General features: G+C 45.5%; 4 protein-coding genes and 1 long non-coding RNA gene across 61 annotated transcripts; 1 reads left to right on the forward strand and 4 right to left on the reverse strand.

Moving 5' to 3' along the window:
• Nucleotides 1-2,843: 2,843 nt before the first annotated feature.
• Nucleotides 2,844-26,625, reverse strand: NOC4L (nucleolar complex associated 4 homolog). Its single transcript, XM_083418327.1, has 15 exons — nt 26,432-26,625; nt 24,613-24,733; nt 23,028-23,134; nt 21,514-21,615; nt 19,102-19,251; nt 15,992-16,091; nt 14,554-14,588; nt 12,525-12,575; nt 11,892-12,003; nt 9,904-9,964; nt 8,941-9,051; nt 7,671-7,834; nt 6,244-6,326; nt 4,146-4,259; nt 2,844-3,025 (listed from the first exon to the last, which is right to left on the reverse strand). Exons 1-15 carry the CDS (start codon nt 26,558-26,560, stop codon nt 2,909-2,911), a joined length of 1,557 nt encoding a protein of 518 aa, XP_083274453.1. The 5' UTR covers nt 26,561-26,625; the 3' UTR covers nt 2,844-2,908.
• Nucleotides 26,626-29,498: 2,873 nt separating this feature from the next.
• EP400 (E1A binding protein p400) lies at nt 29,499-106,086 on the reverse strand. 50 transcript variants are annotated; one of them, XM_083418029.1, is made up of 56 exons: nt 105,808-105,942; nt 101,935-103,274; nt 97,862-97,972; nt 94,887-94,974; nt 94,425-94,532; nt 93,197-93,591; nt 90,695-90,997; nt 88,561-88,746; nt 85,443-85,583; nt 84,836-84,917; nt 84,202-84,254; nt 83,399-83,456; nt 80,783-80,872; nt 79,366-79,467; nt 78,011-78,204; nt 77,166-77,343; nt 76,894-77,030; nt 74,017-74,186; nt 73,073-73,247; nt 72,808-72,944; nt 71,690-71,876; nt 70,623-70,789; nt 69,701-69,858; nt 67,852-68,109; nt 66,158-66,322; nt 65,573-65,737; nt 64,655-64,740; nt 63,242-63,540; nt 62,819-63,021; nt 62,518-62,687; nt 61,605-61,801; nt 60,922-61,033; nt 59,960-60,103; nt 58,187-58,348; nt 57,125-57,208; nt 52,632-52,766; nt 51,799-51,843; nt 51,049-51,202; nt 49,396-49,637; nt 47,460-47,633; nt 46,924-46,971; nt 46,489-46,524; nt 44,406-44,542; nt 43,735-43,791; nt 43,022-43,100; nt 41,347-41,538; nt 40,149-40,194; nt 39,938-40,047; nt 39,458-39,662; nt 38,502-38,656; nt 36,268-36,477; nt 35,105-35,300; nt 33,331-33,464; nt 32,701-32,859; nt 32,391-32,468; nt 29,499-32,209 (listed from the first exon to the last, which is right to left on the reverse strand). In XM_083418029.1, exons 2-56 carry the CDS (start codon nt 103,246-103,248, stop codon nt 31,940-31,942), a joined length of 9,441 nt encoding a protein of 3,146 aa, XP_083274155.1. In that variant the 5' UTR covers nt 103,249-103,274; nt 105,808-105,942; the 3' UTR covers nt 29,499-31,939. The 50 variants fall into 50 exon arrangements, with proteins under 50 accessions (XP_083274155.1, XP_083274192.1, XP_083274150.1 ...); XM_083418066.1 differs by having other exon boundaries at nt 38,502-38,659; nt 42,983-43,100; XM_083418024.1 differs by having other exon boundaries at nt 38,502-38,659; nt 64,655-64,752.
• Nucleotides 106,087-108,477: 2,391 nt separating this feature from the next.
• On the reverse strand, nt 108,478-112,122 carry LOC310666896. Of its 5 annotated transcripts, none has more exons than XR_014506065.1 (3): nt 111,731-112,122; nt 111,343-111,608; nt 108,478-109,327 (listed from the first exon to the last, which is right to left on the reverse strand). It is a non-coding gene; the product is annotated as an uncharacterized lncRNA (long non-coding RNA). The 5 variants fall into 5 exon arrangements; XR_014506066.1 differs by having other exon boundaries at nt 111,343-111,588; nt 111,701-112,122; XR_014506067.1 differs by having other exon boundaries at nt 111,343-111,604; nt 111,723-112,121.
• A 1,760-nt stretch (nt 112,123-113,882) lies between these two features.
• Nucleotides 113,883-119,903, reverse strand: PUS1 (pseudouridine synthase 1). Of its 2 annotated transcripts, none has more exons than XM_083418333.1 (6): nt 119,591-119,903; nt 118,600-118,839; nt 117,731-117,868; nt 117,260-117,362; nt 114,891-115,588; nt 113,883-114,652 (listed from the first exon to the last, which is right to left on the reverse strand). In XM_083418333.1, exons 2-6 carry the CDS (start codon nt 118,828-118,830, stop codon nt 114,605-114,607), a joined length of 1,218 nt encoding a protein of 405 aa, XP_083274459.1. In that variant the 5' UTR covers nt 118,831-118,839; nt 119,591-119,903; the 3' UTR covers nt 113,883-114,604. The 2 variants fall into 2 exon arrangements, with proteins under 2 accessions (XP_083274459.1, XP_083274458.1); XM_083418332.1 differs by having other exon boundaries at nt 119,595-119,893.
• A 3,761-nt stretch (nt 119,904-123,664) lies between these two features.
• Nucleotides 123,665-129,321, forward strand: LOC310667268 (uncharacterized protein). Of its 3 annotated transcripts, XM_083419105.1 has the most exons (10): nt 123,665-123,718; nt 127,144-127,223; nt 127,338-127,369; nt 127,519-127,635; nt 127,805-127,884; nt 128,008-128,116; nt 128,218-128,301; nt 128,535-128,639; nt 128,949-129,000; nt 129,103-129,321. In XM_083419105.1, the coding sequence occupies exons 1-10, from the start codon at nt 123,708-123,710 to the stop codon at nt 129,126-129,128; spliced, it is 696 nt and encodes a 231-aa protein (XP_083275231.1). In that variant the 5' UTR covers nt 123,665-123,707; the 3' UTR covers nt 129,129-129,321. The 3 variants fall into 3 exon arrangements, with proteins under 3 accessions (XP_083275231.1, XP_083275230.1, XP_083275232.1); XM_083419104.1 differs by having other exon boundaries at nt 127,144-127,369; XM_083419106.1 differs by lacking the exon at nt 127,519-127,635 and having other exon boundaries at nt 127,144-127,369.
• The last annotated feature ends 9,482 nt before the right edge of the window (nt 129,322-138,803 follow it).

Genomic DNA, 138,803 nt, shown 5'->3' on the forward strand with positions numbered 1-138,803 from the left:
GCACAGAAAGCCCCAAGGGACGCAGGTGGCACTGTGGTCTAAACCACAGAGCCTAGGGCTTGCCAATTGGAAGGTCAGCAGTTCGAATCCCCCCGACGGGGTGAGCTCCCGTTGCTTGGTCCCTGCTCCTGCCAACCTATCAGTTCGAAAGCACGTCAAAGTGCAAGTAGATAAATAGGTACCACTCTGGCGGGAAGGTAAACGGCGTTTCCGTGTGCTGCTCTGGTTTGCCAGAAGAGGCTTAGTCATGCTGGCCACATGACCCGGAAGCTGTCTGCAGACAAACACCAGCTCCCTCAGCCTGTAGAGCGAGATGAGTGCACAACCCCAGAGTCGTCCGCAACTGGACCTAACCGTCGGGGTACCTTTACCTTTTTAGAAAGCCCCAAGTACCTAAAAGTGTGCCTTCTTCCGTGTCAACAATCTTGGAGACATCTGCGATCGGCAGGTGAAACCTAGTTGTTGTTGGTGCTCCTGCTGGGGGCCGTCTGGTTGACATTGACCCACTGACAGGACCTTTCCAGTGGTGGCTCCCATTTGTGGAATGCCCTCCCTGGTGAGGTGCACCCATCTCCCTCATTATTAGCTTTCAGGAGGAATTTGATGGCTGAAAGATAACTGTCACTAGCAACACTGGTCGATGGCCGGGATAAAGTTTTAAACTGTCTTTGTGTTATTATTATTGATGCGCTTGCTGCCCTGAACTTCAGAAGGAAGCACAGGACGAGAAAAAGGAGATGAACTGAAGACTGAAAAAAATGAGAAAATGAATCGGAAAGGTTTGGCTATTCCTAAGTGCCCTACTTGGACTACGACCTAAGAATGTAAGAAGCCACTGCAAAATCAGGCCAACGGCCCAACAAGTCCAGCATTCGATTCTCACACCAGCCAGCCAATTGCCTTAGCCCCATGACAGGGCCTTTTCAGTGGTGGCTCCTCATTTGTGGAATGTCCAGGAGGAATTTGAATAAATTCCTGTTTACTCAGACATTTTATCACTGAAAGAGATTCCTGGCAACCTCAAAACCAGTTTTTTAGAATGCTTTTAAAAATGTTTTTATTTTTGGCGTGTTTACTGCCCTGAGCTCCTTTGGGAGGAAGTGGGGGATATAAATTGAATAAACAAACAAGTAATTTATTATTATTATTATTATTATTATTGTTGTTGTTGTTGTTGTTGTTGTTGTTGTTGTTGTTGTTGTTGTTGTTATATACATAACCATCAGTGTACCTGAAGCTTTACATCAGGGGTCGTCAAACGTTGTGGACAAGCTGGGCCAGATTAAGACAGGATGAGAGTTTTCCTTTTATTAGATGGACCACCTTCTCTAGAGCAGTACTGGCCAAACTTGGCCCGCCAGCTGTTTTGGGACTACAACTCCCATCATCCCTAGCTAACAGGACCAGTGGCCAGGGATGATGGGAATTGTCCCAAAACAGCTAGAGGGCCAATTTGGCCACCACTGCTCTAGAGCATGTGCACAAAGCGCCTTCTGGACAGCTGAACGCACTATTGATCCTGTCTGCTCTATGCGCTGGAGCCTGTCTTTACATGGAGGGGAAGTCCCTAACTCTCCAAAGGTTTGAGACCCATCGGCCACCATCACCTGGTTGAGCCCCACCCTCCCCTAACACCCCATACACCCTACTCAGGTTGTAAAGGTAAAGGGACCCCTGACCATTAGGTCTAGTCGTGGACGACTCTGGGGTTGCGGCGCTCATCTTGCTCTATTGGCCAAGGGAGCCGGCGTACAGCTTCCGGGTCATGTGGCCAGCATGACTAAGCCGCTTCTGGCGAACCAGGGCAGCACACGGAAATGCCGTTTACCTTCCCACCAGAGCGGTACCTATTTATCTATTTGCACTTTTACGTGCTTGCGAACTGCTAGGTTGGCAGGAGCAGGGACCAAGCAACAGGAGCTCACCCCGTCGCAGGGATTCGAACCGCTGACCTTCTGATCAGCAAGTCCTAGGCTCTGTGGTTTAACCCACAGCGCCACCCACATCCCTACTCAGGTTGTAAAGGTAAAGGTACCCCTGCCCGTACGGGCCAGTCTTGACAGACTCTAGGGTTGTGCGCCCATCTCACTCAAGAGGCCAGGGGCCAGCACTGTCCGGAGACACTTCCGGGTCACATGCCAGCGTGACATCGCTGCTCTGGCGAGCCAGAGCCACACACAGAAATGCCGTTTACCTTCCCGCTAGTAAGTGGTCCCTATTTATCTACTTGCACCCGGGAGTGCTTTCAAACTGCTAGGTTGGCAGGCGCTGGGACTGAACAACGGGAGCGCACCCCGCCGCGGGGATTCGAACCGCCAACCTTTCGATCGGCAAGCCCTAGGCGCTGAGGCTTTCACCCACAGAGCCACCCGCATCCCTCCCAACTCAGGTTGTATATATGCATAAATGAAACCGTGCATCTTGAAGGCTCCAGTCTCTGCTGACCTTCCTTCCAAAGGAACTGAGGACCAGGGTAAGCAAAACCATAACCCCAGGGTCTCTCACCACTCGGAGATTGGGGTTGCATGCATAAACCAAGTGGCTGGTACTTTTACTGCACAAGAGATTGTGCCCTCTGCTGCTCAGGGAGTTTCCACTAGCACAATTGCAGGGTGCACAACATTAAAACTTAGCCCTTGTACCAGTGGGCAGAGAATTATGTTGGATACAGTTTTGAATAAATCATCATTCTCTCACACCCACCAAACAGTCTGAAGTGGTATGATCTGTTTCCCATCCCCACTGGTCACCCCAGGGATTCAACCACATATTTAGACATGGTCTGTTCTGGGTGCAAAGGTGTGCCGAGTATTTTTTTAAAAAAGCAAGCAATGTGCAACCTCTTAAATAACAGAAGCAAAGCTTTATTTGTACAGTATTTCCAACACTACAAGTTGTTGTTTTTTAATCATCCCAATGTAAAATATTCAGCAAAAATATCATCCTTCTTGCCAAACAGACCTCGGGCTTGTTGAAATTCCAGCGGGATATCTGTGGCTTCTTTCTTTATGTCCCTATCAAAGATCTGGTAGCGGTGGGGAGAGATAGAGATAAGAGAGAGAGAAAGGCAGACAAAATATCAGTCTTTTGCAATTTGGTTTGCCAATACAGTGGTGCCCCGCAAGACGAATGCCTCGCAAGACGGAAAACCCGCTAGACGAAAGAGTTTTCCGTTTTGGAGGTGCTTCGCAAAACGAATTTCCTATGGGCTTGCTTCGCAAGACGAAAATGTCTTGCGAGTTGCTGTGATTTTTTTTCGCTCCCCACCCCCTTTTTCTAAGGCACTAAGCTGCTAATAGCCTTTTAGCAGCTAAGCCGCTAATCCCTTTAGCCGCTAATAGCCGCTAAACCGCTAACAGCGCTAATCCGCTAATGGGGTTGCTTCGCAAGACGAAAAAACCGCTAGACGAAGAGACTCACGGAACGGATTCTTTTCGTCTTGCGAGGCACCACTGTACTGCGGACCCCCATTTTCTCCCACTGTCCACCCTGGTGGGGCAAATTTGACTGGGAAAACAACACCAGCGGGGCAGATTGAACACACTGACTCTTTGCCTGCCTAGATATAAGACAGAGAGAGGTGTATCTGTGCTTGTGAAGAAACTAGCTTACTGTGCAATGGTAACATTTGCATCCCATTGCCCCACCCACTTTTGCCTCTGGCCCCGCCCACTACTGGAATATGGCCAGAGGCATGTTGGGCAGGGGGGGCCCTCAGTCTGGGAAAACTCCTGAAGTTAGCAAATAAAAAGGCTGTTCCCCTGTTTCTAGAGATTCTGCAAACGAAAGCGCTGGAGATGCACAGCTTCTTTGTTTTTAAAAACACACTGGAGCCAGTGTGGTGTAGTGGTTGAGAGCGATCGACTCGTAATCTGGGGAACCAGGTTCGCGTCTCCGCTCCTCCACATGCAGCTGCTGGCTGACCTTGGGCCAGTCACACTTCCTTGAAGTCTCTCAGCCCCACTCACCTCACAGAGTGTTTGTTGTGAGTGAGGAAGGGAAAGGAGATTGTTAGCCGCTTTGAGACTCCTTAAAGGGAGTGAAAGGCGGGATATCAAATCCAAACTCTTCTTCTTCTAAAAAGTGGGTCTGGGATTTCAGTCTCTCACACACACTGCTGCATTCACACAAAGAGCATCACTTACCTCATAGGCAGTCAACTCCAGGAGTTCTGATAAGTCATCCTCCATCTCCGACAGCGACGTGTTGATTGTGGTAGCAGCCTTGGACACTTCTGGGTGGTAATGGCTCTGCAGGGTCTGAGGCGCCGGGAAGAACAGAACTCACCATCAGCTTAAGTCAAGGCCTTGCTAGAGTGGCCCCGGCAAATCCCTGGCAAAATACGGCAGCTAAGTGTGCAAGTGTCATTGACTGGTTGGACACAGAGGAGTGGTGGAAGGCACCAGCTGAGGAACCCCAAGGGAAGAATGATGATAAGTGGTCAGAGGGAGAAGAGGGAGCAGACTGGAAGGAGGACGTGCCGGAAGCTGGAGAGGCGACAGGCTTTAGTGAGCAGGATGAGGGTGTGGCAGGGAGCAATCCAGAAGCAAAGGCAGAAGTGGAGGCTGGAGAGGAGGGGGACCAAGAAGGACCAAGAACCAGAGATGAGTCTGGCTGGTGAGGAAACTAGGCTGTCTTCCCCTCCTCCCAGTTCCCAAAGAGGTATGAAGGAGGCGCAGGAAAGAAAGACCAGGTAGAGAAGTCTCAGGTTGCTTGGGAAGGACCTGGAGGAGGAGACTCAAGAGAGTGGAGGGAAGGCAGTCCTCACAACTGCAGGAAGGGGAAGGGTTGCTGTGCCCACTAGGCCTGGCCTCCTGGGCCGTTTTGTTTCTTTCAAAAAAGACTTAACTTCACTAATACCATGTGAGTTATTGCCAACTTGCTTCTGACAGACACTCCTGTCAGCAAGTGGGGATAGGCTCCCCTGTCCAAACCTCAATTTTGCCACAAATTCCCAGTGGCTTTGTCTAGAAAGGGACTATCTATGACAACAGGTTGTACACGTAATAATGCTTCTTTGACACATATGTTTATTCAATGTCCTATGCCTATGAAGTTTTAGGAGAGAGTACTAGATTGTACAAATATTACTTTGGGGGGAAAGTTAACGTTGCCAGAGGGTACTATTATTTTAAATTATCTACCTACTACACGGAATATGACAACTGGCTAACATAAAAGGATTCTATATGCCCTCACTACAGCTAAAAGACTGATATTGATCTACTAGAAACATAAATCTATGGCTCCCTTTAATGAATGGATAGAAGACATGACAGCTCTTGCTACATACAATTGGAGAGCTTATAGACATAGACTGTGTATGGAAAAATACTATATTTGGAAAACATTTATAAAAATTATAGTAGGTTATAAATAAATGGATATGTATTAGAATAAAAGTTTCATTTGTATACCTTTGTACTAGATGAGAAGGTATAGAATTATAATGTTGTTTTGCTTTGGGGTTTTTTAGTTTTTTAAAAAATTACGTACTACTTGTTACCGTATTTTTCGCCCTATAGGACGCACTTTTCCCCTCAATAGATGAAGGGGAAATCTGTGTGCGTCCTATGGGGCGAATGCAGGCTTTCGCTGAAGCTTGGAGAGCGAGAAGGGTAGGTGCGCACTGACCCCTCTCGCTCTCTAGGCTTCAGGAAGCTATCAGCAAGCCTGGGGAGCCTGTGGATAGCAGCCTGTTGCCCGGAGCGCAGGGCGTGCTGAAGCAGAGCGCCCCACGCTTCAGGCAGACATCTGCAGCCTCGGGTGGGTTAAAAATGTTCCTCGGCCCTTTTGTTAGAGAGAAGGGCTACCTGCTCCTGTTTGCAGTTGCCTGTGTCTCCCTCGGCAAGCGTTAGACATTTTCTACATTTTAGGCAAAACGAAGTGGCGAAATTCTGGACCGTTCCACTTCTGAAAGTAGGGAATGTAGGAATGCTTTCGAATGCTGCCCGATGCGAAGAGCTCCCTGCATGCAGAGAGCAAGCACATCAGGGAGAGGTCTCTGCAAAGCCTTTCTCCCCGGTGACCTGGCTTTCTAGATTCAGGCCAAGCTGAAGAGGTACACAGTGCTGAATCCCACCAGCGCTTTCTGCATCACTTTTGGAGCAGCCCGTCAATGGAGTAGCAAGGAGAGAAGCTGGGGAGGGTTGGGGCCATTTTTTGGAGTGGGTGTGACCAGGCTCCCTCACTGGAACCTGGCACCAGCACACAAGGGAGCCGCTGAGATACCCAGAAACGTACCTGTATCTCCCAAAGAGAGCTCTCCATCGCTCTGCTTTCCGAAGGCTCTTCTTCACTCATCAAGTAGGGATCTTCTGACATCTCTACAAGGAAACACAGAACGCCATTACCAGCAAAAATGTGAGGCCCGTGTCCCAAGAGGATATACCTCAGAACCGGCTCTAGCGCCACCTACTGTTGGCCTCCCTGCTTTACGCCTTTAAGGTAAAGGTACCCCTGCCCGTACGGGCCAGTTGTGTCCGACTCTAGGGTTGTGCGCCCATCTCACTTAAGAGGCCGGGGGCCGGCGCTGTCCGCAGACACTTCCTGGTCACGTGGCCAGCGTGACAAGCTGCATCTGGCGAGCCAGCGCAGCACACGGAAGCACCGTTTACCTTCCCGCTAGTAGGCGGTCCCTATTTATCTACTTGCACCCAGGGGTGCTTTCGAACTGCTAGGTTGGCAGGCGCTGGGACCGAGGAACGGGAGCGCACCCCGCCGCGGGGATTCAAACCGCCGACCTGACGATCGGCAAGTCCTAAGCGCTGAGGTTTTACCCACAGCACCACCCGCATCCCTTTATGCCTTTAGGTGTCATCAACTCTGGCTCTCGCTGCTGTTGTTGGGCTGCTTGCCTTCCACCCTACCAGTCCCAATGGTCACCAGCTGGCATGACGAGGTTTCCCAGACAATTTGGCATATATTTCATCTAGGCCAGAGGGCCTGGTGCCCCCTCAGGCACAACAGAGCTCTCTTGAGGTATTTCCCGATGCCAAAAACCTCTGAGGGCCCCACCCAAACAGCCTCCCTTATTTATGATGTTGTGATAGGGGTTGTCTTCTTCTCCCTTGAAAGGTACCTAGAAAACAGGAGTGCCAACACACTCTGGCAGCTAATAAAACATTTGGAAGTGGCCGAAATGGATAAGTTCACTCCTTCAAAAAAATAAAAAGGAATGCTGATTTTGAGGAAAGGTGGGACAGTTTTTTGTTGAGTATCTGAATGCATGGTATGGAAGCATTAAGATTGTAAATACTTTTTCGTTGCCGGTAATATCAAATAAACAGTACTAAAAAAAACTCCAGGCTTTCCTACTTCCATAGCAGGGGTCGGCAACCTAAGGCCCATGGGCTGGAAGCAGCCCACGGAGGCCATTTAACCGGCCCACGAGCCACCCCCAAACCGAGTCTGCAGCGCTGAAAATCACTTCTGTGCAGAAGCAATTTCTGGCACTGCGGACATGCGTAGATGCGATTTCAGGTGCGCGGTAAGCCTTGCCGACCCCTGTTCCATAGGGTTCAAAAGGTTGGCGACCCTTTGATGCAAGCTATGTGCATGTGCACGTCCCACAATTTTGGACAGAGGCAAAAAGAACGCTCACAGAAAAGCTCAGCACTGCCTTTGCCTTTGTCCAGAAATGGTTCAAGGTTGTGCCACCTTCCTCTTACCTGCAGGGCCTTCGGGCCTGTGGATGAGGACCTTGCACGCCGGATGCCTCCGCAAGAGGTTGCAGATGAAGGGGATGACGATCAGTAAGCCATCAGGCGGTGCTGTGAGTGCCAGGCGAGAAAGTCGTTTTGTGAAGGCAGCCACCAGATATGCGGGCAAGTGCCTAATGGAAGGGAAGAGGAGAGGGTGGTGAAAACTCTCTTCCTCTCTTCCCCACCATCACACAAGCCCAGTTCAAGGTCACTCAAAGAAAAGGCCTCTGAATATCAGTACAGTCACACCTTGGTTGCTGAACGCCTTGCAACTCGAACGTTTTGGCTCCTGAACACCGCAAACCCAGGAGTGTTCCGGTTTGCAAACGTTCTTTGGAACCTGAACGTCCGACGGCGCTTCCAAGGCTTTGTTTTCAAATGTTTTCAGAAGTCGAACGGACTTCCGGAACGGATTCTATTCGAGAACCAAGGTACGACTGTACTTGGGTACGCAACTCTTCAAATTGTAAACCACTTTGAAGGGATTTGGGGTTTTTTTGTTACAATTAAGTGGGGTATAAATTTCACGCAATAAAACAAATATGCAAATCTGCTTATTTGCATAATTTAAACATGATGCGGAACACAGCTTCCCCCATATATTTTTCTCCCCTGCTTCTGAATCTCAGCGCCTGTCTTGCCAATTGCTTATTGCAAATTATGTTTAAGGCATGCTGCAGAGAAAAGCAGGGCTTTCAAAAGTACTCCAGCACTTAAAATCAAAGTAATTGAAGTGGGGAGGTTGTTTAGTTTTTTGGAGGAGGTGGGTGGATTTTCAGAGGTTCTTTGTGGATTTAAAACCTACTGAAAAGAGATCCTCAAACCTGTCTCATTTACAGTGGTACCTCAGGTTAAGTACTTAATTCGTTCTGGAGCTCTGTTCTTAACCTGAAACTGTTCTTAACCTGAAGCACCACTTTAGCTAATGGGGCCTCCAGCTGCTGCCGCACCGCCAGAGCACGATTTCTGTTCTCATCCTGAAGCAAAGTTCTTAACCTGAGGTACTATTTCTGGGTTAGCGGAGTCTGTAACCTGAAGCGTATGTAACCTGAAGCATATGTAACCTGAGGTACCACTGTATTCTCTGTTGCCAAAGAAAATGAAGAAGGTTTTAGGAGGGCTAGGCTAGCCTTTGGAAACAGCCAAAGGGGATATGAGCCTTCATGTTACTTGATCAAAGTCTAAGCAAGCAGGAGACAAAAGGGCCTTGTGGCATTTTGGTCATGTGCGTACTTACGAGGAAGACAGGAATAAATCCAATAAACGGAAAAACCTGGCGCGGTATTTCACGTGGAAGATAGATGGGTCCAGAAGGCTGTAGAGCTTCTTGTAAAAATCCGGATATTCCCTATGGAGACCAAAACAGATACGCAAGCTGCCTCGCTGAACCCTCTTACACATCTGAGTGACTACTGTCTCCAAAGATAGTGAAAACACATTTAACACAGCGGCTGCGTTTGCACTTCACACCAAACCACGGTTTAGCGCAACAAGCAGGAGCTCCAGCAAGAACAACCAGAAGTAGCTCTTTGGTTCAAAGCCAATCTCAAATTCATCTCTTAAAAAATAAATAAACTACGCCTACCCAGCCAGGTTCAAGGCTCTAGAGTTAATACACAAAGCTCTTAAGGATCGCCTGAGCTCTTATAAAGCCTAGCTCGATCACCAAAAATATTTTGGATAAGGGTTGCTAGTTGTCCCCTGTGCTACAGAAATTGGAGATTTAGCCTCACTGTTCCCAAGTGCTGTGGAATTTGGTAGGAATTCTCACTTTTGCTTTCCAGGAGTCTCTTAAAGACTTTTTTCACGCAGACACCCCTGTCCAGCTGCCCCAAACTCTCTTGTCCAGCCAGTCACTTAAAGATTATTTTGCGCTGCGTCGTGTGGTGTTCTGTGTTTTACTTATGGTGCTTCTATAATACGGTTGACGATAGATGTTTGGGCGCAACTCGGCTTGCAAAAGGCAAGTTTCACGTGGGGTTGACGCAGATACAGAGCGAGGGGCCTGCACATTCCCTGTACAACGTCCCTGTACATTTAGCATCTTGAGCTGGCCTCCCTATCTCTGTGAGAGATGGCAAGAACCAAGATCTTTAACCAAGGTTCACTCGCCAGACACCGCCCATTCAGCATATGAAAGGGCTTCAATGCATGATTATCCCAAGAGTGGCTCACATCCCAGGGAGCCAGGGAAACTTACAGGTTATGCTGCAGAATCAGGACAAACAACCCGTTCAAGGCAAGGAGGCTGATTGCTCCACCTGTGAGAGAAGCATTCATTCGTTTACTTAAAATAAAAGCAATTCTAAACTGCTTACTTTTTTTCTAAGCAATACACAGAAATACACCATTTTTTTTAAAAAAAACATAACCACACCACAGAATTGTAGACCTTGAAGAGGACCCGAGGGTCATCTAGTCCAACCCCCTGCTGTGCTAAAGAATACTTGACAGATGGCCATGCAACCTGTTTAAAAAACCTCCAGTCCACCACCTTCCACCAGAAAAACAACTGAAAACAGTATATATTATAAAAGCAGGAATTCTGTAATAATAGGGTTCAGTCTTATGCATGAGGGAAAGCCGGGGGGGGAGGGAACGTTATTGGGGAAGCAACAAATGGGTAGGAACCAGGCTCTTAACTCGTAAGCAGAACTACACATGCGTGTGGACTGAATGCTATTATTTAAACCTGAAGGAGCGTCTCCAACTCCATCGTTCAGCCCAGACATTGAGGTCCAGCTCCAAGGGCCTTTTGGCGGTTCCCTCATTGTGAGAAGCGAGGTTACAGGGAACCAGGCAGAGGGCCTTCTCGGTAGTGGCGCCCATTCTGTGGAATGCCCTCCCATCAGATGTCAAGGAAATAAACAACTATCTGACTTTTAGAAGACATCTGAAGGCAGCCCTGTTTAGGGAAGTTTTTAATGTTTGATCGTGTTTTTAATATTCTGTTGGGAGCCGCCAGATGGCGGGGTATAAACAATAAATTATTACAATAGATTATTATATTAGAAACAAATTTCTAAAATGCTGAAAACCTGCATACATAAGTCAACAGCATATACTGGATCACAAATCCTAGTTCAGCCACTCACAAGACATGCAGTCAGAATGTTTTACCAAGTTGTCACAGTACGAAGGCACATGATGCAGCTGCCTTGCTGAAGCTAATTATTATCATTATATATTTTGTATTACTAATTCCGTTTTTATTCTTGCCCTACCCCCTCAACTTAGCAGCCGAATCCTGTGTTCACCACAGCTTTCAGACAGTCTCCAGGGGCAGCCCTACATCAAGCGCATTGCAGCAGCCCAGCATGGAAGGGTGACTACCAAGAGGCCCACACAGGCCATCATCAAGTTCCATGCTGGCAGAGAGGCAAAAAACACTGTAGGCCAGACTGATTACCGTATTTTTTGCTCCATAAGACACACTTTTTTCCTCCTAAATAGTAAGGGGAGATGTTTCTGCGTCTTACGGAGCGAATACGTGGTCCCTGGAGCCAAATTGCCCAGGGGCGAAAAGCAGATCGTGCTTTTTTTTTTGAAAGAGGAAAGGGGGTGTTGAAAAAAAGCTGCTGAGCAGCTGATCTGCAAGCGAGCAGAAGAGAGATAAAGGACGCTAGCGATAAAGGAGGCTGCCTGGAAGGGGGGAGGAAAAAGCACATGGATCCTCAGGAGTTTTGCACTGGGTTACCCCAAATTCACCATCAGATCACATAGCATGTCCATGGCTACAGCCTGCACCAAAAAACCCCCGCATCCACTGTTTTGTGGGGCCGCAATGGCGCAAAAATGTGGTTAAAAAGCATGGATTCTCAGGATTTTTGCATTGGGCTACCCCAAACTCACCGTCAAATCACGTCTGTGGCCACAGCATGAACCCCAAAAATCACATATCCACTGTTTCCTTCAGAATTTTTTTTTCTTGTTTTCCTCTTCTAAAAACTAGGTGCATCTTATGGTCAGGTGTGTCTTATGGAGCAAAAAATACGGCATATGCCAGAGCCAAGCCAGAGACCCTCCTTAGCCAGGTGTGCAAAAGACCCAGATTCCTCAGGCCTCTCGCAGCCCGTAACCCCAGGTTGGCCACTCAGGTTCACCCCAAAGCTCATATGGCCCACAGCTGACTTGCCAGTCCAGCATCACCACTCTCCAACACCTGGAGAACGTGACCTCTCGACCTACCTATGTCATAGGCGACTGTCAGGAAGTCTATCATGAGGGTTGGCTCGTTCATATGAGGGAGGATCGAGTCGTGAAGAATTACCAGCACTTTTTTGTAGAGGCTGCCAGGTAGCTGGGGAGAGAGGAAGGATAGTCAGACGGTCACAGTCAAGCAGGTTTTCCTTCCGGCATCATCCACTATGGATGACAATCCATCAGGCTATAGAAGAAGAAAGGAAAGAAAGCAGAGCAGGGCCACACCATTGGCTCTGCTGGAAGAACAACAACTTCCGGCTCCTCCTCTCCCAGAACCGTTCTTATTCCAGATGATCTTTATGAAGAACTTTAGAACTGGCGCCCAGCTTTTGAATTCCCTTCCTTCCTCCCAAATCTCCCTTTTTCCCCTTTTGCGCTGTCCCTTTTTAGCCTGAGGGGCCGGTGCGATATTTGGTCACTGCAAACCACTCTGGGAGCCTTCTTTGGGGTAAAACCGCTTGAAAGAAATCATTAAAAAACCTACTGTAATGAAAGAGTGCAGTTGTTGACATTAAAGCAAAAACCACGGATGCCTTGCAGGGGGTTGGGCTAGATGACCCATGGGGTCCCTTCTAATTCTACAATTCTATTAAAACCTTCAACAGCACAGACACTCACCTTGTACTTGAGAAATACAAGCCACATCCTCTCAAACGCTCGTCTGTGCTCCTGGAAACAGAAAGGGCAGAAAGAACATGGAGGAAGTAGGTCTCCGCAGGAACCATCTTGCGTTCATTGGGCTTTAGTGGGCTCATGTTGGAAAGCATTATCACACCAAAAGGACCACTACGGTCTTCACACTCTCATCCCAGGAAAAACCAGGGAATTCTTTGAAAGCTTCTCGGCGGGTTCAGATTTCCTCAGAGGATTTATAAGAGCAAGCACATTTTCTTCCCCAGCAACCTCCAACCACGGGAGGAGCGTTCCAGAATGGATTCCAGAACATTCCAGAAGACCCTAGAACATTCTGCAGATTGCTTTGCAACAGGGGGTTCTACAGCTGATGCTCTGGGGTTGGCTGGGATAGGAATATATGCAGAGCACTCCCTCTGAAGGAAGAGAGTTTGAGAATAGCTAGCCTGGACCTCAGTCGGTGGCTACTGATGAAAGACCACAAAAAGGAGCCTATGATGGCCACCATCCCTGCTGCCTCGTCACTTCCAGGAAGAAACTATCAGTTTGCATTTCTTGGAACAGAAAGTATCGATCTGATGTGTGGAGATCTTTCCTATTCTAATTAATTCAAGAGGGTTCTGGAAGCTTCTCTGTGTGATACAAACTGGAACCAAGCAAAAGGTTCATGATGTTTGGGTTATTCTTTCAGAGAAGCTGAGTACGGCTTGCTTAACCCGGGCTTGTTATCTTTTTCTGTCTGACTAGAATGATAAGGTCAGAAGGAACCTGGGCTTCACTTTCTATCTCTCTTTCCTTCTGGTGTGGTGTTCTGTATATAGTATGCTGAGCGTTAAGGTTTTAGTCTTATTACAGTGGCACCTCTGGTTACAAACTTAATTCGTTCTGGGGGTCCGTTCTTAACCTAAAGCCATTATTAACCTGAGGTACCACTTCAGCTAATGGGGCCTCCCACTGCCGCCGCCGCACGATTTCAGTTCTCATCCTGAGGTAAAGGTCTTAACCCAAGGTACTACTTCCAGGTTAGCTGAATCTGTAACCTGAAGTGTTTGTAACCTAAGGTGTTTGTAACCTGAGGTACCACTGTATAAGTTATTGTAAGTTTAAGTTAGGTCTGCCGCAACTGGATTTCTTATGGGCAGTGCCAATCCTGAATGAATTGGATTTGTGACCATTATGCTCATTTGCCTTCAATAGCAGTAAAGCTCTGCTGGATGAAATATTAATTGCCTCTGGTCCATTTTTTGGGAATCCTGCAACGTGTTTAGGTTTTTACTCTGCTAACTACATGTTGGAATCCACTCTGGGTCAGTATCAGTAGAATTCATGACAGAAACACTCAGACAGCCACCTGCACAGGTGCAAAACAGTTGCATCAGAGAGCAACCCTAAACCCAGTTAGCCAACCTGGTGCCCTCAACCCCATGCCCAATCGTGGGACATGCTAGTTGGGGCTGATGTGAGTCGAGATGCTCCCCAGAGGTCGGCCGCCCACCCAGGCCGACCCTCCCCTTCGTGTTGTAAACAAAACAGGACGTGCAAGTCAAGAGCAGAAACGGAATTCCATTCAGCCGCCCAAAATACCTACCTTCAGCTTTGTTTTTTTTATATATAAATATTTTATTAAGTTTTACATAAAAAATGAAACAACAAAAAATGAACACCAACACCAAAAGAAAAAAAAGAAATACAATATAACACAAACACAAAACAGCAAAAAGTATCAGAAAAAACAAAAACAAAAATAAAAACATTTTTATCTTCATTGTATTCCTTGCATTAACTTATTTCTCCGACCTCCCCAAACCTCCCTTCTCTGTATTCCAAATCATATATTCAAACAACAAATCCCTTCCCTCTGTCTTACTTAATTTTTATCTTAATTTTAGTATCTTAATATTACTTGATTTCCTTGTATCTTTAAATATTGGGTCTTTTTTAATTTTTAAACTTTGTACTAATAACCTTTTACAATCAATCAGATGTCATCTAACATTCATTAATCAATACCTACCTTCAGCTTTGAGACTTTCCATTCTTCCTGGTTAGCTGTTGCAGGGGGAGAGGAAAAGAAGGAGACCGTCAGGTAAACAAAAATGCAAAGTGCGACCAAGTCTGAGAGGCAGGAGCCACACCTCTGCAGTGGAGCCTATTCAGCCTGCAGAAAGTCCAGACCCCAAAACAACAACAAACCACTGTTTATGTGAAACATATTCAATAAACACACAAGACGTAACCGGCTGTACGTTTGAAAAAATAATATATCCTATTCATTGTATTGCAATGTAGATTTCAACAGAAGTAGCTCATGAAGTTCAACAAAAAATGTAGAAGACCCAGTGGATCAGTTCATTCTCTAATCAGTTTATGCATAAGGTCCATATATGTGAAAGTGTCTATTCCACCTGTCTGTTCATAGAGTCCAACAATCCACACGAAAGGTTGTTGCAGTTCCACAGAATCCTTTCACAGAGTCTAAGACAAGGATTTCCAGAATATTAGCCTTGTTTCACCGTCTTGGGCTTCACCAGTAGTACAAACTCATATATGATATCACAGGATAGTGATTTGCATTACCCACAGTTTGTACTACTGATTTACTGCTTTATTGTTTTGTTTCATTCTTGTTTTTATCGTGCATTTTGATCTAGTACCTTTATGCTGGGATTTATGGATGAAGGGCATTATACAAATCTAAATAATAAGCAATAAGAAGTCTGGGAATTTTAGCTCTGTGAGGCTGCCCCCTAACAACTCTTAACACCATTAGCAAACAACAGCCCCGTCCCCAGTATGCTCAGGATGTGAGCCAGTGTGGTGTAGTGGTTAAGAGCGGTGGACTCGTAATCTGGGGAACCAGGTTCGCGTTTCCGCTCCTCCACATGCAGCTGCTGGGTGACCTTGGGCCAGTCACACTTCTCTGAAGTCTCTCAGCCTCGCTCACCTCACAGAGTGTTTGTTGGGGGGGAGGAAGGGAAAGGAGAATGTTAGCTGCTTTGAGACTCCTGAAGGGGAGTGATAAAGCGGGATATCAAATCCAAACTCCTCTTCTTCTTCTTCTTCTTCTTCTTCTTCTTCTTCTTCTTCTTCTTCTCAGGGGGAAGCCATGCCCGTTGAAAGTGGCGTGATGCTGTTTCAAATGTCTGGTGCTTCCTAGGCCAGGGAGCTTGGAGAGGCATCAGTACAGGTAGAAAACTCTCGACATTCGTGAGGATGGGATGCAGCCTGCTGCATGAAGGGCTCTGACCACTTTTGCCTCTGACCCTGCCCATCCCTAGCCTGAGGCCCCTAGAAAGCTGCTCTCAAGTGAATGTGGCCCTTGGGTTGCCTCACTGAAATCTCCAACGCTGGCAAGGTAGAGTCGCTAGGCACTTTAGGGGGGCTGCGTTGGTCAAAGCGCCCCAGTCCTAACACAAATATGTCCGAACGATCAGCTGCCAGATTTCACTCACTGTTTCTCACTAGGAAGTTCTGTATCTCGCCCTCCTCGCTCGGCATGGAAATAGATGAAATGAGGGCAAAGGCGTTTTTCTGGTACACTGGAAGTGGCACCTGCAGAAGAAGAAAAACCCCACATTGTTGTATCGTGGAAGACACACAAAGAACCAAACTTGAATGCAATATCGTTTAATAAATGATGCGTTTAAAAAGGATAATAGGAAGAATGGCCTTGAAAGTTTTAGATCTAAGCTAGAAACTGAATTGTGGGGAGGAAAAATAAAAATCTTATCAAAAATGCATGACTTAGAACGGCATACAAAAGATGAACAGGTTAAAGAGGTGATGATTAGGTGGGCAAAAGACTTTGGACATAATATTCAATTCAAAGCCTGGTCAAAGTTATGGAATTACAGAATTAAATTCACTGCATGCATGGCATTGACAGAAACTATAATGAAAATTTTTAAAACATTATTTAGTATAATATTGTATAATTAAGGAATGTTGGGAGATGGTGGAATGAATTTATATGACTTTAGTTGAAATATGATAAGGATTTAAGATTTAAGGGTTCAAGATTTAAGGGTCTTTTTTTTCTCTCTCTCTCTTTATTAGATTGAAGTACCGATAATCTTTAAGATGTTGATGGGAAGATAAGGTTAAAATGAAGCAACGAAAGATGGAAATAATTTGCTGACTTAATTATTAACTGGAATACAAAAAAGGGAGGTGGGAGGAAGTCGAGGAAATAAGTCATTGAAGGAAAGAATTGTGAAAAAACCCACTTTTTCTAGTGGGGTGGAGGTGTTGTTTTATGTATTTTTTTTTAAAAAAATTCTTTCTATCTCTATTTTTCTCTTTTTTATTGTACCTTTTCTCCTCTTTCTTTTGTAATTATTAAACTTCGAATAAATATTATTTAAAAAAAGAAAGAAAGAAACTATAATGAAAATGATGCATAGATGGTATTCAACACCAACTAAATTAGCTAAAATGCATAAAATGAGTAATAAGAATTGTTGGAAATGTAATGTTAAAGAGGGTGATTTTTATCGTATGTGGTGTAATTATGATAAAGTTAAAGTATTTTGGGGAAATATTTACAATGAGTTAAAAAAAAAAGTTTAGATATACTTTCCAAAAAAAACCGGAAACATTCTTCTTGGGGATGACAGGAGTGGGAATATTAAAAGTTGACCAGAAATTGTTTATGTATGCTACTACAGCAGCTAGAATTTTATTAGCCCAAAAGTGGAAGCAGCAAGAATTACCAACGATAGACAAATGGCAGATGAAGATGATGGACTACAGTGGTACCTCGGGTTACATACGCTTCAGGTTACATACGCTTCAGGTTACAGACTCCGCTAACCCAGAAATAGTGCTTCGGGTTAAGAACTTTGCTTCAGGATGAGAACAGAAATCATGTTCCGGCAGTGCGGCAGCAGCAGGAGGCTCCATTCGCTAAAGTGGTGCTTCAGGTTAAGAACAGTTTCAGGTTAAGTACGGACCTCTGGAATGAATTAAGTACTTAACCCGAGGTACCACTGTATGTGGAATTGGCAAAGCTGACAGGGAGAATCTGAAACCAGAGGGACCAAGCGTTTCAGGGAGAGTTGAGTAAATTTGTTCAATACACAGACCCATCATTGTAACCATATAAAGACACTAGCGGGACAGTGATAAAGCTCGCAACGTTTAAAAGAAGAAACCTTCTACTTGTGCTTTAGGTTTAAAATAATTTAAGATAAATGTAGAATTTTGACGGTTATAAATGTGCGGATTTAAGTCGTGTTCTATAAAAACCAAATGATGGAACGGAGGGAAGTCAAAATATCAGCAGAGCTAAAATTTGTAAAAGGTAATATGATGTTATAATATTGTTAAAAATGGAAAATCAATAAAAATAAAAATATCCGATTTCAAGGTGAGGGTGTTGCGCGAGTCCTCCGCTTTGGGCAGTGATCACAAGCACCAAAAAGCAGCATGGGGAATCTTTTCCCGGCAACAAGCAAAATGTCCCTCCTTATTTCTAACAGAGCTGGCAAAAACATTTCTCCCAATTTATTTTAATGAGCGGTTAAATTTCTCCCCAGCTCAGAGAGGGCTACATTTTCCTCTCTTGATGCAAAAAGCCTGCCTCCATGTTACCATGTGCTGAGAATCATCCGGTGTTTTGGTGAAGGGGTGTTGCCAATCTGCAATTGCTTTCTTTTTGATTTGTGAACTGTTTAGAAGCCATTAACCCTAAATAGTAGCAGTAATAATAATAAGAGTAAAAGTAATCCAACTACTAATAACATGATTTCATATGACTGCTGCTTTAGAACCATGCTTTTCTAGCGCATTTCTCCAAGCTGAATTTTTTCATCATTATAATAAGTAGTATGTGCATGTAAAAAAGAAAGCAGTATATTAAAAAAATCCATAGGGAGACATCTGACGGCAGCACTGTATGTAGAAGTTTTTAATGTTTAATGCTTTATGTTTTTATATATATTGGAAGCTGCTCAGAGAGACTGGAGCAACCCAGTCAGATGGGCAGGGTACTACTACTACTATTAATAATAATAATAATTCAATTCAACAATTCAAAGTCTTGGTGCTGACCTTTAAAGCCCTAAACGGCCTCGGTCCAGTATACCTAAAGGAGCGTCTCCATCCCCATCATTCTGCCTGGACATTGAGGTCCAGCGCCAAAGGCCTTCTGGTGGTTCCCTCATTGCGAGAAGTGAGGTTACAGGGAACCAGACAGAGGACCTTCTCGGTAGTGGCATCCACCCTGTGGAACGCCCTCCCATCAGATGTCAAAGAGAAGAACAACTACCAGACCTTTAGAAGACATCTGAAGGGAAGCTTTTAATGTTTGATGTATTACGGTATTTTAATATTTTGTTGGAAGCCGCCCAGGATGGCTGGGGAGACCCAGCCAGATGGGTGGGGTATAAATAATAAATTATTATTATTATATTCTTCTCTGCTCCTGGATATAGCAGACTTTGGAGACTGACCCTTATCCGATAAGCGCCACCTGTTCATCTATATAGACATGCCTCGTCATTTACAAGGCTCCACCCTGGGCTCAGCCTCTTCGTTGCAGCCGGCTGACATTTTCCAGTACCTTCTTGGTCTTCTGCATGACGCCACCCACATTTTCAGCCACTGACTTCATCACAAAGAACCGGACATCGTCATGGTCCAAGTATTCTTGGAAGCGAGAAATCAAGAGCGAAGAATTATCTTCCACCGGGATTAAGCCGTCCACAACCACCTAGCAAAAAATTATTTTTAAAAAATGTTTTTTAAAGAAGAAAAACGCAAGGAAAGGAAGGCAGGAGCTCAGCAGGCAAGATCAGCTGAACCATCATACTGCCCATCCCTTTTCACTCAACGCTCCCCCCTTTCACTGAGATGCAGTTTCTTGCTCAAATAGAACCTCCATTTTCAGAGACAGTGTATCTCTGAATGCTATGTACTATGAAAACAAGCAACCACACAAAGCAAGGCCTTCCTACATGCTTGCATACCTCCCAGGCCATCTGGTTAGCTGGAACAAAAATGCTGACCCAAATGGACCTTTAGCTATGCCACAAAACGTGTGGCTGTCCAACAATGTTGATGGAGTCCAGCTCCCATCATTCCCAGGCAGCATGGATAATGGTCAGAACTTATGGGTGTTAGGATTTCTGCAACATCTGGAGAGCCACATGTGAGCTGGCTTGCGATACACAAACAACAAACTCGCCTTCTTAGTGCCAAGGTAAAGGGGCCCCTGACCATTAGGTCCAGTCATGGCCGACTCTGGGGTTGCGGCGCTCATCTCGCTTTATTGGCCAGCGTACAGCTTCCGGGTCATGTGGCCAGCAGGACTAAGCTGCTTCTGGCGAACCAGAGCAGCGCACGGAAACGCCATTTACCTTACCGCCGGAGCGGTACCTATTTATCTACTTGCACTTTGATGTGCTTTCGAACTGCTAGGTTGGCAGGAGCAGGGACTGAGCAACGGGAGCTCACCCCGTCACTGGGATTCAAACCACCGACCTTCTGATCGGCAAGTCCTAGGCTCTGTGGTTTAACCCACAGCGCCACCCGCGTCCCTAGTGCCAATCCTTAAGCACCCTCAAAAAAGAGGGTGATATAAGGATGTTTAAGGGAACAAAATACCCCAAGAGGGAAGAACCCTAAAACAGGCCAATAGAGGACAAAGTATGATCTGTGAGAAGGGAATATCCAGAAGGACTTTCTTTTACATATAAAGCAAAGATGTGTAGAGCCAATAAAAGCAGAAGCATTTTGGAGGAAATACAAAAAGGACCTATGAGATAAGCAGGTGGAATAGCGGGAGGAAGAAGATAGTAAATAAGGTCATTACAATTTTTTAAAATGACTTTAAGCTCTATAAAAAGAATCAATGATGGATTTAAAATCGCTCTCTTTGAATGTTAATGGTTTGAACAATAAAAACTGACGAATTAGGATAACACATATTTTGGCGAGACAAAAACTAGCGGTTATTTGCTACCAAGCAACCTGTATAAAGAGACAACACAGAAGATGATTGTTAAATAAAGGATTAGGACAGGAATTCATATGCTTGAAGAAGAAGAAAAAAGGGGGGAGTACTTTATGTTAATCCCAAATTGGACCATAAACAAATCTTCAGAGACGAAGAGGGAATAAGTGATGGCAAAAAGGGGGCTGTGAGTCCAAAATGACTCCCAGGCTGCGCACCTGGTCCTTCAGGGGCACAGTTACCCCAGTCATGACCAGCGAGTCCCCCACACCCGCCCACCCCATCCCCCAAAAAAACAATCTTGTCTGGATTCAACCTCAATCTGTTAACCACCATCCATAGAATCATAGAATCATAGAGTTGGAAGAGACCACAAGGGCCATCGAGTCCAACCCCCTGCCAAGCAGGAAACACCATCAGAGCACTCCTGACATATGGTTGTCAAGCCTCTGCTTAAAGACCTCCAAAGAAGGAGACTCCACCACACTCCTTGGCAGCAAATTCCACTGTCGAACAGCTCTTACTGTCAGGAAGTTCTTCCTAATGTTTAGGTGGAATCTTCTTTCTTGTAGTTTGGATCCATTGCTCCGTGTCCGCTTCTCTGGAGCAGCATAAAACAACCTTTCTCCCTCCTCTATGTGACATCCTTTTATATATTTGAACCACCATCCATCCTCCAAACACCTCCAACCACCCTCACAGGACATTCACCACCTTCAGCAGTTCTGATTTAAAAGAGAGGCAGAGCTGGGTAACATCCGCATACTGGTGAACACCCAGCCCAAACCCCCTGATGATCTCTCCCAGCGGCTTCATGTAGATGTTAAAAAGCATGGGGGAGAGGATGGAGCCCTGAGGCACCCCACAAATGAGAGCCCAAGGGTCTGAACACTCATCCCCCCCCCCACTTTCTGAACACAGCCCAGGAGGAAGGAGTGGAACCGCTGCTAACAGAGCCCCCAGCTCCCCTGGACGGTCCAGAAGGATGTCATGGTCGATGGTATCAAAAGTGTGACTTACTTTCAAAAGTTCTCGCGGGAAGTTAAACCGCCACTCGTTCTTGACCAGAGGGTGCTTGGCTTCCAATTCAACAAATTTCATCAGGGTGCAGAGGGCAGATTCCTTTAAATAAACAGGGGGAGAGGGAAAGAGAACATCAGGACAGAAGAGCTAGCCTTATAATCAGTTCAACTAATGCAATGCATGTGTGAATGCAGCCACAGTCTTAAGTCGTGATGGTCATTCTGCCCGGCCAGCCTCCTTCCCAAGCATTCTTGACGCTGTATTGTTTTTAATATTTGGTTGGAAGCCGCCCAGAGTGGCTAGGGAAACCCAGCCAGATGGGTGGGGTATAAATAATAAATTATTAGTATTTTATTTTTATTACAAGCAGCCCCCCGTTTAAGGTAAAGGTAAAGGTACCCCTGCCCGTACTGGCCAGTCTTGACAGACTCTAGGGTTGTGCGCTCATCTCACTCTAGAGGCCGGGAGCCAGCGCTGTCCACAGACACTTCCGGGTCACGTGGCCAGCGTGACATCGCTGCTCTGGTGAGCCAGAGCCGCACACGGAAACGCCGTTTACCTTCCCACTAGTAAGCGGTCCCTATTTATCTACTTGCACCCGAGAGTGCTTTCGAACTGCTAGGTTGGCAGGCGCTGGGACCGAACAATGGGAATCATAGAATCATAGAATCATAGAGTTGGAAGAGACCACAAGGGTCATCGAGTCCAACCCCCTGCCAAGCAGGAAACACCATCAGAGCACTCCTATAGAATCATAGAATCATAGAGTTGGAAGAGACCACAAGGGAGCGCACCCTGCCGCGGGGATTCGAACCGCCGACCTCTTGATCGGCAGCCCTAGGCGCTGAGGCTTTAACCCACAGCACCACCCGCGTCCCAGCCCCCCGTTTACGCAGGGGCTATATTCCAAGGCACCGCATGCACCAGTGAAATTGTGTATAATTGAAACCCATTGAAAAAGCCTGCAAACACCCCACTCCACCCTTTCCAGTGACGCCTTTATGACATTTCTGAGTCTCTTCCAGGTTCGGAACAATGAGCGTATACACGGTTGTGCACATATTAAACTTGCTTCTTCTTCTTCTTTGGCAATCACTCCTAGCCAAGTAAGATTGTCTTCCATAAACACGGTTTTAACAATGAGTCCGTAAGTGACTGTGGAGGCCAATTCTGGATCCACACATCCTTCCGCAGTGAGGACATTGGTTTCCAGACAGGAGTCGATCACCGTGTGGATTTGCCAAGTGTACCTTCCTCTTAGCAGTTATCTTTCCACAAGGGCCAACATTGATGCCGAAATCCAGCATTGCCTGAGCTCTGCGAGTGCGGCTTTCTCCCGATTGAAGTGCAGAGTGTATGAGGACTGGGACATTTGCAGGGAAACCAAAATGCTTGTTTACAAAGCTATAAACTTGCGTAAACAGGGGGCTGCCTATATATTTACTTATACCCCGCCTTTCTCCCTGACAGCAGAGTCATGTAGCCAAACTCATCACCCCAGCAAAACTCACCTGGACTTGGAAAGACTTGTGGCCCATCAGTTCCCCCAAACAATGTACGCAACTGTTGTATCGATGCCTCATCCAAATTTTGTACTTATCTTCTGCACTGTAACTCTCTGGAGGGGGCGAGATGAAAAAATGGGGTGTGTGGGCCCAGCGGGAAAGGAGAAAAGGGAGAAGGCAGATGGGAATGACAAACGGGTTTTTTGTCAATCAAATGTTTATCGGTCAATCAAGTTCAAGTTATAGTCAAGAAAGAAAAAAACAAATGAGCAAACAGATTTTTGTCAGGATTTTCAAGTTCAACAACCTTATTCTATGTATGACCTCTCTTGCTAGGAATCTGTTTGGGTTTTTTCTTTTGCTGAACAATTCCTGAGTGTTTCTGCCATGGAAAGAGTGCTCCGCCTGTTTTACTGTACATTGGATAAGTCTGAGAGTCCTTTAATTATACATGGTTTTTTTTAAAACTCATGGATACTGTTATTCAATATCCATTTCAGATAGAGCTGTGTTGACTGCATAAATACAGTGGTACCTTGGTTCTCAAACGCCTTGGTACTCAAACAACTTGGAACCCAAACACTGCAAACCCAGAAGTAAGTGTTCCAGTTTGCGAACTTTTTTCAGAAGCCGAATGTGCTCCGTTTTGAGTGTTACACTTCCAATTTGAGTGCCACACATCCGTTTTGAGTGTTATGCCGAGCTCTGTCTGTTTTTGCTATTTATTTTGTGTTTTTATTTTTTTGGTGACTGTGTGTGGAACCCAGTTCAGCTACTGACTGACTGTGTGACTTCAGTACATTTTTTATTGCTTTCATTTTATGGTCTCGTTAGATAGTAAAATTCATGTTAAATTGTTGTTTTAGGGGTTGTTTTTAAAAGTCTGGAACGAATTAATCCGTTTTGCATTGATTTCTATTGGAAAGCACACCTTGCTTTTGGAACGCTTTGGTTTTGGAACAGACTTCTGGAATGGATTAATTTTGAGAACCACTGTATTAGCACCCACACCTGTATATCAGAAATAGAAGGAGTCTTCAGCTGGTTGTGGATCAACCACAGAGTTGTTTTAAAATGGTTTAAATGTTACCGTATTTTTCGCCCTATAGGACACACTTTTTCCCCTCCAAAAATGAAGGGGAAATGTGTGTGCGTCCTATGGGGCGAATGCAGGCTTTCACTGAAGCCTGGAGAGCAAGAGGCGTCGGTGCGCACCGACCCCTCTTGCTCTCCAGGCCTCAGGAAGCAAGCAGGGGTCCGCAAGCCTTGCGAGTCTGGTGGGAGTTGCCGCCAGGCTCACAAGGCTTGCGGATAGCAGCCTGTTCTGGGGGCTGGGGTCGGGGGAAGCTCGGGCTTCCCCCGCCCCAGCCCCGCGGCTGGTGGGGGAAATATTCATTCCCCCCCAAAAAATGAGGTGTGTCCTATGGACCAGTGCGCCCTATAGGGCGAAAAATACAGTATGTTTTAATGATGTGACCTAGCCCTAGGGCCTTAGGGTGAATGGCAGGCAAGCAATAGATAAATAAATACCAGTGGTGCCCATCACAATTTCCCCCCTAGTCCAGTTTCCTGCCCAGATATTCATCCTCACCTTGCAAAGATGGCTCTTCCAGAGGCAGGTTCCCAACAAAGAGCTCTCCCCGTTCAAGCAAAGACCCAAAGAGGCGGCTGCAGGTCCGGATGGCACACAAGACAATCTCCTTCTGCTCATCCTGTATGGGAATGGGAAGGAGGGAAAATGGAAAACGAGCAAGGTCCCAACCAAAGAAGAATATGCTCAGCTTGCAGACTTAACATATAGAAGAACAACACAAGAAGAGCATACGTTTAGAGAAGATTGGAAAACGTTTATTGAATATATGGCAAATAATTGTGTACAGCTGAAAACACTGGCAGCGTTAAGATAAATTCAACAGTGTAAATAAGTTTTGATGGATGCAATAATGGAATAATGAATGGTTTGTCAGTATTTTCATTCTCTCCCGTTGCTAGATGTGTGATTGTTATATCACATGTCTGTGTTTACATTCCATGCTTGGAAAGTGTGGGAAACGGAAGCCAAGAAAGTGGGGCCCTAAGCTATAGCTTGTTTAGAGGTAAAGGTAAAGGGACCCCTGACCATTAGGTCCAGTCGCAGATGACTCTGGGGTTGCGGCGCTCATCTCGCTTTATTGGCCGAGGGAGCCGGCGTACAGCTTCCGGGTCATGTGGCCAGCATGACTAAGCCGCTTCTGGCGAACCAGAGCAGTGCACGGAAACACCGTTTACCTTCCCACTGGAGCGGTACCTATTTATCTACTTGCACTTTGACGTGCTTTCAAACTGCTAGGTTGGCAGGAGCAGGGACCAAGGAAGGAGAGCTCACCCCGTCGCGGGGATGTGAACCGCCGACCCTCTGATCGGCAAGTCCTAGGCTCTGTGGTTTAACCCACAGTGCCACCCGCATCCCTTGTTTAATTTATACATAAATCTGGCACTGGTGAACTATAGGAGGCGCTGGCTTGGACTGTATGTGTGCCTGCCTGCCTGTGTGCCTGCAGTGAGAGATTTTACTTTCTTGGGCTCCATGATCACTGCAGATGGTGACAGTAGCCACGAAATTAAGAGACGCCTGCTTCTTGGGAGGAAAGCAATGACAAACCTAGACAGCATTTTAAAAAGTAGAGACATCACCTTGCCAACAAAGGTCCGTATAGTAAAAGCTATGGTTTTCCCAGTAGTGATGTATGGAAGTGAGAGCTGGACCATAAAGAAGGCTGATCGCCGAAGAATTGACGCTTTTGAATTATGGTGCTGGAGGAGACTCTGGAGAGTCCCATGGACTGCAAGAAGATCAAACCTCTCCATTCTTAAGGAAATCAGCCCTGAGTGCTCATTGGAAGAACAGATTGTGAAGCTGAGGCTCCAATACTTTGGCCACCTCATGAGAAGAGAAGACTCCTTGGAAAAGTCCCTGATGTTGGGAAAGATGGAGGGCACAAGGAGAAGGGGACGACAGAGGACGAGATGGTGGGACAGTGTTCTTGAAGCTACAAACATGAGTTTGACCAAACTGCGGGAGGCAGTGGAAGACAGAAGTGCCTGGTGTGCTCTGGTCCAGGGGGTCACGAAGAGTCGGACACGACTGAACGACTAAACAACAACAACATCAAGCACCTGCGAACTCGGTGGGGCTTCTCCTTTGAGTTAAACCCAGCATCCATCTATCCATCCATCTACCCAAGCATGGGAAGCATTGAGACTGGCGTCCACTCGTGGCCAGAGGCAACTGCCCTTCCTGAACATGGCTCCTCCTCCCCATCCTCTTTGGTTCGGGTCGTGCGGCTCCTGGGATTCCCCACCACCCCCAAAAAAAGAAAGAGGTGCCGGAGCGCCCGGTTCCCCCGGCGGCGCCCGTGCGCCTCGCTCACCTGCAGCAGCTCCAGGATCTCGAAGACGCGGTTGGCGCTGCTCCGGCTGCCCAGCACCGCTTCCAGGCAGGTCCCCAGCGCGGCTTCGGCGTCGGCGGCGCCTTTCCCTCCGGTCCCACGGCCCGCCATGGCTCTCTGCTCTCCTCCGGGGCCCGGGCGCCCACGTGCGCGGAAGGAAACCCGGCCAGGCGCCGCCTTCCAGAGCCGATCCTCCTCCTCCGCCCGCGGGGCGGGAAGAGACTCCGCTCGGCTCCGCCTCCGCTCCGGATCAGCGGCAGCAGCGACCGCCAGTCCTGGCAGTCTGTATCCTTATGTTGCTTTTTTTTCCTTCCTCGCGAGGAAGCCGCACGAGGCTCCGTTAGATGTAAGCGCAATGCGCAGCGAAGCGCCCAAGCCAAGGCGCGCGTAAAGAGCCGAGGATCCGCCCGAAGCCGAAGAGAGAAAGCGGTCATGGGGGAGATTTGCCAATACTGTAGAGGTCAGGTGGATGCTAAAGCGATTCTTCAACACGTGCATTTTTACACACTGTTTTTTTATCAGATTTTTTGGGGGCCTAGACAGTAATGTTGCAAACTTGTTTTCCTAAGCTGGAATGGTATGCCCTTTTTAAAATGTGTGTGTGTTATTGGGTTGTTGTTTTTATTTTGATTATGTACTTTGGGGTATTATAATTCTGATTTTATACTGGAAACAGCCCTGAGACCTGCGGATATAGGGCGGTACAGTGGTACCTCGGGTTACATATGCTTCAGGTTACAGACTCCGCTAACCCAGAAATAGTACCTCGGGTTAAGAACTTGTTTCAGGATGAGAACAGAAATTGTGCTCCGGCAGCACGGCGGCAGTGGGAGGCCCCATTAGCTAAAGTGGTGCTTCAGGTTAAGAACAGTTTCAGGTCAAGAACGGACCTCCGGAACGAATTAAGTACTTTACCTGAGGTACCACTGTATATAAATTCAATAAAAAATATCCTCCAACCCACTCCTTTTATCTTATAACCCCAACAATAAAGATTGCATTGCGGGGGGGGGGGGGGTCGATTAGATGACTCTCAGGGTCCCTTCAGTTCTGTAGTATATACTGTATAACAATTTTCACGTACTAAAAATAAGAGTGTGTCAGGATGCATCCCTGTCGCATTTGGGGAGATTTATCAAGCTACACTTAAAGAAGTGAGTGAGGCTAGTCGGGCCTTTGTGACCAGGATGAGCTCTGTGACCAGGCTGGGATGTAAGTACTCAGCTGGTCTTTCAGGTATCCTGATCTCAGGTTGTTCAGGGCTTCCACAGTAAGTGTTGACAGAAGTTGAGAGACATTACATAGGTTAGCCTGGAGGTTTGGCATCATTAGGCACCAAAAGCATAGGAGAAACATGGCCACACATGATTAGAATTACTTTCCTCTGGGTTCAGGGATCTGGCCTGGCTGGTAGGAGGCTATCGTTTCGACATCTGTCTCGCAGACAATGGAGTAAGCCTCTGGAGGTGAAGTCAAACTGCTGGGTTAGCAACTCAAAAGTGACCTCCCCGTGAGATGCCCAGATGACAAGAACTCCCTCTCGGCCTCACTGATAATAAGGTCCAAAGGACAGCAGAGCAATACTTTTGTAGTATTTCGTATATTGGGGATACCTTCCCCTTTGACAGCAATGTCTCACAAAGTGTAACTGACATGTAGAAAGGACTCTATGAACTGAAAACAGAGGTGTTATGTGTATCTTTGTTATCCATGAATATCTTTTAATAAAAGCAAATAATAAAAACCCTGAAAACTGGGGGGAAATACATTTGGCAGCAGGAGGTGTACAAGGTACCATCCAACCATCTTAGGGACTCCACTCCAGATGTGTAAGGTTTACGCCTTAGCCTTTTCTCCCCCCAAATATATCCCGCAAGGAAGCAGAGGTTTAGGGTCAGAGTTTTCTTCCTCCTAAGTGGGCTCCCTTCCCAGGTTGACAAGCCCCATATGCCCTGCACTCTGGTGCCTTGGCTAGAATATTGACTCTGACCTGGGTGAATCATGTTCAAAGCCCTGCTCAGTCATTAATTTTAATTTAATTAGGTAACTAAACATACTCCCCCCCCCCCTATTTTATATCTCAGCTCAGCTCTTTTGGCAACTGCCCCTCCAGAAGCATCTCCCTCCCTCGACAAGGCAAGGTCTGTCCTCCTCTCTCTCAAGTGATGTTTTGTTGTTGTTGTTGTCGTTTAGTCGTGTCCGACTCTTCGTGACCCCATGGACCAGAGCACGCCAGGCACTTCTGTCTTCCACTGCCTCCCGCAGTTTGGTCAAACTCAAGTGATGTTTACTCCCTGGTAAAGTACCCAATAGACGGACGCAGGTGGCGCTGTGGATTAAACCACAGAGCCTAGGAATTGCCGATCAGAAGGTCGGCAGTTCGAATCCCTGCGACGGGGTGAGCTCCCGTTGCTCGGTCCCTGCTCCTGCCAACCTAGCAGTTTGAAAGCACGTCAAAGTGCAAGTAGATAAATAGGTGCCGCTCCGACGGGAAGGTATACGGCGTTTCCATGCACTGCTCTGGTTCACCAGAAGCGGCTTAGTCATGCTGGCCACATGACCCGGAAGCTGTATGCCGGCTCCCTCAGGCAATAAAGCGAGATGAGCGCCGCAACCCCAGAGTTGGTTATGACTGGACCTAATGGTCAGGGGTCCCTTTACCTTTATGTAAAGTGCCCAGTGCAACTTTTCCTTCTTCTCTAGATAAGTGTCAGAGTCTTGCTCTTAGCCTATACTGCAACTGTTCCTTTTGTTTCAAGACTCGCTCTCCCTATTTATTTTGGAGTCGGGGGAAATGTCTCTGTTTTGACATTAGTGCACATGGAGTTCTAATTTCAGCTTCTTCCTGTTTATCACCTCTAGGATGATGCATATTGATAAAAGGTTGAACCTGCAAAGCTGTTTTAAAGTTTCTGGTGTTTTATTAGCCTCCCCTTCCCTCATGGTTTCTGGGGGAGCGGGGAAGGAACTAAAATTTCGCAGCAAGGAAGCAGATCCTAAGGGGTCAATGCAAAATACAAAAGTCCCAAGAAATAATGGCAGCTGTGTGTTATAAAAATGTACACTTTATTACACCTTCAGGTAGGATACATCACAAGTCCTTACAATCCTACTGGTCAAGTACAAATGTTTTATGTTCATAAAGATATTTACAAATTAGACCGGCTTCCTAACACACTTTTTTTGTGAGAGGGAGGGAAGAGGAGGGAGAGACAGAGGGGAAGAGTCTAATTTTCATCTTCACTGTCTGTAGAAATAGACATTGCTTCTGCTGACACAATCAAAACCAAACACAGAGGCTGTCAAAAGAAATGCAGGGGGAGGAGAGAAACCTTTACTTTTTCTTTTCTGTTTACATTTACACCCCACTGCATTTATACACATAATAAAGATATAAACATTTTTTTCCAGAAGTAAAACCAGAACTAACTACACTTTTTGGAGGGGGGTGGGGTGGACATCAGTATACAGTATGAAATAGGCGCAATGATCTACCAGGAACCAGCTTCTATGCATGACCCACTCATCTCCAAAGAGGCTAACGCAAGAAATATTTTGGGTGGTTCCCAGCCAACTCTGCTGGTGAGGGCTCATGGGAGTTGTAGTCCATAACATCTGGAGGGTACCGGCTTGGCAAAGCCCTCTGCTAACACAAGAGACATTCCAACTGGTTCCCAACCATCTTTTTGTGTGTGTTGCTGTTGCCTTCAGCTTGCATTTTAATTCTTCCACTGCCTGTGTAATAGCAGCTCTCACAAACACAAACCAACGAACGTAATAGTACAAAGCTATCGAGGGAGGGTTGATCTGTCTCTACTTCTTTTATGTACAAACACTTATTTTTTATTAAAAAAAACCCAAAACAAACAAACACACACAACTGACAATTGTAAAAACTGAGGTTCCAAGAAAAGCAGGTATGTTGCAAGAGGGAACTGAATTTAAATGAAAGGGCTAGGGGCTCTGCAGGTTCAAAACGTTGCCTGTGCTCTCCAACAGTTGCAGTCCAATAATTCATGTATGCAGAACAGGAATCTACGTTGGCCACAATCCACAAGAGCTTAGCACAGAGCCCACTGTGACCCACAAGCTTTGGGCAGGCTCTGTAGTCTGAGAAGTACGGCAGAACCCCCACCTCGCCAAAAATGGGGTCCCAGTTGTGCAGCATGCAGATATATCACTTCCCTGCAAACCATGGTCCTCTTTCTAGCATTTAATAATATCTCATTTTGTTCTCATGGCACATTGTGCAGCATAGTAGCTAAAACAGCAGACAATCTGAGGTTCCAGAAGCAGTGTCAGTTTTTAACACATGGCAAAGATATTTTGCCATGAATTGGGGGGGGGGGGTGAGGGAGTCAGAAGCTGCTGTCCCTGATTGTTTCACAGTTGCTCAGGAACTCAAAAATTAGTAAGGCAGGCAAAATTAGCAACCCACAAATGCCCCGCATGAAGATTTTGTTTCTTATCGTTTGGTAAAAGAAGAGCATAAAAGCATTCAGATCCAATTCTTTACACAACTAAAGAATTTAGACTGAATTTTTAAAGTTCCTCTTCCTATAAAGCAGAGACATTTAAAACAGATCCCAACAGTGGAAAAAATACCAGAGCATTCTCCTAGTCTGGCTGCTCCAGGCAAGAAATAAGGGCAATGAACCGTTTTTGCTTATCAATTGTTAACGAAACCTTTCTTTTTAGAAATTAAGCGGGATAGGAAAAGAAACAATGGGTAATAATTAAACACACATCACATAGTATTTATTTCCCCAAGACACATGCCTGGATTATTATTTACCTTAAAAGTGGGAAAATGAGAGTGAAAGCCTATGGGTGAGTGCTTTAAAAAAAACTGTACAGTTGGGGAAGGGAACAGGACACACAACTTGACACACAGCTAGCAAATGTTTTTTTTTTAAAAAAAGGACTTACAAAAATGGAGACTGAAATATGGTTCATAATTACAGATACTTACAAATCTTCACATTTATTGGCTGAATGTTCTGGAGAGAGCTTCTAACAAATCCCCACTCCCAGCCAACTTATGAAGGGCTTGTCACAACTCAACTTCAAAACAAGTGGAGAGGACTCTTGCTCTGCCAGCCATTGACTGAGCATTGCCTTTTAGTCATTTGAAACCCACTCAAAGAGGATTTCCCTATGGCAGTGATGGTGATATGCGAGACTATGCAGATTTCTACGTGTACTTGAGAGCAACCTCTTCGCTTATCTCTCTCATGAAAACAAGCAGAGATCCAGGTCTTTAAATATTTACACGGCGTATGGTTTGAACATGCGGCCTTCCTGGGAACTTCACACAGGATCAGAGTCACAAAGTGCGCCTGCAGCTTTTGGGGAGAGGCTCTCTGGTGAAGGGACTGCCGGCAAAGTTTTTCCTGTGCAAACAGGTCTGCAGGCTCCAGCTTTTGCCAGGTTGCAGGAAGCACAAACAGTGTGTCCTCCTTTGCTCACTGCTGTGAGGTCACCATGGACTCAGCTGGGTTTGTTGGGCGCCTTTATCCTGACCGGAGTCCTCATTTGCACTTTCGCTTGCTGAGTCTGGCCGTCGGACGATGCCGGAACCTGGGATGGGTTCTGTACGCCGGCTGCCTGAATCTGGGGAGATGCTGCCGTGACAACCTGCTGCTGGACCAGTTTCTGTGGGACCACTTGAGCGGTGGCGGTGGTGGCAGGGATGACTTGGACCTGATGCTGTCCTGCTGTCGTCTGGGACAAAGTCACCGTCTGCGGCTGAGCTTGAACCTTGGGGGGTGCGGGGAGGGAGAAAAAGGGGAAGAGGTAAACAGAAATGCTTGCTAGTGAACATCACACTTTGTTAAGTGTTCGATCCTTTCTAAAGGCAATTTCAGAAGTTACACTTCCCTGCTCAATAATTTTTAAAAAATGTATGCAAGTTTGAAATATGGAATCCCACAAACCTTACCTGTTGGGAAACAGACACCACCTGCTGAATATTGGCTACTGCTGCCTGCTGCGAGACCACTTGTGGGAGCTTTGCAACCTTTAAGAACAACACATTGGGGGAGAAGGGGTTTGTCATTTAAAAAGTATCCAGCATTCTGCAAATGTTTGACATAAACCAGTGTCTCTGGCTTCCACACCAACTGATGTAGGGATGAACTCGGTAGAAACAGACACTGAACAACCGGCAGGGAAACGGAAGAGGCTCTTATTGTATGAGTACCAATATCACATCCTCGTCAAAGAGAGGGGAAGAGGCACAGTAGCCTTACCTGTATTTGGGTCTGGACTTGTTGGGCTCCACCAGGTTTCTGGGCCTGAGAAATCGGCGTTGGTAGGAACTGTGCCTTAATGGCCGGCTGCGTAGCGTAGACTTTCTGCTGCTGTGATGTCTGCTGTTGGGCCTGGACGGTGACTTGCTGGGCATTTATCTGAAATGGCAAAATAGGGCATTCAACCTCTTCGAGTCAGCGCACTGGTTAAAAATGTCAGATGACGACTGGAAGAATCAGGTTCCGATTCCCCATTTTCCCCAGGAAAATCGCTGGGTGACCTTTGCCAGTCATGACCTCTCTTCCCAACCTACCTCACAGGCTTGCTTAGAGGATACAGGGGTGTGTGGAAGCATGCACATTGCCCTGACCTCCTTCAGGGAAAGGTAGGATATGGAACATAACAAACAGAGTGGAGTTCTCTGAATCCAGGACACGGTTAAGTACGTGCAAATCTTTGCCCTATGCAGCTGTGCTCTACTGCAACAATTTACTTACAGGTAAGAGTTGGTGATAACAGCAGACCATTCCTCCATCTTTAGAACGCTTCTAATAGCCAACGTATCCAGTCTCCCACCTTAATGGTAATGCAGCGTTTGCAAAGGCAGTAACAGGAAGAGAGAGGGATACCTTTTGCTGAACGGCAGCTTGTCCTTGGGCAACCTGAGGCTGGATGGCTTTCTGCTGCTGGGCTGCCTGGTGATGCTGCTTGAGTTTCAAGAGCTGCTGGACGTTCAGTGGCTGAGCCACCACAGTCTGTCCTCCTGTGCAGGATATGAAGGACAGAACTAAAAGACTGGACACTGCAAGTTCTGAGACATTGTTTACAATGATGCTCCGAAATACCTTTTGGGAATTCCTTCCTGTTAAATATTAGACTGTTGTGTTTTCAGTGCCTGCTGAAGACCTTCCTCCTTCAACATATCTTTCCCCACTACTGCTCTTTTATCAGTAGTCAGAGGCCCACCTGTCCTGACTACTAAACGAACCTGACATTTGTGGTAGCCACACAAGCCTGCTTCCAGAAGGATGAGGCCTTCACCTGGGGTCCTGTTGAATTTTGGAAGTAAGAGCCTCTGATGCCCATTGATGATCCTACTCATCTCCTTCCAAGTTTCTGGAGCACTTATGCTTTGGAGGGGCTTTTCCAAAGCACTGCGAACCTGAGCACCCTCCTCCTTCTCAGCACTGCTGTTCCTGCCCTGCCAGTGTGGTGTAGTGGTTAAGAGCAGTAGTCTCGTAATCTGGGGAACCGGGTTCGCATCTCTGCTCCTCCACATGCAGCTGCTGGGTGACCTTGGGCCAGTCACACTTCTTTGAAGTCTCTCAGCCCCACTCACCTCACAGAGTGTTTGTTGTGGGGGAGGAAGGGAAAGGAGAATGTTAGCCGCTTTGAGACTCCTTAAAGGGAGTGAAAGGCGTGATATCAAATCCAAACTCTTCTTCTTCTTCTTCACTAGCACGTCCCCACAACTTTGCCAGTGTGGTGTAGTGGTTAAGAGCGGTAGTCTCGTAATGTGGTGAACTGGGTTCATTTCCCTGCTCCTCCACATGCAGCTGCTGGGTGACCTTGGGCCAGTCACACTTCTCTGAAGTCTCTCAGCCCCACTCACCTCACAGAGTGAGTGTTGTGGGGGAGGAAGGGAAAGGAGAATGTTAGCCGCTTTGAGACTCCTTCGGGTAGTGATAAAGTGGGATATCAAATCCAAACTCTTCTTCTTCTTGCCGACCTGACTGGAGCAGGATGACTGCAGGCAATGTGCTGGGCAGCAATTTGTGTGCACGCAGCACAACCCAAAGTGGGGTGGTTTTAGAGAGAGGGGGAGGAGGAGGCCTATTTTGGGAAGCTATGGTCCCTCAGGTACCAAGATGACATATAGTTCCACAGGAAAGTCTTTGAAATGGACAGGTGCTTTGTGCAACTTGCATTCATTCTGCTCTTTTGTTTTTGCTGGGATGTATTTATTCTGCTGCTGTGTTTTTTGTTTTGATCTCTTACTGTTTTCATATATTGACCTAAATCACCTTGGGATGAAGCAGGGGGCACGTTTTTGATATAGAAATAAAACCTCTTGCCAGTTCTCCACCAGCTCCTGTGCTACAGCTAAACCGACAGCTTTCCTTCTGCTTCACAGAAGCAAGTCTGCAATCTGTTTGATTCCCTGACCCACTGAATATCCCAAGTCCTTGGGACAACTGAAGAATTCACTGTCACAAGCATGGTACAGTATAGGCATTAGTAAGTCTCTGGTTTTAAAAAGAGAAAGAAAAAGAAAGTGACATATTGAACATCACTCTGAGAGAAGGGAGAAAAGAGACTTAAAATGAAAGCTCGGGTTTTTTCTTCTGGAAGTTTGATATGCTCTCTCTCTCACACACAGGTTAAGAATAATGATTGACACACCTGCTGCTTTCTGTGGCTGTCCAATAGCGACGCTAATCCCAGCGACTGTGACAGGGAGCGTGGTGACCCCTGCAGATGACACTACAGCAGCTGGAACAGACACCACCGGAGGCTTCGCCAAGGCCACCTGGGCTGCTTGCGGTGCCTGGGCCTGGATTTGGCCTTGCGCTTGAAGCTGGGAAGCAGGAACACGAGTCTGAGCAGTAAGGAATTGGGATTATTGCACAAGCATGAGAGGAGACCTGACTATTTCTGGTGGAATGCAATCCGCTCCACAGAACAGCAATGCAATGAGGCAGGAACGAGAAACCTATCTGGCCCTTGGAACTCTACTCAGGCCCTCATTGGCCCTGCTTCACACCCTCCTCGAGTCACTTTGCCTGTCTGTAACGTTTCCCTGAACTCTGATAATGCCTCTCGCTTGCCCTGCTTGCAGAACAGAGAAAGGTTCGTGAGTGTTCGTACGAAGTGCTCCGGCCAATTTTGCCTCTGGCCCTGCCTGTCACCAGCATGTGGCCCCTTGAAGGTTCTCTGCCACAGAATGTGGCCCTCAACTTTAAAAATGTTCCCCACCCCTGGATTAAAACAGGATGGGGAACCTGTGACTCTCCGGATTCTGCTACACTCCAACTCTCAGCCAGCAGCCTCCAGAAGTTTTATACTATGACGCCCATCAGCCCAACTGGCCAATGGACAGGAACAAATGGTGGTTGTCCCAAACACCTGGTGGACCACAGGTTGGAGAAGGCTGGCCCAGATGGCTTCAAATGGGGCTTAAGACAAATCCATGGAGGAGGGGCAGGCACCATTGACCCCCAGGAGCCATGAGGGCTAAATGGAGCCCTGGTGTTCAGAAGAAGTCCTCTAAATGTCAGTTGATTAGGGGTCAACAGTGGGGAACGGTCTGCTTAAATGCATTTTAAGAACTTGCCCAGCCAGCGCAGAAGACCATGCAGGAGAGTGAATGAGCCAGCAGAGGAAGGGCAGAGCTCTCCACCCCTTCACACCCCTCCCACAGCAGGCAGCATTTAGCCAAGGCAAAAAAGAGAGAGGGGAAGGCTTGTGCCCAGTCTTTCCTCTTTGCCAACCGTCCCACCAGTGCCAGGCTAATTGAAATTTCTGCTGGCTTGTTAACCTCTGCGGGATCCCCAAGGCTGACTTACAAGGCGAGCAACCTGGAGGTTCGTGACGGTGGTGCCTGTGAGGACCGCCCCTGGCCTCGGTGCTGCAACAGCCGTGAGTTGCTGGGTCTGCTGCTGCTGCTGCACTTGAACCTGAGAGGCCTGTTGCTGGGCTCCAGGCTGGGCCTGCTGCTGGGCAGCCTGCTGTTGGGGAATCTGCATCTTCTGCTTCTGTAACTTGATGAGCTGCTCCTGAAGAGAGGGAGAGAAACACAACATCGTACCACCACCACGACTTTTGGCTCTGCTAAATGGCTTCTGATACCAGGAGAGAATTGGAACCAAAGTTTTTCTTTTCTGATACAGCAACAAGATTTGCTGAGCACAGGCTGGATTTTATTTAAATCAAATCAATTTAAATCACAAGTCAGTAAGATCTAATTTAAATCAGTAGTCAGTAAGACTTGATTTAAATCATTTATTTTTTTTACAGAAAGACTCATTCTTGCTGGTATAATCTTAATATTTACAACCAGATGAAGGTTTCGTTTTTGGAATAATAAATTTTCATAGTTTTTACAGTTACATCAAAAATTACTGATTTGGTTATGCTATTAGAAATACACAGACAGATAATTCTGAAATTATTGTGTGGTTTAATAAGTTAACTGTTTATATTTGGACAGTTTTTCTGCTTTACTTTATTGGAAGGAGAAAAATAATCACCTCCTTAATAAACAATTTATTTAACTAAAAGAACAACATTATAGCATATGTCTCCATGTCTGTTAACTGATGTAATTAAATGGTTTGGGTGTTGCTGTTTTTTAAAAAAGGCACCTTAGACTGAGTTTTAGAACACATGAAAAACATAAAACAAATCCTTCTTTCCTGATGAATAGCCTTTGGACTATAATGTAACTTAAATAGAAAACTATCTTTAGAAAGATTTCTCCTCCAAAAGCATTTTACAGTGGTGCCCCGCAAGACGAATGCCTCGCAAGACGGAAAACCCGCAAGACGAAAGCGTTTTCCGTCTGCAGAGGCGCTTCGCAAGACGAATTTCCCTATGGGATTGCTTCGCAAGACGAAAAATGACGTAAAAATTTGAATTTTTTTTCCCGCTCCAAAACCCCTTATTTTGAATCGCTAAGCTGCTAAAAGCATTTTAGCAGCAAAACCGCTAATCTCCCAAGCCTTAAAAAGCCGTTTTTAGCCCTTAAAATGTCAATAGCGCTAATAGCGCTACTCCGTCAATGGGCTTGCTTCGCAAGACGAAAAAACCGCAAGACGAAAAGACCCGCGGAACGGATTCTTTTCGTCTTGCGAGGCACCACTGTATTTTAAAAATCTGATTTAAATTTTTTAAAATCTCATTTAAAAAAAAAATCATTGATTTTTATCCACCCTGGCTGAGCATATAGATCTCAAAACACAGTGCATGTTACATAATGCACTGCATCTTTCCCCATCTGGGTTGCTCTTGGCGGTAGAGTCTTTGCCTTGCATGCAGAAGGTCCCTAGTTCAATCCCCGGCTTCTCCAGGTAGGGCTGAGAAATTCTGTGCCTGAAACCATGAAGAGGTGCTGCCAATCGACACAGGGAGTAACTGAGTTAGACAGGGCAAGGGTCCGACTCAGTATAAGGCAGGTTCTTATGTTGCCCTCCAAATGCTTTGGACTGCAAACTCCCATCAGGCCCAGGTTGGAGATGGCCGCTATATATATATTAGGTGCACGTGTAAAATCAAATGCTGCGTTATCAAAAATACATGAATGCTTTGTGTATGCTAGGATTCCACGGAAGTGACGGAGCAAAAAATACAGAATCTGGTGTTGAGAGCGGGAGCCTCCTTTCCCAGAGCCCCTGCTTTTATCTTTTGTTTCAAAGAGCAGGTTTCCAGTTCTGATGACTGTAAAGGTATGCTTGACAGCTGTGCATGGGCAAAGCATCTCAGAAGTGAGAGGGGATCAGGTTAAATCTCTAGGGGTTGGAGACAGGGCTTCAGCACTCAGGCAAACTCCTTGCCCTTCTCCGCAACTCCATGATGCAAATATGCCCAATTTACACCACTCTTCTACCAAGCTACAGAGTTCCCCAAACTCTCACACCCACCTCCTGAACAGCTGAAAATTGCTGTGGGTCTTGGAGGGCCACCAGGATTTTTCTGGCTCTTAAAGCAGCATGGTGCTGCTTTCAATGCATGGTGCAGATGGGGTGCAATGCAGCGCTCTGACCGACGCTAGTGCTCACAAATCGAGGAGCCTCTCCCTTACCTGGGATAACTTCCCCACAGCTTTAATCTGGGCTGGTGACTGGGCCTGTGGGACTTGGACCTGGCCTGCTGCCGCCTGCTGCTGTTGCTGCTGCCGCAGGAGCTGGAAGTGAGCCGGGCTGATAGCCTTCCCCGACAACTGCACACCTGCTGGAGCTGCTGGGGGCAGGGGGAAGAGAAGAAGAAAAGGAGATTGATTACACTTCCTAGCCATTCATTACACACACACAAAAACTCACCTCCAAGTGACTTGCAACGTTTTTAAGGAACTGCAGCACACAATTCATAAAGATTTCACAAAACAATCCCCAGTAACAATTAATCCAGAATGCAGCAGCTAGACTGGTGACGGGGAGTGGCCGCCGGGACCACATAACACCGGTCCTGAGAGATCTGCATTGGCTCCCAGTACGTTTCCGAGCACAATTCAAAGTGTTGGTGCTGACCTTTAAAGCCCTAAACGGCCTCGGTCCAGTATATCTAAAGGAGCGTCTCCACCCCCATCCTTCAGCCCGGACACTAAGGTCCAGCTTCCCAAGGGCCTTCTGGTGGTTCCCTCACTGCGAGAATTGAGGTTACAGGGAACCAGGCAGAGGGCCTTCTCAGTAGTGGCACCCACCCTGTGGAACGCCCTTCCATCAGATGTCAAGGAAATAAGCATCTGACTTTTAGAAGACATCTGAAGGCAACCCTGTTAAAGGAAGTTTTTAATGTTTGATGTTTTATCATGATTTTAATATTCTGTTAGGAGCTGCCCACAGTGGCTGGGGAAACCCAGCCAGATGAACAGGGTATAAATTGTTGTTGTTATTGTTAAAACCCACATAAGGCCAAGTCAGCAGAGGACTGGAAACAAGAAGCAGATGTTGTTACTACCAGTTTGGGAAAGTATCCCATAGGTAAGATTTAAAGGTTTTTTTAAAAAAAATCAGACTATGCAAAATGTACACTCTTTACCTGGCGTAACCTGAGTGACTAAGGATCTTGCTTGGGTCTGGACCGGGGTCAGGTTAGTAGTGACAACTGCTGGCGCTGTCACCGATGTCACTGCTCGGACCCCTGGGGTAGATGCTATGGTCACCAGTTCTGCAGATGCAGCAGGTGCGGCAGCTGCTCTCTGTTGAGTATGTACCACCTGGGCTGTAGCCGTTCCTCCTGCGGTCTAAAGGAAAGGAAGAAAGATGTAAATTGTCACAGCTCTCAAGTTAAGATTATCCTTGACCAAATGGCTCAAACTCAGACATCCTGGCAAATCAAGCTTTGTCCTCGCCGTAGTAAAGAATCCCACATCCGGGGTAGGATTTTTTCCATGTGCCCCTATCTATAATCAAACTGCATCCGCACACACACTTTGCTTAGAACCACTGGACTCTGGTTGAAATCACTGCCCTCATTGGGAGCTTGAAAGTGACACACTGAGCATCTGAAAATACTCACCGCCAGTGATCCCGGTATCACGGGCGAAGCCAGCCGCTTGTTGATTGGCTGAAAGGTCGTTCCAGGAACCCCAGCCACTGTATTTACAATAACGTTCCCGCTTACTGTAGCTGAGAAACAAAACCAAAAGGTCAGTCTGGGCCTGCAATGGAGGCAGGCATAGTCATTTCTCCACCACCCACAATGCTTTACTATGGAAGGTATAACTTACCTGTCTGCATGCTTGTCCCAGTCACCGAGGTCTTCATTGTGCCAGCCTGGCCAAGAGATAATTTTGGTTAAAGAGAGAAACATACCGGGACGTGGAAGGGTTGGCATGCAATGTGGCCAGGATGTGGCAGGAGCAGTGTGCAGCTGCACACAACTTCTTCGCAAACCTTTGAAGCCGGCAGTTAGTTAAAAAGCTGGCATTTTAATGAAAGTTCCCCAGTGCACATGAACCCCAACCCTGTGGCTGATGCCTTCCAAACAAGCCAGGATATGATGCAAAGTTTAAATGATGGCTTCCTATCCTGGTTTGTTTGGAAGACATTAGCCCTATTTTCAGAAGCAGCTGGAAAATACAGTCAAGTGCTAAACCTTGACTTGTTCAGGCGAAGTGAAACGACTGGAAAAGGGCCGTGGAAACTTGTGCGTGCTCTGGCTGAAGCAGCCAGAAATTTCAGCATTATGCGTGAATGTGGGCACCATGTAAGAGTCGTGAAGCTACCTGCTCATATGTGACACAGCTTTCTGAGAATTAGCCAGAGTCCCAAATGATCTCCATGGATCATTTGTTTCTAATTGGTTTAAGCTATGTTTCTAATTGGTTTAAGGATTTAGCGCAGAATACACACCAATAAATGTAAGCACAAGTGAAAAAGTAAAAAAATAAATAAAAATGAAGTGGGTTTGTGCTGCTGATAAATCCAAAACTTATTTTAAAAATAACAGGTCCTCTTTGGGGGGGGGGGGGGAGAGGTACAAAACATGAATTTAGTCTATAACCACCTGATTCCCTCCCTACAGAAAATCAGGGTTATGGTTTCCAGCCTATAGCAGGTAACATCCTTGCTGCCACGGGTCAAACAAACAGTCAGCATATAAATGGACGTGCCTGATGTTAAGGCTGGTCACTGCCTGTGCCAGTAGCGCTACAGGATGCTGGTCTTAAAACAAGAATGCAGCCACACAGTTTTGCCCGTGAAAGTTACAAGCCCACAAGAACCCCTGCAAATGTGGCATGTCATGCCTAAGTGACACTTCTTAGCCTGCCTCTCCCGCACTTTATGATGCTATGCGTCCTTTGAGTTTTAGAAATAAGAGGAGACTCTCGCACAGCTTAACTGCTGCGTCAATCCGGACACGCTCTCCACTCCCCACAGGCATCCGGGCCAGTGGCTATTTGCAACCCCTCGAGAGTGTCTTACCAGCACTGCAGTGTTTGCCACAGTGGTAACAGCCGTCTGCACCACAGCCTGGGGCTGCTGGACTACCTGGGCTTGAGCCTGGGGCTGAGGCTGGGCTTGCTGTACCGCCGCTTGCTGTGTTTGTTGCTGGCCGGCCTGCTGTTGCTGCTGAGGTCCAGCTTGCTGCTGGGCCCGTTGCTGCTCAGCCAGAGCCTGGGGAATAAGGAAGGAGAAAAAGTGGTTGGTTCCTATTCAAAGGGCAGATAAAAGCATCCCGAACAAGGCGAGCCATTCTCACGCTCCTCTCTTCAATTGGCTGTGAACAGGTGGATATGTTGAATTTGCCTAGACTTGACATCTTTATATACAAGGCCTAGTCCCTTCATTTTGTGTCAGTTCTTTAGGGCAGATCTTCACATTACCTTTCCCAACGTAGATGGGGGGCGGGGGGAGAGAAATATATAAAGACTTGGGAATAGCTGTTCGGATGCCTCTTCCACCCCATTATATACAGCAGCGCTACTGACCCCAAACGAGCAACAGGTTCGTCACAGGATAGTCTCTCCTGTCCTCGGAAGCAACAGAGAAACAAACCCCCAATCCAGCTTGTGGTACAGAAAAATTCCATGTGCCATTTCCCAATAAAATTTTCCTCTGGCCTGCCCCAAAATACGAATTTACTTGAGGGGTAAATAGCTGAGATTTGGGGGTTTTACAGCAAGGAATTCCTTCTGCTCCACCTTGGTCACTGAGGCCTGGGACACTTTGGTTGGTCTCACATGCCCCTGAGGTTCAGTTTGTCCTAATCAGGGACCGAGTCTTTGGTGTGGCACGTTTTGCCCCGTGGAACTCCTTGCCAATAGAAGTTTGGCAGGAGACATCACTGTTCATTTTGTTGATGTCTTCTAAAAACTGTATTATTCAGACGGGCCTTTCAAACATGGGCGTAGTCAGGGGGTGCAGCTGCCCCCTCCCATCAAGGAAATAATAAAAAATACTTAATTGACCAATCATGTCACAGATAACTCGGTTCTGCCCCCCCCCCCAACATAAAGCCTGCTTTTAAATCTCAGATTCTCTGCCATCCTGCTCTTACTGATCTGTTTGGCATTTTTATTGCAATGCTGTGTCTTTAGCCTGTATGGCACCTTTGATTATTATGTGTGGAAGTGCGGTTTCCAAATATTTAAATAAATAATGGTGCAGGGAGACAGGATCAACCCCACACACTGCTGTCCCAGTCTGAATCATACCCTCCCACCATAACCCGACTTCAGCTTCTGTTTCTAAACAAAATAAGAAGCATGGGAGACACTTATCACATGATGAATGAAAGATACACCCATGACGCTATTCCCAAGTTTCAATATTATTTCCCCTACCCCAGCCGCATTGGCAAAATGAACGTAAGAACCTGCCCTAAAAAACATGAACTGGTAACACAATGAGAGACCAGCCATGCTGGTAAAACAATAAATTTCATAAATGAACTAAGTCCAGATTAGACTGTGAATAAAGCCGCTACAGTGTCAATACAAAGCCTTTATGTCACATATATTTGAAATAGCTGCAGCATACCATATGCATTAGCTCATCCCCACTATGGAGGGGGGGGGGTGAGACTGGACCTATCACCAAACAACATCCCCCGACTCACTGTTTCGGCGCAGGAACTGGAATCTCCTTCGCAACGTACCTTCTTCTCCTTTGCGATACGCTCTGCTCGGAGAGATGCAACTTGAATGGGAGGAAGTGGCTTGTCGTAGTTGATGCCGCTGGGAATGAAGAGGAACGAACTAAATTAAAAATTACGAAGGGGGAAGAACTGGGGGACCACTTGGTTGAAAGTCCAGAGCTTTTATGAAGACATACTGATTTTGATGGAAGAGTTGAGCTTAAAATCTCTTCCAGCAATTATCAATGAGGACTCTGTGTTTGTGTGTGTCTCTGCTAAAAAGAAGATCAACTCCATGGTTAGGCAAACTAAGGTCTGGGGGCCGGATCCAGCCCAATCGCCTTCCAATTTTGGCCCGCGGACAGTCCGGGAATCAGCGTGTTTTTACATGAGTAGAATGTGTCCTTTTATTTAAAATGAATCACTTGGTGATTTGTGGGGCCTGCCTGGTGTTTTTGCATGAGTAGAATGTGTGCTTTTATTTAAAATGCATCTCTGGGTTATTTGTGGGGCAAAGGAATTTGTTCTTTCTTTCTTTATTTTCTTCAAAATATAGTCCGGCCCCCATCAAGGTCTGAGGGACAGTGGACCGGCCCCCTGCTGAAAAAGTTTGCTGACCATTGATCAACTCCATCCTTTCCCTGTTCTTTGCTTAAAGTGCTTGGAGAAAGAAGAGGGGGGCGGGTGCTAATCTTGCCCTGTCACACCCCTCCCTCCCACCTGAAGCTTCTTACCTTTCTGCAAGTACTGAAGTGTGTTTTGGATTCTTCTGGAAAGGGTTCATACCAAGTCTGAAATACAACCCAAGAGGACATTTGTTGTCAAATAAAGAGGGAGCCGTGCTGTATATTCTAAAGTCACGGCACCAACACATGCACTGACAGATCCACCATAACACTTTTCAACCTTAAGAAAACACAACATAATTGCATTTGGCAAAGAACCCCAAGGAAGAATTATATAGTGGACTTCAGATTTCTATTCTGTTTACAATCAATACACTGTATATTAAGAACTGCCATTGGAGACTATATGAAAACACATGGGATTTTTGTTAATTACATGTGTTAATTGACTACCCAATGCCACAACGTTTGTGTTATCAACAGCTGTCTCCTGAACTAACCAAATTAAATATGGAATAATCACTGGGTGAAGTTTTTCTAATGTCATTGCTATTAATTCACATCCACCCGATTCAACACCTGTTAACTCAAGGATAGCACTTCATGCATCTGATGAACTGGACTTGGGTCCACAAAAAGGCTATGCCATAAAAAGCCACTTGCAATGTGTCACAAGCCTCTGTTGTTTTTGTTGCAATGGACTTGCATAGCAAATGGCTTTTGTATAGAATAGTTTTACTGCAGTGGCTGCAAGAGGAGCGTCTTCCCTATGAACTTACAAGGGTTTGATCGGTGGGCTTCTCTTCCCAGCAATGATTTTCATAATCTCAAAATGATTAGTGTAAAGCTGGGTGTGCGTGGAGCCCTCATCTTGGGCATAGAGCTGATTTGTTCGAAGTGGTCGGCTATTCTTTGTCTAAATATGAACAAACAACAACAAAGTTTTACAAGGCGCAATACAAGACTCTGTAATGTTTCTGCCTACGCAAGAGATCTGGTACAGTAAGCTTGCAACTTATGTAGGGGTTCTGTTCCAGGGACTGCGCCTAAAGCCAAAATCGCATTTGATTCAATGACGGGTGGGACTGCCAAAGTCTCTCCCCCCCTCCCGACATTCGCTCCCTTTCTGCCCCCCTTTTAATTTGCTATTTTTGCCAAGCACATGAAGTTGAATGCGCACAAGTTAAATGCATAAGTTGCAGGCTTACTGTATACTAAGAAACAAGTAAAGCACAAACTACGATTATAAACTACTAGAGCTTAATTCCAATAGCAGGGTGATCCATGGATCTGAATGTTCCATTTCTCACGTTTGTCCCTCTTCCTTTGCTTTTCAGAGCTAAACACGGTGTGGGTAGATGGTTCCTGGATTTATTGGGAATCTTCTGAATTAAAGGCACTGTACAGATGTATTTAATGAATGAACAAATGAATATCTGTATTATTGCTCAACATGACTGGCTTCAAGCTAGCTTTGTATACAGAGATTGAAGGAGGCTTGCAAACTCTGGTTAAAGCCAACCATGGTTAGCGCTGTCATCAGTGCAGAGATAAACCTGCTCCATAAACAGCCGTGAAACAGAAAAGGAAGAGAGAGCATGTGTAAGAGATGGGCAGGAGGCAAAGGGGGATATGTGGCTTGCTTTCCCTCTTATAACCATGGCTAATAGGTTATGCCAAATATTGCATCGGTACCAAGTTTGTAAGCTGCCGATTCAAGTGTCAGAAATGTAGGGAAAGAAAAATAATACCAGATTAATTTCCCATTTTATATAATCATGAAAAATGGAGACTGGAGAACTAGGAACACTTGGGAGGTCCTTGTGGGTAGTATTTCTGAAGTGTACACAAACCTGAAACAACTGACTTCTTATCCCCACACTCCAAAACGATTCTGTGTCATCTCCACCCCCTTTCTTATTACTCTCCTCCTTCCCTCTCCTCCAGCCCACCCTCACTCTTCCCCAATCCCACCACAAGCCTCTCCCGCTTGCCAGAAGATTAAGGCTGAGCAGCTGAATAATTCTCATTATTGACCCCCCTATTCCATGGGGCAAGTAGGAACTCTGGGCTGACTGGGACCAGAAACAGGGAACCTGGCCTGACCAGTCAAACTGCACCACTGAGAAGCAGCTTGGCTGGGTGCCCCACAACTCCCTTTCTTTGATTAAGTGCCAAAGGTTCTGTTTTGGTGCCGGGTTTTGTTTTGTTTTTACAAAATGGCTCGTTCCCCCTGTTTTGGTCCATCCGCCCCAGAGCTCACCTACCCAGGGCTCCTAAGACGTCAGAGCAGTCAAGTCAGTGGGCCAGAGAGCTTAGGGCAGTTACTCTGCCTAACCAGCCATACCGTCACATCAGACCATATCGGCCACACACTGCCAGATGGACTTGCTAGCACTAATTTGCTTCCTGTACTTACTTAACCCTGCTCTTCTGTGGAAAGCACAGAGCAGCATGCATGGGGACTTCAGAGGTCTGAAATAGCTGAGCCACTGATCTGGTGCACACCTGCTTGACTTCAGTGATGCTACTTCCTCAGGTACTCCTTCACCAGGTGCACATAAAAACATGCACATGTGCATCCTCTCACACACTCACTGGAATACTCATCTCCCGACAAATGCCATGTGAATCGGCAACATCCCAAATAATTCCCTAAATTTGATTATCTTGGTCAGAAGAAGCAGTTTAGCAGGAACTGTAACTTGAGGCCAAAAGCTCTTTCTCCATGGCACCCAACTTTGCCCCTTTGCGGTCTGGTTTCCAGAAAGCTGTTTATATTTGCTGCTATCGCCTCTAACCCTACTACAACTAATTTACAACTACGCTTCTGCAGCTGTTAAGTTGGGGGTGATACATTACCTGATGGGGCGTTGCAGGGATTAATTCATTAAATGTCTGCAAAGCAATCAGATTTCAAAATGAAAAGTAAAAAAAAGCTAGTAACAAAACATTTTTTTTTTCAAAACAAAAAACCAAAAAAAAAAGGTACTAATTATAATAATCATGCGGAATGAGGTGGCATTTCTGGGAGGTGGACAAAACACTTTTTTATTTTTTAATTCAAGCTGGCTAAAGTGCGAGAAATCACTCTTCGAATCACATCTTTGAGACAAAGGTCGCCTGGCGCCACAATCTATTGCGTCAACGCGAAATAGATGGGAAGGCTTTAAATGGCTGATTGAGCGTTCAAATCAGGACTCAAATATGGATCTCCTACTTCATCTTGTGTCCACCTCTGCTGATGCTTAAGATACCAGACTGTCTGAATTGGAACAACAATTTGTAAGTGCACACCTTATAAATGCTTTTTGTCTTCTTCTTAGGGTTCGCTTCATACATAAGCTGTAAAATAAGAAGCAAAGTTTGACTTTCTGCGATGGGTTTGGATTTAGATTAGTGACATAAATAGAAAGTCTCTATAAGAGCCAGTGTGGTACAAGTGGACAGAGGGTGAGGCTTAAGGCCCAGGAGATCAGAGGTCATTACCCTGATCAACCCAAAAAAAAAAAGAGGGGGAGGGGGAACGCATGCCGGGAGGCCTTGGACAAGCCACTATGTCTCAGTCTCAACTCCCCATTGGTAAAATGGGCAAAATGCTGGCCTATCTCACAGGGCTGTTGCAAGAACTCTATAGCACATTGCCGAATTTTATTTTATTTTCTAATACAAAAAAAAAAAAAGGGAGGAAAAAGAGTGCCACGTAAAACGATCCAACAGAGAAAAGTATCACAAGTACGGGTCCTCTCTTTACAAATTTCATAAGGATTTGCTTATGCTTCTGACTCCCTAAAGAGTGTGCAAGAAAGTTGCCTACTTCAGCTTACACCCACCTTCCCTTCTTCTCTTGGAATGACGACGTTTTCGTAGCGGTTGCGACACTGTTTCGGGGAGCGGTAAACTCGGCTGCAGGAGTTCACTACGTCGCTGACGAGATCCCAGTTGGGCGTGTGAGCCGGGGACACGACTGCAAGGTTGAGAGGCAGCTCCAGCAACTGTTTGACCGCCTGCAAAGAAGGGGGAGGACAGACAGGAAGTGAGACTCTATTGCTATCCTCTTCACTAGTGATATCTGGGGAGTGAGTGCTGATTCTGATGTGTGGGTGGTCCAGTTCTGGTTCCCTAAGAGGAGGCACTTGGGAGGAACACAAGGTTTGCAGCAGTACAACAGGGGGGGAAATGCAAACCTGAGGTGTGTGTGTGACAAAACAGGACTACACGTGGTCAGTGGCCACAGAATGTGGAGTATCTGTTGGAGTGGAGGACCCAGAAAACAGGACAGGAGAAGGGGAATGGAATGAAGTAACCAGAGAGACAGAGCTGCTTTCTGGGGTACTTGAACAAGAGCACCCCACACTGCAAGACTTTGCTGCGGGTCCCACTTGCTTATTAAAATACGTTACAGGTTAGTATGTTGCACATTAAGCTGAACTCACTATTTTATCACATTTTATCAGCACAAAACTGATCGTAAGAGCCCTGTGTAGCCCGATTAGGCTGAAGGCTCATCTAGTCCAGCATCCTAGTCTGCGCCCATGGGAAGCCCGCGAGCAGAGCATGAGCACAACAGAACTCTCATTTGACCCCCCAAAGCAAATGATAATCATAGGTGCACTGCCTCTGACAGTGGAAGCAGAAGATAGCCACTGTGGCGAGTGAGGACTATATTAATGAAGGAATGGGGTATGCAGAGTGGGGCTGCAGTTTTGCAAAACAAAATCAACACAACTGTGAAAACTTGACTCCTCATTAACTGGGGGCATTGGGGTAGGTTTAGCCAACACCCCACTGGTGTCTCCTTAACTTTCTCTAAAATTAGCAAGTGTATTCCGTTTACTTTACAGGTAATAGTTTAGGTCATCATTGTGGTTGAAACAAAACTGGCTCAATACTGGTTGGCCATTATGTTCACCAAGCGGGATCCCAACACATGCCAGATGAATCAACCTATACAATATAAGGTCATCTTTGGACACACACCCCTCTTAGTGTCTCTGGTAGGCGGGCTAAGATGGGGAGCTCTGCCTATGGAATACCCCCATCTGGGAGGGTTACCTGGCATCCCACTCAACCAATTATTGCTTTTAAACTGATTTTTAATTTCAAGGAAGAAACATACCCATACAAGGAATAGAGCTTAGCATCTGCACAGAAAATAAAGAAAAATAGTGGCTAACGGTTGTAGTTTTAGACATTCCAAGAAAGGCAATCAAATGAAAGTGTTGCACTTTTTAAAATTATTATTTTCAAAGGCTTTTAAAACTTCTGAGGATGCTGGTTTATGCTGCAACCAAATCCACCTGTTCTTGCAGTGGTTTATTCTGTTGTCTTTGCCTTTTAAATGACTTCATGTAGCAATGTCTACCACCCTGGGAGTACTCTTATTGGGAGGGGGCACAGGGGACTCAATAAATAAACATAAGCAGATCACACACACCCCGCCAGACTTTATGTCTGTACGCTGCAGAGGCAGGTGAAGGACTTGGAAGTGAGCCCAGTTCTGGCCAAGCCTTTCTTGGAACGTACCTGGCACGTAGTGGATGGAGTGGGAAAGCATCAAGCATCCAGGAGAAACACACATTTAGCTATTCAGCAATGGAGTTCTAGCCAACTAAATTCTACTCCGAGCAGACTCACTGAAAATCAACGGGCCTACGTTGGTTATGCCCACCAGTTTCAATGGGTCTATTCGGAGTACAGCCAGAGGTGAGTGTAACCCAAAGACTTCTTGCATCTGCGGTGAACCCAGTGTTGCAGACGCCATCTCACCTGGAGGAGCGCCCAGTCCTCGCTGATGAGCCACTCGGGATTGTCCTGGCCCGCCTCTGCAGCCGGCTTCACAAGAGTAGGGAGCGGCTTTGCAAACTGGGTCTGCTGCTTCAGAAGGATGTTCTTCTTCTGCTCTTTGCCTTCCCGCTTCATTTTCAGCATCCCCAGAGTGGCTCGGTCAAAGAGTGACCGGGGAGGGATCACCGTCTCCCCGTGGCGCTGCTTCTTCTTCCTTCCTGCAGCTGGGAAGAGGGATGCTGGGCTCAGTGAAGCAGTGGGTGGCAGGGAGTGGGAAGGGGCAATGAACATACAAACTACGCAAGGATGTTAAAAGTTATGAAAGAGTTTCCAAAGCCCCCAAAGGCCACAGGCGTAATAAGCTTTGATCCACCACAACGCCTATGGTACTCTGGCAGATCAGGGAGGTTTTGAACTGTTTGCTGGGGAATAATAATAAAAAACCCCAAATCCCTAACACCGTCATAAATTCAGTGATCTGGGCAGGTACTAGTTGTACCAATATGCAGGGCAGGGGGAGACCCACAGCCATAAGACAAATGAGGGACAAAGAGCACTTGTGCCACTGCAACCAGCCAGTAGGCTCTAATGCTTTAGCACCTCTGCCACCCATGTGCTGTATCATCCACAAACCTGGCAGACTGAGCTCTGTGCTTCGTAGGTGCCCCCTAGGCTGCAGTACCAGAAGTGTCATCACCTGCCTGAGCACTTTGTCAGCTGACCATAACAGTCAATCCTTGAACATTCCCCACAAAAGCTTGAGCCCAGAGAACCTGGGGCTCTTCAGGTTGAACTTCATTTCCCATCATCTCTGACCACTGGGCTATGCTGTCTGGGGCTGACAGGAGCTGAAGGTCACAAACATGTGGAGTGTCACAGACTCCTCAACCTGAGCCACCTGTTCATTTCAGAAAACCTAACCTCTCCTTCTCCATCCCCTTATACTGCTGGTTTTGTAACACCACCTCCTGTTCTGCCTTGGTTTACACTCCCTGCCTCTGGCCCTGAGACTTCTGGGTAAGAAACTTGTGTGAGGTCGGACTGTTTGTCCACCCAGCCCAAGGTTGTCTACTGCAGGGGTAGCCAATGTGGTGCGCTCCAGATGTTGTTCCCATCAGACTCAGCCAGCACAGCCTATGGTCAGGGATGATGGGAGATGTAGTCCAACAAATATCCAGAGAGTACCACACTGGCTATCCCTGGTCTGCTGACTGGCAGCAGCTCTTCAGCGTCTTACGCAGAGAGAGGTCTTCTGCATCATCAGCTACTTCATACCTTAAAGAAAACAAACAAACTGGAGATGCCACAGGTTGAACCGGGAATTTCTGAAAAGCACATGCTCTGATTTTATCTCTTGCCTATCCTGGAATGTTCAGAATTTGATCCATGCCTGCCTCTTGCCTCGGACTGACCACCAGCACCCTCCCACAACCTAATTGCCTGAGGAGCCCCCTCCTGCTGGGCCTCACAACAGCACAACCCCACTTCCCAGCCGGTTTCTCAATGTTTAAAATAATCTTTGGAAAGCCTACTTTCTCAGCTTGGGCTTCCTGCAACAAAGGAGTTCCACACCCACAGAAGCAACGCCGGGAGGTGTCTGACAATGTATATCCTACATAAAAACCCGATGTTTACCGGATGGATCCGTTTTGTGGCGCTTACGCTCCTTCCTGACATACACGGGGGGCAGTTTGGACTCTGGGATCGGGGTGCTCTCATACATCAGGCACATGACGGAGTCGATATAGATGTCGTTGTCATCCTGAGGTGGCGTTGGGGGAGTCCAGAGCTGTACAAAGTATTAGAAGAGAGTTACCTCGCTTTGTGTTCTTGGATAAGCAGAGGGTGTGCGTGCGTGTGGAAGAGGAAGTGTGTGTACGGGGTACCTCCAGTTGCAAACGGGATCCGTTCCAGAGGTCCGACCGCATCCCGAGGTTTTTGCAACCCGGAGGACACATGCGCATGGCACAGTTTATCGCTTCTGGGCATGCACGCGTGGCACGGTTTAGAGCTTCTGCACATGCACGCACGGGGAAACCTGGAAAAATACTTCCAGGTTTGCCGTGTTCGCATCCCGGAGTTTACGTAACCAGAAGGATACGTAAGCAGAGGTGTGAATGCACTAACATAAGAAGGCCCTGCTGGATCAGGCCAATGGCCCATCTAGTCCAGCATCCTGTTCTCATAGTGGCCAACAAGCTACCTGTGGGAAGCCTGCAAGCAGGACCATGAGTGCAACAGCAATCTCTCCTCCTGCAGCTTCCAGGAACTGGTACTCAAGAGCTTACTGCCCCTCTGCATACAGCGTGTGTGTATGCGTTTTCCTCGCCTCCGCCCCACATCCACCCCCACGCTGAAGAGGTAATAAAATCAATACAGACTTACCGGCATTATTTCAGTTTGTCCATCTGGGCCTTCATAAATATATTCCTGGAGCAGGGAGAAGAGAGACACACTTAGTTCTGATGAAACCAGAGGACAAAATAGCTGTCTTCAAATATCTAAAGGGCTGTAACATGGAGGGTGGAGCAAGCTTGTTTATTCCTGCTCCAGAGGCTAGGACCCGAACCAATGGATTCAAATTACAAGGAAGGAGATTCTGACTAAACATCAGGAAGGACTTTCTGATAGTAAGAGCTGTTCAACAGTGAAAGAGACTTCCACAAAGGGTGGTGTGCTCTCCTTCCTGGAGGTTTTTAAGCAGAGTTTGGGTGGCCACCTGTCATGTATGATTTAGTAGAGATTCCTGCATTGCAGGGAGTTGGACTAGACGAGCCTCGGAATGCCTTCCAACTTCTTCCAAGAATCTATGAGAAGCACAATTCATTGTGGGTTTTATCCCCGTGGTGGTCCTACTTAAGAGTATACTAAATGAAATTATGTCTCTACCTTTGGTCCATTAATTTCAACGCATCTAGGATTAACAGTGGATACAACCTTTTAAAAAAAAGAAAAAGCTAAGGGGAGGTAATACACCCCCCTTAAATTAAAAAAGCCCAATGAAAACTAAGGACCAGTACCCAATGAAATATTAGAAAAATGGAAAAACTCTGGAGTGGAAGAGATGGCCTGCCCTGCTTGATGTTCTTATAGCTTCTCGTATCCTAGAGGAGAGCTAGGCTGGCACTCTGTTGGAGATCAAGGGACATAAGTGTTGTTTTCCTGCAGGTTTCCCTCAAATGTTTTAAGAACTGCATAAAAGCTGGCAGGTAAGTTACTTTGTTATATGCATCTTCCCGAGTGTAGGTGAGCAGCTCCTCCTCTTCCCCATCCAAAAGCATTTTCTCCTCTTGTTCTTTCAGCGACTTCAGGTGATGATTTTCCCACACCTTTTTGGCAGTTCTTACTTCCATCTAGGTAAGATATATATTTTTATATATTTAAAAGAAAAATGTAATGTATTCAGATCAATTACAAAACTAACTCAGGAATCAGCAGGAGGTATAAATTTCTGGGTTACTTGCAGTAGACCGATAAGGATCTCTGACCCCAAATACTATTTAACAATAGCAGCAACAAAATGACTTCCCTGCAACCTAAATTATACTAGGCTGAAGTAATTAGGAGGGGATTTTTGTGTGGAAAGACCGAGAGCTCCGTTCTGGTATTCAAAACAATCTTGTGGGCTCAGAATCCTTTAATTCTAAGTGCACAGCTGTTACATCAAGAGCCAGTTGGTGGATATCCAGGTTCTGCTACAACAACAACAACAACAACAACAACAACAGCCCAACAACAACAACAACTCCCCAGCCAACACAATGGCTGGGACAAGTTTCACAGGGGGGAAAGCACTGGGACATCCGATCTTGGTGATCATGGGCAGGAGGCGGAGTTACGCTAAGACCAGACCATGTCATTACCGAGGAGGCAGGTTTAGTCGTTGTTTGAAGACTATCCCTGCCTCCGGGTCTGGCCTTGACCGGATGGATACTGGAATCAACAGGGGAAATCCACATGACCTGAAAGTGTTGCTGTGCAATGCCAGGTCAATGATGAATAAAACCACTGCCATCCACGACTTGATTGTGGATGGAGGATTTGACCTGGCATGTGTGACAGAGACCTGGTTGGAGGAAGCAGATGGGCCTGTCCTTGCCGCTGCTTGCCCACCAGGTTTCTCTTACGCACAGCAACCCAGGTCATGTGGGCGGGGAGGGGGGGGTTGCAGTGATTTTTAGGAAGTCACTAGCTTGCACCAGGCGTCCTACTGGGAAGATCCAGCTCTCTGAGTGCATGTTCTGGAAGTTGGGCAATAGGGGCAGTACAGGATTCCTTTTGTTGTACCGACCTCCCCGCTGCACCAAGGATTCCCTGTCCGAGCTGCTTCAGGTCGTGGCGGATTTTCTCCTGGAGACACCTAGTTTGGTTGTCCTAGGGGATTTTAACATCCATGCTGACACGACCTTACAAGGGGCTGCTCGGGACTTCGTGGAAAGCATGGCCTCCATGGGGCTGTCCCTGAATAAGTTTGGCCCAACTCATAGTCATGGACATGCCTTAGACCTGGTGTTCACCTCTAGTGACGTGGGTGATCTGACACTAAGTAAAAGTGAAACAAAAGAAGTGCCATGGTCAGATCACTTCCGGTGCAACTGGACTTCTCCGCGACCCTTCCCCTCTGCAGGGAGGTGGGACCAATTCGGATGGTCCGCCCCCGCCACTTAATGGATCCAAATGGTTTCCAGAGAGTGGTAGGGGATGCTTTAGCCCATGTTGATGGCCTTTCAGCTGATTCCCTGGTGGCCCGCTGGAATGCGGAGTTAACCAGGGCTATCGACTGTCTGGCTCCGAAGCGCCCTCTCCGATTGCATGGAGCCCGAACAGCCCCGTGGTTTTCTTCGGAGCTGAGGGCGATGAAACAATCGTTGAGACGGTTAGAGCGTCGGTGGCAGAAAACTCACTCCGAATCTGACCGGACACAGGTTAGAGCTCAACGTCGAGCCTACCAAGTGGCGATAGCGACGGCGAAGAAGACTTTCTTCACCGCCTCTATTGCATCTGCAGAAAATAGTAGCAGGAGACTCTTTCAGGTGGTTCGCAATTTAACGGAACCACCTTTACCACCGGGGCCTTGTAAAGACCCCAAGATCTCCTGCAACGATTTTGCAAAGTTTTTTGCAGATAAAATCACTCATATTCGGAAGGAGCTAGACACCACCGTGGGAGCAGGGCCGGGGCGAGAGAGTGCTAGAGCTCTGTCTGGTCAAGTTGCATGGAATCAATTTCAATCCGTTACCCCCGAGGATGTGGACAGGCTGCTTAGACGCGTGAAACCAACCACCTGTCTCCTTGATCCTTGCCCATCCTGGCTAATAAAAGCAAGCCGGGAAGGGCTGGGCGATGGGCTCTGCGGGGTGGTGAATGCTTCCCTCTGTGAGGGAACATTCCCAGATCCGCTGAAAGAGGCGGTCATTAAACCGCTTCTTAAAAAACCATCTTTAGACCCGGCCAGTATGGCCAACTATCGCCCAGTCTCAAATCTTCCATTCTTGGGCAAGGTGATTGAGCGCGTGGTTGCTGAACAACTCCAGGCACGCCTGGAGGATGCGGACCATTTGGATCCCTTCCAATCGGGATTCAGACCTCACCATGGGACTGAAACTGCCTTGGTCGCGCTGGTTGATGATCTCCGGCGAGCTAGGGACAAAGGTGAGAGTTGTTTCCTGGTTCTGCTGGATCTCTCAGCGGCCTTTGATACAATCGACCATAACATCCTTCTGGACCGTCTAGAGGGGCTGGGAGCTGGGGGCACTGTTATACAGTGGTTTTGCTCCTTCCTCCTGGGCCGTGTTCAGAAAGTGGTGGTGGGGGATGAGTGTTCAGACCCCTGGGCCCTCACTTGTGGGGTGCCTCAGGGTTCCGTCCTCTCCCCCATGCTTTTTAACATCTATATGAAGCCGCTGGGAGAGATCATCAGGGGGTTTGGACTGGGTGTCCATCAATATGCAGATGATACCCAGCTCTACCTCTCTTTCAAATCAGAACCAGTGAAGGCGGTGAAGGTCCTGTGTGAGTGCCTGGAGGCGGTTGGAGGATGGATGGTGGCTAATGGATTGAAGTTGAATCCTGACAAGACAGAAGTACTGTTTTTGGGGGACAGGAGGCGGGCTGGTGTGGAGGACTCCCTGGTCCTGAATAGGGTAACTGTGCCCCTGAAGGACCAGGTGCGCAGCCTGGGAGTCATTTTGGACTCACAGCTGTCCATGGAGGCACAGGTCAATTCTGTATCCAGGGCAGCTGTCTACCAACTCCACCTGGTACACAGGCTGAGACCCTACCTGCCCGCGGACTGTCTCGCCAGAGTGGTGCATGCTCTGGTTATCTCCCGCTTGGACTACTGCAATGCGCTCTACGTGGGGCTACCTTTGAAGGTGACTCGGAAACTACAACTAATCCAGAATGCGGCAGCTAGACTGGTGACTGGGGGCGGCCGCCGAGACCACATAACACCGGTCTTGAAAGACCTACATTGGCTCCCAGTACGTTTCCGAGCACAATTCAAAGTGTTGGTGTTGACCTTTAAAGCCCTAAACGGCCTCGGCCCAGTATACCTGAAGGAGCGTCTCCACCCCCATCGTTCTGCCCGGACACTGAGGTCCAGCTCCGAGGGCCTCCTGGCGGTTCCCTCATTGCGAGAAGCAAAGCTACAGGGAACCAGGCAGAGGGCCTTCTCGGTAGTGGCGCCCGCCCTGTGGAACGCCCTCCCAGCAGATGTCAAAGCGATAAATAACTACCTGACATTCAGAAGACATCTTAAGGCAGCCCTGTTCAGGGAAGTTTTTAATCTGTGATATTTTACTGTATTTTTTGTTTCTATGGAAGCCGCCCAGAGTGGCTGGGGAAACCCAGCCAGATGGGCGGGGTACAAATAATAAATTATTATTATTATTATTAACAACAACAACAACAACAACAACAACAACAACAACAACAACAATTTATTATATGTACTCCGCCCATCTGGCTGGGTTTCCCCAGCCACTCTGGGCAGCTTCCAACAAAGACCAAAAATACACTAAGATGTCACACATTAAAAACTTCCCTGATGTCTTCTGAATGTCAGGTAGCTGTTTATCTCTTTGACATCTGATGGGAGGGTGTTCCACAGGGTGGGCGCCACCACCAAGAAGGCCCTCTGCCTGGTCCCCTGTAGCTTTGCTTCTCACAAAGAGGGAACCGCAAGAAGGCCCTCGGCGCTGGACCTCAAAAGCCCAACAAAGTAGATCCCACAAGTTTGCCCACCCCTGAGCTAATTATTTCAGAGGCAATGATTTCCAGGGTGGAAATAACTATTATATTTATATACAGTATGTGTGTGTGCATATTTAGGTGCCACCAGATGTACCATGGCATAAGCTTTCATGGGCTACAGAAATAAAAATGTCACTCCCCCATGTCTTTTTTAAAAAAATAAATAAATCCTGGGTCTTCTAAGCATCTTCTGTAGTTTTTGCTTTCGTTCACATGAAGTCCTTACAGATACTTTGCTGCATAATACTGTAAGAGCAGAAGAAGGCCTCCCACAGTACTTTATGTGCCCTTAGGAATCTGCTCAGGCCAGATTCCTCAGTGACCAGGCTGTAATGTGTCTTTGAACTGGGGTAAGACCTCATGCTTGCCTGGATGGGGAGCACGGTATGTCTGGCCACACACACCAAGGGCATGCACCCCCAACCCCCCAAAAGGTTACTGCATATACATGCCATACCTCATTTTCCTTCAGTTCACTATCATCAGTGGAAACATGGAAGAGCTCTAGGTAATTCAAAGCGTACTTTTCAATTGGGGTGAGCTGAGAGAAGATACAAAGAAGTAATTATCCGACAAAGAGTACGTCAATGCTTCTTCTAGGGACTACCAAAGCATAAATGCAATAAGCACGTCCAATTAACCAGCCAACAGATTTAAGTGCATTCTTTTTAACAGATGTGTTTGTAAAAAAAAAGAACATGGCAAGAATCATCTTAGAAAATGAACCTCTCCTCATTCTCTCTTGTCAAGGGCAGAAGGATTTTCTAAGATTGTTCTTGTTTTTAGAAGAAGAGTTTGGACTTGATATCCTGCTTTATCACCACCCGAAGGAATCTCAAAGCAGTTAACATTCTCCTTTCCCTTCCTCCCCCACAACAAACACTCTGTGAGGTGAGTGGGGCTGAGAGACTTCAGAGAAGTGTGACTGGCCCAAGGTCACCCAGCAGCTGCATGTGGAGGAGCGGAGACACGAACCCGGTTCACCAGATTACGAGTCTACCGCTCTTAACCACTACACCACACTGGCATTAGAGACAAATGTGTATCTCACAAACAAAAGTGTGCTTCCTGCTTCAAAACGGTTGCTTCTGCTCATTTGGAAAATGATTCATCAAATTAGCTGTCATTTCCCTCAATTAACTAACAGCCATAATAATAAGTTCCAAAGCAATTCAGACAACCTAGGTACAGTTGGCATTTTCCGCAGGAAGCTACTGCGTACACAGTCAAAGTTATTGATCCATCTAACTGATTTCATCTACACTAGCCTTATCCTGACATGCTCTGGTCCATGAGGTCACGAAGAGTCAGACACGACTAAACGACTAAACAACAACAAGCCTTCCCTAACCTAGTACCCTCTAGATGCTGTTGGATCCCACCACACTTGACCATTGGCCATGCTGGTAGGGGCTGATGGGAGCTGGGAATGAACTATACCTGGGAAGCGCCACATTGTGGAAGGTTGGCTTGCAATGCTCTAAAGATACCTTCAACTGTTAATGTAAAGCAAGTGTACCTGATCCACAACAGCAACCAACTCCTGCAGCTGAGAAGGCTCATCAAGATACTGGGACTTGCCGATTTCAGAAATGAGAGGTTCCAAAGCTGATTCAGTCTTTGAGACCTGAATGCATGTGTTCAACTCCTCCTCCTCTTCTCGCTCTGTACTTTTGAGAGCCTTTTTAAAACACACAAAAGGTGTTTTTTTGCATAAATGCAGCGGCACATCCATCACATTTTTTAAAAAGTTATTCTGATAAGAAAACCAATTTTTTATCAGTTAAATAAACTGAGCAAATTAAGGCAATTTCTACTGCTATTCATAGGTAAGGAAGTTGTAAGAGATTGTTCAGCCTGGCACTCGGAGCAATGGAAATCTCATACTCACTTTACCTGTGAGATAGGTGGGGTGAGAGAGACTGACTTGTCCAGTGTCACTTAGCAAGTCTCAAGGCTCAGGAAGAATCTGAACCCAAGTCTCCAACATTCTGGTCTAACACTTAACCACTGTGCCACATGGGCTCTCAAGGTAGATATGTGCAGGGCACTTGTTTGTTGAATAGTGAACTATTCACTTGGGTTATATGGAAGTATTCTTGCATAGAAAGGGCCTTCTAGATTTTGCAGTAATAATTAGGAATTTGGGGAAAACGTGATGCTTTGACTAAAGGGCATACAACCTCCCCAACTCCACCCTAGACAAGGGCTGCATTCCCTTGAGAGTAATCTGTCTGTAATTGGACAAATTAATCCAGGATAAAGACATCCCATTTCAGTCTTCACTGTGGCTCCCTCAGACCCCTAATACGATGCAGGTCTACTCAAAACTAAGCCCCATTTTTTTTAAAATCTCATTTATAAAAACCCCAAAATCTCATAAGCCCACTTTGCAGTAACTAAAGCAGGGTTTTTAGTGTTGCTGCTGCCACTGATCTACGAAATAGAATCTATATCAAGATATGACAGCCACCCACTATCTGGGCTTTCTGGAAACAACTGGAAGACATTTTTGTTCCCACAGGCTTTCCCAGCTGGATAAATGAGTCCTTGCTGTATCTATTCCATAGGGTTTTAGTTTTATCTTAAATGCATCTGCTGTCTCTAAGCTTTCAACTGGTTCCTGCAGTTGTTATTGTACGTTGCCTTAAGACGACTGTATAGAAGGAGATCAACAGCTAAATGATGATGATGGCGGTTATCAATGGCTGTATGCTTTTATTTAATAAAATACTATAGCATGCAGTTGTTCTCAAACTATATAAGGGGGGAGACATCAAAGACGCATGAAAAATCAGGGAGGGAGGTACTCTGACGGGATGGGAGAATGGGGCATCTTCAAGAGGTGTAGGAGGCTGCATAAAATGCAGCCAAGTTGCAGACATCCCTCCTGTGGTGTAACCAGTACATCCCATGTTAGGTTCCTGTCAAAATAGTTGCAGGCAACCTTAATGTTGTGCAGAACCAGTAAACATTTGCATCATGCAAATACTTCACCCTATTCATCTCCTAAATGTCCTGAAATACTGCACCCAGAGAAAGAGGAGGAGAGAATATATGTATTATTAAAAGGCTTAAATAGCTCTCAGGGGAAGTAGCGTATTACCTACATGAATAGTTTATAAGCTTTCAAGAAACCTTTAAAAGAAATGATTCAGAAGATTAAAAAAAGAAGATGGCATGATTATTCTGAAGGGAGCACTTGGAAAGTCCCAAAAGGCAATCAAAACAGTTCTGCCACACAGTTATATATCCTCTTTTATTTCTGTTCAAATTATTTGTGCTTAATTACCTCTATAAAAGGTCTTGCAACCTTAGGAGATATGGTTTCAGCCGGGGAGGGCTCCTGTGTAAGCATCACAAATTCTTCAGCCTTCACGCGGAAGCCAGAGTCCTCCATTGGAGAATGAACCTCAAAGAGTTCCTGAATCGTTTGCTGTGGAAGGAGAGGAAATACGTCTCATATCAAGCTCCTGAAGAAGTGTCAATTTATTTATGCTCCCCCCCTCCCCAATTGTAACTTAACTCAGGGCCAGATTTCTATCCGAAGGAGGAACAAAAGAAATGTCTCTTCACCCCACAGCACTCCATTAACAGTTCTCTTTGAAGGGGAGGGATTTGAGGCCAAAAGAAATAAAAATTGACACACCTACTCCTTCTTCATTCATTAACAAAATACAGATGCTGCTACTGGCCAGGATTTGGGAAACCAGTTCAGAGGGGACCAGAGAGGCTGGGTCTGAAACCTGACACCACCGAGACACTCTAGCTACTGATGCACTGTGCAAAGTACCCTCAGCATTTTCTCAGATTCACAAAAGACACAATGAGCAGACACTCTCCTCAATGAGGTCAAACTAATAAGTGCATCTTTTTCTCCATTTCCTTTCTTGTGATTAAACTATGTGGGTGGAGAGTAGAAGAAAAGCTGTAGCCATCAGATACCATGATCAACACTCTCCACCAAATCTGCTATGAAGTCCCAGTTGCTTTGAAGCTGGCAGGGCTAGGAGGCTCCGCCTACTCGGAGGGGTCAAGCATTTGCATAGTCCTCCCACCTTTCAAAGCCAAGTTGGAGCAGCCCAATCCTAAATAACCTCCATGATGAAAGCCAATTAGAAGTCCTGCTAGTCACGTCTCAAGACAACAATAAAGTTTCAGGAGCCGATGCTTTGAAACAAAGGGTATAAAATATTTGGGGAAACAAGGAAGGTTTCTTGATAAAATTATTATACTTATTAAAAATATATATACCTGTGTTAAAAAGGCCATAGAATAGTCGTTTCCCTGAGCTGCTACTTCTCGGATCAAATCCTTAGTGCCATTTTTTAAGAGCTTCTCTTCTACTGAATTTCCACTGACAAGCCTAGAGAAGAAACCAAGGAGATGTACCAAAACCTTAAAGCTGAGAGCAAAATGAGAATAGCCAGAACAGACTGAATTTACTGAGTAGTCAAGATTAGAAAATGGTTTTTAGGCAATGTTTTATTGCTGGGCATGTTAGCAGAGCAAAGTTGACTGCTCTAGGACATAATCATTTATCTACTACATATTTTGAAAAGTCCTTTGTTCACTATGGACACCCTTCACAACCAAATTTTGCATCATGATTATTGGGATCAAGAAGCAGGTTCTCTTCTATGTTTGAATACAAACAAATGCCATATTGAATCAACATGACAGACTAATCTTTCAAAAATGCACTGCTTCCTTCCTTCCTTAGAACTCCCAAGTGATGGTGTGTGCAAATCTGTTAAGATTATCACAAAATATGGGCAACGCCTGCCCTCTTTAGATGACATGATGAAATTATAGTATCAGGAATCTCCGGAGCACAAATAGCCTCTGTCGTGCCTACCATGGGCAAGGCTGCATGTTGCCAATCTCACTAGAGGAACCATTTTCTATTTGTAGAACAGCTACTTTGCAGGCATCACCTGTAGATGTGGATGTCTTTGCATCTGCCAATTCTGTCACACCATTCCTGAGCCTTAGCATCCATCACTGGATTTAAATCGTTGTCATAAAACACAACGGTGTCAGCCTCCACAAGGTTGACACCCGTGGAGCGGCTGTGTGAAGAAAGAATTGCACAGAAGATGCGCTTGTCTCTGTTGAAAGTCTTCATCAGTTCCTTGATCAGAAAAGAGGGGTGGGGAGGAAAAGCATCACAGACCGTAAGGCATTTAGCACTCACTGTTGAGATGACAAGTATCACATTACTTATTCTCAGAGCAGACACCTTTGTCACACATGGGATCAAGTGCTGGGCCACCCTATCTGATTGGATGTGGTGTTCAGAATCTAAAGATCCCTGCTACCCGGGCTGCACAGGGAGCCAGACAGGAAGGAACTGAAGAGAGGTTTCCCTCCCATGTGGATGTACAGTAAGTACACTTAACATAGGACCTGCTAAGTGGAACAAGTGGGAGGGGCAAACCATCCGAGGATCCCCTCCTCCCTGTGGGAAAAGCGATGAAGTACTCAGAACCACCAAATAGCTTTTGAGAACAAATGAACAACAAATAAAGACAGAGACTGAAAATCAGAAGCAAGAAATAATAAAAAGTGATAGCAAACTATTTAGAGAAGGAGTGAAGTGCTCTTTACTGGGCAAGGTAAAGCGTTAAACCGATGAGGAGCTACCACGGAGCTGGATAGATACTAAAGCTCATGATTCATTGTCTCTCTTGGGCAAGTGGGGATGGACTTAACCCACTTAACTCCCATTGCCCCTGACCATTCACTATGCAGGCTGGAAGTTAGAGCCCAGCAGTATCCGTTGGGCACCAGGTTAGCCACCCCTCGTATAAAGAATGAGATGGAGGGATTGCTCCAAGTAAAGTTTACCTGCCGCTCTTCCTGATTAGCACACTCATCAATCCTCACATAGGTGAAGAAATGGAAATTCAAGAAGAGCTCCAAGATGTCTAGCATGAGGATCATCTGGGACAAGATCAGCACCCGGCGTCCTTCCGACTTCAACTTCTGAAGCAAGACCGCCAGGGCTTCCAGCTTGCCTAAATTTTGGAAAATAAGAAAGTGTCAAGCCTTCCCACAGAACATTTGCCCGATTCCAGGTTCTACACAATCCAACCAAAAGGAAAAAAAGAAAAGAAAGAAAAGAAAATAGAAAAAGGTTCTTCTCTACCTGCATCGTACTGAACAAGTCGGAGATCAGGAAACTGAAGCAATTGTGGGGTGGTGAGTTGCTGCAGCTGACGCAAGTAAGGCGAGGCTGCCTCTTTCAGATGGTGCCTGAGTAGTTTCATTCTATGGCTGTACAAAGGAGGAAGCCTCGCCATGTGCAAAGATGGAGGAGCAGCCACTGCAGATGGCAGCACACAGAGCAGCCTGGGAAACAAAAAGCAGACACGTGGCTAAGTACCTTGGATATATCAATCATTGCATGGTGGCCTTGTTAAATACAGAACCAGCAGCCTAGATTCTCATTCTGGTCTCTTTCAAAGGGGTGGCATGGCTGGGGAAGAGGAACGTGAGAGGTGGCTGAAGGCAGCCTTCTGTTCCAGATTCTGTTTAGGATCAAGAGCAAGGGAAACATTCCAGTGATCACCTGTTAACAGCATCCCTCAGAGAGTCCTGCTGCTGCTCCAGTGTCCGTGTCATCCCCTGCAGTGGATCACTGTGGTCCCAAGAGGGATTTGACGAGAGGAGACAGTTTGCAAAACCAGCCCAGCTCCATTTGCTGCCTCCAGCGGAAAACTGAGGGGTCATCTTTCTGTCCCCCACTAGAGAACAAATTCTCATGAGGTCCTGGCCATACACTGGTGCTCTGGAACAGCGGCGCTCATTACAAGAAAAGATCCGGTCGAGGCGCTCCTTTAGAATCCTGTTTTTTTCCTCAAACGACTCCTTTGTAATAAAAATTTGAAAAAACCACAAGAAAACGTGTATACCATGGGCAGAATGCTTTAAAATCAGAACTATAAAGAGTTCAAAGTCTGTTACTTGACTACAATCCTAAAATCACTTGCCCCAGAGTAAGTCCCACTGAATTCAATGTGTCTTAATTCCAAGCAAAGATGCATAAGAATGCAACTGCATATGTACCCCAAAGCAAAGGGATCTCCCCCCCCCTTTTTTTGGCACAACCTCCAACAAAACAATTCTGATTCATACAGCTATATGCTAGCATCGCTACTGGAGCACTCTGTAGATTCTGTTCCAGAATAATCAATTAAATCCCCCCATTCTGCTCTACTTCTATTAAATTAAATTCTGTAAGGTTACAGTCTACATTTTAGTCTTAAGCATAAATTTAGCAGGTGGGGGCATAATTCAGTAGCAGTGTACATGCATAGCATACTGAAGCTCCTAGATTCAGTTTCCCAGCACCTTCCATTAAAAAAAGGTCTTAGGGAAAAGGGAAGGGCCAAGAACTCTTCCTGAGACCCCAGAAAACTGCTGCCAGTCAGAGCAGACAATACTGAGCCAGATGGTCTAACAGTATAAAAGGCAGCTTGTTACAATCATCTATTTTGTTGCATACTGAACATTATACAGCTTCCAAATCAGACAGAAGGTATTTTCCTTTATTATTTTTTTGTTTAATACATAGCTTCCCTTTCATATTTCTGTGGGTACCTTTCATTGTCCCTCTTTCAAAAATTAAATTTCATCTGCATTTTTTCCTTCTCCATACTTAAAATCTGTTCATAACCTCTCCAATGTGCCAAAAGTTGCTTCTACATAATTAAAGGTGGAGTTCACTTTTTTACAAGCCCTAACTTATCTCAAAAGTAATTCACCTGCAGGAGTGCATCTGTATCTATATCCACACACACCCCACACTTGGGGAGTAGAAGCTACAACATATAACTTTGCTGACAAGCAAAATAAAGTGGAAAAATCAAAGAGCTAAATATTGCAACTTCATTTATTTTCATTTTTCAGTCCTCGAAGGAATTGAAAGGGAAGTTATTCATTTGACAACTGAACACACACAGTAAAAAATCAGTAAGAGTACCTGTGAGTGTCCTCCGTGAATAAGGCCAGGTTTTAAAGATGACGCCGAGTCCCCCGAAGCTAAATTAGTACCACCCATTGTTCTACCTAGAACACACACTTAAAGATAAACCATGTGTTTATACATCCCAAATACACTCTTTACAAAGGACTTCAAGCTACAAGAAGCCGTAACATGCCACGCCCCACCCAAGGCAATCCCAAGGCCAGCCTTGCATTTAACCACATGCCTGGTTGTCACAGGGAACAAGGAATTGTAGACCGTGCAGGTCGGCAGGTGGGAGGACAGACATTCTGTGCCTCTTCTACCGCTAGCTAGCCTACTTCGTTTAGACGCTGTGTTGGGGAGAAGAAAAAGTCTGCTCCTGCAGCACACCTGGTGTAGGAAACTAAATGAGCTGCTGTAAGAGGTGCAGAATACTCTACTTCTCCTCTGCCAGCCCACTGCATTTCTAGCATGCAATTTTATTTTATTTGTAGCATCCCTTGGGGGACCACTCCTGTCGTGAATAAACCATAGTTTATGGCGATGTCCAAACACAGCTTCTATGGTAGGGGCAAATGATTATCTGGGGGAGGTGGTATTCAACTTGCAGGAGACACCAAGGAGGGAGAAAGGGGCAAGGGTGCAGAGAGGAAGAGCTGTTTCCTGAATTTTGGGGTGTGGGAGTTCTTGTAAGGGGTGTAAAAAGCTGGCCGCAGAGAAACAGCTCCAGTTGAGAGCCCTGCAGGCTGCAGATGCAAGTCTAGGGATAGGGAAGTAACCGCATCTGCTTCATCCAATTGAAATCATTTCCCCTATTTACTTATGGGATGGGGAGGAGGAGGGAACATAGGAAAGCCAGAAAATCCCCATATGGTTTTAAAAATCTGCTTCTTAAAATGTCCCAGAGGTAGACATGCAGGAAAGAGCCCCTACCTTGCTGCGCTACTGCCGGAGCTGGCAAGCCAGCCGGATGCTGGTTTCCCAAAGCGTTCAGAGCGTTTTGAACTGTCCCCGCCGGAGACACTGTCTGCATGACTACCGGGCCCTGAGGCCGCAAGTACTGCTGCCCAGGAGCTGACACAATTTGTAGAACGCTGCCTGCATTGGTAGAAATTTAAACATAAGAGGTCATAAAATGATCCAAAAATTAACAAGGAAAAAACCCGCCACCGGTTTTCTTTTTTACACCATGCATCGTGAAAGCAGGCAAGCCTAAACCTTCCACGTCTCTTGAGTTATCCTTAAAATGCAGGTAATAAAAGTGACAATGCCACATGACTCTTTCCTCCTCCCCCGGGAAAAAAAATCCAACTCCTTTTCTTAGCCCATGGATGGGTAAGCTGTGGCTCTTTCATAAGTTCTTGGACTCCAATTCCCAACAGCCCCAGACGGCATAGCAAATGGACAGAGATGGTGCAAGCCGTCATACCCAACGTGGGTATATTGTGTGCATGTGAGTGTGCGCATTTGGGAAGGGAGAGAGAGATGCGCTCTTTTGAAATTAGGTTTGTACAATACCTTGCAGCTGCAGAGGTTGTCCTGCAGTGAGCTGGCGTAGCTGACTGTGGGATAAAGTAAATTTATTCCCCTGAAACTGCAGCGTCACAGGAGTCTCTGGCTGAGCAATTCTGCCCTGTGCTCCTGCAATGGATGCCAACTGGGCTATCTTTACCACTTCGCCACCTGGAGGAGGGGGAGGAACAGAACCACACATTAAGGGGAGGGGCTGCCTTCCAAACAGTCTTTGTCCTCACTCCAGTTAGTAAAACTGATGCTGAAGCTGCTCCCATGCAGAATTATACATAGTGCAGAGGGGGGAAAGTGTCATATAAAAGTTCCACAGGTACTGCTTGCATACAGGAGGTGAACAAATAGGTTTCTTTTGTTTTGTTTTAATGTAGAACAATGCAGGGGGTTGCGGTGTGTAGAAGTTACCCTTCCATTTTTGCAGGAAACAACAGCAACCTGAAAAAACTCATGTGACACTTTGTAAACCAGAGAGTAGAAAGTCATTAAGCGGGACTCCACTGCCTTTTCAAAAGCAAAACGCATTCAAGGGACGCCAAGAATTTCAGCAGGACTGTCACAGTGTTTAGTGACTTGGCTGAAGCAATTTTGTTTCCAGTACTCCCTGCCTGTAAGCCTTTTTGATAGAAAGCAACAAACAGGAAGGTAACAAATCAAGAATAATAAATCATTATCGTGCCTGTGGTAGAACTTTCACTGAAAGCATTTTATAATGCATTTTCAAAATGTGCCAAGTTTGTTTCACATCAGTTCCATGATCTACTTAATTCAAAAAACTGCATTGTTAAGCTATGGTTGTTGGGTTTTTTAAAACAGGTGATTAGGGTGTCTCAGAACAGGTTTAAAGTAATGATAACACCAATCATAAAATAATTTAGGTCAACTGGAAAAATATTCGCAACAGGTTTTTTTTAAATCTGAAAGCATAGCTCTGTGCTTCAGTGTACTGAGAAAGCTCCAAATAAAAATTTCACCTGAATTTCTGGATCCGAGTCACCATGGATCTTTGAACTTTTGCAAAGGCAGTTTATTCCCCCAGGGATGAAAACATTAGTATATCAGTGCTCAATAATCTCTAGACATGCTTGTAGGCAGTGCACATACAATCTGAACCGTTCCCCTCCCCATTCCACCTAACAGCTGCATTTTTCGCCTCCAAGGAAGTCGAGAGGCCTTCTTAGCAGGATGAAGTTAGTGTTTTCAAAAAAAGAAAGAAAAAAAGAAAGAAAAGAGAGTCAAATTAGGAAGAGGAGAGCTTTGCAGGAAAGAAAAAAGGCAGGGGGAGTAGAAGTTGTTTCCGGGTCCAAAAGAAGTCTGGCCAGCGAAGGAAACATGCAGAAATGAAGAGATTAAGTTGACACCGCTAATGTTATGTCCACAGCATTTTTCCCCCTTCTATTATATTTTTTTCTTATCCAAATTTGGGACCTTTCTCCATGGTCATATAAGCAGTGGAAAACAGTGAGCAAGGCTACTCAGAGTGAGGGGGGGGGGGGAGTTGTGTTTAAAAAAACAAAACAAAAAAACCACAAAACAAGCCACCACAACAAAATCATTCTGTACACATTTTTTTAGGGTGCCTAATAACTTAACCTCAGGGAAGCTTTGGAAACAAAATAAAAATAAAAAAGTGGGAGAAACCTGTAGAGGGGAGGTGGGGTGGGGTGGGGAGTTGGGGCACTTACTAGGCAACCGTGCCTGAGCCTGAGAGGTCAATACCAGCCTCTGAGGCAGCACACTCTGTTGGATGGTGTGCGGGGGGGCCTGTGGCTGGGCCTGGCCTAGCTGTAAGGCCTGCACAGTGGTCTGACCCCGCAGTTTCGCAGGATTGGCCGGGCTAGTTGCTGCTGTGAAGGTCACTGCTGGCTGCTGTCTTGGAGGAGCACTGATGGAAGACTGAGTTGTCTGAAACTGTGGAGCTGCGGAGGAGACGGCTGCGGAGGCTGCAATCAATAAGGTTGGGTTGTGCAAGCTGTTAGATTCAGTCCGCTTTTTAAGGGTTATAGCATTGGAGATTTTTTTTGTAATTAAAAAAAAACAAAACAAAACAGCTTTTAGGTACAGAAGTGCTGCAAAATCCTCTGTTTTCACAGGCTATAACAACAACCAGCAACGTAAATACCAACTGGGTCACAGAAGTCATGGAAAACTACATGTGTTATCAATTAGGCCCGCCTGCTCATGATACACACACACACACACATACACACAACTTTAGGTGGTCACAAAATCATCAATCGGCTATTAGTTTGTTTCCACAGCCGTTAGTATTGTAGGACGTGGGGTTCTTGAGCTGTGCCAAAGATGAGCTGCTCGGACAAAATCTAATACAAAAAATCAAAGATCCCGATGAACAAATTGGAATTATGCCCCCGCCCCACTGCCAGTATAACTAAGGCTGATAAAATCTTACAGTGCTCATTCTCCGAGCTGATGGAAACACCGGGGGAGTGGAGGAATATGGTGCAAGCCTTCCAGGACTTTGCAAGCAAAAAGAGTGGAGACTTTAATATCCTGCATTAGAAATCTCCCCCCCCCCCCCATGCATATGGTATCATGCTTCCCAGGGCAGTGAAGGTGAAAACAGCATACTAAATATCAGCATCTTAAGAAGAGCCCTGCTGGATTAGGCCAAAGGCCCATCTAGTCCAACGTCTTGTTCTCGTGGCAGCCATCCAGGTGCCTATGGGAAACCCACAGGCACAACCTGAGCACAACAACTCTCTTCCCAGTGACTGGTATTCAGAGGCCTTAATGTTCTTCCCACCTCAAGGGTTCCTTGCACATAGAAAACTAGCACATCAGCAAACAGGCTAGGCTAGAATGCTTTTTCTCAATGTGGCAAGGAGCTCTTGCCATGGGAAAGCATTAAAAAAACAACACACAGTTCGCTAACCATATCCTAATATTGGCATAGCCCCGAAAGAACTGTTACCAAAGTAGTATGTTTGTCCCATTAACTGGTTCAAAAGCTTTCAGAGAGAAGCTCGTGAAAAATCGTGGAGTGGTCTCCACTTGATCTCAAAACGAACTGTTGTGTAGGCCTACGGTGCATCGTTTTTCAGGTGGCAGAAAAGGTCAGCACCCACAAAAAAGTGGTGTGGTCAGGACATAGCTTAAATCTCTTCTCAGGGAGGCTCAACTCACATTTTGAGGACCACAACTGCATGCAACTAAGAGCCAATTTCAAACTGCTAAAACAGGACCCTGCTTAGGTTGGAAGGCAGCAAACCTAAGTCAAATACTTCGCATTTCACACACAAAAATTCCCCGTCAACCTATTTTGGGCGGCTTTCTGATGGCGTGGTAAACACAGGTAAGAGTGATGAACAGAGTTTGAGAGGAAGCACGTACACCATCACGACTGTGTTAAATTTCACCCCGATCCACTCAGTGCACAGCTTTAACCTGGCAGTTTAGTTGTAAAGAAATGGCCATACTTGTAGTCAGGTGGGAGGACAATTTCAATTTATCAGACTGGTATATGACAATCTGAGACCCAGAAGAAAACTAGAGTGGCAATACCTTTCGTACCTTGATTTGCAGACACTGTAGCTACAGGTGACCTTCCACGCACTTGCCCCTGTTGAGCCACCGTAGCTGTCGTCACTGTGCGCTGTTGCACTTGAGCGCTGGGGAAAGCCGCAATTCTGCCTTCAGGCTTCTGGCCATATTGAACGGGTTGGAACAACCTGAAAAGGTTGGGCATCACTTCATTATTACCTCCTCCCACAAGCACAACACTAACAAAACTGAACAAAACCTCATTCTGAATTACAGTTTTGGACAACAGAACAGAAGCACTTGCATAGCTTAAAAGTACAACATGGGACGTGGTTATCATCACAGTAAACAGAATGTTTTGAAAGTAGCTTTTACAAATCACCTTTCAGTCACAGGGCACTTAAAGCAGTGCACAAGAAACATATAAACTTTAAAGAAAGAAATAGACACCACTTTGCCCCCCTCAATGAAAAATATGTGCAATTGAGTCCCAGTTTATTGGAACATTTTTCCATACTGCCTTTTAGGGCAAAACACTTCTGAAGGCAGCTTGCAAACATAAATAAAACATTAAAAACAGACAAACCCAAAGCCTCATTCCAATAAAACTAAACCATTAGAAACAGCAGTCTAAAATCATTTCACAGTCCAGCAGAACACTCAGTAAAACCCATGTAAACTAATTGCATTACTCCCAATGTTAGCTTCCCTTTCTTCTCCTCCCATCTGTACCTCACCCTCTGCATCTGCTCCACAAGACTCACCCCCCCAGCACTCTGGAGTACATTTGGGGGGCACACACACACGGAGGGGGGGTGTTCCCTCCCTTCAGAAATAATTTCCAACCAGCAGCGACATAAGCCATTAAACAGTCGAATGCCCAGCTCAATGCCTCAACTGAATAGCTGCTCAAATTAAATGGTTTTTCAAGGTTGTTTTAAAAGCTGCATACCTGCTTGGCTTCAACTTCACTGGATTAGGCCTTGGGGGAGGCAGAGGAGAGGTGTATATTTCCTCAATGAGCTTTCTGGTCACTTTTTGCTTTGGCAGCACTTGTGACTCATACAGAGTCATTTTATTCTCAATCCCGATCAAATCAAAGAGACTCAGGTCAGTATCCTACAGGTAGACAAAGAGAAATTTAAAGCATTAGTACCACTCATCCGATCATTATCATTTATAACCTACTCTTCTGTTCACAAAACAAAACAAACCCAAGAAACATCAATGAAATAATAATTTAAATGGTAAAAACCCACCAAGTTAGTTACTTGAAGTATTTTTGGGGGCACCTTTCCAGACAGACTTGTCGAGGCAGCGTACCACATTATATGAAGAACCATTACAATTCCACACATTCAAAAATTCAAACAGTCAATGAAGGGCCTAATTAAAAATATTAAAAAGTGACAGGCTGCCTGAATAGAAATTGTTTTCAATTTCTGTATTAAAAGCAACAGTGAATCTTCACAGGGAGAGTGCTGGATCCTGATCTCTGAATTCTATAGATGAGGCCAGTTCCCAACATTGTGCTACTAACTATCTGATGAAGATGCCATGCTGTTCTGTGCAGATAGAAACAGACTTGTAAAGATCACCCTCTACAATGCCCTTGAGTAAAGCAGGAATGGTCATAAAACAGATAATTAAATGGTCGGTCTGTGAGCACTTAAAAAAGGATGCTGAGATTACTAAGATCCAGCATGGGTTTCATAAAAACAAGTCATGCCAGATGAATCTCTCTTCTTCTTCTTTTAAAATAGAGTTACAAGCTTGTCAAAGTTTGGTCTTGCTGTTCTCCCCTCCCATCACTGCACACGCAAGGCAGTATGTGGCCTGCAGGTTCCATGTCAAAGTACTCTTGCAGTCCACTTGGTATGAAAAGTTGGACCACCCTGCTCCAGATGCTGCTGAACTACAACTCCCATCATCCTTGTCCCATACTGGCAGGGGCTGATGGGAGTCCAAGAACATCCGCAGAGCCACGGCTTCCCAATCCCTGTCCACTGTTTGACTCACCTTCCAAATATCACGTTCAAGTGCTTTTAAGACCAGCGAAGCAGTTCTATACTGCAGTGTCTCTGAGACATAGGAGGAACTGGAGAGCCGAGGGTTTATCAGATCAGGATGGTTGCAGATCTTCTGAAGCTGCATCAGAACGTGAAGAACGCTGACAAAATGCCCACTTTTTAGAGCATCTTGGGTTCTGCCAAAGGAAAGAAGCATGTCAACTTGAATCAAATGTTAAAAAAGCCCCGTGAAACATCCTTCATCACTTGAACCAGTGTTTTATGGCTGTGGTGCAGATTCTCAAACGCTAATTTATTACACAGTACTTGTATCCCACTTTCTTTGGAAAGCTCAAAGAAGCTTACATGAGACACAAGGCAGTCTCCTATCAAAACACTAATCAGATCCACAGCAGCTTAGCTTAAGCAATTCTGCAACAGTGGGCACTCTTCTTAGATCTGTAGTGACAGCATTTTTAACACAGGTACACACATTCCATACTGCAAGTCTCCACACCTGATAACTGAAGAGATGCAGCCCATTCTACCTCATTCTGAGCATGTGTTGACCAGGACTCACACGATTCAATTACGGTTCTAAAAGCGACGTTAAAATTGTAGCTAGGATTCCTTTCCCCCCTAACCCTTGCTACAATACACTGACTAAATCCTGACTTAATATGCCAGAATATACATGAGTTATGTATGCTCTTTGCAGCCAGCCTGTTCCTCCTTTCACACAAGAAGCTAAGCAAACCAGGAACCCACTAGTCAATCATACTTTCCTGTTACGTGCAAACCATCTAGGTTTGGTTAAAGGCTTCCCAAATGAGCAAGATTCAGAATCCAATTTTTAAACCATGTTTCTGAATCTGGCTCATTTAGAAGTCCTCAACCACACTTCCTAGTTTGAATGCAACATGAAGTTGTGATTCCTGGTTCATTTTGCAGCTTGCACAGGAGGAGGAATAAAGCAGCAACAAGGCTTTTTGTGCAGGTGCTTACAACTAAACTACATCCTATTATTTGAAGGTGGCTAAAGAGTTGGTTAGCACGTTAAACGCAATCTGAAATTTCTGCATTGTGAACTGCATAAGCAGCATGTTCAACAAGTTGCATATCTCATACCCTGGCTGCAGAATGACATCTTCATACATCAGTTTTTGTCTGTTTGAAAGCCGACACTTAAGCACGTGCTCGTATTTTTTGGTTAACTGCTTTTCAACATCTCTTTTCGATCTTCGCAAAATAAACGGCTGGATCATCTGGGGGGAGGGATGAAAACAGAAAAACCAAAGTTATCATAACTATTGTCTTCATTAAATTAAAACATATTACTAAAGCAAAGCTGGGAGAGCCATGCATGCACTCAGACAAAAGTCAGGTCACTCACTCGGTGTAACCTGATGACAAGTTTGTGGCAGTAATCCTGATTCTCCTCATTGGCTGCTTTTACTGGGAAATCCAGGTAAGGTTTGGAGATTCCTGGAATCAGGAAGTGCACCATGGTCCACAATTCCATCAATGTGTTGTGCAGAGGTGTATCAATTAGGAGCAAGCGGTGCTGGCTGTAAAGAACAGTTCAAAATGATATGAAGGGACAGTTATCCCACTGGTGTCCATCTAGCAATTTACTAGAACTAGTAAATAAAATCAAGAGGGGGGAAACCCCACACAGGTAAAAAGGAAACACATTCAGGTCCCAGTTAAGACCAGGAATTAACAATAAAGTTGCCATGTGATTATCTATGCCTGGGTCAGGTTTCCCTTAGAAATAGCAACTGCAATTGGGTTACCCAATTAGAACTGAAGCGGGGTGGGCATTATTCTAACACAACTACTCCCATTTTCTCAACAAAAATTACACTGCCCAGCTGCTACTTGACTGCAAAGGTGCCAACACGTCCGCTCTCTACATGCTGTGATCCAGATCTATCTCCCTGCAGCTGTCTTCAGAACAGACAATCACATGGCAAAGATATAATCTGGCCCTGGCCTTAGATGTTATTTTGAGAACTCAGTATGATGGGAGCAAGTCTTCAGCTTATGCTCATCTGCACTCCAACCTCTCATGTAAGACAGTAGTGACCTGTACCACTGAATACTGTGCTCACCTGTACTTGGGATGTCCCATTTAGCAATTTCACCCCCCTTTCAACCCATAGATTTCTTCCTGGTCCAAACAAGGATCACACAGCCACCATGGCCAACTGTCAGGAATAATGGGAACTGAAGTTGTTCGACAATATCTGCAGGACCACAGGCTACCCACCACTGTCCTAGACCAACATAAAGCACTAGGAAGTGCAAGGTGCAAAACTTCTACATGTGTCAGACCTGCGGAGACTGAAAAGTGCTTCCCAGTGTTTCTCCGTCATGTTTTTGATCTGTTGCATCTCATCAACAATGAGGTACTTCCATCGCATCTTCGTGAAGGCTTGGTGGCCTTTGAAGAGCTGCTTGTAGGATGTGATGCACACATTGAAGCGGTTGGGTTCCATCCACTCCTGCAAAAAACGAGGGAAGGAGATGACTATACTTGTCAAAACTTTCAGGCAGAAGGCAGAACTTCCCAAGCCTATGGCTTTATTCAAAATAAGGGCATTCATACAGTTACACGTGTGGCACCAGGCAGGCAAGATGGATGAAGAGCAAGGGGGTGGTGAATATCAGTGTTTTGGCTGCTCCCCCTTTGAGACAACTTGAGGATTTCCCCATGCCTTTTCTTTCCAGAAATTTCACTGCACTTTAAAGCATACTTGCTAAGGATACATACATACTAAGGATTTAGTACAGCGTCAGAGAGAGTAACGATTTTTTATTTTTACTGGTCCCTTTGGATGCGATTGACAATGTTCACTGGTTTTTATTATTCCATCTTATTGCTCTGTTCTAAGCTGCCTTGAGGATGTTCATTTAAATAAATATCCATCAGCACACAATACACTTTCTTCCCTCAGGCAGGCCCCTGCCCTTTACCCTGTTTAGACTCTGCAAAGGGATGGGGAATTCCTGCAGCAGCTCCTTCCCAATGAACTGCAGCTTCTTCAGGCAACAACGAATAAGCAGGATCTACCCGGCAAAGGGGGTCACTGAGCCCAGGGATAAGAGAACAAGTTTTGCAAACTGATTCCCTAGCTGAAAAGATACCAGACAGCAAGGCTAGGAAAGACCTTTGCCAGCGCTCTTGAAGAGAGCTACTGCCAATCACAGTAATGAACTGTTACGTCTTACAGAATAAAGGCACCTTCATACGTTTGTATTGTATTTTCTTGCTAAGGCCCCTCGCGAATGTAAGGTACGCAAAAAACATCCAGATTCGGGACAAGAAATCATGCCCATTTTGCCTGCCTTCTCAAGATTCTGACTTGAGAGCAAGGAAAAGTCCTGGCTACCTCAAGGGCTAAATAATTTGTTGTTAAATAAGCTTGCAAACCCAAATCAAAATCCCTGTTGAGGTGTGCAGCTCCATAGATAAAACAGGAACATGGGAAACTACCTTACACCAAACTGCCTTAGCAATGACAAATCTAGACAGCATCTTAAAAAGCAGAGACATCACCTTGCCAACAAAGGTCCGTATAGTAAAAGCTATGGTTTTCCCAGTAGTGATGTATGGAAGTGAGAGCTGGACCATCAAGAAGGCTGATCGCCAAAGAATTGATGCTTTTGAATTATGGTGCTGGAGGAGACTCTTGAGAGTCCCACGAACTGCAAGAAGATCAAACCTCTCCATTCTTAAGTAAATCAGCCCCGAGTGCTCACTGGAAGGACAGATCCTGAAGCTGAGGCTCCAATACTTTGGCCACCTCATGAGAAGAGAAGACTCCCTGGAAAAGACCCTGATGTTGGGAAAGATGGAGGGCACAAGGAGAAGCGAACGACAGAGGACGAGATGGTTGGATAGTGTTCTCGAAGCTACCAGCATGAGTTTGACCAAACTGCAAGAGGCAGTGGAAGACAGGAGTGCCTGGCATGCTCTGGTCCATGGGGTCACAAAGAGTCGGACACAACTAAACGACTAAACAACAACAAAATCTACCTCAATCTTGTCTATACTGACACACAGGGGCTCCCAGAGTTTTTAAACCTTTGGAACGCTCCATGGAGATGCTGTGAATTGAACTCCAAGCCTTCTGCATGCAATGGAAAAATTCTACAACTGAACTACTGACCCTTCCTCTTGGTCTAAACTACTACAGGGGATCTCCTGCAAGGAGCCAAATCCACCAATACTGAATTAAGTGCTGCTCTGAGCAACTCTAAGGAAGGTGGGGGGCGGGGGGGTATAAATGCAACCAATTTATTTACTTACTGCACTTATATCCCACCTTTTTCTCCAAGGATCTCATTGTTCTCCTGCTCCTCATTTAATCCCCACAACAACCATGCAAGGTAGGTTAGGCTGAGAGGCAGTGCTGACCCAAAGTCACCCTGTGAGCTTCACGGCCACACCGTCCATACCCACAGATTGTGGAATGTGGACTGTGTCTCATGACAGGGGTCAGAAGAGGCCTTCAGGTCAATGGGAGGCAGTTATCTCTGTGAGTTGGCACCATTTGCTATTCAACAGCCCAGGTCAATCTGCCTCATCCCTCTGGTGCATGGGTAGGAAACCTGTCTCAGCCTAAGGGCCACTTTTCCTTCTTTGCAATCCTCTGGAGGCAAATTGCATGTGGCGGGCATGGCCAGAGGCAAAAGTGGGCAACGAATGTGAATTTTTGCCTTTGTACAGCATGCTAGTTTCTACACATACTTACACACCCTTCTGTATCCTCTATCCAGGCAAGCAAGGGGCATTATCAGATTTCAAGGAGACATTCCAGCTAAGGAAAACTACACAGTGATCCAGTTAAAAATTGAGCCCTGGGAAGGAGATCTGACCTGCGGAGATTTCCAAAGGCTAGAGGCCTGAAGGGACACATTTATCTGCCAGGTCTGATGCTCCCCCACTCCTCCTTTACAGGCAAAAGCCTGGAACCTGGGGTGTGACATCCAACTGCCAGGGGCCAAAAGAGCCTGAAATGTACATACACTATTCCTAATATATTGCACATATATTTTGGATTTTAATTTTTGTAAGCTACTTGCTTGCTAAGCCAATCTCAGCTGGAAGATGGGGCATAGCTATAGTGAATGAGAAATATAGGTGGAATTTTGCTCAGCCGTCAGGTGTTGAATTATGTTTTTAAAAATATCTACAGAGTGCTGTACCTGTCTTTTTGTTCGAAGTTCTTGCTGGCTGCCAATGTAGAGCAGGATTTTCAACCCAGGGCACCATCGCTTCAGTTCAAGCTCCCACTTCAGTATATTACAACTCCGAACAACAATGAGGTGAGGGCCCCAGTCACCTGGCAAAGGGAAGAGAAGCAGCAGGATGTAGGAGAGCTGTTCACTTCTGAGGAGCCCAACGCTGGCATGAAAGCCAGCCCTGGACCATTTCCCATTTCAGTAAATAGTAGCCACAAAGCAGAGGGCAGGCTTACCCTCATTACACGCCAGATGTGCAAAAAAGGCAATAACTTGCACCGTTTTGCCAAGCCCGGCTTCATCTGCCAAAATGCCATTGAGATTCTTCTTGTACAGCTTGGCAAGCCAGTCCAATCCGATCTTCTGGTACTCTCGAAGGGAGCCGTACAGGAGGGGAGGAGTGTTGTATTTAACCTGCAACAAAATGACATGCAGCCCCACACTTTAAAAACTTCCAAGATTCCTTCACAGGACAACCAGCAGCTTTTTACTAAAGTAGTAAAGTTTGTTTCTAAAGATCTAGACAAGTTTTCCCCTTCTCAAACAGAATTAGTAGTAGTATACCGCCCTTCATCCTCAGATCTCAGAGCAGTTCACAAAGAACTTGCCCTGGATGCCGGTGGATATTTGTTTTTAAAAATATGGGGTAATTCTGTATAGCCCACCGCCACTTTCTATCTAGCAGCATTAACCCCACCATTGCAGAATTCTTTCATAATACAAATGTTAAAGGAATTCCAGGGGCACTCAAATGGTCAATTGAACAAAAATGACACCTTCATATCAATTCTTAGGCTTCCACAGAGGAAACAGTTTTGTAAGATTGCTGAGCACTCAAACTAAAGATCACTTTTGCACTTGTAAAACTATGGATTCGGGGGTGGGGGTTGCAAGAAGAAGGCAGCAGATGGGAGCAGTTAAGACAGCAATCCTGTGCATACGTATCTGGGGGGAAAGTGTAGTTAAACATAGCAGGTCTCACTTCTGAGCCAATGAGTTTAGAATTGCACTGCAAGAATGCGGTGGGGACATCTCTACATGCAGTCAACTGTTTGCCACATATGGAACAGAAAATACATACCGAAGTTGTGATCCGGGCGCTGCCTTTTGGCAAAAGCGCTTCTGCTGCAGCCGCTACCTCTGCGATGTCCCTCCCGTGTTTCTTGGTAGGAACTGCTCTCTCGGCGCCCTTATACTGATCAATGCTAAGGAGAGAGTCGATCAGGATAACTTCCTTCTGGACACTTTCCCTTTCAGCTGTGTGGTCTTCCATCTCTGCCAAAACGATATACCAAATAATCAATTTTGCACAGGCAGAATCATCAGAGTAACACCTGGACATTAAAATATTTCTGCACATACTAGAATCCAAGACAGTGGATCCAGATGAGAATGGGATCATAAACAATAACCCAGTGACCTAGATCAGGAAAGGGTAACCTGTGGCCCTCCAGATGTTTTGGAGACCAACTTCCATATACAGCTCAACTAGCACAGCCAATAGGCAAGGCTAGTGGAAGTTGGGAGCCCAAAAAGTGAGCCACAGGTTATCTACCCCGCCTGGTTTAGATGGCATTTCATCTCAGCATGCAGGCTTTCAGGAGACAGCATGAAGCCATTCCACTGTCAGGAAATATAGTGTAGAGCTGGTCTTGGATTCACTGGGTGGCCTTGAGAAAGTCAGTGTTTCTCAGACTAACCCACCTCTTACAAGTTGCTGCACTTCTAAACAAAACAGTCAAGAGAACAAAATAAAAATTAAACAGCAGAATTGTGAAAGGGTCTTTGGAAAAGGCCAGCACATTCGCACTGCCCCACCACTGAGAAAAAAGGAAGAAATCATGCTTTGTTAAGTAATGCAGCCTGATCCTTGGTGGCCACCAAACAAACCAAAATGCATGGGACAAATGCACACTGACTGTAAGGATCCTGTGCACATGAGTACGTCCGATACCTGTTAACATGCATAACTGAGGAAATGTTGCTAATTGTTTACACATGCTTTGAATTCTCTTCTCTCCTTTGTCTTCCTCCCCTGCAACCTTCCTAACGTTAAAGCATGAGCAAATACACTGTTGGTATATTGTAGCAGTTTAAGAATGAATATCCCCTTATAGTTCAAATTTACAAGGTTGCAACTAGGTGGTCTTAAACTCTCATACTCAGCTTTAATTCCACCCATCATCTGCGATAAGATTATAATGCTGACAGAGCCGTTGCACGGATTCCTAGACAGAATCCTCTGAAAATTCTAAAGATCTACATCAATATGAAGTATTATTATAGTAACCATCCCAAGGACACAGGATGAAGGTAGGCTACTTAAATTTAAAAGAAAAAAAAACACATCTGCAGAACTGTGGATGCAACACTTTCTCCCTAAAAAGGTCAGAGCAGCTCAATGGCATTTTGGAATGAAACGCCACCAAAATATACCTTCTTCACTCGTCTCTTCTTCAAGCTTTGGCTGGGGCCAGTGAAAATTCTCGGCAAAGGCACCTTCATACATCTTCACCAAATCATCCAACGACAGTTCGGCTAAATGAGATTGAAAAAGCAAAGTGTGATGCCGTTGAGGTTACTTAGCACCAAAGCAGAGCACGACGAAAACCATTTTAGACAGGACAATGTTATTTTTAAAAGGGTACTTCCTAATTAACATCCACGCAAGGCTTTCATGTTAACATCAACAGAGCGCTTTTAAAAAATGTTTCACAGATGGATGGAGCGGTGTCATTTTGGAAGGTATTCATTTCTAGAGCAGAAAATACTTTTTTTTTTGTCTGCATTCTCAAGCTTCAATTTAATTAAGATCACAAATGAGGTCAAATGCCCAGGCTCACCAGAGAGCAGAGTTCCCACAGACATTGGGAGGGCTGGGAGAGGAAAAAGAGGACTCATTCACAGATGCAGAGTCTGACCAGGGGGAAGGTGGTTCAGCCTCCTTCTGGATTTCTTTTTCTCAGCTACAGGGGCATTAAATCACGCCACTCCTTCCCTATCACCTCTCTTGAGTTTTTGGTTTTTCCCAAATGGATCTCCATGCTCCTTCCACAGCTGGTCTCATAAGTGCTCAAACCAATACGGAGTAGTATGACCAAGTCTAACCAAAGGAGCATCTATGGATGATGGGAAGCGGAGGGGGAGGGTAGAGAGAAAGACTCCTGATCTGGACTAACCTCCTTCGTTACACACACAATAATTTAGCATTATGACCAAACCAGAGGTTATGGCTTGTTTCACACAAAACAAACCATAGTGATAAGTCAAGGTTTGTTCTTGGTTTGCCAGCCATGATTTGTTTGGAGCAAAACAAACCACAATTCACTGGTACAGATGGAAGACTAAGCCAAGGATTGTGGTTTGTTTCCCCGTGCACTAGCAGGGAGGAATGAAACAACATAAAGATCAGCGTGTTCACAGTAAACCATTCGCTATGTGTGAACCAGACCATCATGCATTTCTTATCTGTGCCATGTTCCAACATATGAATTGGAAAGCGTTTTGAACTCCAAGAGTCTAGCCTACCACCTCTCCAAATATATAAGAAGTCAACAAGAATATCAGTGATGCTAAGGCTGAAAGCGTAAATGGCGTTTCCGTGTGCTGCACTGGTTCTGGCTCGCCAGAGCAGCTTCGTCACGCTGGCCACGTGACCCGGAAGTGTCTCCGGACAGCGCTGGCCCCCGGCCTCTTAAGTGAGATGGGCGCACAACCCTAGAGTCGGCCACGACTGGCCCGTACGGGCAGGGGTACCTTTACCTTTACTTAGGGCTGAAAGCAGCATACAAAGAGAAAGGGATATATTCTCAGTCATTGAGTGGAAATGCTATTCAGAAGTCTTTGGACTCACCTTCCTTTGCCAAAGTGGATAGCTCACTTTGATGATTGACATTGCCTTCTTTAGCTTCCTGCTCTTCGATGGTTTCCTCTTCATCTTCAACTAGAAGACAACACAAATTCAATGTATCAAGTTGAGTGTAGGAAGCTGCATGGTGCTGGCGAAAGATTCAGCTTGTCACCTTTAGCATTACAATATATAGCCTTCCCACCCTGCCCCTGTAAAAAGAACTAAAAATCAAACATAGTGCTAAAGATACACCCATTCATAATACATGCACCTAAGTTGCACTGCCATTAACAGGGACCAGCATCTCCAAGAGCTGGGGTCCCCACGGCACCCCCAGATACGTACACACACTTACCCTTAGCACCAGCTAAGATGCTGATATTCTCTTTAAGTCTGAAACCTTTTAAAGTTTGGAACTTTTTTATTTTTAAACTTGGGCAACAACTGGACTGGCTGGAAAACAATATGTAGCCAGTGTGGTGTAGTGGTTAAGAGCGGTAGACTCGTAATCTGGGGAACCGGGTTCGCGTCTCTGCTCCTCCACATGCAGCTGCTGGGTGACCTTGGGTTAGTCACACTTCTCTGACGTCTCTCAGCCTCACTCACCTCACAGAGTGTTTGTTGTGGGGGAGGAAGGGAAAGGAGAATGTTAGCCGCTTTGAGACTCCTTCGGGTAGTGATAAAGCGGGATATCAAATCCAAACTCTTCTTCTTCTTCTAAGCTGCCCTGCCTTCTTCCCTTCACGTATTTAAAAGGAAAGGGAGAGAGTGGGGCAGCTGGAGAGGAATCTGAGCTTTCCACCCTCCTGCTGAAACTCCTGGTAAAGGTGCCATTACCCAGTAAGTTTGAGAAATGGAGGCAAAAATAGGGTGTGGCTTTCCCCCTGACCTTTTGTTTGCTGCTTTTTGAGAAGGGATGCTTCCTGCTTTTTGTGTATGCCTATTTTTATTTATTTTTATTATGAATGCGGCAGTAGTGTATATATTGTTGGTTTGTTTCAGAGGAACTAGCTGCTGCAAAGGGAGTTGCCTGTGCTTATGTGGGGGAGCACATGTGGTATCTTGCCTGCTGAGGGGCGTCTCTCTGAGCATGACCAGTATTCCTTTAAGTGAAATGGGCACTATGTGGTGCCTATAACAGTTTCTCATTATTTCGTAATGTGCCACCAGGCCCCAAAAAGGGTGAGGACACCTGGATCAAGATTTTCACTCGAGGACCTGTTCCAGGACTTCGTGCCTTCAAAGATGAGGCAGGCAGCTACCAGACATGACATGACCTTCTTCATGGTCATATTCTACATACTACTACATCATCATCTAATTAAATTTATACACCACCCTTCAGCCAAAGATCTCAGGGCAGTTTAAAATAGAAAAACACAAAAACCACATACCATAACAACAAACAAAACAATAACACACACACACACCGTTTAAAAGGCCATAGATTGTTCCACCTGTTTGAAGTGGAATGTTTCCGCCTGGCGCCTAAGGAGATGTAATGAAGGTGACAGGCAAGCCTCCTTGAGGAAAGCATTCCACAATGGGAAGCCACCACCCATTGTCTCGTGGAGAAGGCACGTGTAGAAGGACCAGAGTATAATCACAGGGTCCAGGTCAATTCATATGGGCAGAGATGGTCCTTGAGGTATTGCAGTCCTGAGCCGTTTAAGGCTTTAGAGGTCAAAACCAACACTTTGAGTTGGGCCCAGAGACTAATTGGCAGCCAGCGCAGCAGAGCCAGGATTGGAGTTATATGGTCAAACCATCTTGCCCCAGTGAGCAAACGAGCCGCTGAATTCTGCACCGCTTGAAGTTTCCAAACCAGTAATTTTGTGGCATTTAACAGATTTCTGTATTTTTAAGCTGTACTTTTCTCTCCCTTTCTTTCCACTCTAAAAATTCACTAATTCCTTTGGGTTTCTGGTGTGGTTTTTCCATTGTGATAGCAATTTAAATTATTCTAAGCCACCCTTGGGAACTGCATGGCTGAAAGGCAGCTATGTGAGTTCCAATCCTTTACAAAGTCAAAATGGCACCATCCATGGACAAGTGGGAGGCACTGACAGGGTCAGGGAACTCACGAGGTTTGCAGAAGTACCAACAAATCTTTAGGAAGAATACCTTGAGGTGACAGTCCCCACCCCCTATAAGAGCCCAGTGAGCACTGAGCGTGCTCAGTAGCCACAGAATTCTGACTGACCTGGTGGGGAACCTAGAGATAAGGGGAATGCAATGGAGCATCGGGAACAGGAGCTTTCCACACCTCACCATTTTCTGCAGGCCCCGTCTGTTTTATCAGATTTACAGAGAAATGGGTGAGATCAGCTGAGATTAAAACAGTAGAGCTGAAAATTACCAAAGTGGTGCCTCAGTTTACGAACAGCCCTGTTTACAAACTATTCAGTTTACGAACTCCACAAAACCGGAAGTAGTGCTCTGGTTTGCAAACTTTACCTCGGTCTATGAATGGAAGCCGAAAGGTGGAAGGGCACCGGCGGCAGGAGGCCTCATTAGGGAAAGCGTGCCTCGGTTTAAGAATGGATTTGGTTTAAGGACAGACTTAAGGAACGGATTAAGTTCGTATACCGAGGTATCACTGTATATTAAGTGACCAACCTTCATCATCTGTCAATGAAGTGCTTGCCTTTCTTTTTCTTCCAGATGTCCATGGCCCCTGAAAATACATATAAAAGTTTCCAATAAATTTTAAAAGCAGCAAGGGAATTATTGGTATACATGCCGCACACAGTAATATCTAGAGGAGATCTCTACCTAACACTTCCTGTTTGAAACAAGGGTCCCTAAGTTTAAAGTCAAAATGCAATTACTTCTTTCTGCTAATTTCATCAAAGGGAAGACAAAAGATTCCTACAACTCAGGCATAATTCCTTGTATTTGTAAGATCCAAGCCCCATCCATAAAGTGGGCCAACTTTATGTCATGACTGGCAGCTGGAAAACTAAGAGAGACATCGACACAGCTCTTGCTTCTTGCTACATTTCACTATTCCAAATAAAACTTTGTGAGGATCTTAACCAAGCTATTGAAACACATTGCTTCTATGGGTCAAGAGGACAGGAAAAAGATACATGTCTATATGGGCCTCTCTCTATAAATCAGAGTTGGAAAACCACTCACCTGCAGGCCTAAAGAGGCCCACCAGGACTCCTGCAAGACTGTTTCACCTGCCCTACACTTGACACTATATATGATCAGATGCAGGGCAGGTAAAGGTCGGGTTTGGGTGAGAAGGGTTGTGCGCAGGGCTTCCTTAGCACTGACGATCAGCTAGCTGATCGTCAGCGCTAGGGAAACAGTGTACAAAAACTGTGTCACCTGACATCCCATGGGATTTAGTTAGGGGACTCCATGATATACTTTGCTATTTGCAAAAGCCATTAACCTATAGAGAATCTTACCACGTCTGTTTCTTTGTCCATAAGAATATCTTCTAAATGTCTTGCATCTTTACCTGTAAAATTGTTAGGTGTTATGCCTCTTATAAGTCACTAAACACTTCCTGCATTTATTAGCCTAACATTTATATTTCCTAGAAACAAGGGGAAAATAAATACATAAAAACAGACAGGACCCAATGCTACGTACTCTTGCACAGTAAAGAAGAACAGGTGACTATTCGTTGAGAGACCATAGGGTTCATTGTGAACCTTTCGCAATTCTCAATGCAAATACAAGAAATATAAAATGTTAAAACAAATATAGAAGAATAAAAAACTGTCTATAACTTGCAATGTAAGGGAAACACTTAGCATTGCTTGTCCTGTAAAGTTTGTATTAAAAAAAAAATTTAACCCTTTAATAAACAAAGATTAAGGCAGCACTAGTAGGAACAGCATGGAGAGCAAACAGATTAGGGTAGTTGTTTAGCTAAGGCATCTCCAAATGTACTGCAGAATGCAAAGGTATTTACACCATTCTCAGTATACTACCGTAGTTATCAGCGGGCATTCTATCTTTGAGCAACAACACGCATCCTGCAATTTATGCAGCGGCCTTGTTTGCAGAAAGCAATCCAAAAGTAGAAATTCTTACCTCTCCTGGAATGTCGTTGCTTTAAATTTAACGCTTTTCTCCTTTTCTCTTGAAATTCAATCTGAAGCTTTATTTCCACAACCTAAAGGTGGGTATGAAATGTGACAGACAGAACCATCAGCTAACATTGAAGACCTTAAAACTATCTTAGTGGAGATAAGGCGGTTGTATCCTACAATTCAGGGCATCCGATTTTTACTTGTACTCCTCTATATACTGCAACCCTCCACATCAGCAATGGAGCAGCTGCCAGCACTCTGCCCCCCCCCCCTTCAGGAGGCAGTGAAAAAACAACAAGATGTGGAGAAGATTTAAGAGCGCCAAGGTGGTAAAAGAGACTGCCTTACTGCTAATCGCTGGAAGCCACTCAAAGAGCCTTCAAATAGGAGGTTAAAATGCTTTAAATGAAGTATTTGATATTTTAAACAAATAATTAAACATGACGTGCAACGCAATATATACTGCATGTCTACTCAGAAGTTAAGTTTCACTGGGTTCACAACAGGACTTATTTCCACGCAAGGTTTTATTTTGAAGGATTGTGGCATAAGGCTTTAAAAACCAATACCGCTTGACTGCTGAGTGGCAAAGAAAAAGAAAGCACTACCTGCTCAATATTAGACCAGAAATACTCTATTTCTCTTGCGATCGTCGCAGCAATGCGCCTCAGCTTGTTCTGTTCTTCTTTCCTGGCCCTCTCTTCGTTAAGCTTCTTTTCTTCATGGTATCGAGCCACAGTCCGGACCATCTAATAAAAATAATATCACCGGACAATGAGAAAGGATTCTTCCATGCCAATACACTTTTGTTTTTTACAACTATGTGTACGGCCATTTTAGCATATGTAATTATCGAGTAGCCAGCTTCCAGGAAAACTGCTGTATTGCAGGTTAGCCTATTTGTTCATCCATTTCAGTACTGTCTGCTCCAGACTTTCCTAATCTGGTGCCCTCCAGATGTTGTTGAGTCACAGCTCTCATCACTCCTGACCATTAGCCACAGTGACTGGGACTGATGGGAGCGCAGAGTGCAATAACATCGGGAGAGCACCAAATTGAGGAAAGCTGGTTTTCTGTGGCTGGCAGTGGCTCTCCAGGGTCCCAGGCAAAAGGTTTTCACACCACCTGCTACCCAATAAATTAAACTGGCAATGTCAGGGACTGAACCTGGGAGCTTTCATGTAGACTGGGGGTGGGTTATGGGCTCCACTTTTGTGGGACTGAAAAGCAAACTGTCAAGCGAAGGCAGAAACAGGGAATTTGTGGAAAAAGAATTAGACTTTGTCAAACATAAGAGGATCCGGAAAAACCAAAACTAGGTTTTCACTGTTACTTCTGAAATTGAAACAGAAACTCCCTAGCATGGAGGACACTGAGCCCTCCTTGTCACTTAAGCTTTCCCAGCATTAAGAGCTTACTGCAGGCTTTGCTCTTTGTTAACAAAAGCCATTTGGGGGCTTACACGCCATATTAACAACAATCGTATTAACCATTTGTTAGGGGAGACCAGGAATTTCAATATCACAACCAGGAAGGAAAACCTCCATTATACTCAAGCACAGGAGAAATTTTAAGAAAATAAAAAATAGAAAACCTAAATTTGCGAGGCAAAAGAGCCGCCATGCCTATAGTCTGGAAACAGTGCAGTCCCTCAGAACAGAACTTGCCTATTCCTATTCTAGCTGTAGAGGTTGGATCCAGTGCTGTCACTTGAGGCTCAGGTGGCCTTGGTGGCACAGAGTACCTTCCATCAGCTTTAGCTGGTGGCCCAGCTGCACCCCTACTGGGCAGGGATAGCCTAACTTCTGTTGCCTATGCTCTGGTAACCTCTAGGTTACATTACTGCAACATATTATGCATGTGGCTGCCTCTGAAGATGGTTTGGAAACCAACGCTGGTGCAAATTTAGTATTATTATTATTATTACTACTACTACTTCTATTACCATTATTATTTTTCCTGATGGGACTTGAGGCAGCTTGCAGATAAAAATAAGAACCTCTAAAAATGTAGTAAAAAAAAAACAATAGTTAAAAAGCAATTAAACACTGATAAAATGAAAACTATATACATACTTTAAAAATCTATGAAAACCATATCAATAATTACGAAAAAGCAGCATGGCACCGGCACTTTCATTAAAAGCAGTCAGTTCCCTAAAGCCTGTTGAAACAAGTAAGTCTTCACCAGCCAGCAGAAGGAAAAGTAAGGAGGGAATCAGTCTATAGCTGCTCTAGGGAGAAAGTTCCTAAGTCTGGAAACAGCTCCTGAGAAGGCCAGAGGCCAGGATGCTCACTTGCACAAGACAGTTTGAGCAAATAACACCAATCCTGACCTGACTGCACTGGCTGCCAATCAGTTCCCGGGCCTAATTCCAAGTGCTGGTTTTGACCTATAAAGCCTTAAAACTGATCGGGACTGCAATACCTCAAGGATCGCCTCTCCCCATATGAACCAACCCATACTCTGTGATCATCACCCAAGATCCTTCTCCGTGTGCCCACTCCATGAGAAGACATGTGGTGGAGACCCCATTTGTGGAATGCTTTTCCCAGGGAGGCTCGCCTGATGCCTGCATTACATCTCCTTAGGCACCAGGCAAAAAAAGTTCCTCGGACATAAGGGAACCGGGTTGATGGAATTAATGGCTGACACAAAAGGCTGATTCTGTAGAAAAGACTGGCAGAATCCGAAACCAGGGGGAAGAGATGGTGGGGGAAAATTGGGATTTTTTTTAAAAAAAAAAACAAACAGCATTTAGTATAACATTGTATGATTAAGGACTCTTGGGAGATGGTGGAATGAATTTCTTTGGCTTTAGTGGAAATAAGATAAAGATTTGAGACATTAGGGTTTAAATGGATTAAGACAAATAAGTGAGTAAGCAGTGAAAGATGGAAAGAACTTGCTGATCTAATTAATAATTGGAATACAAAAAGGGAGGTGGGAGGAGGTCAAGGAAATAAGTTATCGAAAGATGGAATTTGAAAAATGGAAGTGTTTTCTTTTTAAATGTCTTTTTTTATTCTTTTTTTGTTGGTGGGGTGGAGGGGTGGTGTTTTTATGTATTTTTAAATTTTTACTTTTTCTCTTTTTTTCTCCTCGTATCTTACTGTATTTGGGTTTTTTTTAATTTTCTTTTTGTATTTGTGAAAATTGGAATAAATATTATTTTTTTAAAAAAGTTCCTCTTCAACCAGGCCTTTGGTTGATTAAACAATCTACGACAGGGGTCGGCAGCCTGAGGCCCATGGGCCACAAGAGGCCCATGGGGGTTGTTTAACCGGCCCATGGATTCGCACTCGGTCGGCTCCCATGCGCTGCACTAAACCAGCGTGGAGCAGAGCAGAGACCACCTTCCGTGATGCTTGCCAGCTTCCCATTGGCTGCAGGAAGCTCCTTCAGTCAATGGGAAGCTGTACACACCTCCTCTGTGCCGGAAGGAGCAACGTAAATCGCATTTGCGCATGCACACACTCTGGCCCACCGCAGCATCTGCGGGAACGGGAACCAGCCCAAGCCAGAAAAACTTGCCGACCCCGATCTATGGCCTTTTAAATGTGTCTGGGGGGTCTTATTGTTTTGGTTATAATGTTAAGTAGTTTGTGGTTTTATTTTGAGTTTTTATGTTGTAATGTGCCCTGTGATCTTTAGATGATGGGAGGTACATAAATTTAATTAACAACAACGTTTTGCCAATACAGTACAAATGAAACACAACAATACCTTCTTAGCAGTGGCCATCTTCCACCTCCTTTCTTGAGCAAAGTCTGTTGCCATCCACTGCATTTCTTCCAGGAGATAATCCCACTGAGATTTGGGTCGGGGAGCCTCTTGAAGTTTGGGCAGCCGTCTCAGAGACCACAAACCTTCCTTCCTCAGCTCTGCTATTCGTTGATGGACTTGGTTTTCCTTATTGAAGCAAGCAAGCAATAAAAATGGGTGTTGTTGGAAATAAATTGTGCTTCCAATAGGCCAAAGAAAACATCAACAGCAACAGGTGAAAAGGTAATTCAGCTACCTGAAGCATTGTCATGTAATATATTTCAGGGGGTGGAGGGGTTACAGCTCACTGAATGGAAACAAGTTGGATTAAAAGGCCCACTTAAATAAAAAGGCACAATGGGCACCTGTCATGAATGACCTTTCTGTTTTGGATTGAACACTTTCAGTAGGTAATGGGTTAAGTAATCCTTCTGCCCAGGAAAAGTAGGGAATATACCGTATTGTTAAGCTTTATGACGTATCAGGTGCAATATATGGAAGAATCAGCTCCTACACAAAATGGATGGCTGAGGTCACCTCAGGAATACATCCACAGGATGGCTCCATCAGTGTAGACTACTCACGGATAGGACCCCCAGTTCAGATATTCTGTGAGCTGCAATTATTGGCCACCAGAAAAGCTACCTTCAAAGTAAGTAGTTAAGTGGCACCTCCTTATCAGGTTCAAAGAAAATGAATGCGAGAGCTTCAGAGGATCCTCTCAAGACTCCAAGATAACCTATGGACTACATGAGGGTTGTAAATGTGGCTGGATTCCTTTATTTCGCAGTACGGAAGAGGGAGATGAAGCCTGCTTGTATAGGCTGTTGGGATCAAGTCCCCGGTCCAGGCCACCCTGAAGAGATCTTAGTAGTCTAGGCTTTTTCAGCAGAAGCACCTTATGAAGGCCTTCCAGGTTGTCTCATATATTCCACAGGCTACACCTCCAAAATTGAGGAGAGCCTACTATTCAGTCACCAGGATGCAGCCAGCTAGGATCTGGGAGCTGTACTGGACCCTAGGAAAGTGGGACTGGGGGAGATGTCACACTCACAGAGATTTCTGAAATCTAAGGCCTCCTCAGTCATTGAGGGGCAACCAGAAACACAGAGTAGCCCTTTCCAGCTTTTTTTCTCTCAGCACTCTGGACAGGCGGAGAGGATGGGAATAAAGACATACAGGAGGCCCCTCAGCCCAGTAGAGTGAAACACATCTATGCTCTCTGCTCAAATGAAAAGGTACCATAGGAAAGTAAGGTGGTTTTGCATTTTCTGGAGATGCAAAAAAAAATTCAAGAGAGGAGGGCAGAAGCACACTTGAAGTACCTCTTGAGACAAGGCCCTCTTTCCCAGATCCATAGTTTAGAAATTCAAGTAATAAAATTTGTCCTATGAGCTGTGCCAAGACGGGCAACAGGTTGGCCTCTGTTCAGATGAGAAGGGATTTGGTCTGGATGCTTAGGGTGTTGGGCCTGGGTATTGCTGTCTGTTCACACAGGCCTTGGTTATTATATTGTCTATCCTCACCAGGACATGGCATTAGTAGAGAAAGGGTTTAAAGGCACATAGGCCAAGGTTCATTGCTCTGACCTCCAGTCAGCTGATGCTATGTCTGGATACCTAGAAAGAACACACCTCCCACACTGCAAGATCTAGGCATCCCATCAGACTAGCATCTGTGGTGACTTATCAGTTTATCAGGATTGAGATGGGTGCCCTGTGGTTAGCCGCTATCTGAAAGATCAGGAAACCTGTGGAAAGAGAGGCACCTAAAGTAATCTTTCCTGAACTATGTCTAACTGGGATGGTAAAAGAAACCGTTGCAACTGTCTGTAATCAAATCACGGCTAGAGGACAAACCCAAGTTCTGCTTTTGATCTGCAATCAGGGAAGGTTGTTCTGAGAAACTCAACAACGCTAACAAAGGGTCTCCTTGATCATTACCGCTAATCGTAAGGCAGAAGATATTGCAAATATTCTCATGCAGCAGCAAAAGAATCCAGCCATCACCTCAAAGCTTCTCTTTTTTAAAAAAATGAATAATCTGTGTGCATACTGGGAATTCTGGCATCGGATTGTGTGGTGGGTTTTCTTACCAGCTTAACTTGTTCTGCCAGCTTCTCTTGGGAGCTGTCCTGTGCTAGAACTGTTGTATTTTGAGCCGGACTCTGAATCTTTGGTGCTGCTGTCACAGCCAAGCCTGGGGGCTTGGAAGCAATAGGAGAAGTTGCTTTATTTGTCGCTGGCGAAGTTCGACTGGTTTGTGTCGCGTAAGTGGGCTGTGGTGCCACGCTGGAAACGGTTGCTGGTGGGTTGGATGAGGTAGGAGGAAGCACACTTGCTGGAAGACGCTGGGAATTTTGGACGGTGTCTGACGAAGGTCGCACTGGGGTCACTGCCTGTGAAAGGCACACATCCATGTTAAAAAGACCAAGTGAAAGGGGTTCAGCAGTGAGACACTGCTGCCATTTGTAATACAGTATGATACAAAGACACACCGACCAAATATTGGCCTAATTATGCAAACCAGGCTGTTTCAAAGAAAATACTACTGTAGCCAGTTACAACAGCACATAGGAAACACCAGCTGTTTTAGCCTGTGAGGTGCCTGGTACGATGCCTTTGTACTGCAAAGATGAGCAAACAAGCAAGCGCCATCCCAAGCTTGAAGAGCTACAGTTTACCTACAAGTAAAGGCCATGTCACCCAATGTCAGAAACTGAGGGTAGCCTTTGCATTCATCATCCCTAAAAGCAGCACCCATCACATCCATTTTCCTTGTTCTATGGAAGTCAATGGAAGCCACTGAGAACTGAGACATCCTTAATCTTGATTAGCCTCACTCTGGGTGCACAAATATACACATGTAAGTAACACAAATTATTATTATTAGTAGTAGTAGTAGTAGTATCATCATCATCATTTTATTTATACCCTGCGCATCTGGCTGGGTTTCCCCAGCCACCCTGGGCAGTTTCCAGCAGAATATAAAAGATAAAACATCAAATGTCAATTCACCTTAAATATGTTTGTTCTCATGAATTTATTCATTTATAGCTTTTTAAGTTGCAGTAAGCATGCCAACTGAAACTCTCTGCCAATTCAGGGGTTCAGACTACATGGTTTGGATTCTAACATCTGCAACTGTAACCATAAAACATGAAAAGCAGGGGAGTGTTGGGAGACAATGTCAGTTACACCCCCCCCCCCAATAAATCTCCTCATTCTAACTTCAGCTTTCACCTGGCGGGGGGGAAGCAAACCACAAGGAATGTTCAAATCTAGACCACCTATGAGCACCTAGATAGGCATTGGTTACGATGTGTAAGAACAAAGTATGCAAGTCGTGTATCCGAAATGAATGCCTGTGCATTCTAGCTGCTTCTCTCCTGATGTGAGCAGTGACTGGAAAATGATCAGCTGCCCATCTTGCATATATTTTTAAGAAGGCCAGCAGCTGACATCACACATGTGCACATTTCCACATGTGTGCACCCTGGTATCCTGGTATCACACTTGAATAGAAAATAATTCTGTTAGTGAGTATATTTACAGAAATATTGTAAAATTAATGAATGTTAGAAGAATATTGGAATGAAGTTACAAGGTTTTAGCAGAAGTGTTATTAAGAATTATATGAAAATTAATTTTCAATGTGCCAATGTGGAAAATTTAAGGTTAAATCGTGTTAGGACAAATCAGAGAATGAAAACTGAAGAAGAGGGAAAGGATTTGTTGAACCAGTTAATTTGAACTAGAATACAAAAAAGGGAGGTGCGAGGAAGTCGAAGAAATAAGTAAATGAGAGATATGGATATGAAATTTGGATGTGTGTTTAAATGTTTTTGGGTTTTTTGTGGGTTTTTTTGTTGTATTGTTGTATTGTATCTTTTTATTGTTGATGTATTGTCTGTTGAATTTATGTATTGTTTTTTCTATGTTTCTTTTTTGTATAATTATAAAACATTTAATAAATATTATTAAAAATAATAATAATAATAATAATAATAATAATAATAATAATAATAATTCTGTTAGTGGTACCCCTGTGTTGAAGCCTGTTTGCATGACCGCTTACCCACCATAAAAAGGAACAAGCTGGTCAGCTGCAAAACACACATTTGACTGGCCAGTTATGTATTTCTAGACGGGACCTGCCAGCCCCTTACTTTTCCATGTATTCATTCAAGTTATATGCAGCCCTTGGTTCAGGGCAGCAAAAAATGAAATGATAACACATTTGAAACATTTTAAAGCTGTAACAAAAGTCTAAAAATAACACAATAAAACATCTGATTTTTTAAAAAATCATGTGTCTAACTGGCCTGCTGAAAGAGAATGTTTTTTCAACAGGTGAGTCTAAAGGAATACAGTGATGGTGCCTGCCTGATATCAACAGGCAGGGAGTTGCAAAGTACAGATGCTGCCACACCAAAGGAATGACTTCTTGCAAATGCAGAATGGAAACAGTGTGGTGCCTGTAGAAGTGCAGGCTGGAGTTCCTGAGATTGCACGGATAGACAGATAAATAAGATAAATAAACATTTTGGATAGACTTTTCACCAAGGCTACATTTTCACACGCTCCTGCCCAAATACCTGTTGCTGTGCTGGAGCTTGTGCTTGGGATACCTGGGCTGTTATCTGCCCTTGTACAAGTGCCGCTGACTGAACCTGCTGCTGAAGTGGCACTTGAACTTGGCCATGCGGCACGGCAGCGGCAACGGATACGCTTTGCGGCTGGGCCTTCACGTGAATCTGAGGTTGCGCCAGAGAGTCTGTGATCGGCGGCTGTGGCGGCTGCGTAAGCTGCAGGGTCGCTGGCAGAGGCGGGAGGGGGACATTGCTTGACTGCAGCCTCCCAGGCAGCTGAGGCGGAGGAGTGTGGAGACTTGCCGCATTCTGCACAGGAGGCCCTTTGGAGGGGTCATACTGTTGCTGGCTCTGCTTCTGCCCAGTGAGCTGTACCGCTTGAGGGGTGGGAGGCATTCCACCTGCAAGCAAGAAGAAAAATGGAAAGAGCTGAATTACACAAGCCAAGGGTTTTCGACTTGTAGGACACCAGAGCATGTCAAGGAGATAAAAGTTAACTCTTCACAGTGGTACCTCCGGTTGCGGACGGGATCCGTTCCGGAGCTCCGGTCAGATCCTAAGGTTTCTGCAACCGGAGAGACCGCTTCTGCACATGCGGCAAAAATTCAGAAATATACTTCCAGGTTTGCCACTTACGTATCCTGAAGTTTACGTAAGCGGAGGGATACGTAAGCAGAGGTACAACTGTACTTACTTTGACACACTTACAGCATCACTTAAAATAAAATTAGCATTGGTGAACCGCAGTAAGAAATTCGGTCAACATCAATCTACCATGCACAAAATCTTATGGTTTTTTCCTGATCATGAGTCACGTACACACAACACAACACAACACGAACAACTTTATTAAATGGTCACCTACATGTCCTATGGTCTTAAAATGTTGTTGACACGGTTAATTGTAAGCAAAAACAAAACAAAATACGCACAAATGCAAGAACTAATGTGGAATTAAAATGAAAAACGTCTAAAAGGGAACCACCCTTCTTGCAAGTGAATGATTCTGCATCAACTGGCGTGGCCATTTTCCAGGCCCACATGCACTACTGGAGCCTACCACTCAGCTCCTTCAAAGGGAACGAGGCATTTCACACCAAATATTAATTTACAAGGGGAAAGCATAGGGCAGAACCAGAGATCAGAAAGGCTGTGTTTTGTGAGGTTTCTGCTTCTGGTGCCAACGCCCCCCCTTGCTAAATTAATCTGCGGTTGGCATGTGGCAACACAGTACCTTGTGCTGTTGGCATGAGTTGTTGAAGAGGGACTCCTGAAGTCACACCTGGATGCTGAAAAACCATCCCATGACGGCCCACTTCAATTCGGGGTCTCTTAGACGAATCTGGTGATATTCAAATTCCATTTACGGCAGGGTATAGTGGAAGGGGTTCAGGTTACAGTGTTTTAAAAAGATGCCCCGTGAGTTTTAAATTCGGCTTTCTGTTTATCTACAGCTCTACTGTGGAAAAGTACAGCATCAGGGCAGTAGTTGGCTCAAATGCACACCATGCCCATGTGAAATCCAGCTTACTGGCTGTGGGAGGAGCACATGGCATAAGCCAAAACTCCCATCGCAATGAACAGGCCACATGGTCACACTGAAGCACGCTTTTTAAAAAGTAAGCACTAGATTTAAGATGGTCCTGGTGTTAATAGCCGAAAGGGATGATCAAAGTTCCACTGAAAGGAACCATACCTGCTGATGTAAGTGCCTGTTGTCTCTTAAAAGCTTCAATTTCTATGGTATTCACAGTTCCTGTTACTGGAGTCCCTGCATGCGCCTGCTATTATAAAACAAAAACAGAGCAGTCAGAATTCAATTAAATCCTCAGCTTCTTTGACAGAACCTTATATGCACGAACCCTTCTTTAAATAAGAAAAATGGTGCATGAGAAAATCTAGGGGAAAATCTGTCCAAGAGCTGCTGGCCATTTTTTAAAACATCTCTATAATGAAGGAATGTAAAGCAACTCCAATATACTTACCTCTTAGCTTTCAATGATTGTTATTAAAGATGATTTTGAATCTATTTTACAAAGAATATTCATTTTTATATGACACAGGTAACGCTACAGAAAGGGAAATCTATGCAGCTTTCTCTCTTTCTTTCCTAACAAAGCAAAGTTAAGGTAAAGGCTTCATCCCCCACAGCTGAAAACCTTCATTTGCTTGATCCTGGAATGAAATCATAACCTTTTTTGCTTCACGCATGGAGACACCAAGAATTTGGTGCTTTCAATGCTACAACCAATCCCACTAAGATTCTGTGCCCTTCCCATCACCCCCCCAGTTCACAGGGACCATCCAATTTCCCCAAAACAGTAGATGCCAATGTATGCAAGAAACAACAATGCTAGGACAGACCAATCCTCAAGATACTGGAGGCAGAAACCTGAAAACGAAGTGGGTACCAGCAAAGTGATTCATTAATCCAATCACCATACAAGGGCAAAAAGTCCATCATTATTATAGGCCTGTTGAGTGGAGGGAGGGCTTGTAGTTCCCCCTGGCAGGAGAAGAAGCCTCCCCCATTGGTTCCCCCCAACCTGGTGCCCTTCAGATGTTTCAGACTACAACTTCCATCAGCCCTGAACATGCCTATGTTGGCTGGGGCTGATGGGAGTTGTAGTACAAAACGCTTGGAGGGCAGGAGGCTGGGCAGATATCTGCTCATGTAGTCAGTGTCTCTTGTTCTCTGAAGCTGCATAGCCACCACTGTCTTGATGGGAGCAAACAGGTCATTAGACTGCTGCCGTCGGAGAGCTCATCTAGATTTCAATGCACATGTCAATATAGTGTAAAATGTTTAATGGAAAGAACCCAACTCACAGTGCAACACTACACATGTCTACTCAGAGGTAAGTCTGAATTAAGGGGCTTACTCACAAATAAAGGGATGTGGGACTGTAGCCTATGTCTAAGAATATGATCTATCATTGCTACAAACTGTGTACGTATTACCATTACCATTAGCACCAGTACCTAAGCACATTTATTTGGAAGCAACTCCTACTTTGAATTCTGCTCTGAATGTGTGTGTTGGCGTTAGTGTGTTGGCATAACAGCCTAAGGCTGGAGAGTTTCATCAAGGTCCACCAAATGGCTTCAGAATTGTAACTATAACTATAATAGAGGCAGCAATTTTTTAAAATGTACACTTTAGGTAAATATGAAATTTAGCTTTACATAAATTTAGATTTACAGATTGAGATATACTTGTAGACATTAGGTTTCTGTTTCGTTTTGTTTACAAAGGAGGTAATACCTGGTGCACATATGATATATCAGGTAAGGATGGGGGGAAACCTCACCCTGTGTAAAGAATTGATGCTTGCCATAAAGATATAGTTTAAAACAAAATAATAAAAGGAATTGTAATACCAAATAAAGTGTGGAACACAAAACAAGTTCTTAACATTTGAATATATGCAACTAAAATATCATTAAAGTAATGTCCCACACACTAATTGTAGATGACATTTTCTGTACACAATTTTTTGAAATGCCTTTCTGCCTAGGAGGCACCCTAGTCTGTCATAATGACCTGCTTAAGAAACAAAAAAAAGCTCATTTGTCTTTATTAGAATGAGCTGGCCAAAGGGTCAGTCCTATGTCTTCCCCGTTTCTCTGCCTGAAACCCAGGAGAGATGCTGCCCATCACTGTAAACAATACTGAGCTAGATGGACCAGTGACATGACTCAGTATAAAGCAGCTTCCTATGTTCCTATGATCAAAACCTTCCAGTTTTGAACTAAGCCACAATTCCATTATTTCTGAACTCAGAGAGCTATGGTTTGCTCTAACTGCAGTTAGTTAACAAACCAAGATACCAAACCACAGCTTGTTTGTGAAGAACAAGCTATAGCAGACCACAGGAGGTCCCACAACTGTGCTTAGTTCAAAGCAGAAGCTGTCCTCCTCTCAGGAGAAAAAGAGAGAGAAAAATAGTATGTGAGTTAGGCTCTCTAGCCTTACAATCAATCATGGTTTTACATGATTACATTACATCTGAACCAGACCATTATTTTGAGCATAACCCTTCAGCGCAGGGCATGATAACTCTTTCACTCTATTTTCTGGCACCCACAATTTAATCCAACAATTCATAAAGTCTGTTGTGCATACATTTGACTATGAAACAGCAAGGCATTTTATTATGCATTTGTAAAGTGTGGTAATTTAAATTGCATCAGAAAGAGAAAAGGTGCAGCGGCAGTTCTGCCCCTTTTTTGTATCTGTATTCAAAAACCTTCAAAATCAAGGACAAAAGGGGGAGGAGAGAGAGAACAGAATTTTAGAAAGAATCCACAGTCATATTCCACAGACACAGAGACCCACACTGTTACTAGGCAGAACGCACAAGGGAACCAAAGACAAGCAAACCAAAGCGGAACACATCAAAAGCTGAAAGTTAATGAAATAAGCCAGCAACTTTGAAACAAGAGGTGGGAAAAAGTAACTTCCTCAAAGCTCCATAAACACTCATGCATCTGAAATTTTAAGAGGATTTACTATTCATTTCTGTTTTTTAGATGAAAAGGGATGGGCTCTCAGGGAGTGGGGTGGGGAAATGCAGGTTCTATTTTCAAATATCAAATCTGAATGAGAAAAAAGGAATAGTAATAATCACCTGGGATGAAACTACAAGTTTAGAACCATTGAAAAAGTACCTGAAATGGTTGCTGCTGGGATGAAAAAGCAGCAGAAACATTTGGAGGAAGCTGGGTTGCTATAGCAACAGGAGTACCAGTCTGCCCATCCTTTCCTGTCACAACCTTTACCTGAGAGAAGATATTTTGGGGGGAAACAAAAAGGGAAATCATTTTCTTTTCTTCCGTTTTTAAAAAATCTGATCAACACACTCCATTTTGCATTGTATTGATGGTTCCTCGCTGAAGAGGGGATTTTAAGAAAAGGCCCACAGGTGTGATGGGACTTGAACCCACTTTTTTAAGAAGAAAAAAGAAAAGAAATAAGATGTTCTGCTTTGTCTTTATAGACAGCAGAATGGGGCGAGGCACAGGCTACTTGCGACCACTCGCCACCTAAAGTCTCCACTGAAATTTAGAATAGGCAAATAACATGGGTTAACTTGAGATATTGGCTTTCTAACAGACAACAAAATTAGCATGACAGACAGTTCACACTCAGAAGAGCCCCAACATTTATTAAGCAATGAGCATAGCCTGCATTCTCTCCCCTCCTCGCAGCCTCCCCCAAACTCCCATAATATTCAGCCCACCCAGGCAAGGGATGAAGTTGCATTGCTTTAGCAGAAGGTGATAAAAGGAAGGGGGGAATAAGAGTGAGGAAATGCACAAAATACAAAGAGAAGGAGGTACCCCCAAAGCGCCTTGTTTTTCAAAAGAAAATGTAACATTGTCAATGTTCCTGGAAGTTTATTCCTTGTTTCTTCAAACGTCTTCCATAAGTCCATTTTATTTTTTACAAAGGGGGAAAAAGTTTTCTTAAATTGAGTGTTAAATAGGGATATCTGCAAAACTGTTATAAATTTAAGTGAAAGGCTTTAAACATCCATTTATGTCACACAGGTATAAATCATTTTGACCATTCAAAAAGTAAAGGGGTGGGAAATGATATACTGTTGGGGGGGGGATATAGGTTAAAATCAGTCTCCTTAAAAATTACTGTCTATAGAAAGGAATGTACTTTATCAAAATTTAAGAAGTGATACATTTGATTTTATGTGCCATGCCACCAGGCCTACTCAGATGAACTTAAATGCCTTTACTCAACCTTTATAATGAATTTTGGAAAGACTTTCTGAAGAATAACCATTTTGAAAATTAGGAGCATCTGTCTTCAGAGCAAAAGTTTGAAACCAAAGGGATGCACAACACCAACGAGATAGCTTTTTGCTGCATTTTTCATTAGAATTGATTCTGCAGGAAAACATCTTTGATTTTAACAAGCAAGAGTTGATTCCACATTTAGTGTTCTGAGTATTCATCATGCCTGACAAGCACTTCTGAAAAACTTAGAAACACTGATCCAAAGTAGTATCACTTTGATTATAAATTGCAGAGATTCAACCATGTTGAGGTCCTCTACTGTCAAGCAGTGCATAAATTTTATGAATTAAATAAACATAGTTGTACTCAGTACTATTTTTCTAGAAAAAGAGGTGCCGAAGCTCACCATGCACACCTCCTTTGTTAGAATCGCAATGGAGCCCACCTGAGAGGTACTGGAACTGGAACTGAGTTTGAGTGAGTTCTGGCTGGAAAAAGCCCTGGTTGTACATACTATTTTTTCAAGCTTGAGCTCGTTATATTTAAGAATGAGTTCTTGAATTTTAAGAACTCTCAAGCATTTCAAGCTCCTGAAGGAGGAGTGTCTTACTCTGAAACCCCTTGAGCTGCAATAAGAAGTTTTATGTCAAGTGCCTGTTGTCCTTTTTGTTTTGTTTTTTATTTGTTGTTCTTTTCGTTTTGTTAATTATGTCACTATTCATTAAAATGAATTTCAAATTGATGTTCACCTGCTTTCCACTCTATAGTTTTGTGAGACCACACAGCCCCCACCATTTTGATGGAAGCAAATAGGTCATTAGAGTACTAACAACTGCCATTAAATAGGTAATCAAGATAGTATTGAAAATGTCAACATATTTACAATACTGAATTGGCAGAAGAGACTGGCTCTTTGGAAATGGTAGTTTGCAAGTCAGCAACTATACATTCTTCACCTATTACAAGGTCTCAGTCCTGAAATTGTTTCAGAGGTACTCCCTGCATATAAGCGCTATATGCCTCACTCATGACATTACAAGCTCCCATTATGTGAGTGACCAATTTGTTCCAAACTGAGGGATTCAAAGGCCTCCAACTCTTCACAAAAGAAAACACTTTGGAGATCTGGCATCAAGTAAAGAGTCACCTATTGAACAAGTAAAGAGTCACCTATTGAACTGAAGGCTTTTTTTTATTCCAGCAGGCATTTTAATTGAAGCTTGATTTTATAATTTTAACTTATTTTTATTCTTTGTATTGTATCTTTGCGAACCACTTAGAGACTATTGTAGTTAAGTGGTAAATAAATTATTTAAATTAAAAAATAAGCACATTATTTGGAAGTTTAAAGTAGGTAAACATCGCCTTTAGAATCAATAGTATCATAAATTGGAATGAACCCCTTTGAAATATGGGACCTCCAGAAATCCTGTTTATACCTGTGTTTTACCAGTAAACATTTGTATAAGTATTAGACAATTTACTGCTAAGCTTGCAAAACCATTCAAGTTGCAAATCTCAATGGAATTGACTTCCGAGTATGAATGTATAAGATTGCATTGTTAATTTGCTTTTTATAAAAAAGACACAGACTTTAGGCTTGACAGTTTTTGCAAGATAACAACAGAAAGTGGTGTCTGCGCCAGATAGTTACAGATAATGAAGAGTTTAAATTTATTTTGGACTGCACTTTTTTTTAATGTAACAAAATTAAACACGTGGAGCAGGATCCCAGTAGCTTTCTTTCACCAGGGCTGATTATAAAAAACAAACAAACCATTTTTCAACAGCAGACACCAGAGCCCGCTTGAGAAGTTGTTTCAAACTCTGCTATGCAGCAAGAGAGGAGGAAGCTATTTGATAAACATAGCCCCAGAGTGTATTATTTGCTAATGTGGAATGAGCTACCGGGTTCTTTGTATCCAGGCCTTTATCATTATTTTGCACTACAGGTGATACTTGGAGAAACTGGTGGAGCCCTAAATTAAGCCTGCTTCAAGTTTTCACTTGATGTTATTACAAAATCATGGCTGTAATCCTATGCACGCTTACTTGGGTGTAAGCCCCAATTAACATAGTGGGACTTGCTTCTGAGTAACCACACACTGAATAAACCACAAATTACATAGCTGAACCTTCTTTTAACTGACAGCTAAGTTTGCCATTTTAGCTGAGTGCCAGTAAACCTACTGTGCAAATTTATACTCAAGTTTAAGGTTCCTGTGTGAGCATGACTGGTGAGAAAGCAAGCAAACAGAAAACAGAAAAATGCCCTTCTGCTTCCATGTTAAACCAGCTTTTCTGACACTTTGGTTACAACTAGAAAATATTTATATCATAAAGTGACAATTCCCTAAGGGGTTCCCAAAGGATTTTGCCATTATTTTTGTAACACTGCAAGCCAGCACATCATAACTTCATATCATTTTCATATGCGTACCCTGAGCTTGCTCTAAAAAGTTGAGGGCAACATTGCATAGGAATTTTCTCCATTTCCCACACTTTCTAATTTTATCATAACAACACTGCAAGACAAGTTAAGCTGAGAGATGGCTACTTGCTTGGAGTCACCAACTGGATTTCATGGCTAAAGTAAGAACAGGACTTGAACTCGCATCTTCCTGATCAAAGAGGAACATTCTACCAACTATACCATAACCAATCTATGAACAAAACCACAAATAAGATCAAATAGAATTACAAATAAGAGCTAAATTTAAGATCCTAAACCTAAGTCCAGCAAATCTGTTTGCAACATCAAAACACCAAACCTTAAAGACGAATGCTGCAGGATACGCTGCGCTACCTACTGGCCTAATAAATCCTGCAACCCAATCATGCTTCGTACTCCAATACAAATCTTACTGATTTCAAATGTACTGAGTTCCAAGTATGCACGCTACAGATTGCAGAAATAGAAATCAAATAACTGGTATAAATAATTCTAGGCTTCAGTAGGTTTCTAAATTATTGGAACAGCAAGTTCCTACCTCATCATTGATAACCTCAGATTGTTCCTCTTCCTCCTCTTCCTCCAAATCCAAGTCATTCTGCCTGAGGTATGCTTGCAACGCCGCACAAGGCTTCTTCTTGAAAGCTAAGAAATCCATCATATTTCCATGCAGGTGTTGCAGGAAAAACAACTCAATCAAATACTCTTTGAAAGCGTCTTTCAGCACCTCCATTTCCTTGAGGTGGTGGTCCAAACATTGCTTTCTCAGCTGAGCGGTTTCTTGAGTGGCTGGGGGGATCTCCTCCAGTTTCTTTGTTTTTTTCACCACAGCACTTACTGAAGGAGCAAGAGGGAGGCTTGTCAGCCCCTGTGGCATGCTGGCCCGGGAAGGGCTTGTGGGAGGTGGCGGCGATGTCATTCCAAAAGCAGAAGCTCCTCCAACTCCAGCTATCAGCCCACTAGAAGTCCGATCATATCCCAGGGATCTGCTCAACTGCTGACCTTGGAGAACCTGCTGCTGTTGCTGCATGCCTTGGATAATGTTGCTGATATGAGGTGGCAGGTTATTTGTTGCAATGTGACCAGGGCTAGGTAAAGGTTGGATATTTGCTCCACTAGCGACGGGACTTTGTGGTCCAAGGTGATGTATGGTGCCACCGGTTTGCGAGTGGGGCTGCGACAGCCTACGTTCTCGAACCGCAGCAGGTGCTCCGGAAGATGAAAGCTGCACCTGAGCTGTGGTTCCTTGAGATATCTGGGTGATGCCGGAGCCTTCCTGGTACACAAAGTGCCCGCCATTTGAAGGGCTCAAGCTAATCTGTCTCACGAGAACGCTCGCATCAACAAAGCCTCGTGTCGGGCTCTGGCTGCACATCCCCAAGCCAGGCCCTGGGGTGCCCGCCCGAACATTTGATATGGACTGCACTGGCATAGAGCTAGGCTGCGTGGGGCTCTGAGACTGAGCCTGTGGTGGCAACGGCGAAGTAACTTGAATGTAGGAGGGGGACCCATGCTCAAACCTCCTTTGCTGAGGGCTGAACTGGAAACTCGGGGAGGTCGGACTCGGGATCGGCAACGGAGTAAGCGTGATCTGCTGGTTCCCTGTCGCAACCGGTCCAACATTCTGCAGGGTAATGTTCACATTCTGCCCAGCGACTGGGCTTCTGCTCATTATAAACTGCTGGATTTGGTAACTGGGAGACTGTGGTGCTGATGGGCTTGCTGAAGGAGCAAACGAAGGTGCTGGGGACTGGGGCAGGTTCGCCTGTTGGTCTTCACCCTCGCTGCCAGTGAAGGAGCGGGACCTTTGGAGCTGGCGTTGGGCATTTTGAGGACCATTGCCATGGTGCATTATCACCTTTTTAATGTTCTCAATGTCTAAAGGGAAATTTAGAAAAGTTCATTAAGCAACACAGTAAAGACAGCATTCCTCCAGTATTTTGTCAGGCTTGTCTTTCCACTCCCTTTGTGCCCTCAACCACTTTTGAAATTAAATGATTGTGAGAGGTTTTTAAAGATTTTCCCAAGTTTCCAGTCCAGGCTTTTTTATGTTACCCTGGAAAATACACGTATGTACCTTGATGGAACTATAGAAATAAATGTATTTAATTTCTTTCCAACTTTTCCAAATTATTTAAACAGATGTGCTCCGCCTGACTGCTACTAGATCTATTACCACTAGTTGCACCTTTCAAGTGTAAGACAAGAAAAGAAAGGTTAATATTCTCCTGGATAGTACTGCATACTCTGTTAAATGTTTTATGCTGAACCACAACAGAAGGATTAAAATTGTTTTCTGCAGTTACTGTCTCATTTTTATGATGTGAAACATAAATAGAAGAATGAAATGACATCTTAAAACCAAACACATTTATTATGACTTTCACGTCTGTGGACGATATGATGCACAAAGTCTTATTCAAGTTGCTAATAACTTGGGTGTGGGAACTGCCACCGTTAACGTGCTTATTCAGAATTTTATTTCTCTCTAACCTCTTTCTACAATCTTTCCCCGCTTCAACTCAGGGCAGCGCCTCACACATCTGAAGGACAGGACTCTAGCAGACCTTGAAAGCTTATGTCATAATACATCTGTTATTGTTTTGTTGTTTTGCTACTTCACAGGGTTGTTGTGGGTGTTTTTAAAAAATGGGAGAGGGAGAACCACATTCACTTGCTTCTGAATAATAGCAGCAGGTTCCCAAAGCACTAATAAAAATAAAAATTCTTAAATATTTAATTAATAAGTTATTTCCAGGTGGTAGCTCTGCAGCTATTGAACTCCCTTCTAGTTAACATTTGTGTGGCCCCTTCAGTTCTAGCATTCAGGAAAGCCTTAAAAATCTCATGCTTCTGATACAGAAGACTGTAGTCCACAAAAGCTTGTGCCATAATAAATTTGGCCACCTTTAAGGAGCCACAAGATTCTCAGTAGGTTTTTGCTGAAACAAACTTAAAATAAATTTCACTGTGGGAGTTAAAACCTTATTTTTGCTAATTTTCTTTCCTTAAGGAAAAAAAGAATTGGTATCTTAATCCAGTACAGTATCTTTTTCTCTGCACCCAATAGCACTTTCACAAGTCTATCCAGACATGTAATTTAATTACTTACATTTGTTTTAAACATTTTACAAATTAAATCTGAATTTTAAAAATTATTCTATGCATACTTTTTTTGGTGGAGTTTAGTTGTATTTTATCGACAATTTTATTATGCATGGCACTTAAAAGATCTATTTGATTAAGGAGTTCATGATCCTTTTAAAATGAATCACATAAATCTGTACTCTTGTCTGAATGGTTCTATTACTTTTATTTCTCCAAGTCATTGTATAAGGGTTTGGCTGTGAGAAGCGAATGATCGATGACACCCAAAGCGGCAGCTCTCTACGCCCATAACATATCAATATTAACAACAATACAAAAAAAACAAGGAATTTTCTTGTGTTTCTATGCCTAAACAACTCAGACAATTGGCTCCATCTAGCTTGGTACAGCTACAGCAGCACCTCTCAAACTTGGGGTGCTGTTGGACTACAATACCCATCGTCCTTGACTATCGGTCCTGCTAACCAGGGGTGATGGGTGTCGTAGTCCAATAACACCCTAGCCTTGGGAAAAGGCTGTTCTACAGTGTGGTGTGGTGGTTAGTGTTAGTGGACTAAGAACCTGGGTTCAAATCCCCAGTCATGAAACACAGTGGGCTTGCCCTTGGGGCCAGTTGCGGTCTCTCGGCTTAGCCTACCTCGCAGGGTTGTTGCAGGGGGTTAAATGAGAACCATATGTGCCACCTTGAGCTCCTTGGGGAGAGAAAAGTGGGGCGTAAATGCAATAAACCTACAATTCCCATCATCCCTGACCACTGGTCTTGATGGCTAGGGATGATGGGAGTTGTAGTCCCAAAACATTTGAAGGGCCGAGTTTGCGGGTGCCTGCAGTAAAACAAAAACAAATGCAATGACTGGCTCTCCAGGGTTTCAGTTTGGCTCCTCTCCACCCAGCCAACCTGGCCTGATCCTGGGACACCCTGCGTGCAAAGCGGGTACCCTAAACCGCAGCCACGGACCGGCACTGCCCTTCCCTCCCTACCACTATTGAGACTAGGATGCTGGGGATACAGGGGCCGCTGGCCCGATCCGGCAGGGCGAAAAAGGTCCCGTCACCCTGTCGCGGAAGCGCCCCGGCAGAAAAAGCTCCTGGAGTGGCGTTTGCGTTCTCTTGCCGGCGGGACCGGCCCTTCTTGGCCCTTCCCGGCGCCCGTTAACTCCCTCAGGCGCGCGCGAGAGGAGAAAGGGGGGGGGAGGTCCGAGTTCGAGGCCTGGCTCGCTTCTCAGGCCGGGCCTAGAACGGCCTAGACACCTCGGCCCTCACACACAAGCCGCCAAGCCCTCCCGGGACCGGCCGGCTCTACCTTGTCTCTCCGGCGAGGCGTCAACCCGCTGCGCTCCAGTCAAGGCGCCTCCCCAACTCGTCCCTCCCGCTCCGAGCCGGGCCCTGCTTCTGCCATCCGCCTCCTGACAGGAAACTGGCGGAGGAAGAGGAGGAGGAAACAAAAAAAAGATAGAGAGAGACCCATGCGCATGCGCTGGTTGTACGGGCGCCGGTGAGGGTCAGTTCGTGGGACGTCGCGCCGGTCAACCCGGGTAAGCGCGCTTACGCCAGCCTCACCCCACCCTCGCCCGCCCGCCCAGCTCTACTAGTTGGCTTCGGTTTGGAGAAATGCGCATGCGAATAGAGGCTCCGCCCAGCGTGAACGTAAAGTACCTTTTCTAGGCGCGGGGAAGGGACGGCCCTGACAGCGCATGCGCCAAAGTGAGACAGAAACGGAGGGGGAAGGAGGGAGAGAAAGAATTTGAATTGGTACAGTTGTTTTCTGCATAATTTTAGACTCGGGTTTAAAAATTAAATAGCCATTTTAAAAAATCTGCTATAATTCCTGATTGTAAAATCAAGCAATAAATGCCAGCAATTTTTAAGAGTGCGATGTACACCACTTCAGTCAAACACAATAAATAATCACCCATAGTAATCATCCAACGTGAAAGGACATTGAAAACCGATCAATAAATCCACTAAAAGAAATGGGGAGAATAATAAGTTCTCAATTATTTTTATTTATTGGATTTATTCATCTTTCTTTCTTACTGTGATAACCCAAAGCTGCCCAGAGTGGCTGGGGAAACCCAGCCAGATGGGTGGGGTATAAATAATAAAATTATTTTCATCATTATATTATAACTCAAAACCAGCATCAAAGAAAAACAAAGAAAAATCTGAAAGGCAATCCTTTAAAAACAAGGCAAGATTGAAACTTCCCAGCCACTCAAAAGGAGGCCACAGAATTCAGAGCCAAAAGTCTGGCACCTAAATCTGTATATAATCAGTGCTTTTTTTCTGGGGGTACTGAAGGATAGGTATTTCCAGCACTTTTTTCCAGAAGAAAAACACTGTACAGTATACAATTATGGTACCAGGTGAGTCTCCCTGCAGGGTTTGACTAAGTACAGGGCAGTGCACAGTTTACCTTACAAATTTAGGGGGTGTATCCAGAAACTACATATAATCCCTCCCTCAGTTACATGCTTATAGCCTGGGAGGGGGGCAGAATATGTTAGAATTCCTGGCTCCGTGATTGCAGTCATAGGATTGTTGTCTTTCACATGACTGTATGTTTTGACTCCACAGAGAAGAAGGAGTTTGGATTTGATATCCCGCTTTATCACTACCCGAAGGAGTCTCAAAGCGGCTAACATTCTCCTTTCCCTTCCTCCCCCACAACAAATACTCTGTGAGGTGAGGGGCTGAGAGACTTCAGAGAAGTGTGACTGGCCCAAGGTCACCCAGCAGCTGCATGTGGAGTGGAGACGCGAACCCGGTTCACCAGATTACGAATCTACTGCTCTTAACCACTACAGAGAGGATGTCTGTGTTACTGTGTTCCGTGAAGTGGGACTATTGTCCTTTGTTCTTTATCTCTTTGCTGTCTGATGCTAGAGAGAGAGGGAGCCATGTTGCAGTGCTGTGTGTGTGTTTATATGTAAATAAAGTAGATTAGCCAAAATGCTGAGTTGCTGAGGTCTGTCATGCAAGCCACGCGCAAACTCTACGGATTCCTAAGTGTGCCGGTGTCAGTTGGCATCGGTCGTTGTGATGTCCGGGCTGAAGAAAGCTTTTGAAGCTCCCGAACGAAAGACCAGAAGGGAGGGAACATGCCAGTCAGGCATGTGTCTCTGCGAGGGTCCTCAAGTGTAGGCTAAACTCCTGACAGAGTAAACTCCATTTTCTTTTCTGTTACTCCCTTTTATTTTATTTTATTTTTTATTTTTGGAGGAGCAAAATTCAATACTTAAGCCAGTGGCAAATGTGGGGCATAGTTTTTATACATGATCTGTTTGAAGGGGCAGCTCCCAGATTAGGTCAGCTTGGGTACGATATGAGTAAACTGGTCCCAGTTACATCAATCTTTTCTTTATCTCAAACCAAAAGAGCAGGAATCAGGCTACTAGGTCTTTAACAGGATTTGAGCAATTGATGCTTTTGACTTTATTCTACAATGAAAGTTCTGGCATCAAACATTTACAATGGGACAATAGGAACAGCCCAAAGTTTAAAAGAATAATGGGCACAAAACTTGTTCGAGGAGATGCAAGGGATGGGAGGCATATTTCCTACATATGCTGGGAATGCCAATATGTGCATGGGTTTTGACAGGGCATCTTTAAAAAATACTGTATAGTCTTACTGTAAAGAAGGAAATACAGATGGCTCCAAAATTAATATCATTATCAAATCTTTCATTGTCAAAATGTCCACATCCTATATAAGGAAATGCTTCTTCTTGTTTTTATCAGGGTATCATGGTTTTTACTGGTTGAAAAATGCTGGAAATACTCTAAAGATCCATCGTTAGAAGCTTGGTATAATAAAGTTCGCATTTTTATATTAGCAGAAAAACAAACTAAATCAAGGCCTGGCATAAAGACAAAAACAGGAAATGGATTCATTTTATGAAACAGGTTCTGCTTTATTGATTATATTAATAAACAGGGTGAGATGAGGACAATACCAAAGACTCAAGGAGAATTATGCAAAGGTATGCTTTATTTAATAATATATTAATATAATATTCAATATGAATAACTATCAAACTTTTTATTACTGTATTCAATTAACAAATAATGATCTACTTTATTACATCAGACACAGCATTAAAAAAATTAAAAAGCACCATCTCGGACTTCAAAGTTCAGAAATTATATATGTATCTATATAAAAATATCTAATAAAGTGTGGATGAATGTAAAATAGGAACATTAATAGGTAATGCCTTAAAGGTAAAGGTATCCCTGACCATTAGGTCCAGTCGCGGGCGACTCTGGGGTTGCGGCGCTCATCTTGCTTTACTGGCCGAGGGAGCTGGCGTTTGTCCGCAGACAGCTTCTGGGTTATGTGGACAACATGACTAAGCCACTTCTGGCAAACCAGAGCAGCGCATGGAAACGCCATTTACCTTCCCACCGGAGCAATACCTATTTATCTACTTGCACTTGATGTGCTTTCAAACTGCTAGGTGGGCAGGAGCTGGAACCGAACAACAGGAGCTCACCCCGTCGTGGGGATTCGAACCACCACCCTTCTGATCAGCAAGCCCTAGGCTCTGTGGTTTAGACACAATCCCTATAGGTAATGCCTTAGATGCATACAAATTATTCACAGCTGCTTGGCTTGAACAGCACTAATTACAAGAACAGTTCCTTTCACAAACTTCAGAGTTTAGACGCCTCCAGGAAGTTCCATTTCTAGCAGGTGTGTTGGAAACTTGGCTTAACTGCAGAATGAGTCCACTCATACTAATAGGGTTGCTATGGCTGAACATGATGCTGAGCCACAATCTCTGTTCAGCATGGATACCGCAGCTGTGATCAAAGTGCCTAAAGAAATAATAATTAAAAAACAATAGAGGAGTATTAACTATATATGAATAGAAAATCAAAATATCACTTTTTTGTCTCCATATAAAAATAAATCTATGGCCTTTTAAACTGTGGGGTATTGTTTCTTTTTGTTACTACAGTATGTATTTTTTTTGGGGGGGGTTATTGTAAACTGCCGTTTGATCCTCAAATAAAGGGCAGAATAGATATTTAATAAATAAAATAAACATATATAACTTTATGTATTCATTTATTAAATTTACCTCCCAAGGGACCTAGGGCAGCAGGACACAGAAAAGTGATAAAACAATTCAACTAAAAGTAAAATTAAAAATTTGTCTAAAAACAATCATATACTCTTGAAACTAATCATTTTCATGGTTGCCAGGAACAGTATATTTCAGTCATCAAGTGCCTGGGTAAACAAGAATATCTTTAAATTCCTTGTGAAAGTGAATAGTGAGGGATACAAATGCATTTCACCAAGGAGGGCATTCCACAAATGGGAAACCACCACCGAAAAGGCCCTGACATAGGTCAACACCAGCTGGGCAACATCCAGTGGCAGCAGCACCATCAGGGCATCCCCTGCCAATACGGGTGATACTGGGGAATACTCTATGAAGAATTAGTGTCTGAATTTTCCTGCTAGTCTGGTCTCCTCTTCTCTTTTTCACTATCATATCATCTCTACCAGATTGGGCAGGGACACTTGTATTATACGATGTAACTCATGCTCAGAGTAGACCCATTTAAGCACATTTATTTAAATGGTTATTCTTATCCAAGTATGACTTAGCTGGATGTCACCTTCCTCTGCAGCCAGTATGAAAACACACAACAGTAGCCTCTTTGCAGATTGTTCTGCTAGCCTTTAAGCCAGGCATGGGCAAACTCAGCCCTCCATGTTTTTTTGGGACTACAATTCCCATGATCCCTAGCTAAAAGGACCAGTGGTCAGGGATGATGGGAGTTGTAGTCCCAAAAAACATATGGAGGGCCGAGTTTGCCTATGCCTGCCTTAAGCTAATCAGCTATCATGGGCTTCCTTACAAAGCTGCATTAAATAAATCAATCAACTTTTAAACCCGCCACACTCTCAAATGCAGTCAGCCAACATGGCTGCCATTACCACCACCACCAACTGCAAAGATGTGGGATAATTATTAACAAGTACTTTTGTGCTAAGCCCCAGATCTCATGCCCCTTTCCCCGATTTTGCTCACAGAGAGGTTGGGTATGCTGTAAAGCTGCAATCCATCACCGTAATTTGCCAATACAGCGGTACCTCGGTCTACGAACAGTCCTGTTAACTGACTATTCCGGTTACGAACTCCGCAAAACCAGAAAAACCAGAAGTATTGTTCCGGTTAGCAAACTTTACCTCGGTCAACGAACAGTGGAAGGGCACTGGTGGCTGGAGGACTCATTAGGGAAAGCGCGCCTCAGTTTAAGAACGGCTTCGGTGTAAGAATGGACCTCCGGAACGGATTAAGTTCGTAAAACGAGGTACCACTGTATGCATTCTGTACATGTGCCGCCTCACGCCTGCGCCCAGAGTCTTGTAAGTACCTACCATCAGATGAATGTTTGCTCAAATTGTAGACCCCAATGGGAACCAAACATCCTACTGGGGAGGGATATGAGCATGATTTCAATATATCCTCAGGCAATGCCAAAGCACTCTACGGGTCAGAGAGCCTCTGGAGTAAGGTAGAGGAAAACAAGCGCTAAAACAGACGCTCAGGACTAATTACCCACCACAGTACTGGTAGATTATATTACCATAATAGTAATAATTTTATTATTTGTACCCTGCCCATGTGACCGGGTCGCCCCAGCCCCTCTGGGTAGCTTCCAGCGTATACAGAAACATAACAAAATGCAATTCAAAATTCAGTGCTGTTAGTTTATACAACCACCACACTGGAATGCTGCAAGGAATAAAGATATTGAGGCCACCATCACATGCACACAGATGTGGTTTTGATCGCTTCCTTTAATCACTTTACCTCTCTTATTGCATTTTTAAAGCACCATGCAGAAAGGACAGCAGCTCAGTGGGAGTGCACCTGCTTTGCACGCAGAAGGCCCCAACAGAGATCCTGATTAAGACAGAAGAGGGCCTCCAACAGCAGGTTACATCTTCGCTTCTGTGCCACTTCGTGTCCTCTGGGTAGTGAATGCAAGGCTGGGGGGAAACTCTCCCGGTGGAACTTCAGCCTGCTCCATACCAACTGCAGAAGTCGTGTGTGTCTCTCCCCCCCCCCCCACCTTCCTGCCGAGGGAAAAGAAAAGAATAGGCAGTCAAGCTAATAATGCTAATACCACCTCAGTATCTAACGTTAAATACCTCACCCGCCCTTGCACAAAGCCTACCTACCCATTAAACAGGCTCACCCCTCTCGAAAGATTGCATTTGGTCTGTCCTGCCACCGCCTCGCGGAGGATCCACGGTGGGCGATGCCATTTGAAGGACACCGTAGGGGGGAGGGCGCGCGCGCAAGCTCTCCCCTTCCACAAGATACTATTGCGAGCTTGTGAAGGAGGGGCTGCGCGAGCTCAAGGTGCCATTGGCCGGCGCCGCGCGAGAACTCTCGCGGTATTGGGTAAGCTGTACTGACTGTTAGAGCAGCCCGCCTATCACAAGCTCAGCAAATAGCGGGACGGGCGGGCGGGCGAGTAAGGGTACGGTAACCCAGCAGGGACGCAATAAGGAAGGTCAAATGCGATGCGCGTTCTCTTTCCCAAGATGCATGACGGATCGGAAGCCATGAACCATGGTGTTTGGGACGTCATATTACGTCACAAGTCACCCCCCCTAAATTCCCATTCCTCTCAGAACTGGCTTTTACACTACTGAGGTGCAGCTTTTAAGGCTGTTGGGCTAAAGCAGAGGCTTAAGGTGACCTGGAGCCAGCTGCTTTCTGTCAGTGTAGCCTGAGCCTACCCAGCAGAGTTCTTGTGAGGATAAAATGGGTGACGGAAGAAATAGGAACCATATTATTACATACATACATACATACATACGTTTGTTTAAACCCTGACAGACTCAAGGCTGCTTACAGACAAAAAAAAACAACTGCTAAAAACACAGAACAAAACTCTTTTTTTTAAGTATCAAACATTGATACAATTGAAACCATATAGATATTTATAATTATTAAAAACTATACAGTATAAGTTGTCTTGAGCTCCTTATGAGGAAAGGCAGGATATAAATCTCTTTAATGCATAATAAACAAACCTGGCAGCAACTGAATGCCTGCTGTAGTATATATTCAGATGAAAAACAACTGACAGGGCTATTTCACAGAGAGAGAACCATGGGAGTTGTAATTATTGTGAGGCTGCTTGGGAAACCTTTGAAAAGCAAACTTTCAAGGTGGGCCATTAATTCCTCCCCACCCCTACCCCCCGCTTTACTACCATCCACTCTGTCCACCACAACAACTCAGTGGAGAAGGCCAGGCTGAGAAACAGCAATCACCCCAAAACCATTCAGTAGAGTCGCTGGCCAAAGAACAATTTAAACGTGGGTCTCTGCAAACCTAGCCTAAACCACGACACCACACCTCACTTTCAGACACAGATCCCTACCTCCTCCGAAGTGAAAGTCGCGCATATAAATGAGAAAACATATTTTGGCTGCATGCAAAGCACAATCTTAAAGCACACACGCCCCACCTTACAAAAGAATCCTGGGAACTGTAGCACTGTAGGGTAAACTACAGTTCTCAGCAGTTTTCTTTTTCTGGGGGGGACGCATACCCCTAAACATTTTGTGAATCTAAGTTTGGTCACATTGCGGAACAGTATTTCAATATGAGTAGGAAAATGAGAGTACCCATAAACATTTTTTGGGGGGTGGGAGCACTGGTTCTCAGTATTGGGGTGACTGTTCAAGTTGTGTTAAAGAGTGCTTTGTGTATATGACCTCTGCAGCTTAGCAGTTAGTGATACAGTCACAAAGTGTGTGCAAAGCCTTCTGCCTTCAGGTGTCAAGGAGGAAGCTGCCCCATTGCCAGATCCTGTGAGGTGTAGCGGTTAGGATGCTGAACTAGGATCTAGGATACCAGGGTTCAAATCTGCACTCGAGCCAGGAAGCTCACTGTGTCCTTGGGCTAGTCACTGTCTCTCAGCATTGTTGCAAGGATTTAACTTGGAGGGAGGAGAACCGTGTACCCCACTTTAAAGATGATGTGGTGTTCATCTGATGAAGTAAAGGAAGATGGAGGCACCTGTCGCTCCAAATGCAACTGCCCCTCTCTGCCCATGGAGGGGGAGATCCACACAGAACTATGACCCCAGAATCACTGACCCGTGCACTATATGATTTCAGACCTAGGATCAGGGCAGGAAAGCATCCCATTGTTACTATTATTACACACACGTGTCATGGCAATGTTCTCTCTCCTTTGTCAGAGGCAATGTGTTGCTGGGTACCAGTTTTTAGGAATCACAAATGGAGAGTGTGTTGTTGCATTCAGGTCCTACTTTCAAACTTCCCAAAAGAGTCTGGCTGGCCACAGGAAAAACAGGATGATGGCTCTTCTCACAATCTTAAGCTCTTTTATTTTGTACACAGAAAACGTAGGTATGATTTATTTTTTTCTAATTGTGCCACGAGAAGTCTTTATTTTATTCTCAAAAAAGGAAACAAAAACCAGAGACAAACTTTTCTTTTTAAAGCCCTCTGACACAAGTAGCTCATTTTTTAAAGGAGAGAAAGTGAAAAGTTTGATATTCCACAGTCAGATTTTGTTCAGAGAAACTATTTTGTCTCTTGGGACACCAGAGGCAAAGACATGGCAAGCTAAGGAAAGGAAGAGGGCGTCTCCCCTTCCACAAGCTGAGCTGGAATGAAGTACAATCAGAAAAAGCCCAAAAGAAAGGAGGAAGAAACTTTGGCCTTCATTTTAAAAAGGAGGGGGAAATGATACTTAAAAAACCTTTCCATTGTCTTAAGAGTCCGATTATTAATTACTTTCTATTGTGCATTGGACACAGTAAAAATGACATAATTCTTTTGTAAAGCATAATTAATGCACTATTGGCTCCAGCTGACATTATTTCCCACTGTAGACAAAGTTGCTCTAAAGGTCCTTTTTCTTCTCCTCCCACAGCTTGGCCTGGTGGGCAATGCTCATCACCCAAGCAGATAAACACCACCAGTTGAGAGATGACCCCAAGGTTATTGAGCAGAAGTTTCCCAGAACGGTGTGGGGCAACCCACGTGCTGTTATATTTCTGCCCTCTGGAGCGGATTTCAGTTCAGTCCGAGTCATCTCCGCATCCATCGCTGCCCTCAGGATCATCACTCTGGAAAAAGGAGATAAAGAAACAGCGTGGTCACAACTGTCAGTGGCATTCATAAACACAGGTTTAAAAATTATGGAATGCGTGGAGAAAGTGGATCCAGGAAGGTTTTCCTCCCACTCGCATAGTGGAAAAACAATGAAGCTACACGTTACAAGACTCACGACAGATGGAAGAAACACTTCTTCACACTGCGCATAGTTAAACTTTGGAATGCAGTGATGGCCACCAATTGGGTTACCTTTGAATCCCTGTTGTCCACCGGTGCCCTCGAGACAGTGGAATTGAAGTCGTGGTTGGAGAGTGTCTCCACCCAGCACCCCATGGACTTCTCTTCTTTCTCCGTGCTTATGATTGTGGGGTAGATGTGTTGCTCTTTAAAAGCAGCAATCTTTTCTTCTTCTTCCACCCACTCCAGGGCCTCGTGGAGCCCATCGTTCCCAAAACGTTTATTGTACTTTTCAAAGTGAACCCTCTCCAAAACCAGGCCCAGCCCCGGGGCTTTGGGGACGTCCACCTTCTCCTCCCCCCAGCAACGCTCCATGATGGCCTCGGAAGCGAAGCCCTTCACAATGGCGATCACCAGCCCAATCATCTTCCGGATCTGGTGCATCATGAAGCTTTGCCCTTTCACCTTGATCACGGCAAACTCCATGCCTTCCCTCACAAAGGGCTCCTCGCAGTACATTTCCATGATGTAGCGTTTGGCGCTGGGGTCTTTGGGCCCCTTCTGAGAGGTGAAGTTGTGGAAGTTGTGCGTCCCCTTGTAGCAAGCCAGAAGGCTGTTGACGGTCTCCAGCGTCTTCGTGCTCAGGCGGTACGTGTCATCCTGGAGGTCGCAGTCTTTGTGTGCCAAGGCAAAAGTTGGCAGCATGTAAGAGTATGTCCGGGCATCGCATTTGTTCTTGGAATTGAAGCCTCCTGTGACCCGTTTCAGTCCTAGATTAAAACACGCATGTTCTATTAACTGGATCTGTACAATCCCATCAAGTAAGCTTCAGGTGAACCGTGGACCCAGGATACTTCACCACTGGGATGGGGGGAAAACTTGTCACCCTCCGAATGTCACTGAAGCTCAGCTCCCATCATCCTTTGACCATTGTCCATCCTTGCAGAGGATGATGGGAGCTGGAGTCCCAACATCAGGCTCCCCCAGACCTGCTTTAGGTTCAGGGGTCCACAGTTTTGGCTTAATGGAACTCTCAAATTTCTCAGTACACCGAGGCTTCAAAATGTACAGGTGGCAAAACTATTCACATTCCATTGGCAGGGTGTGTGTGTGTGTGTGTGTGGAACTGACCACACAAGGAAGTGCATCGTGTCTGGCACAACGTGGGGCCTGTCTTGACTGCTGCGCTTTCACTTTCCACAATCAGCAATTATATCATTTGGGCCTGGCACATAAGCTTCTCCCATCTAAGTGGAAGGGCCTACTTAAAAAATGCCAACTCACCCCAGGTCATGGGAAACATTGGTACTGGTGGGGAAAAGCAAAAAAATTGTGCTTGCCAAAGACCCTGCCTCTGCTAACCTTCCAGGGCCATGGAGAGCCAGTTCAGAAGTTTATTGTTCTAGCCAAAGGCCATGACAAACTTGCAGCAATAGGATTAATAAAATAATGCAATACACATACCCCTACATAATATAAGCGGACTTCCATGATGTAAGAGAGGCTTATATCTCAGATTAAACCTCTGAATCACTGAAACAATGTATAGTGATTTTATCTAACCCCCTTTTCCTGCTTTTTTTGGTAAACAATGCAGAAAATGTTACTTTGTGCGTTACAAAGATATTACTGTCACTCAAAAGAAACCAAACCCTTTCTGCTATGATGCTTTTACAGAATCATAAAATTGTAGAGTTGGAAAAGATCACGAGGACCATCTAGTACAACCCCCTCTATCGCAGGAATTATTCACCCGGCAGAGGGCTCAAATGCACGACCCTGACATTAAGAGTCTCATGCTCTACCGACTGAGCTGTCCCTGAGAACCAAGGTTTCAGAAACCTATATAAGGGGCAGGTTAACAGATAATGAGTGATGTCTTTCACCTGTGGTTGACCACAAATACAAAGTTTGTCTGTGTATGGGACCTTAGTTATAGCGGCCATCCAAGACTGCAGCGGGCATCACTTGGAAACGCAACTCAGTAAAGGCATTTCTTAAGAAAGCTGGCAAGGATTTTGGTCATCTAACGAGCTCTAAAATGCTCTGTTCTCATGTGGATACCAATGAGGAAACGTGGTGTTCCTAATTAATTGTAGGTGCCTTCTGGAGTCTATCCAGAAGAGCCGGGTAGTCAAGTGGTTGGATGAGAACTCCCATCATCCCTAACCCCTGATTATGTTGGCTGGGGCTGATAGACACTGGAGTCCAACATCTGCAGGGCTCCAGGTTGGCTACTCCTGCACCTGGGGGACACGAGGGGTCTTCTGATGTCACAGAGCTTAACTCAAAGCACCCTCAACACCAAGGCCCACCTCGCCTATGCATTTACAAGCTGGCAAGAAGGGCTCATCCCTATTGCTCTGCTTATGAAAGATTGAAAGGTGAGATCACCGAGATCAAGGCCCACAACCAAAAGCTCCTGTTATTTACTCCCTTACCTAGAATTCGTATATGAGGAGGAAGATGGTGGTTTATCTTTTCCAAGATATCGTCTATCAACCAGACCTTCAGCGACACGATCTGCCCAGCTGCAGATACACCCTGTGTGGATCAACAGGTAGGGATTAAAATCAACAGGGAGGAGGGAACCAGAAAAGTCTCCATCAGACAGTGATGGGCTGAGGGTCCTAATCATCGATTCAGGAAGTTAGCATAATCTGAAAGCAAACAAAATGGAACCGAGTTGAAGAATGCAAGGGTCTCTATGCCGAACCATAACCTGGGGACCATGTATATTACATATGTGTTAGGGTGCCACATATAGAAACATAAGAAGCTGCCTTATACAGAGTCAGACCATTGGCCCATCAAGCTCAGTATTTTCTACACTGTGTGACAGGAGCTGCAATCCACAATACCGACACTCCATGCTGTTGAAACTCCCATTGGCACACACAAAACCGCATCACCTTGTCTGTCCGGGCGCATCTCTGGAAAGACATCTTCTTCATGTCTTCACCGTGGTTCTCTGGGATGCAGCCTGATCGAATGAGGGCTGTCACCAAGTCATCCTCAATCGTCTTGAACTGAGCATTCCCCACATTGCGCTGGAATGAAAAAGAAGAAAAGATTGAATGCATCTCACTTGCCAGAGCTGGAGCTTCTTGGCTGCTACAAAGGATGAGCTAAGGATCAGGAAGTCAGACCAGGTACAAGCGCCTGGGATGGATCAAAGAAAGGTGTTAACGTGGTAACTGGTCTGGTTTCTTTAGCCTGCCCTTTAGCTAAAAGGAAGAACTTGCAAACATCAGTAGTGGGCGAGTCCCTGCCCTCAGATTTGCAAGCTAGAAGACATGGCACTTGCGGGGAAAATAATGGAGAGGAAGAAGGGAGGAAAGCAAACTCAGACACCAAGTCTTAAAAGTGGTGGCTAAGAGGAGACCCAAAGGCACATGGTCTCTCAAGGGAGGCAAGATGGGAGTCACCCTGCTTTTCTTCCGCTCTGCAGCCTTGTGTTTAAATTCTACTGTCACAAAGGCAGTGAAGGCTCCCTATAGCACAGGGGGAAGCAGTGGTATTCACCTGTGTGAATCATAGGGCAGGGGGCCTTTGGCCCTCCAAATGTCATTGGACTACAATTCCCACCAGCCTCAAAGATCTGGAGGGCCAGTGGTTCCCCACCGCTTTGAATAAATAAATAGGTGGACAAAACAGAGCAGCAGCAAGACCACCAATCCCCATCCTCATCTTATACCTACATGCCTAAACAAAGGCCAATGACAAATTAGCCTGGTAACTCCACAAACACTCCCCAAGCATAGGTACCTGAACCACTCACCTGCATCCCATGATAGCCTTTCCCTGAATATGCCATCAGCATCACAACCTTCCTTTTGGGGAACCTCTTCACCCCGTCCTCCACCTCTTCCCCACTGGTCTTGATCCGTTTCGTTTCATGCCCGTTTTCCTCCTGCTTTCCAACTTCTTCCACTGCCTCCTCGTTGTTGCTGCAGCTGCTCTTCAGCCTCTTGGCTTGGTTGCCGGCCACGGTTCTCAACTCCTCCGCCATTGCAAAGCACTAGAAGAGATCATCCGAAAGCTAATGAAGTCCTTCATTTAAAGGGCACGTCAGCCACAGAAACCTTCTTTACACAGATATTGAATCGATCACTCAAAATCAACTGACAACAGACAATTTTCTTAAGGCAACCAAGCAAGTAAGTCCAAAAGGAGCTACTGGGGGTTTTGGTGGCATTTTAATTCTGCTTTACATATAGATACGTATACAGACATCATCATTCAACGCAATGCCATACGCCAAGCTAAAACGAGCAACTTCGTCGCAGCTCACAATGCACATCTCTGAAGATCAGGTAACGCATCAACAACAGAAGAATCCCTGCAATTCAGGGGACAAAGAGGTAAAACTACACTTTTTTTAAAAGAACGGAATATAAACCAACAAAAACACCACGTTGCATAGGAAAAGGCATGCATCTTATCTTTTTATCTGCACTGAATCTCTTTTTCTGTATGGATTGGGTTTGTTATTACCGCATGAATCTTTATGTCTTCCTAAACCGCCCAGTGATCTTCGGATGAAGGGCGGTATAGAAATTTAATTAATAGTAAGAACAAGGATGCCGATGATGCCGAACGCCCCCCGGTGGCATCTCCAGGTCCCCTCTCTCAAGCCCTGCAAGTCCTGAGTTAGCCCCGCATCAAGGCAGTTTCCTGCGCCCTGAAGTGAACACCTTTCTTAAGAAGCACCAGCTGATCAAAGTCATATTGTAAGGAAGATTTCCCGGATGAAGATCAAGAGGCGATACCTACGCTAGCCATGCCGTTCAGCCGCCAGCCCCTGGCTGTTCTCCCGAGGGAATGAGCGGCCAGACGCCCCGACCGCAGCCAGGCTAGGAAGGGCATACGAGCGGGGCGCAGCCGGGGTCCCTCTCCCTCTCCTTCCTTCCTCCACCAAGGGATCCCCTCGCTCCCCGCGCCTGCCCTCCGCCAAGAGCCGCTCCGGCCACTTACTCCGCCGCCGCCGCCGCAGCTGCTCCTGCCCGGCAACCACGTGGGAGCGAAGGGAAGGGAAGGGAGAGCGGCGGCGGCGGCGGCCGACTACGGCAGCCGCGGAGGGGCGGAACGGGGCCGAGCGCAGCAGCGCGCCGGCTTCGCGAAGGGGAGGAGCCCGGAGCCGGCGGGGAGGACGTGCGCGCCGCGGGGCGGGGGGGGGGGGGAATGCGTCCAGCAGCGTTGGCAAATGTGCGCGCTCAGATACCCTCCAGCGTTTCTCCCACGCAAAATAGGGACGTCCTATCCCATGATATTGTTATAAGAAAAAGAGCAACTCCTTTTCGCTTATGGGGTCCCCAAGAGCTCATCTAGAGTCCTTTGGTAGGTTCTCTATCTGGAGGAGGAAATAACAGAGGCCAAGCAGAGAATGGTGAGAAGAAAAGCAGCTCGTAAGCCTGATCTTGATTGAACTGTTGCAAGAGGGTGCTCCAGCCCACACACAAAGGGGGAGAGGGATCCAGAACAATGGTGGGCAAACTCCTATACGAAGAAACTTTTGAAATTCCCCGCCCTGGAGCTCAAGACCAGCCCCATACATACATCACAGAAGGGGTGTAATCCAAGACCACCCCCAATACCTCATACATCAGAGAAGGGGCCAGCAGGAAACCCCTGCATGGATTTACCTGGAGAGCCTGGCTATTCTTTTGTGATGATAACTACTTAATTTCGGAAATCTTAAATGTGCCCTTAAGACAGGATTTGAGAGCAAAAAGACAACGGGGAGACAATATTTGAGGTAAATTTGGAAGGGACAAAATGCTTTCAGGACTTTTTCTGTGGGCTTCAGACATGTGGTATATATATATATATGGGGGGGTGTGCTTGGTACATTTATGAACATTTATTTTATATATGTAAGACCTTAAAATTCTTAGAACAATAATAATAATGGATGGATCACTGCAGATGGTGACAGCAGTCACGAAATTAAAAGACGCCTGCTCCTTGGGAGAAAGGCGATGGCAAACCTAGACAGCATCTTAAAAAGCAGAGACATCACCTTACCAACAAAGGCCCGTATAGTTAAAGCCATGGTTTTCCCAGAAGTGATGTATGGAAGTGAGAGCTGGACCATCAAGAAGGCTGATTGCCGAATAATTGATGCTTTTGAATTATGGTGCTGGAGGAGACTCTTGAGAGTCCCATGGACTGCAAGAAGATCAAACCTCTCCATTCTTAAGGAAATCAGCCCTGAGTGCTCATCAGAAGGACAGATCCTGAAGCTGAGGCTCCAATACTTTGGCCACCTCATGAGAAGAGAAGACTCCCTGGAAAAGACCCTGATGTTGGGAAAGATGGAGGGCACAAGGAGAAGGGGACGACAGAGGACAAGATTATTGGACAGTGTTCTCGAAGCTACAAACATGAGTCTGACCAAACTGCGGGAGGCAGTGGAAGCCTGGCGTGTTCTGGTCCATGGGGTCACGAAGAGTCGGACACGACTAAACGACTAAACAACAACAATATTGGATGATAAAAATATTATAATATTAATGATATAATATAATTATTATTATTATTATTTTATTTATACCCCACCCATCTGAGTAAGGCTGCCGGAGCCACTCTGAGCGGCTTCCAACATACATAAAAACATGAGAAAACATTACGCACTTCCCTATACAGGGCTGCCTTCTAAAGGTTGCATAGTTACTTGATCTTCTTGGCTCCAGGATCACACGACTCCATTCCCTCACAACGTTTCTCTGATGGAAACAGGGACATCATACCACATCCTCCAACATTTCTCCAATGAAAAATAGGGGCATCCTAAGGAAAAGCGGGACTTTCCGGGATCAAATCAGAAACCAGAATGACACTTGGAGGATCTGTACTCTCTCACACACACCCCTGCAGTGTCAACCAACAATCCACAGCTGAGGGTCTTTCTTAAGAGCAGCTGAATTTATTTTTATTTTATACCAGAACATACGCCTCAGTTTGTAGAGCATGAGACTCTTAATCCCAGGGTGGAAGCCGCGCCATGTTGGGCAAAAGGATTCCTGCATTTCAGAGGGTTGGACTAATGACCCTTGTGGTCCTTTCCAACTTTACAAGAGCTGTTTAAAATGCTGCTAAGTTACCCATTCCTGCAAAACTCTGGAATCCACAGCTAACGGTCAACAGAAACTGGTGTCAGTAGTGGGATACGAACCATGCTTCCATTCAGAGACCAGAACAGAGGCAGAAGTATGAATGGCTTTCTGCTGTGAATGCCAGGAGGCAGACGCAGCAATACAGAGTTTTGCTGCTTAGCAAGAGATTTGGGGAAGTTGCCACTGTTCTTCACTCTGTTCAGATTACACACTGAGAACTTGTCTTCCGTTTACTGTGCAAGCAAGTCAGCCAGGCCATAGCATGAGTTCCTGCCAGCCATCTCATCCTAGGTCACCTCCTATGCAGCATCAGGCAGGTGAAGTCACTAACATAAAAAATATACCTAAGGCGAATTCTGGGACTCCAGAATCCACAGATACCTGCGCAGTCTCTAGCTCAGGTGTGGGGAACCTTTGGCCCTCCAGATGTTGCTGGACTCCTGCTTGCTGGAGTTGACGGGAGTTGCAGTCTAGCAAGAGCTGGGGTGGCCAAAGGTTCCCCACACCTCACCAGAGGAAAAGGATTCTGCATATGCTCAGGAGCACATTTGCCCTGCGGTCTTTGAAATGCTACATCCCCCTTGGAGGTCAAGGATTTCTGTGCATGCTCCAGGACACTCAGCCAAGGTGCCAGAATTTTGGTCAGCCCAAAGTTAGCTGCTGCACTCTTGAGACACAACTTCTGCTGAAATTGCTGATAAATTTGCACTGGCTTCCTCGCCCTTTGAGACTATCTGAGGTGGGGACTGGAACAGGCTTGTCTCTTTGAGGACTTGTTAATTGATTTTAGCACTCCTTTGGGAAGAAGCAGGTATGTGCTCTTTGCAGTCGACTGGGCATATTTCCAAATGTGAATTCCGCAGAAAAACAACAGACTGTGAAGCATCCATGTGCCCATGGCTCTGGAATTCATGTGCTCCCATGCCAGAGAGGTTTTATGAGCGAATTTGATGGTTCCTTTCCCCAATTAGGCCGGACAGGTCCCCAACGCGCCTGCCTTTAATGTTATGGCCCACCATTAATCTTGCATGCACCACAAAATATGCCCCCCACATGGAAAGAGCAGGCTGCATTTACCCTTTTCTCTCCCGATTTGAGTTCCACCTGAAAATTATGTGGCAGAAGTTACAAATGCTTGCAATTCCATGCCCTGCTTAATCCACAGAGTGCGGAAGGGTAGTGATATTATTAAGCCTCCCGTAGAAAAAGAGAGCCACCAAGCACCTTAGAAACAAATGGATTTATCGTGGCAGAGCCAGCCGTAGGGCTAGAGAGTTTGGGATCAGAGCATTCTGCAGGCGGAACAGCAGGTGCCTCCGAGTTCTGACAGAGGAGCATCACCACTCAGGAAGGGCCAGGTGGGGCCAGGTCCTGGTGGGGGGTTGCCACGGTGACAAGGACCCGCCCTCCTTTGTGACATCTCTTGCTTCTCCTTTAAAAGCCACTGACTTGCAGGCGGCCATTGTGGGTTAGTGAGGAGAGCTTGGAGAGGTGGTAGTGGCAGTTGGCGGTGGCAGTTGGTAGAGAGTCAGGAGTTTTAGTGATTTGTTCTTTTTTCATTTTCTTATTTTGATTTTGATTTCATTTATTACTTTGATTTGATTTATTTGATTTGGTCTATTTTGATTTTCTTTTATTCTTTTATTTTAACACTTTTATTTATTTTATTTTATTTTATTTTATGTTTTTATTTTTCTTTGTTTTAATTTTTTTTTTGTTTTAATTTTTTTATTTTTTTAATAGAGGAATAGTTAGAGTTTCTGTGGACGACATGGGCAGACTGTAAGTAGCATCCCTTTCTCTTAATCTCCGGGGGGGGGGGGGGGTTAGGGTTAGGGTTAGGGTTAGGTTGCCAATTATCCATCCCATATTGTTTTAATTCTTCATATGTTTATAATTTTAACTTTCCTTGGTCTTCTTCCAGTATTTGTCTAGATGTTGCCCAGTTCGGATTCATATTGTGTTGTTTAACTGCATGGGCTTCTAATGGAGAGATCCATAAAGGGATTTGTGGCTCTAATAGCTGTTTATTCCAAAACTGTAAAACTTTAAAGTTTATTCTAAACTTTAAACAATGAATTTCTGAGTATATGATTTTTGAAGCCATTATGTACCTTAATCTTCTCGTATGCTAGGTAGGCGTGCCATCCATACCTATTGTCAAAACTTTCTAGATTTAAAATACTAGTGTTTTCCAATATACCGTATTTTTCGCACCATAGGGCGCACCGGACCATAGGGCGCACCCAGTTTTTAGGGGGGGAAATCAAGAAAAAAAATATTTTCACCCCCCACCCAGCCCCAAAGAGCAGCATACAGGCTGCGCAGAACCTCTCCCTGCCGGAGGGGTTGCGCACAGCTATGGAGGAAGCCAAGACAGAGAGCGGGATGGATCCCGCTCGGTGTTTTGGCTTCCTCTTTAGCCCAGCGCAACCTCTCCTTGCCAGGAGACGCTGCGCAGGGCTAAAGAATCCATAGCCCCGTGCAGCCTCTCCTTGCCGGAGGACCCCGCAGCTATGGAGGAAGCCAAGGCAGAGAGCGGGATGGATCCCGCTCGGTGTTTTGGCTTCCTCTTTAGCCCAGCGCAATCTCTCCTTGCCAGGAGACGCTGCGCAGAGCTAAAGAATCCATAGCCCCATGCAGCCTCTCCTTGCTGGAGGGGTTGCGCGCAGCTATGGAGGAAGCCAAGGCAGAGAGCGGGATGGATCTCGCTCGGTGTTTTGGCTTCCCTTTTAGCCCCGTGCAGCCTCTCCTTGCCGGGAGACGCTGCACAGGGCTTTCCTGGCTTTACTGGGAGGTGGGGGGATTCCCTCACCTCTCCCAACAGCCCGCAGAAGCCGCGCAACCCCTTTAAAGAGATCTCGGCTTCTCCTGGCTTTCCTGGGAAGTGGGGGAATTCCCCCACCTCCCGCAAAACCGGCAGAAGCCGCGCACACTTTAAAAGGGCTGCACGGCTTCTCTTGGCTTTCCTGGGAGGTGGGGGAATTCCCTCACCTCTCGCAAAAGCCTGCTTTAGCCCCGCGCGCGCTCTCCCGACTGGAGAGGTGACGCGCTGCTATAGAGGCTCCTGCCATAGCCGCGCGTCACCTCTCCAGCCGGGAGGGTCGCAGGGGGCTGCTTTAGCCTCGCGCGCGCTCTCCCGACTGGAGAGGTGACGCGCAGCTATGGAGGCTCCTGCCATAGCCGCGTGTCACCTCTCCAGCCGGGAGAGGGTCGCGGGGGGCTGCTTTAGCCCTGCAAGCGCTCTCCCGGCTGAAGAGGTGGCGCGCGGCTAAAGAGGCTCCTTCCATAGGCGCGTGTGACCTCTCCAGCCGGGAGAGGGTCGCGGGGCTATAGCGTCTTCGCTCCATAGGACGCACACACATTTCCCCTTCATTTCTGAAGGGGAAAAAGTGCGTCCTATAGAGCGAAAAATACGGTAATCCACTCTTTTAGCCACACGAGACATTCTGCTTCATAATATAATTTTAGATTTCATAATGCCAGTCCTCCTCTCTCCCTTTTATCTGTTAATAGTTTATACCTTATGCATAGCTTTTTGGTTATCCCTTATGAATTTTGTTAGATCTTTTCTCCACTCATCAAAACAATTTTCTTTCATTATTATTAGTATTGTTTGGAACAAATATATCATTTTGGGTAAAACATTCATCTTAATTATAGATATTCTCCCCATTAATGTCAGCTTTAATCTACTCCAGGTTTCTAGATCTCTTCTAATTTCCTTCCAGGCTTTTTCATAATTGTTTCCAAATAGATTAATATTTTTCATCATCAATTCTATACCAAAATATTTTGCTTTTGTAACAATTTCCAAACCCAATTTCTCCTGTAGTTCGCTCTTTTCTAATTCCTGTATGTTTTTTGCCATAAGTTTTGTTTTTGACATATTTATCTTGAAGCCTGCTACTTTCCCGAACTCATTCATTATCCGCAATGCTTTCATTAGACTGGTTCCTGGCTCCTCAGGTGCTAATATAATATTGTACGCAAAAGCTCTAATTTTGAAAACATCCTAGCCTCATGTAATTCCCTTTATCTCTTTTTCTTTCTTTATTTCTAAAATCAGGATTTCCAAAGTTAGTATAAAAAGGAACGGTGAAAGCGGGCATCCTTGCCTGGTACCTTTCTCTATATTTCAAGGATCCGTCTTTTCACCATTGCTTATTAAACATCCCTGCTGGTTTTCATATATTGTGTTTATTGCTCTGCAGTAGTTTTCACCCAGTCCTACTGCTTCTGCTACTTCCTGAAGGAACGATCTTGATAGGTTATCGAAAGCCTTCTCGGCATCTGTTAGCATAAACGCCGCTTTTTTTGTTGGGTCTCATTTCCAAATATTCAATTAGATCAATTACTATTCTCATATTTGCTTTTATATGCCTATTTGGGAGGAATCCTACTTGGTCTTGGTCTATTACATCCTTTAGGACCGATTTCAGCCTATTTGCTAATATCCCCGCAAACAATTTATAATCATTATTTAATAATGATATGGGTCTGTAATTGTTAACTCATTCTCTAGCTGTGCTTTGTTTGTGAATTAATACAATATTGGCTTCTTGCCACGACTTTGGTATTTTTCCTTCTTGCATGATCTCGTTCATTAATTTTTTAAAAGGCATTGTTACAGCATCTTCTAACCTTTGGTAGTGTATCGCGGATAGTCCATCTGCACGTGGAGCTTTCCCCAGTTTAAGATTGGAAATTGCTTGTTGTATCTCCATTGTTGTTACTGGTGCGTTTAGCTGCTTCCGTCTGTTTTCACCTATTTTTGGGATTTGTTTTCCTTGAAGATACTTTATAATTTGTTGTCGAGTTTCTGCACCTTTTTTATATACATTGGTGAAGTATTTTACAAAGCATTTATTTATTCCGTCTCCACTGCTTTTCCTTCATATACTACTTTATTTGTCTTTCCCTGTCTTTTCTTTATCTGCCATGCAAGTAATTTACTTGGTCTGTTTCCAAATTCAAATGATTTTTGTTCATCCATTTTATATTTCTATTTCATCATTTAAGAGTGTTGAGAGCTGTGTTTGTAATATTTCAATGGTTTGGTTTGGTAGGCTCCACATACGCATTTCTGTTCTGCCAATTCAGCAGTGGTTCACTGTATTCTCCAGACTCCCCTCCTCACCCCCAAACACCCCCCAAGAATTGGGGCTGCCAGCATCTGAGTCACTCTTTCCACTCCTCTCTTCTAGGATCAGGTGCATAAGGCGCCTTTTCAGGCGCTGCCACAGGGTGGCCCCCCAGCCAGACACAGAGCAGCCCGTGGCACCAGGTAAGCCAGTGGCCCTCCTTTTTTGGACAGAGGAGGGCAGGGATGGGCATGGGGGGCAACTAGTCCAAGGATGCAAAAGAGGACTCACCTCTTCCCATGTCCTTCTGTTTGCAGTTCTGCTGCGGTTCAGAATACCAGCCCGAGGGGTGAGTATTGGAGAAAACAAGAGCAGGGACTGGATCCCTCAGACCTGCCCCCCCCTGCCCCCCGGGCTCTTTGCCCCCCACTCTGCACTCTCAGGTGCGGAGAAGCCCTCCCCTCACAAGGAACTGACAGCCTGACTTTTGCATTTCAGATGCTGGAGGACGAACAGCGCTACATCCTGGGGGTCATTGAGAGCTGCCAGGCAGCGGAGCTCAGGGGGCTCCGATCCCTGACGTGCTCCAAGGAGGAGACAGCCCAAAAAATTCTGGTGAGTGATGGGGGGGGTGAGGGACCCCCACAGGGAGGTGGGGGGAAGGGGCTGTGCATCTGTGGGGAGGAGGACCCTGCCGGCTTAGGCCATGGGGTTGCCATTCCCCTGCAAAGCCAAGCCTGGTGTTTGGGGTGGGAGCTGATTTTCCTCCTCTGTTCTCTTCCAGGACATCTTGGGGCCCTTGGAGCACTTCAGGGATCGGCCCCTGACCCTGGCCCTTGCCTTGGAGGCCCTCCTCCAGCTAAGGTGAGTGGGGTCTTTGGCATCGATGGGGTTGTGGGTGGGGGGGCAGAACTCCAGGGGGAAAGAGCAGGCGGGAGGGAGAAAGGGGCAAGGGAGACTCTAACCCTCTCCCTTTCATTTCTGCAGCACGATGAGGCCGAAATTCACCTCTGACATGCTTAGTGCCATCCTGCACAGGATGTTGGAGGCTGTATTGATTGGGGCCAAGAAGGAGGAGGAGGAGGAGAAGAGAGAAGTATGTCCTTTGTTTTGACTTCACATTCTCTTTCTTCCTCTTCGCCACACCCTTCCAGAACCCAACTCAGCATTCAAACTCTCTTCTCTCTTTTCCCGCAGGAACTGAAGAGGCACTTCCGCCTTCTGCTGGGCAGTCTTCTGATGGAGTCACCCAACCCTGGCACCCTCCTCCAGCTGCTCAGTGTAAGTGTCCCTATGGCATCCGGGGTGGTTTTAGGGTTGTCCCCCCCCCCGTCCCTTACCCAATGGACTGCCCCATTTCTGGGGCACAGAGCCTATTTGGCCCTCAATTTGGTCCAAGACCAAAGCTGGCATCCCCTCATGGTCCAGAAGTGCAGGCACTCTGTGGTGGGGGCAGTGGGGGCCGCTTTGGCCCAGACTGGCCCCTGACTCTGAAATGCTCTTTCCTCCTGCAGGACCTCAGAGGATACGCCCTGGGCGAAAGTGGGGAGGCGCAACAACTTGCGGCCAGCAGCATCTCCTTGCTGCTGGCCATTGCCCGGAAGTATCCCAAACTCAGAGTAAGTACCTTGCCTTCTTCTATTCATTTCTTTGGTTACTTCCATCCCCCCCATGATCACATCCCCAAGTGATCTTTAGCGCACAATTTGCGGGGTGTGTCCCTGGGGGCCAGGATGAGGCCAGAGGCTTTTCCTGCCCCCTTTCCTGCTGCTGCCCTTCCACCTCTGCCCAGGGGGCTGCAGGGCCCAGGGAGGTCCTCTGGAACAAGGGGTTGGGCCCAAGACAGAGGGAGACTTGTCCTTCCTGACTTGGCGCTGCTTCTGTGCTCTCTTGCTCCCATCTGACCCTGATTTTTCTTTCCTCTGCAGATGACTGTCATTCGGCCGGAACTGGCATGCTTCCGCCGGAAGCCAAAAGAAGGTAAGCCCCACACCTTGGAGACAGCGGCCTTTGACTAAAGGCCTGTGGGAAAATCTTATTTTCATTTGCATTTGCATTCTCTTCTCATTCTCTTCCATCCAGATGACATCATCATTGAGGACATATAGCCGTAACTGTCTGCAGCGACGCTGGAGCGGCTAGGATCTGAGGATGAGGAAAGCACTCAGCGTCGGCTACTGGAACAGTTTGAACTGCTAGAGGACCACAGTAGGTGACTCACAGAGCGGCTACACCAGTTGCAGAGCCAGGCAGGACCTGAGGGTCAACAGAGGCAGCAGCTAGAGGCCGGTGAGTGCCAGCCAGGACTGTCCAGTCGGACTCTAAAGAGAGAGTCAGGAGAGATTGCTGGAGACCCCACAGAAGGGGCTCAGCAAGCACCAGCAGAGATGGCAGATTTCCAGTCTTCCCAAGTTGTAAATATTGGGGGAGGCATCCCTTTTGAACTTCTCTCAGAAAGCAACTGGCTGAGTTGGTCAATAAAAATGCAGCAGTTGTTAAGGAGAGATGGACTATGGGACTGTGTTGAAACTGAGGTTTTGAGACGGGACTCTACTGAGAAAAGACGGCTGGATTAAAGGGCTCATGCCCAAATTATGCTGTGTTTGAGCAACTCTCAGTTATTGCATGTAGCAAATGCCAGCACAGCGTTTGAGTGCTGGAATTTATTAAGGGCAATGCATGTCAGAGAAACTGCTGGAACTATAATTTCTCTGACCAAAAGGGTGTTCAGGACTGTTATGGAAGAAGGTGAGAGTTTGGCAACTCATCTTCAAACGCTGAAATCTCTGTTTCTTCAACTACAACAGAGAGGTAAGCGTTAGGATGAAACTGATCAAACCTACATTATCCTTTCAAGTTTGCCTGAAAGCTGGTTGCCTGTGCTTAACAGCATGGAGAGTATGCGTCCCCGAAATCTGACCCTTGAGTATGTGGTTGGAAGATTGACCGAAGAAGCAGAAATAAGGTCAGACAGACAGGCTGAACTCCAAGAGCAGAGGAGTTACAGCCGAGGGGGCCAGCAGCAGGATCTGCCAATGGGGCAATGCCAAGTTTGGGACTTGGCCATGGCGGTGAGGAGGTCCTATAGATGCAACCAACCCGGGCATCTCCAACGTCAATGCAGGGCAAGACCTCCAGGAGACGAGCAGAGACAGCAATCGACGCAGAAATGTAAGCAGAAGGGGTTCTCTTCAGGGAAGAAGAACACGCATTCTGCTCAACTTGTGTCTGCATTTTCTTGAGAGGAAGATACCTCGAGGAACATGGTTGCTGGACTCTGGTAGCAGCAGGATTATCTGCAACAGTCGGGAGGACTTTAAGACCCTGGGGAAGCCAGCTGATGGAAAAGACTCAATCTATCTTGCTGATGGTCGTAGAAGCAAGATTGATCGCCAGGGAACAGGTTTCCTGCAGTGCTTCAACACTACTCTACCAGAGACTCTGTTTGTCAGCAGTTTGGACTATTGTTTACTGTCTGTAAGCTGTTTGAGTAATGCAGGGTATAGTGTTAAGTTCATGCAGGATGGTTGTCTGATAAAGAATGGAACTCAGGTATGTGGCCATGCAAAGTTGGAAAATGGGTTATATGTAATGCAGGACAAGCCTGTTAAAGCAGTCCAGGTGGTTCAGGATGATTTGCCAGCTCATAAGGGGTGTGTACATGAACTGCACAGAAAACTGGGTCATGCCAATTTCCGTGTGCTTTCAGAGATGCAAAAGGTGTGCAAGAACCTAAAAGTAAATAGCTGCATCTGTTTCCTAGATTGCAATGTATGTAAAATGGCCAAATCTAAGAGGAAGCCAGTGGCTTCTAAAAGTGACAGAGTATCTAAAGAGGTTTTAGAACTTGTCCATTGTGACGTGATAGGCCCTTTTCCACAGAAGACTGAAGGGGGCGCCAAATATGCTTTTCTGGTAAAAGATATTAATCACGTTTTAGTTGGTTGTTTTTGTTAAAGCAGAAACCGGAGTGTTTCCCCACATTCAGAGAATGGGTTGCCCAAGCTGAAAAGCTCTTCGCTCGCCCTGTTGTGCAGTTGCAAACAGATAGGGGTGCAGATTTTCTGAACAAACAATTTGGAGCATGGTTGCGACGTAAGGGGATTACTCACCATTTGACTAACCCTTATAGCCCTGCTGAAAATGGTCTGTGTGAAAGAAGTGGGGCTGTAATACAGTCAGTAAAGGATTGCCTGCTAGTGGATGCAGGATTGGGTACAACCATAGGCTGTGGGGTGAGGCTTTCCTTGCAGCAAACGTTTTGATTAATAGAACCTGGTGTAGCTCTATAAAAGATATTCCTTATCTTGTGTTGTATGGGAAAGAACCAGAGTGGACAATGCTCCATAACTGGGGTTCTTGGGCACATGTAAATATCCCCAAAGCTCAGCGCCAGAAAGGGGGGGCTAGAGTGCAGAGACTGTGGTTTGTGGGATATCAGCCCTATGGCAAAGGGTGGCGTTTCAATTTATGCCCAGAACGCGTGGTTCTGTCACAAAGCGCAGACTTTGCTGACCAGGACAGATGGACTGCGATCCATGCCAACCCAGATTGCCTGCTGCCTCTGCAAGTAAGAGAAGAGGCTTCTTCTCAGCCATTGGCAACACAGGAGCAGCAGGAGGAGGAGGCACAGATTTCTCCAAAAGATGTGGCAATAGATAATACTTCTCTAGAGGAAGAGGAAGAAGAGCCAGAGACAAGGGGGGAGAAGAAGTAGTTGCACCTAGACGCTCCCAACGTTCAAACAAGGGTGTACTTCCTCAGCATTTGACCCTAGGAGTGAGAATCTGGAATGTGAGTTGTGTGGAACCACAAAGTTATAATGAAGTCTTAGACTTACCCCCTGGGGAACGTGCTTTGTGGGAACAAGCTATGAAAGAAGAAATGGACTCTTTTAAACGTAACAAAGTGTTTGGTGTCATGCAAGTGGGTTTAGAAAAGGAAAACCCTTGCATCTGGGGAACCACGTTTTTGAGCCAGATTAGTAGCCAGAGGGTTCACTCAGATTAAAGGGGAGAGTTATGATGAAGTGTTTTCTCCAACTGTAAAGAGTGAAACTTTTCGTTTAATGCTCTCTATTGCTGCTGCAAGACAATTAGCAGTGCACCATTTTGATGTTGATGCTGCATAAAGGTAAAGGTACCCCTGCCCGTACGGGCCAGTCTTGACAGACTGTAGGGTTGTGCGCCCATCTCACTCAAAGAGGCCGGGGGCCAGTGCTGTCCGAAGACACTTCCGGGTCACGTGGCCAGCGTGACATCGCTGCTCTGGCGAGCCAGAGCCACACACGGAAACACCGTTTACCTTCCCGCTAGTAAGCGGTCCCTATTTATCTACTTGCACCCGAGAGTGCTTTCGAACTGCTAGGTTGGCAGGCGCTGGGACCGAACGACGGGAGCGCACCCCGCCGTGGGGATTCGAACCGCCGACCTTTCGATCGGCAAGCCCTAGGCGCTGAGGCTTTAGCCCACAGCGCCACCTGCGTCCCTACCTGATGCTGCATATCTGCATGCAAATTTAGACCATGAAGTGTTAATCAGACAACCCCCTGGGTTTGAAGAGGGGAATGGTGCAGTCTGGCCTTTAAAAAAGGCTGTTTACGGTCTCAAACAAAGTTGAAGGTGTTGGAACCAGTGTTTAAATGAAGCCCTTGTAAAACTTGGTTGTACACCAAGGGGACAGGCAACAAATATCTAATGCTCTTAGTTTTTGTTGATGATTTGCTTGTAGCAGGGAGTTCCACAGATGAGATCCAGAAGCTCACAAGTCAACTGGAAAAGAAGTTTAAGCTTAAAGCCTTAGGGCCTGTAAGCAATTACTTGGGAGTAGAAGTAAGTTAGGAAGCTTCCTATTGAGCCAGAAAGAGAAAATTCTTCGTTTGATAGAGCAGTTTGGCATGGAAAACTGCAAGCCAGTTCAGACTCCCATGACACCAGATTTCCCAAAGACAGTGTGTGATGATGAATTTGATCAGCCTGAGTTGTATCACTAAAAAATAGGATCACTGCTGTATTTAAGCCAGTGGTCAAGGCCAGACATTGCATGTGCTACAAATGTTCTAAGCCAACGTGTATCTAAACCCAGTTCTACCGATTGGTGTGCTTTGAAAAGGCTTATCGGATATCTAAAGGGGACATTAAATGTATGTTTGAAGATATATAGTACACAAGACGAAAAAATAGAAGTATTTGTTGATGCGGACTGGGGAAGCTGTGTAGCTACTAGAAAATCTACAAGTGGAATGGTTATGGTGTTTGCCAATTCCATAATTGGGTGGAGGTCAAAGAAACAAGGATTTGTTGCGACCTCATCCTGTGAGGCAGAATATGGGAGCCTGTCACTAGCATGCAATGAAATCATGTGGTTTATACAGATACTAAAAGATCTAGATTGTAAAGTAGATTTGCCTATCCAAGTGTATGAAGATAGCCAATTGTGCATTGTGTTAGCGGGCTTGGAAATAATGAAATCCGCATCAAAACATATTGCTATCCGTCATGCAAATGTTAAAGATTGTGTACAGAATGGGGTAATCAAACTGGAGTATTGTCAATTATAGGATAATATTGCTGATTTGTTTACCAAGCCTTTGCCAGCAACATGTCATAATTAATTGATGCCAAAACTGGGTTTATGTATATAGTGTACTGTATGTATGTATGTATTGTTTCTGTTGAGGTTTTTCACATTTAAGAAACAGAAGGGGTGTCACGGCTAAAATGGCTGCTGTTTCTTTAATGCTTAAAAAAGCTGGGTCAGCATGAGTCAGCGGTCTGCACCGGGTTGTATATATAGAGAGAAAGGTTAGTTTGGTGTTGGGTTGGTTGGTTAGTTAGTGAAAGCTGGTAGTGTTGAGGTGTGTACAGTTGGTCAGTCGCTTTTGCACAAAGACTTTTAAGAATAAAAGCAGAAAGCACTCTGCAAGGATATTCTTGTGGACTCTTTTATGCCGACAAGGGTCTGAGGAGACAAAGGGAGGTCAGAACCCTTTCCTTTTTTCTTTTTTTTACAAACACTGACAGGGATCCCATCGGATGGCTTCAGGGGAAGACAAGGCTCCCAAGTAAACCCTACACAGATGCAGAGTGGAGTCCCTAAGATGGCTGGGTGGCATTTTGTAGGCCTCCTTCTGGCAACTCCTGCAGCCCAGCTGGGGCCTTATGCCTTGCTCTTCTTTCCTCTGGACCACCTCAGGGAGGCCGAGGGGGGAGGGTCTTGCTGTCTGGGCACAGGGTTGACACCTTTGTTTTGCAAAAGACAGGACAGGGCAGGGGACAGAGAGAGATCCGAAAAGTGTTAACATTATTTTGCCTCAAAAGATCTCACGGAATTTTAGGTTTTTCCGTTCCTTAGGATATATGATCTACTCCCTGTGTAACTCCACGTGTCAAGAAGAAAAAGAACTGGAAGAGAATGGAATAAAAATAAATATTTTTAATGGATTATGAATAAATGCACAATAAATTGTTACTATCTTGAATTTTATTGTCTTCCATTCCTCTGGACACCTGTGTTGTTGCAGCCTGAAATAGAATTAGCAGTTTTTGCTGCTGCTGCATCACTCTCAGGTTTACTCATCTTAAGCTTGTGGTCCACTAAGATCCCTAGATCCTTTTCTCTACCAGCAAACCAGTGTCCCTCAACTTATATTGGTGCAGCTGGTTCTTCCTGCCAAAGTGCAGAACCTTAGATTGGCTACAGGTCCTCTTTGCTCACCACCAGGGAGTGATCATGTCGCAGTCAGTGCTGTGGTAGATTTAACCCCAACGTTGTTGAACTTTTTTTAGGGTTGAAGTTGAGGGTTTTTTTAGGATTTTACCCCACAAAATAAACTACAGGGGCTGGATTCAACCGACCGGTGGGCCGGATTAGGCCCCGAAACAGACTTTGGACATGCCTGCCAGGGTTGGACTCAGACTCTCATTGCCTGGAGGGATGGCGGCTCTGTGAAGGTGAAAGAGGAGCTCGCCTCCACCAGAAGCAACCAGTTGCGTTGCTGAGCCGCCGTGGCTCACCAGAAGTGGGAGGAAATGCCCACAATCAATTTAGGCACACCTGCGCCAAGCTGAAAATACACATTTTTGAAATCCGTTTTGCCTGCTGAAACCCTGAAGCGTAGAACTACGGAGGGTCTGTTCACTGTTCTCACCTATCATTAGACCAGGGCCACATATTCTGCCTATTAGTTTTTCAGATCTAGAGTCATGTTGCTCATTTTAAAAAAAAGCCCATGTTCAATGTTTAAGCATTGCATAAAATCTGTTCACGCTTCCTTCTATCATTGTTTCCTATTGAAAATAAGGAAAATGCCTGTGGTTTCAGGGCATCGTTAGATTGCTACTACACTCCAGCTAAACTTCACTTCCGAATGCAGCTAACAATGCGCTTCGACGATCAGCGATCCTACAAGTGAATAATAAAGGATATTCCAGCCTGTGTTCCTTAGTCTCAGGCACTCCAACACAGAAGCATACTCCACGAAGTGCAAAGAGACTTTCTTCCAAGTAAATTGCCCTCAGATAGGAAAGTTGCACCCAGAAATGATCGGCAACAGCAACATAAAAGAAACGAGTCAGAAAAGAAAGCAGGGCAGAGATTAGCTGGAAGGGGCATAGGAAACAGCAAAGAAGTGCAGTTAAGAGACAGGGGGGGGAAATTGGATAACCCAAAAGCCATATGGCCAAGCAAATCGCCACCTATTCTAATTGGTTGTGAAACCTTCACTGTGCCAGCTAGTAGAAAGGCGGATTTCATATGTAATCGGCATGTAATCCGATCAGCATAAACATCCTATGGTTCGTCTGAAAAGACTGAAGGAGCAAGTGAAAAAGGAGGCCGTTTTTGAGACTGGTGCAGATGGAGCTTCTTTTGCTACTGCAAGAATCTTACCTTCTTTCCCCGAAGTGCTAGGACTGAGCAGCAGAGGGCAGCCTGCACCTCCAAACCGACCTGTGGAACTGCAGGAGGAGGAAGCTTAGGGGAGATTGCAAAGCCTGCCATGGGTGCCATGCGTTTAGTGCATACCAGTCTCCTCAAGAATCCCAGGAGCTGTAGTTTGCTTAAGGGTGCTGGAACTGTAGCTCTCTGGGTAAGCCACAGTTCCCAGAAAGCAGGTGGGTGAGGGAGATATGCTTTCAGTGCATAGTATGCCCTCTCATTTCCTGTTTTGTGAACCAGGGCTGGGGTACCTCTTTGAGCCTGAGGGGTGCCTTCCCTTCTGCACAAGCCGCCACATGCCAGGGGCAATCGTGGGTAAAGCAATGATTGCAAAATTTACTTTTGTACAGTAGGATAGTTCAGAGGTCAGAAAGCTTTTTCAGCCGTGGGCCAGTCAACCATCTCTCAGACCATGTGGTGGGCCGGAATGTACAGTGGTACCTCGGGTTAAGTACTTAATTCGTTCCGGAGGCCCGTACTTAACCTGAAACTGTTCTTAACCTGAGGTACCACTTTAGCTAATGGGGCCTCCTGCCACCGCCGCGCCGCCGGAGCACGATTTCTGTTCTCATCCTGAAGCAAAGTTCTTAACCTGAAGCACTATTTCTGGGTTAGCGGAGTCTGTAACCTGAAGCGTATGTAACCTGAAGTGTATGTAACCCAAGGTACCACAGTATTTTTTTTTGGGGGGGGGGAGGACGACAACGAATGAATCCCTATGCCCCACAAATAACCCAGAGATGCATTTTAAATAAAAGCACACATTCTACTCATGTAAAAACACCAGGCAGGCCCCAATAATAACCCAGAGACGCATTTTAAATAAAAGGATGCATTCTAGTCATGTAAAAACATCCTGATTCCCGGACCATTTGCGGCCAGATTGAGAAGGCAATTGGGTCGCATCCAGCCCCCGAGCCTTAGGTTGCCTACCCTGGCAATAGTTTATACACACCCCTCTCTATCCATCATCCAGGCAAGTCAGGTATTACCAGGGTTCATTCTAGCCTGGCAAAGCACTCAAGGAGGGTGCAAAGCAGTACTGGGGAGGGGTGTGCCCTGGGGAGAGTCTCGAGGGCCAGATTGGGAGGCCTGAGGGGCCACCTTTGGACCCTGAAACTGAGGTCCCCCACCCCCTTGCTATAAAAGCATACTATTGATATGCAGCTTTTGCACACAAAGAAACAACTGGGGGGCTGGGGGGGGGAATCCCTCTTGCAGGTGAAGAGGGGTCCTGGGGTCAAGACCCAAGAGTCTTCTTGTCCAACTCTGTGCAATGCAGGAATCCTGCCCACAGGATTGGACTTGAACCACCAACCTTCTGGTTAAAAGGCAGGTGCACTGACGTATTGCGCCACAGGCTAAAAGGTGAGAGGAGACAAGGGTATAAAATTGTGCACGGCATGGTGAAAGAGACAGAAAAGAGGGTTTTTTTTCCTCCCTCATGAAACTAGAACAGGGGTCAGCAAACTTTTTTAGCAAGGGGCCAGTTCACCACCCCTCAGACCTTGTGGTGGGCTGAATTGCATGTATGCATGTGTGTGCGCACGCGCGCACACACACACAGTGGAGGAAACGCACGGCACATGAAAACGACAAGCCTAAGGTTACCAGATGTCCCCGTTTCCCGGGACAGTCCTCAGATTTACAAATCAGTCCCCATACAAAATCCTATCACTCCTACTGAAGTTGAAAAGTGTCCCCGGGTTCATTGGGAAAAAAATCTGGTAACCTTAGACAAGCCTCTTCTTTACTCCAGATTTCTTCCCACACTTCTGAAGGGGAAACGTTTGCTTAGGTTTTCAAGCCAAACAGGCTCCCGTTCTGAGATTCCCGGCAAACTTCTCAGGCCTCCTCCATCGCAGCTAAGCTGCCCCAGAGGTCAGATTGTACGTCAGCTTGGGTCTGCAGAAATGTGTGGGGTTGAATTGTACACATTTCTCACTGATTTTATTCAGCCTTGGCCAAGGGAAAGCACTTTTACAGATGACAACAATGATGACAGGCTGCATCCAGAGTACCCAAAAAGCTGTTATCCGATTGACATCATTTAAACCAGAGGTGCTCCCATATTAAGAGGCAATTTCTGATAAGCTATTGGCATAATACACCCATGTAGAAGATCACTTTAGAATTTTAATGGGGGTGAGGGTTATACAAAATTACAGTGGTACCTCGCAAGACGAATGCCTCGGAAGACGAAAAACTCGCAAGACGAAAGAGTTTTTCGTTTTCTGAGGTGCTTCGCAAGACAGATTTCCCTATGCGCTTGCTTCGCAAGACGAAACGGCCCTGCCTCTCGTGTCATGGCGACGCGCACTGCACGCACGCACACTCGCGCCTGCGATCAAGCGAACAGGACGTCGCTGGCTGACCGTGCCCACTAAGCGGCTGCGGCGAGGCAGCTCGCGGAGGAGCGGTTTGTTCCCCCCCCCGCTTCCCCGCTCCTCTGGCTCCCTCCCACCTTCCCGCTGACGGTTGGTGCCTTGCGCCGCTGCCCCCCCCCTCACGCGCTCCCCTCAGAGAGCCGTTGCTGCCAGCGCCTCTCTCTCCCTCAGGTGAAGAGGATGGTGGCGGTTCCGCCGAGTCGCGCTCCTGAGCCCCGCCGCCCTCCAGCAGCCGCGTCGCACGGTGGCCACAACGCGGGTGAGTCTGAGGTACCGGCTGCGGCAGCAGAGACCTCCTCCCTGCCTCAGGAAAGCGCCCTGAGGCACCCGGCTGCGCTTTTGGTGCGGACACCAGGCCTGCTCCCGGGGCACCGATTGAACGGGGGAGCCGCGCCGGCCCCTCTCGCCTTTCTCCTACTGCCGCCAGCAGCATTCCTCCTCCGGAGTCTCCTCTTCTGT

The sequence above is a fragment of the Podarcis tiliguerta genome, assembly GCF_965153285.1.
Source record: "Podarcis tiliguerta genome assembly, chromosome: 16".
Classification (NCBI taxonomy): Eukaryota; Metazoa; Chordata; class Lepidosauria; order Squamata; family Lacertidae; genus Podarcis; species Podarcis tiliguerta.

Coding starts and splice junctions, on each gene's coding strand:
- NOC4L (XM_083418327.1), bottom strand. CDS start 26,560: ATGGCGGGCCGTGGGACCGGAGGGAAAGGCGCCGCCGACGCCGAAGCC. Junction 24,734..26,431: donor AGATCCTGGAGCTGCTGCAG/GTGAGCGAGGCG, acceptor ATTCCCATACAG/GATGAGCAGAAGGAGATTGT. Junction 21,616..23,027: donor ACAAGTCTTTCCAAGTCCAG/GTGAGTTTTGCT, acceptor GTTTATTTAAAG/GAATCTGCCCTCTGCACCCT.
- EP400 (XM_083418022.1), bottom strand. CDS start 103,248: ATGCACCATGGCAATGGTCCTCAAAATGCCCAACGCCAGCTCCAAAGG. Junction 61,802..62,517: donor CTAATCAGGAAGAGCGGCAG/GTAAACTTTACT, acceptor TTTCTGATCAAG/GAACTGATGAAGACTTTCAA. Junction 36,478..38,501: donor CTGTGGGGAAGTTATCCCAG/GTAAGGGAGAGG, acceptor CCCTCTCTTCAG/GAGCAGCTCATCAAGTTACA.
- PUS1 (XM_083418332.1), bottom strand. CDS start 119,687: ATGCCCTTCCTAGCCTGGCTGCGGTCGGGGCGTCTGGCCGCTCATTCC. Junction 117,869..118,599: donor AAGGCTATCATGGGATGCAG/GTGAGTGGTTCA, acceptor TTTTCATTCCAG/CGCAATGTGGGGAATGCTCA. Junction 114,653..114,890: donor TGGACAACAGGGATTCAAAG/GTAACCCAATTG, acceptor TCCTTTTTCCAG/AGTGATGATCCTGAGGGCAG.
- LOC310667268 (XM_083419104.1), top strand. Junction 127,370..127,518: donor TCAGAATACCAGCCCGAGGG/GTGAGTATTGGA, acceptor TTTGCATTTCAG/ATGCTGGAGGACGAACAGCG. Junction 127,885..128,007: donor GAGGCCCTCCTCCAGCTAAG/GTGAGTGGGGTC, acceptor TCATTTCTGCAG/CACGATGAGGCCGAAATTCA.